Below are 141,482 nucleotides of genomic sequence, written 5' to 3'. Positions count from 1 at the left end.
GGTCTGAGTGGATCAGACGCAGCAGCGCTGCTGGAGTTTTTAAACACCTCAATGTTGCTGCTTGACTGAGAACAGTCTAACAACAAAAATGTCCAGACAACAGTGTCCTGTGGGCAGCGTCCTGTGACCACTGGTGAAGGAGGATGACCAACACAAACTGTGCAGCAGCAGATGAGCTATCGTCTCTGACTTTACATCTACAAGGTGGACTGATGAGGTAGGAATGTCTAATAGGGTGGACAGTGAGTGGACACAGTGTTTAAAAACTCCAGCAGCACTGCTGTGTCTGATCCACTCATACCAGCACAACACACACTAACACACCACTGTAACTGCAGCACTGAGAATGATCCACCACCCAAACAGTACCTGCTCTGTGAGGGTCCATGGGGGTCCTGACCACTGAAGAACAGGGTAAAAGGGGGTAACAAAGTATCAGAGAAACAGATGGACTACAGTCTGTAACTGTAGAGCTACAAAGTGCATCTATACAGTAAGTGGAGCTGATAAAATGGACAGTGAGCGTAGAAACAAGGAGGGGGTCATGATGTTATACCTGATCTTTGTATGCTGACCGTTATAATCACTCAACGTGAGATGCGCATCTGTATCATTAGTGGTGAAACAGTGATTGCAGTCTGCGTATCTGTCTGTATCCCAGCGGGTGAAGCTCACAGATGCTCCTCTACTGGTCTGCCCTTTTTTTAGAAATTCTCATGACCCTTTTGCCCTTTCTCCCTCACTCGGCCAGCACCATCCTCTGTGTCAGCAAACACCATGAGGTTCGGTGGCTGATGTTCATTGTATGAAAGTATTATTCAGGGTGATGTTTACAAGCGCAGCTCCTTTAAAGAAGACAAGGTTTTTTTAAGATGAGCACTCTAATTAATATTTGAAGTGGTTTAATGTTCTAGTCTTGTATCGCTCACAATTCCTACTTCCATACAGTTTTGTAATATTGCACATGGTCTGCCATAACAATGTTGTGGTGCAGTTTACAGTGTGTTGCTTTTGACATGTCGAACATAAGGGTTGTGTAATCATCCATCACTGCTATGCATCATGAATAAAACATAAACACTCAGACAATCAGAAACACTACATCTGAAAGCTTGAATACACCATTGAAGCTATCAAAGCATCTTTATTCAATGATGTCTAACATGACATCACATAAAGCTCCATGTTTTATAGCTAAACCACTTTTATTTTTCCATTTGGCTGACGCACTCATCCAGAGCAACTTGCAATTTGATCATTTTACACAAAAAGGTGAAAGCAGTTTTGGGAGTCTTGCCCAAGGACTCCTATTGGTATAGTGTAAGGTGCTTACCCAGGTGGGGATTGAACCCCAGCCTACAGTGTAGAAGGCAGAGGTGTTACCAACTACACTAACCAACCCTTTAGTTCCTTTTTTGCGTAGCCTGGTTAGCACTCATATTAATGGAGATTAAACGTTTGAACTGATATTCAATCAACAGTATGTGTGTTGTATGCTAGTGTCAGACATACACTATATGAGCCATACACTATATGAGTGCTTGGTTTTATACACCTGTGGCCATGGAAGTGATTGGAACACCTGAACTTAATCATTTGGATGGGTGAGTGAATACTTTTGGCAATAAAGTGTATGTGTAATTATCAAAAAAGACCCAGAAAACAAGATGAAGTTATATTGTGTTTCTTCATTTAACACGATTCTGTTAAATACCCTTGAATATTTTTTGTTTATTCCGGAAAGATCCAAGACTTAATATACAGATGTTTCAGTAAAAGTTATGTGTGTTCGGGTCAGTTCAATGCAACATCTTAAAGCTGCATTATGTACGACATTATTGTTAAAATGGAAAGAAGTAGCGTTATTGAGTCAGGAGAAAAAACACATGCTAACTTATGGTGAGCGTGGATTGCGGCAACTCGCCATGCATGGCCTGAGATAGTCTTTTAAAAGTTAGATGTGGCAGGTTAGATTTTGCCGGTGTTTTCCAGACCATGTCATACGTCTTTATGTATTAACGTTAAACGCACAGACTCAGATAGAAGGTCTGGCTTGATATTTAGGTCTCAAATGCAAAATCAACATTAAACTGATGAAGATAAGATGACAATCGTAGACAATTCACTTCCATCCTCAGAACCACGTCCTTCACCATGTTTTGAGACCATGTTTTGGTGAGGTTCTCTTTGAATTCTCTTTCATTGCACTCGTAATCATCACATTCCTCCACTCACACACAGCCAACCTCACAAAATGTTCTTCCATACGTTGTGTGCAATTACACATTTCCACCAGAGAGGTCTCCAAATCCCCAAATCATACATAGTGTACGTTTACTGACATAAGCTACGTTCACATTACAAGCCTTGTTCCTCAAATCTGATCTCTCTGACTCGACGGTTCACACTCGTTTAGGTAAGTGATTCAAATCAGTCATTAATGTGAACGAACCGGCGTCCTGAAATGACCCTCATGAGCTCCTCCTTCTTAGTAACGTCACATGACTGAATCACTGCATCATCAGCACAAACTAACGAGCAGAACGAGCTTCGCTGAGAAGATCATTAACTCTGATCAGCTCTCAGCTTCATTATTAGAGCCAGACGAAGGAGAAAAAGGTGAGATGAGCTGCTTTTCCACCGTTTACAGGCTTTAACTTCTGTTCGCTGCTGCTGCCATGGTAACACTGAATGATGGCGCAGGCGCAGTGGAGAAAAAGCACATGAATTCCAATCCAAGTGTCACATTAAGGTCACACAGCTACGAATCAGATAGGTATCCGATCAGACCACATATGAAGATCAGATGTGTCCACACAGCCCTGAAAACATCAGATTTGAGTCACATGAGGACAACAAAAATCTGATTTGAGCCACTTCAACCTGGTAATGTGAACGTAGCCATAGTGTATCCTATAAAAACTCTATGAAGTGTATCAGGCTTGATAAAAATGTTATATATGATACTGACATGATATTGGGCTCTAATATGCATTCAGTTGTGTGTTAACTGAAAGCATTATGTCTTGGGTCTAGAATGGTCATTAGGACAAGGCTCCATATGTGTGAAGGGAGCCTAGGTTTGAAGCTCTGGGTCCCAAGAGAGAGAGATGGGCCCCTCGCTTTAGAATAAGCTGAAGCTGAAGAAGAACAAGATGTGGACTATATGTCAAAAACAACTGGGGTATAAATGCATGGACTCAAAGCTATGTGACGGAGAACATTTGGCACGTTTCTCTCCAAGCTGTTTCGCGAAGGCTTGATTCTGACTTCGATCTCTAAATGCAAATAAACTTTTTTATGCAAGAGACGGGTGTCACCGAAGAGTTTCTTCCTTCACCTTCCCAGCATCGCTTTTTGAAATAAACCACAACTTCCCAAAAGTTGTCAAGTTTCATGTCAAGTTTATCAGCAGGGTATCAACATTTTGGAACAACAACATATGAACAATATACCGGTACCTCTCAAACTGAGAAATCCAGCATGAATCGCATGGTGGAATGACCCATAAAAGATGGGTTTTTTACCGTGTACCGTTGAGCTTTATGTTCTCACAGTGTCCAGAAGCTGCTCCGTCTGTTGGGTCTAATTAAACCCAATTGATTTCAGCAGCACTGCTGTGTCTGATCCACTCAGACCAGCTTAACACACACACTAACACACCACCACCACATCAGTGTCACTGCAGTGCTGAGAATGATCCACCACCCAAATAGTACCTGCTCTGTGAGGGTCCATGGGATCGGTATCCACACGGCTGTTAATGGTGAATAATGATGTATTTTGGGTACAATGTCTGCCTCCCACCTCTGCCACAGACACATGCTGAGTCAGTGAGTGACGTCTTAAAGGGTCTCCAACACTGATGAATCCACATTTCATCACTGTAAATCTGTAACTGAACCCTCCACCCGAAACAGAATGGAGTCTTTGTCCTGTTGTGAACTGTCTAATTCGCCCATTATCAAGCGTAACTGCACAGAAACTCAGCTCAGATCTTCCACCATCACTGAACTATTAGCAGCATTTCAAAAATAAGGCAATCAAACACACAGCTTTACCTGTGATCAGCCAGTAGCATTTCCAATTAGCCTACTGGAGGAAGGAAGGAACAAACAAATAAACAAATATTTGAGGAATGACATAAAGGCATAATGACAAACAATGCATAATGTTTATTTTACAGTTTTCTGCTCCAAATTATTTATTAATTTGTACTTTCTTTGCTCATTTATTTATTTATTTCATTTTTATTTATGCATTCATTCATTATTTTTCGCCTCAGAATGGCTGTTGTGACTAAAAACTACATAAATGAAAGGGGGTGTCACGATTGGCCCCTCCCAGTCCTGTCCATGTGCTCATGTTTTGGTTTTGTAACTCCGCCCCTGATTGTTTTCACCTGTCCCTCATTGTTCTGTGTATTTAAGCCCTGTGTTTGCCCTTTGTTTTCGCTGGTCGTTGTATGCTTGTCGTTTTGGTGTTGTTTGCCGTAACCAGCTGTTTTTCATGTCTTACCCTCAATCTGTTCGTGTTGGCTCTTTGACCCTGGACCGTTATGACCCTGATTTTGGATTTGCCCTCAGTAAAAGTCGCTTACCTCCGCACTTGCGTCCGCTACCTCGCTCCCCGTTACAGGGGGTCTCTGATTTACAATACTGTATTGGCATCAGCAGCCACATACAGTACGGTGCGAAAGTCTTAGGCACCCAAGACACATTTTCAAAATCTATTTATTTGTGTAGTTTGTGTTTATTTGCCCGCGATCCTATCTGGATTAAGCGGTTAACGACGATGATGATCATGATGATGACGGTGTTTATTTGCTGAGAAAAGTGTTAGTATTTGAATAAACAAAATGTATAGAATATTAATTAATAATGATCATATATATATATATATATATATATATATATATATATATATATATATATATATAATAAATAGTGATTTTCTGGATGTGAGTGTGTTTGTTTACTCATTTTCAAACCTCTCCTCGAGGAAGTCCAGTATTATATGTAGTTAGTTAAGTCCAGTATTATATGTGTATATATATATATATATATATATATATATATATATATATATATACATATATTAGTAGTTAAAAAGCAGCTCCTGGTTTGATCAATCATTGCTGCAGTAAATTGTGCTCATGATGTAACTGATGATATTAACAAGTCTCTGTGGCGGCTGTGAAGGTGTCAAGGAAAAATATGGACCCAAGAAATTCTTGTTACTTTTTATTGTTTTTATGTTTATTTGAATTATGAATATTAATTTATTCTAATGTATATTGTGATAAACTCACTGCTGAGATCAATTGTTTAAAAATGTGCTTAGATGCCTAAAACTTTCACACAATAGTGTATATGAAAATATCCGATATCAGCATCAGCCCACAATCCCCATTTTGGTGCATCCTTAGTAGCAACTGTGAAATATGTATCACTGGGCATATTTAAGTGGGAACTCATGAATCCTGGTGGTTTCTATGGCAAAGGCTCTGCCATCTCTACTCATTCTTGTATTGTAATGCATTCATTGCTGTAATGCATGGTGTTCCCTGAACTAACAGTGAACATCTTTCCAGATTTTTCAGATTATCACTGCATCCATAACAGTTTGTGAAAATTCGGTTTACTATTACTATTACAAAATCATGCTTCCTGATTATAAACGAATGACTTAAAGCGGCTTTATGGAAGCTTTTTTTGTTTCATCCTTTTTTTAATCCATTAGGAGAAGAGTCATCTAAGTGGTCTCAGTGGGAACGCCGGGAACGCCAATGGAATTGAGAGAAAAAAAATAGATGGCTACAGGATAATTGGATGGAAATTGCTACATAACAAGTTACAAAAGCACACAAAACTGAATGGTCACTGTGCTGTATTATATGAGCTGTTGTATTTGGAGACATTGTGCTGTGACAAATGGCTACTTCTTTTCGTCTCTTGTCTGTGAAAGATTTCAGTTGAGAAGGATGTTCTGAGAGTCCATTAGATTTACCCTGCCAATTTGTTCCCTCTGTTTCTCTGTTGAATTGACACTTATAGGAGACTGATTAGTGACCCTTGTGCAATTATAAGAACACTTTGCATCACCTAGAGTTTGCTTTTGTGCTATTAGTTCCGTGATGTCATATATGTTTCGCATAGTGTCGTCTCTCACATACTGACAAAAACATACACCAAGTTGTCAGTATCTACACTCATTGACCTTTTTGTCAGAAATACCTACATATACACTATATTTCCAGAAGTATTCATTCACCCATCCAAATCATTAAATTCAGGTGTGCCAGTCACTTCCATGGCCACAGGTGTATAAAATCAAGCCCCTAGGCCTGCAGACTGCTTCTACAAACATTAGTGAAAGAATGGGTCTCTCTCAGGAGCTCAGTGAATTCCAGCGTGGTACCGTGATCGGACGTCACCTGTGTGACCTGTCCAGTCGTGAAAACGTTCAGTTTTCTTTGCTCTTATGCCATTTTATCAGAGCTGGGCGCTTGGCATCTTTTTTAAAAGTTCGTTTATGTTTGGTGTGAGGTCCCGTGTTGTGGAGACGTCATCAGTGAGACGACTCCTGTGTGCTGTTTTGTTTGTCTTCATCACTGAGAACAGCTTCTCACACAGATGCATCAACGCATCAACGTAAAGAAGACGAAGGAGATGAATGTGGACTTCAGAAGGGGCCATTATGACCACCTCCCTCTGCACATTGGAGGTTCTGAGGTGGAAGTGGTCGACAGCTACAGGTACTTGGGTGTGCACCTGAGCAGCAAACTCACCTGGAGCAACAACACTTCCACTCTGGTCAGGAAGGCACATCAGCGGCTCTACTTCCTCAGGAGGCTGAGACGAGCTGGACTCGGGAGGGCAGTCCTCACCTCCTTCTACAGATGTGTGGTGGAGAGCGTCGTGTGCTCCAGCATCAACGTGTGGCATGGAAGCTGCTCTGCTGCAGATAGGAAAGCTCTGCAGAGGGTGGTGAAGGCTGTACAGAGGATTGTTGGAGTCAGCCTCCCCAGCACCACAGACATTTACACCTCCAGATGCAGGAAAAGGGCTACCTGCATCAGGAAGGATCCCACCCACCCAGCACATGCACTTTTTGTCCCGCTCCCCTCAGGCAGGAGGCTGCGGAGCATCAAGTGCAAAACAACCAGACACAGAAACAGCTTCATACCAGAAGCTGTAAGGCTCTTAAATTCCAACTGAACACACTGCACTGACACTTACAAGAACAAGTACTGTTACAAACACTGTCACTTTAAACCGCAATGAGACACTTTATCTAGACACTTTATCCACTGCTCTAATTCAATATCATGCTGCTATAGCAAACTTGCACTCTGGACTTCATATTGCTGCTAACTGCCTACTCTCCTACTCTCCCTCTCTTGTGTATTTACCTTATCTATTTTGTCTAGTCTTTATCTATTCTGCTCTATTCTATTTTGTGTTTTTTTTTTAATCTATTTTGCTTATATTTATCTATTTTAATAACAGCTCTTGGGTGTAAACTGGACCATGAGATCTTAATTTCGTTCCACCTCATGTACCATGTGATGCGAATGACAATAAAATCTCCTTGAATCCTTGAATCCTTGAATGTGTGCCACCAAACATGCAGGTTCGAGCCGCATGTAGACGGAGCTGGGGCGCTGCTGCGGGAATGGAGTGAATACACTCTGTGGGCCCTGCAGGGTCGTACTTTGCCTTTAGTGTCTCATTACACTGCAGCTCAATCAGCTCCATCTGAATCTGCACAGGTGCGGTTTCCACGTCGATGGCGAAATTCTTTTTTTGTTCTTCAAAGTCACCAAAGCGCCACGCGAGCTCCGTGCGCTCAGTTTGTCAGCAAAGTGTGTATTTATGAACAACGTTGTGCTGAACTTGGTTCAGCATTACTTGGCAACAGGGAAAGTGAGGCAAGTTGCTCTGATGCATTTGTTTCTCCCATAAAAGCAGCTTCACTTGAAAGGCCTTCACTGCATCATACATGTCAGTGATCATGCGGTCACGTCCCTGGAGCTGGAGGTTTAACGCATTGAGATGAGCTGTTACGTCAGCCAGAAACGACAACTCACATTTCCACTTTTCAACCTGCAAAACGGTGGAGTCTGTTCCTTTACTGTCCATGAACTGACAGATTTCGTTGCTGAGCTCAAAAACTCTGTTGAGAACTTTTCCCCGACTTAGCCAACGCACCTCTGTATGATAAGGGATGTCGGCAAACTCTGAATCTATCTCCCGCATAAAGGACTGAAATTGCCGGTGATTTAAACCTTTAATTCGGATAAAGTTTACATGGTCCATCTTCAGGACTTTGCCACATAGTACTTCCTGGTGGAAGATGCAGTAATATGCTGTTAATTCACCAGTGCAGTTCTCCTCCTGCATCTTCACTCGCATCCTTCACACTAGTCCACTTCTTTCACCGCACATAGCCGGTGCTCCATCAGTTGTAAATCCAATAAGTTTGTCCCAGGGCAGTTTCATGTCGGTTACACTTTGACATACGTTTTTAAAAATGTCCTCTACAGTCGTCGTCCCGTGCATCGATTTAATGTCCAATATTTCCTCTGTAACGCGCAAATTGGAGCCCACCCCACGGATGAAGATGGCTATCTGTGCAGTGTCAGTCATGTCAGTACTTTCATCCACAGCAAGAGAGGATGCAATAAAGTCTTTGGTTCTTTCACTCAACTGTGTTCTTAAATCAGTGGCCATCACAAACTCGATCAGCAGCCGTATTTCTACTTAGGCTTAAATTTGCCAGAATCTGTTTTTTGTCTGGACATACGACATCGCACACCTTGATCACACAGCTCTTCAGAAATTCTCCCTCGGTGAATGGCCGGGCTGCTTGAGCGATCTCCTTCACCATGATAAAACCTGCTTTCACAGCAGCTTCACTTTGTGATTTTGCACGGGTGAAAACCGTCCTGCTGAAATGTCAGCTTCTTTTTTAACTCTTCTACTTTCTGTATCTTTTGCTCTGCATTCAGGTCTTTCAGGTTATTTTGATGTTTTGTCTCATAGTGCCGTCTTAGATTAAATTCTTTGAATACAGCCACAATAGCGCCACAAATGAGACAGATTTACCGGCAATGTCAGTAAACAGATACTCGGCCTCCCATCGGGTTTGAAAGCCTCTGTTTTCAGAATCAACTTTTCTCTTCAGGATCGTGAGGGGCTAGCTTCGCAATAACTTGTAGCAACAGACACTAGACTTGATTGGCGCGGAAAGCGCGAAAGGCAGCTGAAGCGCTGCATTATGGGATCTGTAGTTTATTGTGTTACCAGCGCTTCATATTGCAGGGCCATTAGTAACAATAATATAAAATGATCTCACGGGCCGGATATAATTGCAAGCCGGGCCGGATGTGCCTTGAGTTTGACACATATGGTTTAGAATAATTACTGACTGTAGCTTCTCTGTTGCTGCACAATTTGTTATTCATCTTCTACTCCACAGATAGAAAGGGACCACCATAGGACCATCTCTGAGCAGGTGTTATTTGTATGGTGGTCCGTTGTCAGTTCAACAGGGACACAAACATTTCAATTAGTCAGACACATGTCACAAAGACTAATGAGGAGTTTTGCTCTGATAGCTGTTCAGCACTGGGATTCAGTGGGTCTATTTCTGCATCACAGTGTGTTGTGATGAGATGAGTCTATCAGCTGCAGCAGGGTTCATATGATTTTTAAAGACTGTGATGTCACTGCTGGGCTGAAAATAGTCAACTAACCAAAAATATCCTGCAAACAGTGTCCTGTGGTCAGGGGGTGCTCATCCTGCCTAACTGGGAAAGATGGTTGTGGATCAACCCATTGACCCAGCACTGGAACAGGTAAATGAGACATTGGGACACTGGCTGAGCAATTCACCGAGAGGCCAGCTGAGTGGGCCTCTGGAAAGCCAGCTGAGAGGGCCACTTAGTAAGCCACTGGGAAAGATGGCTGTGGAACAATCCAGTGACCCAGCACTGTAACTGGGAGGCCAGCTACGTAGGCTACTGAGAGGCTGACTAAGCAGGCTATTGTGAGGCTTGCTGAGCAGTTAACTGGGAGGCCAGCTGAGTGGGGCATTGGGAGACCATCTGAGCAGGCAACTGTAAGGCTGGCTGATCGGGCAACTGGACAGCCAATTATTAAACAGCCAACTATATTCATTGGCCCATCACTGGAACAGATAACTGGGAGGCCTTTAGAATAGCAGCTAGTGGACCCAACACTAGAGAAGCGGCTCAGACCTAGTCCTGGAGGAGCAGCTCAGGGAGGCAACACTGGAGCTTTCCATTGACACTGGATCAGCCCTGGGGAAATGGTGCTGGCTCTGTGTGGTTGACAGTTGCTTCTGTTGACACAGGCAGGGCTGCAAAGAACTCCTCTGCTGTGAACTCCACACCTTTATCCATTATGAAAAGTCACTTTAGCACCAAAGATGCAGCTCTGTTTCTCAAGTTATTTTTGTGCACTCAATTATGATTCTCAGGTTTAGTGGTGCAAAAACCAGACTAATGACGTGAGCACTAATGTGTTCTGCATCTGACATTCAGAACATCCATTTGCACCTTCTTGCTAGTATTTGAAATTTCACTCCACTGGGACACTTCTTGCTTATATCCACAGATGCTGGCCTTGTGCTGACCTTCCATGCTGGGACTTTAGGTTTTACTAAATAGCTTGACCATCATAGCTGTGTATATACTGGAGTCTTTGATCATTTTTAGTTGCCTCTTCAGTCCTTTATGTGTTCAGTTGTTCTTCCAGTAGCACCATGCATGATGACTGTGGATTATAAGGGCAGGGTTTTATATAGAGTAACATCCGGAATGCATGTTCTGACATACACTGATCAGGCATAACATTATGATCACCTCCTTGTTTCTACACTCATTGTCCATTTTATCAGCTCTGCTTACTATATAGGTGAGCTTTGTAGTTCTACAATTACAGACAGTGCTGCTTTAAACACCTGTGTCACTGCTGGACTGAAAATAGTCCACCAACCAAAACTATCCAGCCAGCAGCTTCCTGTGGGCAGCATCCGGTGACCCCTGATGAAGGACTAGAGGATGACCAACACAAACTGTGCAGCAGCAGATGAGCTATCGTCTCTGACTTTACATCTACAAGGTGGACTGACAAAGTAGGAGTGTCTAATAGAGTGGACAGTGAGTGGACAGTGTTTAACAACTCTAGCAGCACTGCTGTGTCTGATCTACTCATACCAGCCAACACACACTCACACACCAGTGTTACTGCAGTGCTGAGAATGAGCCATCACCCAAATAGTACCTGGTCTGTGAGGGTGCATGGGGGTCCTGACCACTGAAGAACAGGGTAAAAGGGGGGTAACAAAGTATCAGAGAAACAGATGGACTACAGTCTGTAACTGTAGAACTACAAAGTGCAGCTATACAGTAAGTGGAGCTGATAAAATGGACAGTGAGTGTAGAAACAAGGAGGTGGTCATGATGCATAAGTAGTTACTGTACTTAAGTAGTTTTTTTTGTGTATCTGTACTGAAGTTTTTCCATTTTGTGCGACTTTTTACTTTCACTCCACTACATTTCAAAGTCTAATATCTGACTTTTTCCTCCACTACATTTTGAGAAATCTGTCGTTTCTTTTGGTTTCTGTGTGTATAAAAATGTAACATATCAAAACGAAAGAAGCGCAGAGCAAGAGCACCAATCAGGGCACAGCGGTCACTTTGTTTGGGAGTGTCTATTCAACATAAATGATGAACTAACCTAATTTGTGTAAATAGAGCACAATATAGAAATATGTCCACATATGCAGTCGTGACTGACGTGGGTTTTTTCTGAATTTATACAAACACCATTTCATTTTATAGGGGGTGGCCCTTGGGCTGTTATTAACGTGCCACTATCAGGTCAGAGTCACTGCTGTGCTGGGAAAGATCCACCACCCAAATAAAACTGGTGAGCGGTGGTCCTGCGGTGAGCCCTCTCTTTTGTTTGTAAATGGACAGGATAGAGAGGGGCTGATGAAATGTGCAGCAACAGATGGATGACAGTTTCATCACTTCTAACCCAGTAGAGGATATACGAGTGTAACCTGCACTTTTAATATATTATATATATATATATATATATATATATATATATATATATATATACACACACACATATATACATACACACACACTATATTTCCAAAAGTATTCACTCACCCATCCAAATTACTGAATTCAGATGTTCCAGTCACTTCCATGGAGACTCTGCAACAAGTCCAGTCGTGGGCTATTTGTGGTCATTTGGGGAAATCACAGAGATGATTTAGCCTGTACAAACTGACTAGTCAGATCACGCACTTATTACATTACCAGACCTCCTCTGCTGAAACTAATCCAGTCCGAATAGGGCTCAAGTGAACACATCCTCTACAGAGAACACGTTGCACATTTTGATGCACAATTACTGTTTGTCTGCTGAATGTTTGAACATACAATTTCATCACTGCTGAAACAACCATAATACTACTGAAATACTTATCAAATCTTTTAGCTTATTTTAAGCAGAACTGAAAAACACTAGCAAGTACATGACTAGCAAGCGCAGCTTTGAACAGTCGTACACACAGAAAATCATTATATTTTTACTAAAACACAAAAAAGTTTACATAATTGCAGAAAATGTGTTTCAATAGTTATAATTCTTGTCTTTTCAAGTTTTTTTTTTCAGAAATGAAACGTTTTATAGTTTAATATTGTAACACCAGGGAGCAATGATTAGGTGGACACATGTGCTGAGATTAGCAAGATTTATAAGAAGACAAGACCACTCAGGTTGTTATCAGTGCACTGTTCAAAAGCCAGTATTCATGATGGTATAGGGAGCATTATTCCACATGGCATGGGTGACATGCACATCTGTGAAGGCGCCATTAATTAATTTTGGCAACATATGCTGCCATCCAGATGACGTCTTTTTCAGGGAAGGCCTTGTCTATTTCAGCAAGACAATGTCAAACCACACTTGACATGCATTACAACAGCGTTGCTTTGTATTAAAAGAGCCCAGGTGCTAAACTGACCTGTCTGAAGTCCAGACCTGTCACCACTGAAAACATTTAGAACTTTTTTGGAAATGGGTTTGCAGTTAATATACCTGTTACCACATGAAGTCATTTTTTAAGTACATCTGATGAGCCACTTCTACAGTGTAGAATCTGAGTTTACATATTCAAATTCTCAGCAAAATATTGATGAATATTTTCTCTAATGGCTCCCCTGCTTAGGTTTTGCTCTTTTCTCACTCTTCCTTATTTTTCTAGCTCCACCCCCTCATCATGCCCCTGCCCTGTGTTTACTTTGTAACCCTTTCTCGTTGTTGTCTTTGTATTCTGTGTTCTGCCTTTATATAAACCGTGAATCAAAGTCAGGTAAACAGCTGAGAAAGACTTGGTTTTTCAGTTGCTCTGGCACTGAGGACTGATGTATTTTGTAGGGCCATTCAAAGGCAGTGGAGAAATGCATCTTTCCTTTCTTACAAATCAATAAATTGTATCCTTCAATCCCTTCAGTCACTCAAAGTTCTTCATGCACAACATGGTGCAAAAAGTACAAAGTGCGAACGTGCAGACATTGTGTGCAAACAAAAAATTAAACTAGAAACAATAAATACGATAAATTACACAGTCATTAGACACAGTAAACAGACAGGACAGTGCAGCACCAACACATTTTTGGACATGAGGTAGTGAGATTAAGGTGCAGAGATATTTAACATGCTGTGATCTGTGAGTCGTGCAGTCAGATGACAGACATAAACACAGCAGTTACTGAGGAAGTAAAATTTGAGTAAACAGTGTAAACACATTGTAGCAGCAATCATCCAGATAGTGCAAGTAGAGCATCACAAGAGGTGTGTGTGAGTGTAGAGTGTGTGTGATGGGGACTTTCAGATCATTCTTTGTGAGTTTAAAGCTGTTCCAGAGTCTGGTGGCTTTCCAGATGTAGCGTGTGTTATAAATGTCCATGATGACCCTGATGACCTTCTCAGCTGTCCTCACTATACACTGTAGTGTCTTGTGGTCGAAGGCGGTGCAATTCCCAAACCAGACGATGATGTAGCTGCTCAGGATGCTCTCCACAGTCCCCCTGTAGAACATGGTGAGGATGGGAGTGGCGAGATGAGCCTTCTTCAGTCTCCACAGGAAGTAGAGGTGTTGCTGGGCTCTCTTGGCTATGGAGTTGGTGTTGAGGGACCAGGTGAGGTTATCTGTGATGTGGACACTAAGGAACTTAGTCACCTCTCACTCTTCGGAAGTCAACAACCATCTCCTTAGTTTTGTCCACATTCAAAGACATGTTGTTAGTTCTGCACCAGTCTGTTACCTGCTGCACCTCCTTTCTGTACTCTGACTCATCATTCTTGCTGATCAGACCCACCACAATTGTGTCATTAGCAAACCTGATGATGTGATTTATGATGATGATGTCAGTAGAGTGAACAGCAGTGGGCTAAGCACACATCCCTGAGGGGTGCCGGTGCTCAGTATGGTGGTACTGGAGATGTTATTACCTATCCTTACTAACAGGTCTCTCAGTCAGGAAATCCAGGACCCAGTTACAGAGGGAGGTGTTCAGGCCCAGCAGGCTAAGTTTTCCAATCAGCTGCTGAAGGATAGTGTTGAATGCTGAGCTGAAGTCTATGAACAGCATTCTGACAGATGTCTCTATTGTCCAGGTGGGTGAGAGTCAGGTGGAGTGTGGTGGAGATGGCATCATCTGTTGAGAGGTTGGGTTGATATGCAAATTGTGGTGGGTCCAGTGAAGGAGGAAGCTGGTATTTAATGTACCTCATGACAAGCCTCTCGAAGCACTTCATGATGATGGGAATGAGTGCAACGAGATGGTAGTCATTGAGGCAGGACACTGGAGACTTCTTTGGCACAGGGATGATGATGGTGGACTTGAAGCACATTGGATAGACGGCAGTGCTCAGAGAGATGTTGAATATGTCCATAAGAACATCAGCCAGCTGTTTGGTGCATTCTCTGACCACTCTGCCCGGCATGCTGTCAGATCCTGGGGCTTTCTGTGGGTTGACTCTGTGTGGAGTTCTCCACACATCAGCTATGGACAGGCACAGTACCTGTTCACTTGGAGGATGTGTGGTCTTCCTCGCTGTTGTGCCGTTCTGTGCTTCAAACCGAGCATAGAAGTTATTAAGGGCATCTGGAAGGGAGGCACCACAAGCAGGTGGAGGTGACTTTATAATTGGTGATGGCCTGGATGCCCTGCCACATGCCGTGTGTCAGCAGTGTTTTGAAAATGATTGTGGGTTTTCTTTGAATAGGCATGCTTTGCCTCTTTGATGGCACAGGAGAGCTGGGCTCTTGCTGTCCTGAGGCTTGCTTTGTCCCTTGAATTGAGAGCCTTGTCACTGGTTCTCAGTAATATGCACACCTCTGCACTCAACTATGGTTTCTGGTTGGTGTGTGTAGCGATGAGATGGGAGACCAGTAGCCAGTCACTGTTTCTGTGTACTCCTCCAGGTTTATGGAGTCACAGGAGGTTGCTGTTTCTCTGAACAACTCCTACAGTTGTATGCGCCAGGGATGTTTGTGTAAACAAGATCCAGCACATTAGCTTGTTATTACTGACTTCAGATTAGCATCTCCAGCAACAATAAACAGCCCATCCGGGTTTGTGTTCTGGAGGTTGCTGATTGCACTGTACAGCTCGTTCAGTGCAGCATTAGCATTAGCACTGGGAGCTATATACACCACTACTATGTACAGCGCAGTCAGCTCTCTTGGCAAATAAAAAGGCCTAGCTTTGACAATCGCAAACTCCACCAGCGGTGAGCAGTGACTACAGACTAGTGCCACGTTTTTAGACCATTCAGTATTGACGTAAAAACAGTCCCCCACCTCGAGTCTTATCGTCTTACGTCGCGCTGAATGGCTAAGTCTGGAGTGGAGCTTGTCATCCATGTCTCTATATAAACAAAAACACTGGGTAGCCTGCTGAATCTGGAGGTAGTCCAGTTTATTCTCCAAGAAACAAACGTTTGAGAGAAGAAGTGATGGAATGGCTGGTCGTCTGAGGTTAGCCAATAGCCTAGTGCGCACCCTGGCTCACTTGCCTCGCTTCTGCCTCCTCGCGCATCTCTTTCGGCCAGGAGGCTCACATAGTGGCGTGGATCGTAGCAGGCCTAGCTCACGCAGGTCTTCCCGCAGTTTGTTTGGAAGCAGAGATTGTGGCTGATGTCTCAGCTGTAGCAGGCTCTGCGATGGTAGACACTGGTGCTGGTTGAAGCAGTCATGATATTTAGAATATCAATAATTTGGAGATTAATGGACTTATTTACATTTATAATGACTCTGTGAGGGTCCATGGGGGTACTGACCACTGAAGAACAGGGTAAATGGGGGCTAACAAAGTATGAGAGAAACAGATGGACTACAGTCTGTAACTGTAGAACTACAAAGTGCATGTTTACAGTAAGTGGAGCTGATCAAATGGACAATGAGTGTAGAAACAAGGAGGTGGCCACAATGTTACACCTGATCAGTGTATGTATGAAGTAGAGCAGGCAGTATAAAGTGTGGACGTATTGCGAAGCCTCTAAGCTCCTGAGGGATATTTAACAACTGGTTTCTACCAAAGCCTTAAAGTGGATTAGCCATTTATAAATGAACAGTATTCATCGTATACTCTTCATATAGCACCGTAAACTGTGGCCAACACGAAATCGGCCACGGACAACTTCAGCAAGGGTCACACAGCCCTGAGTAAATTCACAGAAACATCACTGAGACTCACATGAGCCCATTTTCTGGGAAAATATTCTAGGACAGAGAACAAAACATGCCTGTGAGGTGCCAGAGAGGCTAGATCCATTGCGAATGATCCAGAAACACACAAGAGGTTCATTGCTTGTCAGCTGACTCCCTTTCCTGCAATACGAAGGAATACTAGGAACTCCTCCGACATGACAGCGGATCAACATACAGTAGCACTATTTATCTTGCTCATCTTCTCCAAAGCCAAGGCGTGAGGCTGAGACCTCAGCCCAGGCCTCTTTATACAGAACTGAATTTACTTGTTAAGCAATAAAAGTATAAAATTAACCTTCTTGTAAAATTAACCCTCTATTGCACGATGGTGCCTCAGGGCAACAAACATTCTCCTCACTTTACAGTAATATTATACATATTCAAGGACACTCACAGGGTTAACAATAAAAGGACAGAGCTCAAGTAAGTGAGTAAAAAAGCACGCATTGGGACATCCTCTCTCTTAGTGGGCACTTTCAAACCTCTTTTTATCATTCAATATCATTTATCAGTTTTGTGAAATTGCAGAAATGTGTTTGTTGCCTAGAAGGAACATCGTGCAACAGCGGAATGGATTCAGCCAGTCATAAGCCAGATCTTACCACTTCAGGGAATGTGGATCTATATAATTTCATCATATTGTTTCCACAAGGCAACATTCCCAAAAAAGACCCCTGCACATATTATTATTTAAACAATGATTTGAATTCAATAATCAGGTCAAATTTATGCAAGAAAAGTGAATCGGATATATATTTTTAAAATTGCTCTCATAATGTGTGCAGTAGAGGGTTAAAACCCTAGTAAACACCTGTATAAAGCGTTCGTGAATGGTTGAAAATGAGTTTATTAGTGATTATTAATTAGGTCATTTAATACACAATTTAATACACAAATAAAAAGGGCAACAGTGACCTGTTTGTTTAATTGTTTATACTGTTAAACTTCTGATTTTTATGTTTACTCACTTTATCATGTCTTCATCACATTTATTAATGTATTATAACTGTTTATTAATGGTATTCAAAGTGTTTAACCATTAACAAACTAATGCATAAATGCTTTATAAGGGTACATTGAAAAAATTACTTATGGTCATCATAAACATTAAGCAAATATTTTACATAAAACTTATTTAAGAAACATAAAAATATACTTTACTTATTTATATTCATTAGAAGTGACCCAATCTGGATAAATCCAACACTGATTTAATTTAATTGTAAAAGATCTTTTAGATTTTTCCACTAAATCTTATTAGGAGGTCGACCTCATGCGCAACAGTAACAGGAAACGCATCATCAATCTGGGAACTGCTTCAGCTGGCATGGTGGAAGTGTAACGGCTCTGTTCATTTTTACCATATCCGCCATCGTTTATTATTCAGTGCAACTGCAATGAAATCCTGATGCGCATTAACTTAATCTGTGTTTTTAATGTTTTTGACCATAAATTAATGTTTCGTTTTGCTTAGACAAACACCAGCGAATTAGCTAGCTAGCATCCATGCTAGGTCTGCTGTCATGGTAACAGGTACAAAAGGGAGATTAAAAAAACAATGGGAGGGATTTACTGTGAAGCTGTATATAAAGTTGTATTCCATTAATTTTCAAATGAACAGGTCATGGTTTCTGTAACTGTAGGTGACCTCAACATGTTAGCATGGCATGAAGTGACTGATAGCATTAGCTGCTAACTGGCGTGATGGTTAGCATGAGAGCTGCACCTCAATAGGAAAGTTGTTCACATAAACATCTGCTTTAATTAGCAGTTCAGTTGGGAGTGAATAGAAACTCTAAAGCAGGGAATTTGATCACGGCTGAAATCTATAAAGGTCTGTTTATTTCTTTCACATTAGACTTTAAAGTTTACATGTTTCCTGTAGATGAGACTCAAATACTGTTTAATGCTGTTTGGACGACAGTAAATGTTTATGAATTTAACATGTGTTATCATTTAATACATTTACACAGTGTGAGTAACTGTGCTGTGGATACAGAAGGTGCTATTAACTTTTTAGGAATCCATAAATGTTGTAAAAGAACTGCATAAATCCTACAAACACCAATAATTTAAACCTTATTTAATTCATTGAGGTTGATTGAACATGATGGAGAAACAAATTATAATACCAACTTTTACATTGGATTTATGTATTTAAACTGAATGGAAACACATAAGTTTTAACTTTTGGGCTTAAATATTTATTCTAAAGTGATACTGAAGGATGTAATTCAACATTGGGCCCACCGGTGTCCCAAAGGTGGTTTAAACAGTGCTGATAACTGCTGACATCACAAAAGAGAGAATGCTGTGTGGGGTTTGGCATTGAAGTACTCTTTTTACAATGTTATTGTCACGATTGGCCCCTCCCAGTCCAGTCCATGTGTTCGTGTTTTGGTTTAGCCCATGTGTGTTTTTGTTTTGTTTTAGCCCCCTCGTTTCATGACTCTGCCCCTGATTGTCTCCACCTGTTTTCCACCTGTCCCTCGTTTTCCCTGTGTATTTAAGCCCTGTGTTTGCCCCTTGTTGGCTGGTCTTTGTTGTTTGAATCTTTCTTTGCTTTGTTTGGTGTATGTTTGTCTGAATTGTTATCTGCTGTGTTGGTGATTCTGCTTCATGTTATGTCTGCCCCCCGATCTATCCGTGTTGGCCATCTGACTTTGGACCATTTTGACCATGACCCTGGATTTGCCTTTAATAAATCTTGCTTATCTCAGCACGTATGTCCGCCTCCTCGCTCCATGTTATAGTTATAAAAGTTTATATGTACAGTCCTGAGCAGAAGTCAGGGACTTCTTCTATTTAATCTCCAGTCAAAGTGACCAATAAGTAGAAGATATTCAGTTTTCATGAGATAATTCTGAGAACATCATCCAATTGCTTAAGAAAGAGGAAAGTCAAAATAAATGGAAAAAATAGGAATTTTCATAACTGGACAAAAAGGAAAAATCAGCCCAGGCATTTTAATACAGAATTGAATTTACTTTTTAATGCTGACCATTAGCTGAGGTTATTTTTGGGTGATTATGAACTTGATGAGAGAAAAACCCCACATTAAAGTTTTAATTCTAACACTGAAGCAGAAGAAAACATTGTGGAGGTATTCCACTAATGGTCTACGGGCAGTGGGCAAAACAAGGGCAGTTACACTATATTGCCAAAATTATTCAGACACCCATCCACATAATTGAATTCAGGTGTTCCAATCACTTCCATGGCCACAGATGTATAAAACCAAGCCCCTAGTCCTGCAGACTGCTTCTACAAACATTAGTGAAAGAATGGGTCACTCTCAGGATCTCAGTGAATTCCAACGTGGTACCGTGATCGGACGCCACCTGTACAAGTTCAGTCATGAAATTTCCTCACTACTAAATATTCCACAGTCAACTGTCAGTGGGATGATAACAAAGTGGAAGTGATTGGGAACGACAGCAACTCAGCCACAAAGTGGTCAGCCACATAAAATGACAGAGCGGGGTCAGATGATGCTGAGGCGCATTTTGCACAGAGGTCGCCAACTTTCTGCAGAGTCAGTCACTACAGACCTCCAAGGTTCATGTGGCCTTCAGATCAGCTCAAGAACAGCGTAGAGAGCTTCATGGAATGGTTTTCCATGGCCGAGCAGCTGCATCCAAGCCTTATATCGCCAAGCACAATGCAAAGCGTGGAATGCAGTGGTGTAAAGCGCCGCCACTGGACTCTAGAGCAGTGGAGTCATGTTCCACAAAACTTTGATAAGAATTCTGATCAGGTCAGGGTTCTGTGATGATGATAGAGGTGCCCCAAGACTACTTTTAGGTTTGGGCATCAAAGGTGTTAATGTAAAATGCAGAAAATAATGTTCATTGTGCCAAATAAACAATCCATTCAGTCCATGTGTTAAATAAAAGAAAAATGAAATACTTGTCTTTTACTAACCTCAGACTGTAATGATAACACCTTTGGCTACACCAAATTCATCAATTTACTACTAATAATACTACTAGTAGTACTATTACTTCTACTAATGATATTACTACTATTTCTACTACTACTACTTCTACTGATACCACTACTACTACTATTTCTATTAATACTACTATTTCTACTACTACTACTTCTACTGATACCACTACTACTACTATTTCTATTAATACTACTATTTCTACTACTACTACTTCTACTGATACCACTACTACTACTATTTCTATTAATACTACTATTTCTACTACTACTACTAATCATACTACTACTACGTCTACTAATATTACTACTTCTACTAATGATACTACTACCACTTCTACTAAAGATGCTACTACTAATAATAATACTATTTCTACTACTACTACTACTACCAATGATACTACTACTACTATTTCTACTACTAATGATACTACTTCTACTGATATGACTACTACTTCTCCTACTGATATTACTACTACTTCTACCGATACTACTACTACTAATGATAATACTATTTCTACTAATACTACTACTGATACTACTACTACTACTACTGATAATACTACTATTTCTACTACTACTAATACTACTAATACTGCTACTACTACAACTAATGATACTACAACCCCAATTCCAATTAATTTGGGATGTTGTGTAAAACATAAATAAAAACAGAATATGATGATCTGCAAATTCTTTCAACCTATATTCAATTAAATACACTACAAAGACAAGATATACTTTATTGTTTTTTGCAAATATTCACACATTTTGAATTTGATGTCTGCAACACGTTCCAAAGAAGTTGGGACAGGGGCAACAAAAGACTGGGAAAGTTGAGGAATGCTCAAACAACACCTGTTTGGAACATTCCACAGGTGAACAGGTTAATTGGAAACAAGTGTCATGATTGGGTATAAAGGGAGCCTCCCTGAAAGGCTCAGTCATTCGCAAGCAAGGACGGGGCGAGGTTCACCACTTTGTGAAGAACTGTGTGAGCAAATAGTCCAACAGTTTAAGAACAGTGTTTCTCAACATGCAATTGCAAGGAATTTAGAGATTTCTGTATCATCTACAGTCATCTAAAGATTCAAAGAATCTGGAGAAATCTCTGAAAGTAAGCGGCAAGGCAGAAAACCAACATTGAATGCCTGTGACCTTCGATCACTCAGGCGGCACTGCATTAAAAACCGACATCATTCTGTAAGGGATATTACCACATGGGCTCAGGAACACTTCAGAAAACCACTGTCAGTGAACTCAGTTCGTCACTCCATCTACAAGTGCAAGTTAAAACTCTGCCATGCAAAGCGAAAGCCATATATCAACAACACCCAGAAACGCTGCCAGCTTCTCTGGGCCTGAGCTCATCTGAGATGGACCGACGCAAAATGGAAAAGTGTCCTGTGGTCTGACGAGTCCACATTTCAGATTGTTTTTGGAAATCATGGACGTTGTGTCCTCCGGGCCAAAGAGGAAAAGGACTGTACGGATTGTTATCAGCACAAAGTTCAAAAGCCAGCATCTCTGATGGTATGGGGGTGTGTTAGTGCCCATGGCATGGGTAACTTGCACATCTGTGAAGGCACCATTAATGCTGAAAGGTACATACAGGTTTTGGAGCAACATATGCTGCCATCCAAGCAACGTCTTTTTCAGGGACATCCTGCTTATTTCAGCAAGACAATGCCAAGCCACATTCTGCATGTGTTACAACAGCGTGGCTTCGTAGTAAAAGAGTGCGGGTACTAGACTGGCCTGCCTGCAGTCCAGACCGTTCTCCCATTGAAAATATGTGGCGCATTATGAAGCGCAAAATACGACGACGGGGACTCCGGACTGTTGAGCAAATGAAGCTGTACATCAAGCAAGAATGTGAAAGAATTCCACCTACAAAGCTTCAACAATTAGAGTCCTCAGTTCCCAAATGCTTATTGAGTGTTGTTAAAAGGAAAGATGATGTAACACAGTGGTAAACATGCCCCTGTCCCAACTTCGGATTGTGTTGCAGGCAACAAATTCAAAATGAGTGAATATTTGCAAAAACCAATAAAGTTTACCCATTTGAACATTAAATATCTTGTCTTTGTAATGTATTCAATTGAATATAGGTTGAAAAGGATTTGCAAATCATCGTATTCTGTTTTTATTTATGTTTTACACAATGTCCCAACTTCACTGGAATTGGGGTTGTACTACTACTGATACTACTACCATTACTATTACTACTACTACTACTACTATTACTACTACTACTACTACTTTTTCTTCTTTCGGCTGCTCCCTTCAGGGGTCGCCACAGCGGATCATCTGCCTCCATCTTGCCCTATCCACTGCCTCCTCTACTTTTACACCAACCATCTCCATGTCCACCTTCACTCATCCATAAACCTTCTCTGAGGTCTACCTCTTCTCCTTCTACCCGGCAGCTCCATCTCCAACATTCTGTGACCAATATATCCACTATTCCTCCTCAACACATGTCCAAACCATCTCAACCTGGCCTCTCTGGCTTTATCTCCAAACTGCTCCACCTTCACTGTCCCTCTGATCTGCTCATTTCTAATCTTGTCCATCCTTATCACTCCCAACGAAAATCTCAGCATCTTCATCTCCGCCACCTCCAGCTCAGCCTCCTGTCTTTTAGACAGAGCCACAGTCTCCAAACCATACATCATAGCAGGATGCACTACTGTCTTGTAAACCTTCCCTTTCACTCTTGCTGCTATCCTTCTGTCACACATCAGCCCTGACATGCGTCTCCACCCACTCCATCCTGCCTGCACCCTCTTCCTCACCTCTTTTTTGCATTATCCATCGCTCTGGATGGTTGACCCAAGATATTTGAAGTCATCCACCTTTACGACCTCTACTCCTTGCATCTTCACCTTTCCACCTGCCTCCCTCTCATTCACACACATGTATTCCATCTTGTCTCTACTGACCTTCATTCCTCTCCTCTCCAGTGCAAACCTCCACCTCTCCAGATTCTTTTCCACCTGCTCTCTACTCTCACCACAGATGTCATCTGCAAACATCATGGTCCATGGAGCCTCCTGCCTGACCTCATCTGTCAACCTTTCCATCACCATTGCAAACAAGAAGGGGCTCAAATCTGATCCCTGATGTAACCCTACGTTCACCTTGAAACCATTTGTCACTCCAACTGCACACCTCACCACTGTCTCACTATCCTCATACATGTCCTGCACCACCCTAACATACTTTTCAGCTACACCTGACTTCCTCATACAGTACCACAGTTCCTGTCTTGGCACCCTATCATATGCCTTCTCTAGATCCACAAAGACACAATGTAGCTCCTTCTGACCTTCTCTGTACTTCTCTACCAACACTCTTAATGCAAAAATTGCATCTGGGGTACTCTTTCTGGGCATGAAACCAAACTGCTGCTCACTGATCTGGACCTCTTGCCTTAGCCTTGCACTACTACTACTACTACTACTACTACTACTACTACTACTAATAATAATAATAATAATAATAATAAAAACAGTGGTGAGCTGTGTGTGTGTGTGTTGGGGGGTTTGGGTCTTGTGCTGTAGATTTAATGAACAGGTGTTCTGTGCACATGATAATTCCCTTCCTGGCTGCAGATAATCATACAAATCTGGCCAGGCTTAAGCTGATCAGCAATCACTGTAATGACAACCTTTTGTAAGTCACCTGCATTACACAATCCCCAGCTTATAAAACGCTGAAACGTGACCAAACTCTGACGTCCTCATTTCCCCTGCTTTATTTGGCTTCCAAACTAGCTGTCCAACAATTAATAGAAGAGCTTTGCAATTACTGAAAGGTTCGGGCTGCGGTGACATAACTCAGGGTGGCTGTTTTGTGGTTATGACTTGCTTTTCAATCTCACTGCTTTATACACACATTTCTCACTCAAAGTTACTGCTGCAAAGTCATCTTTCTACAGAGGGAAACTGGAAGCATCAGCATCTGATCCACGCAAGCTCTTCAACATTTCCTCCTGTCTTCTCAACCCTCCTCCTCCCCCTCCACCCTGTTCTCTCACCCAAGGATTTTGTCACCTTGTTTGAGGAGCAGGTTGATAGAATCCACCAGTCTTTTCCCACTCCTTCCACTAGACTGCCTCCTCTTGTTCTCAATCCCTTAAACTGTTTTTCCACTCTTTCCACAGATGCTTTCCTTCAACTGATCAAATCCTGTCACCCAACCACCTGCCAACTGGATCCCATCCCACCTGTATTGTTTTAGTCAGTCAATCTCCAAGGAATTACTGCCCCTCATCAGTGAAGTTCCATCAACTTTCAAGACTGCAAGAGTACTTCCCATCTTGAAGATACCCATGCTTGACAGCTCTGATGTCAACAACTACAGAGGGGCATCACTTCTTTCTTTCCTTTCAAAAATTATTGAACGTGCAGTCTATAATCAACTTTCTCTCTTTCTCACACAGAACCAGCTCCAGGACCCCAACAGTCTGGCTTCAAACCAGAGCACTCAACAGAAACTGCCCTCATAGCAGTGACCGAGAAGCTCCAATCAGCAAGATCAGCCAAACTGTCATCTGTCCTGATCCTTCTTGATCTCTCAGCAGCTTTTGACACAGTCAACCATACGATCCTTCTGGACATCCTCACCAACCTTGGAATCACTGGTGATGCGTGGAAGTGGTTGAAGTCCTATCTGGAGGATTGCTATTATCTGGTAACATGGAGAGAGTTCACATCCTCTCTATGTAGGCTCTCCACTGGTGTCCCACAAGGCTCGATGCTCAGTCCTCTTCTCTTTCCTCTTTACACTAGCTCTCTTGGCGTTGTAATATCTTCTAATGGCTTCTCTTATCACTGTTATGCTGATGATACTCAACTAATGTTTTCTTTCTCTGTGTCTGACACACAGGTTTCCAGTCGTATCTCGGCATGTCTGTCTGACACCTCTTCATGAATATCAGTTTAGTCTAGCAAGACTAAACTGATATTCATCCCTGCAACTACAGGTCCTCATCATGATATTGCCATCTCATTCGAGAACTCTCTGATTGTTCCGTCTGTAGAGGCAAGAAGTCTTGGTGTGACTCTGGATGGCCAGTTAACGTTCTCTATTCACATCGCGAACCTGACTCGGTCATGCAGGTTTCTCCTGTACAACATCTGTAGGATCCGACCCTTCCTCACCCGAGAGGCCACCCAGGTGCTAGTGCAGTCTCTTGTCATCTCAAGGCTTGACTACTGCAACTCACTCCTGGATGGTCTTCCCATGCAGGCCATCAAGCCTCTGCAACTCATCCAGAATGAGCACAGCTCGTCTTCAATCTCCCCAAGTTCAGCCACGTCACCCCACTGATGCGCTCCCTTCACTGGCTTCCTGTAGCTGCACGCATCAGATTTAAAACCCTAATGCTTGCCTACAAAGCCAAAAATGGACCAGCCCCTACCTTCTTGATGGCAATGGTGAAATCTCGAACTGTACCACGAGCCCTTCGAGTTTCGAGTGCAGCTCAGCTTGACCCGCCATCCTTCAAGGCGTGTGGAAGACGAGCGTCGAGAATGTTCTCTGTACTGGCACCCAGGTGGTGGAATGAACTCCCACTGGCTGTCCGAACAGCAGAATCTCTTCCTGTCTTCAAACACAGACTGAAGACACATCTTTTTACACAGCACTTAAATGAGCATTGAATTAAGTATTGTTTGCAATATATTGTGCTTTTTTTTTATTGCATTGCACTGTGTATTGTAGTTTATTGTATTGTTGAATGCACTGTGTATTGTAGTTTACTGTATTGTTGAATGCGCTGTGTATTTATTGTAGTTTACTGTATTGTTGAATGCACTGTGTATTGTAGTTTATTATATTGTTGAATGCACTGTGTATTGTAGTTTACTGTATTGTTGAATGCACTGTGTATTGTAGTTTATTATATTGTTGAATGCACTGTGTATTGTAGTTTATTGTATTGTTGAATGCACTGTGTATTGTAGTTTACTGTATTGTTGAATGCACTGTGTATTGTAGTTTATTGTATTGTTGAATGCACTGTGCATTGTAGTTTACTGTATTGTTGAATGCACTGTGTATTGTAGTTTACTGTATTGTTGAATGCACTGTGTATTGTAGTTTATTGTATTGTTGAATGCACTGTGCATTGTAGTTTACTGTATTGTTGAATGCACTGTGTATTGTAGTTTACTGTATTGTTGAATGCACTGTGTATTGTAGTTTATTGTATTGTTGAATGCACTGTGTATTGCAGTTTACTGTATTGTATTTCATTGTATGGCACAGCGTCCTGTGTTCAACTCTATTCCTTTTTTCTGGGTATCTACAGTGACTTGTTTCTAGCAGTATCTGAGCTCAGGACTGTCTTTTTCTCTAACCTATTGGTAACTAGCAAAGATACTTTCTCTAGACAAAGCACTTCTTGTAAGTCACTCTGGATAAAAGCGTCTGCTAAATGCTGTAAATGTAAATGTTTAAGGGCAGCCATGTTAGACAGCTGTATGCCAAGGTTTGAACATTAGCAAAGTACATTGTTTAACTTATTTTCACCTAGAAAATCAGTGAACATGTCCTCTATAGCAGGAGTCCCCAGTCTTATCCACAAAGGGCCAATGTGGCTGCAGGTTTTCATTCCAACAACACTAGAGCACAAATGATGATCTGTTAAAAACTCCAGTTTGTTTGGAGTGAAAACCTGCAAACACACCGGCCCTTTGTGAATAAAACTGGACACCCCTGGATCCCACTTACTCTTTAATAACTGTGTAGTTACACATGAATGATATATGTAACAAAACTAACTACTGATGATTTAGGCAATGTTACAGATGGATAATAGAAGTACAGCCTATGTAATTACACGTGATCAACTCCAGTTTTGCCTCATATAATTACACAAGTGTATCTTCTATTCAGGACCTTTCCTGTAGTGCAGTGTTAAAGTTACACAAGTTGGACAGTTCCTGTGTAATTATTATGTAGTTACTGTGTAATAATGGAGGTGTAATATAGATGTTGCTTTGGGGAAAATACATTAATGCCACAGCACTTCCATGTCAATATAAGGGCGTCTGCAGTTTTGTCACATTACAGACTGGTTTAAAGCTGAAACTGGTTACAGTGTTACAGCAGTAGCAACATAAATACCAGCTAAATGTTAGGAAAGCTGGCAGATACAGTGTCAATACTGTCTTAATGTAAGTTACTACAAACTTCCTTTTACTGCTGGGGGGGGAATAAAACTAAAACTGCTGTTCCAGTCTGATTACAGATGTAATTAGACTTGTGTTATTTGTCTAATTACGTGAGAGAGAAGAGGCTGTTACAACTATTAAGTTACACTTGTGTAATTACATAAGGTGCATGTCTGTAATCCATCTGTAACAGTGACTAATGCATTAGTAGTTACATTGTCATTGCATATGTTAACATGTAACTACACAGTTATTAGAGACACTTAATATAAAGCGGGACCCACTAATCTTTAGGGAACAGTCAAATACAGCATGCTTCTGCAAATTTTAGCGCACAATTTCTACTTTTCTTTAAATTAAACATAAAATGTGCCTTAACTTTTGCACAGGCCACATTTTTATGTTTTATTAATTTTTCCCCCCAATTTGTTAAATTTAGCAAATAAACTGGAATTTGAGCAGAAACGCACACAACTGTATACACTTGGGAGCAAATCTTTCTTTCCTGTTAGTAGATAGAACCCAGCTGGATGGTAACACTTCAGCTAAATAAATGCTCAGTCTGCCTTTCAGTAACATCTAAGTAACATACTGTGGACCTCACCGAGAGATTAAGGCGCTTATCACTACCTTACATAAATCTCTCTGAGCCATCCTATCAGGGATGGACCGGAGGTGAAAAGACTTTCATAACACAAGCAGAAGCAAGAACTTCTGGCTGTGAAGCCGGGTGTAATTGAAGAGAGAGGAAGATGAAGACTGGCTCTGACAGGGCGGAGGCAGGAGAGCAGCTCCTGGGGCATAGCTATCCACATCTGCCAATTCCATCAGCCAGTCAAGCTGTGAGTCAACCTATGAGTCAAGGCAATCTATAATTGAAGAAGCTGATGAATATGCCACTAAATGTGCATGATCGGAATCAGAATCTGTCCATTTATGTTTACACTCAGCAATGTATTGTTTCTGTTATTTCTAATTTTATGAGGTAAACAACATGAGCCAAGTGTACCTGTGCTGTATTTGAATGCTGCTACGCCTGCAGTGAGCAACAAATATACTGGGACAATGAAGTGAAATGGGTTGTTTTTGTAAGATATTTGTAAATTGTGTTTATTCTTTCTTTAGTCTCATGCTCATCTTTTGATCTGGAGTAGTTTATGAATACATAACCTGAAATGACCCATTTCACCTCACTGTCCCAATATTTTTCCTTCTCACTGTATGTCAAAATTATAGCACAGTTCACTCTGTGCCAACAGCTTTTCTTTTAAGTACTTTATTTGATTTCAGATAGATATTAATCCAGTTTGAGCCATCAAAAACATTAATACTGCTGTTATTTATGTTTTAACTGTGGCTACAAAAAGTAGAGTAAGCCTCAATCCCATTGCTTCTTTTGACCCCTACCCCTTGTTTTCGAGTCAATCTAAACCCTTGGAATGGAGTTACAAGGGGTAGTGGTTGAAATCTTGCCCTACGAAATGGGACAAACCTCAAATAAAAAAATAATAAAACACTGCTTCATTAACAGCAACTAGCGCTGCTCTGTAGGCGACCCTGCCCGTCTGCAGCGACAGCAGAGGAGGGTAAAGTTCAGCTCCTCACTGCTGGGCTTTAGTTACATTTAGGGCATCATACGCCTTCAAAGAGGGGGGCAATTATTTATTATCACCCACCACTAAATCTTCAGTGATATAAAGCTGACGTCAGATATTCACCAGGTTCTTGTCTGAATTTCCTTGAAAAACTCCAGCAGCACTGCTGTAACTGATCCACTCAGACCAGCGCAACACACATTAACACTCCCACCACATCAGTGTTATTGCAGTGTTGAGGATGATCCCACCACCCAAATACTATCTGTTCTGTGAGGGTCCATGGGGGTCCTGACCACTGAAGAACAGGGTAAAAGGGGGTAACAAAGTATCAGAGAAACAGATGGACTACAGTCTGTAACTGCAGCTATATAATAAGTGGAGCTGATAAAATGGACAATGAGCGTAGAAACAAGGAGGTGGTCAAAATGTTACGCCTAACCAGTGTATATATTAGTTGCTGAGGCTTCTGTGTAACTGTTCAACTGTCTGTTAAATGTGTTTTATCCTGAGCCTGACAGGTGAACTGTACTTAATGGCCCTTTTGACTGGCCTCTGACTTTTGCACAGTACTGAATGACATTGAGGAATAACAGAAACCGTGAAAAATGAGAAGCCAATATCAGACAAAATCCACAGCTGTAATTAAAAGATGATATTTATTCAGTTTGGAAAAAAAAAACAAACAAACAAAAAAACAAAATCTCAGTTCATGCATTTCCTTTCAGAATCATGTAAACAAGATCACTTGGAGAGATGTTGAACGTGCACAGCCGTTGTCAACAGAATTAAAAATAATGATAATAAGAATAATAATAATAAAATGGAATGTTTTCAGGCCAATTACAGACGACATAGAACTGAATCTGCTTTAAGTATCTATGAGGAAAAAAATACTAATTGAATACTAGAATATTGATTTAACCTGGATTGGACTCGGATTAGATGTGTTTAATTTGTTTATTGCTGTAGGGATTAAGATGTCATCTTGCTGTGCTGACAATAAGCAGTTCACAATCACACACACACACATATTCACACACACATGCGCACAGTCCCACAGTCCCTGATGTGGAAAGCTCTTTCTTGCAGGAGCAAAAAGGCCTGAGGAGACGGTACACTTAGTGTACTCGAATGAAGAACAAGGTTCCATTTCGGGATTGTTAGTAAGACAAACGTGAGCACGGTTACATAAACATAGCCAATATGTTTTGACGCAGCCGAACGTGGGGGCGTCTGCTGAAAGGTAACTTTTAATCTGCTGAGAATCTGTTGACAAGGCCATCCACAGTGTTTGGCATTTAGAAGAGGGATTTCTAATCCGATTTCAGGAAGGAAAGCCATCATTTAGATTGAGTTGTTGTGCAAGCAAGCAAAAGCACTTAACAGTAATATTTCGGGATTGGTGGGTGGGGCAGGTGTTAGTCGCGTTACGTCCAGACATGGGCACACCTGGAGCGAAGTGGAACCTCAGAAAGCAAGTAAAAGCATGACGGCCACTTGGCGCATATCAGAATCAAGTCTGCCACTTTTGATGAGGGGAAAAAGTGCCGGTCCCTGCAACATTCTGGCTTCAACTGAGCCATGGCTGCTCAAAATGCTGCTATTTTGCAGACGTTGAAGCACAAACAGGTCTTTTATAACAAGCATTGGATAACTGTGTCAGGAACATTTGATGTTCAGCCTGCTACTAAATCCAAAATTCCAACTGGACAGGATCGTTTGCTGGGTAGTTAGCGTGCCTGCCATGTTACGCGCAATATAATTTGATATCCTGCCAGAGAAAATGTTTTTCAGAGAAAAAGGAGATGATTTATATGATTTAGGGAAAGGGTAAGAGTGCATCATTAAACCAGCAGCTCTTACTTTATATTAGATCACCTACTGTTTACAGAACTATGCCATCTGAGGCCACCAAGACACATAATCCATATACAGTTTTTTTCCCAATTTTCTGCAATCACAAGACCATAAAAATATATATATATATATATATATTTATCGCCGTAAATCTAAGGATATAAACGAAAGCTCCCAGTATTAACACTTGTAAAACAGGCACAATAGTGTCACCCTGGATAGGAATGTTAGAAAAAAAAATCAAGACAAAAACAAAAACAAGACAAAAACAAAAGTGTAGGCCTATCTCCCTTTTGACATAGCAACAGAAATCAGGAGTACGTCATATATTCAACAGTCATCTAAAGAGGCTAATATGGAAAGATTATTGCTGCAATCATAATAAATTTTTTTAAAAAAAGAAAAAAAAAAATCTATCCCATGTCATAAAAATAAGGAAACAAAACAAATCCCCTCCATTACTTTATACAGCTTCAGTAGTTAAATTTGCAAATTCTGCCACACTCACACATGAATGTGGAGACTGCATATCCAGCACAGTAGTTTATAGTAAGGCCTCAATTGTTGTTGGCAAATAAAAAAGAAGGAAAAAAAGAGAGACAGAAAGAGAAAAAGAAAGAGAGAGAGAGAGAGAGAGAGAGAGAGAGAGAGAGAGAGAGAGAGAGAGAGAGAGAGAGAGAGAGAGAGAGAGAGAGAGAGAGAGAGATCCGTCTTAATTACACCTTTCTATACCTTAAAAACCTCATTATGTGCAAATGTAAATCTTACAATTTGTGGAAAAGGTCAGTGACTACAAGGGTTATGGGAATGATATCGGTCCCCTGGGGGCATTTCCACCGGCGACAGGACGAGAGGAGGGCTTTCCGATGACAGGATCAGTATCTGCCCTCACGTTGATTGTACCTGCTTTTTTAATTTCTCTATCTCCATCTGGAAATAAGAAAAGAAACACTTTGTTTCAATACAGTTAGTTCCTTTGCACAAAAAACCTCCACAAAACCATAAACAGGAATTCGAATATAAACCAATTTCATTTTGATATACAGGGAGATTCACTTGAAAGAGGCCTCGGATATTCTGTAGTAACTCTCTAGGATGAAGCAATCAGAACGAAACAATATGCAATGTGCTCCTCAGAATATATGGCCTCCTACTGTTTGCATCTATTACTTGCACAGAGTAATATTGTTTACTGTTTACATCTGTTTTCATCTGTCACTTGATGCACTTTATGAACAGCTGCTCCACATATTTGCACATACGCACATGTAACTTTAGTTTTATTTCAACTTTGCACATACTGTATTATACTTTGCACATACTGTATTATACTTTGCACATACTTATTCTTATATATTTTTTTATTCTTATTACTTAATATATGGTGTATATATGGTGAATGGAGGAACAGCAAAGTAAGAATTTTATTGTACAGTGCAACTGCCTGTTCTGCTGTGCACATGACAATAAAACTCTTGAATCTTGAATCTCGAACAAGTTGGAATGTCCATGCGTCAGAGCGATGAGTTAGGCGCCGGCATGCTTGCCAATATGTTCAGGAACATGGAGCGCCGTCTCTGGCAGAAAACAGAGATCACTTAGAGCATCGCATGTAATGCAATCGATTACACACACGTCAAGGTATGTAACGTATTTTTTGGTTCAGATTGTTTCATCCTAACGGGAGTTACAGCAGATGACCCTGCGAGGGTGGCAGCCTGTAGCAGTAGCTCCGGCTCCCTTTGAGCTCTTTCTGTACTTTTCATTTTTATGTATTTATATCTTAGATTTTTTATCTTTATTATGAAATATATTGTCTATATAGTACCAGGTAACAAACTGTAACCATGTTAAGTAATTAACAAGGTTAAGTACTTGGTTAATTCTCTTCTTGTTACTTCTTTTCTTGAGTGTACCACGTTTATCCCTGGGGAAAACTTCTAAAGGTTAACAGTAGAGTATAAGCTTCATTAAAGAGGATGAAACTTAACACTTTTCTAGCCACCTAATCATTCTAATCACTGTCCTATTATATGGAGCCACCAGCATCTGGCACTGATCATGAACCCAATATCTCACTTTGACAGAGATCCAATGAGATGTTTCTAACTTTACATCACTTCCTCCTGGATTAATCTGAATATTTCTGAAAGATGTTTATACTCTAAGCTTTTGCTGTATCCTTTTATAAAATATCATTAGCTCTGTCTTTCTCTCTTCATCCGGGTCAATCAGAGGAGGATGTGTTCCTCCCTTGATCCTGGGTTCCTCTCGACGTTTCTTCCTCTTACTCTTAGGGAGTTTTTCCTCACCACTGTCGCCTCAGGCTTTCTCATCAGAGGCTTGGACCCGGATTCAGTTCCTTACGTCTTTACACAGACTTTTTTATTTTCTTGATAACCATTCCATAGTCTGCTTTCCTGTAAAGCTGCTATGAGACAACTCTAGTAGTCTAAAAAGCGCTATATAAAAAATGTTGTTCTACAGGGAGATTCACTCGAAAGAGGTCCTGAATATTCTGTAATAACTCTCGCTAGTATGAAGCAATCTGGACGAAACAAGGTGCAATGAGCTCCTCAGTATATGGAACTTCGAACAAGCTGGGATGCCCCTACGTCGGAGTGAGGATGGTGCCAGACAGCCGTTGCATTGTTTAGCTTCCATTTGCAAACCCCTATACCCCTTCAAGTGTCTGGCAGAAAATGGAGATCACTTCCAGCATCGCAAGTAATGCAATCGATTCCACACAGGTCAAGGTACGTAGTGGATTTTATTTGGTTCAGATGCTTACAGCAGAATATTTGGGGCCTCTTTCAAGTGAATCACCCTGTATTATATCGTCTGCAGAATATCACTCTATTATTACCTGACAATACAAATACAAATAAACTGTTCAAAACCATCAAACCAGGTTCTTTAAGGTCATTGACTGTTGGTTCATTCATTCATATTCTCAGAATTCATGTATATTATGAGGGCAACACATCCCAAACCTCTTCCATTATAAAATATTTCCCAAGCCTACCACTGCAGTTACATCAAAATTTAATATGACTCTCATATGAGTAACAGGATGCTCAGCACCTTAATCTGAACTGTAGCATTTTTTAAAATCTGTGTGATGCAATCTTTACTCACTTGAAGGCAGTCCAACTCTAAGAAGAACACAAAGGTGCTGCGTACCCTTGAGATTAACATGTGTCCTGTGTGTGAATGTGGCCTATATTTCTTTTATTTTGATCAGATTAAAATCTCAATCAGATCAGATTAAAATCTCAACACACTGAAGGCACCTTGCCTACTAAACAGGTTAACTTTAATATAACTAAATTTATCAATCTACTAGCTGATGACTGAGCAATGCCACCATGAAAAACAGTGGCCTTCCATTGTGGCCTCTAAGCAACTGAGCATAAGCGGTCATATATAATTTCTTTCAGTGTGTCCCAATTCAGGGCTGGATCCTTCGAAGGACGCAGTCTACAAAGGCTTGTCTGAAATGACAGTCTTTTCTACAGCGGACTTTCCCTTACCAGTGTGTCAAGAAACACCACTTATCAAGTTATTCTAAAGGTCTTTAAAGGTGGAGCCAGAAAGTTTGATTTTAGTTGTTTATTTTTTTCATTTATTACAGCTGGAGATGTTTCCCTGCTGGCTACTGATGAGATTGTTGGGTTTTTCATACATTTGTATCATCAGCCATTCGCCTCAGTTTAAACCCAATACTTGTATGTAAAAGTTTCTCTTCTGTTTGTTTCTCTGTTGATTCCGCTTTGTTCTCAAACCCTCTCTGGCATGCAGTGAATCTCGGGATATGTTCGCTGGCAAAGGATGCAGTCATTGGCTCCTTCGATGCCATGGAAATGGACACATTTCTCGACCGCATATGAAGGAGAAATGAGACAGCCTAGTTACGCTGCTGTGACGCAATTGGCCTTCAGATGCAGCCTCCGAAGGGTGCGGTCCCTGAATTGGGACATGGTGTTCCACAGAATGCTCTGCACCCCTCAGCCTCATGGAATAGCCTGTATAGGCCTACTCTCCACTACAAATGCTAACTTTAGGGCTCTCGGAGATCCAGGTCAACCCCTGGTGATGCCACAGCCAGTCTCACTATCTGGATGGGCAGGATCCTTCAAAATCAATTCAGCGAGACACTAGCCAATACAGGTTTCTCATAACTGACGTAGGATGGATAGTTTTCTCCACCAAGTGTACTGAGGTGTCCAACGGTGTTGCATTGGCTGTCCAAAAACAACCACCCCTAAACCCCCTGAGACACACCAATTTGACTACTAGCTGTCAGATGGCGACAGGCTTTTGGTGAGTACTGGTTGCCAAGTTCTCATAAGCACTTATTTTTGCCTGCTGAGCATGTAGAATCAACCAAGAGAGGGGCAAAACGTCCAAAAGTGATTATCTTATTCAAAACAAGAAAAAAATAAATACTGTTATGAATAAACAAGGACACATATAATTCTAAACACGCATTAACAATTTATTAACAATGCTAATTTACTAACGTTCACTTTTAATGTGCGTTTGTACCCACCCACTGTCAAGCTATCAGTGCTTTAACTTCATTTTCACATGAAGGTTTAGCTTAAACTGAAGAGTGAAGCTTATAATACATCTAAACATTATATTCTGTACTTTCTATACTGCAGATTTACTGTCCAACTCCCAGCACAGGGAATTTCACCTTTTTGAGATGGTCTTTGTGGTGCGTTTGACTGCAAATGTTAAATACTATGCAGAGAAATAAAATGACTTTCTAGATGCAGTAGTTAAATGGACTGTCTTCACTGGATGAAGGTCAGACAATAATTGGATGTTAATAGTCTGTAAACAAAGCCAAAGCTACATTGTTCTTACTGCACACAGAAACACTAAAACATTGACTAAACTTTAACCAAAGGTCCTGTAGAAGAACAAGGGCTATTAAACAAAGACTTACAATGATGGAAAGGAGAAAAAAAACAAGAAAAGAAATATTCTGCACAGAAGCTGTTTATGTACAGATCCATGTTTCCCTGCAACTGAAAGACCAGCAGGGGCACTAATTTCTAGTGCTATCTGTCTGAATTTTAGTAGAAGCTGAGCTTAGCAGGTGTCTGGCCTGGTCATGCTCTCTGGACGATGAAAGCTGTTTCTCTGCACAGAAAAAGCACCTCAGTATCCCAAGGTACAGGCTTGTGATTCCAAGCATCTGTAACAAAGCATGGGATGAAATGATGTACTGACCTGCAGGGCCACTCGTTTCAACCTCTCCTCATCCAGCTCAGTCCTCAGCTCTGTAAGCTCTCGCCTGCACAGAGTGAAACTCACGTTAGTTCAGGTGACACCTACATACGTCTTTCGTAACAACTGACATTAACCTACATGAACACTTAAACACTTATTCCAAATGAGTTGCCAGAAAAAGGTGACATTTGCCCTACTTGATGCCAAACTTTTCTGTGGCCTTTAGGTAAAGTGAGTTTAATTTTGCCATTTAAAATTTCAACAATGTCACATTAGCCTTATGTCGATGTGAAGCATCAATGTCAGTGGTTGACGGGTGTCAGTTTTTGAAATACGCCTTTTTTTAAAATGTTTACATAGGTTTACATCATCATAAAGAGCTAATTAGGTGTCATGTAGCCTTATAAACACTGCCCTACAGTAAAGTGCTGATCATTTTTACTATAAAATAAACACAAATTTCCATAATTCTGTTTACATTGTATTTTACTAATTTTTTCGTCCAGAATCGTGCCTAAAAATGACAGTTGCTTAGGAAAAATTAAGATAATTTCAAACAAAATTTACAAGAGGTGGAAAACAACAGGTGTACAAAATATGCTGGCGCAACTATGGATCTCACAGGGTTTGACAGAAAAAAAAAAAAAAAAAAAAAGTTGCGCTTACACTTGCTGTGCCTTCAGTAACTCTATGGAAATCACCAGCTCTTTCAGCTGGGTCCTGAGCTCCTCCAGCTCGCCTCCTTTCTGCTCGTCCACGTCAGCTTTCGGTTTGGGCTCGGGAGCAGGCGTGCTGGCTGCTTTATTATGCACAGTAGATGACGGCGTTGAGAGGGACGGCTGTGCAAAGAGACACATACTGTTTGAGGCTTTACAAGTTCACTAAACACCCATCTCATGCTCAGATTCATAAGAAAGCTTGTTTTTCCTAACAAGAGTAAAATACTTAAATGAGGTCTCTCTCATTTACACTGAGTTGCTAGTTCATTAGTGCCAAGTCTGCAGTGCCTAATGCACTCATGCCAGCGCAGGAGATGCTAACATGCCACTACCATGTTGACTTCACTGCAGTGTTGAGAATGGTCCGCCATCCAAATAATAACTCTACAGTTATAATTACAGTAAAACCCCATTTCCAAAAAAGTTGGAACGCTGTGCAAAATGTGAATGAAAACAAAATGCAATGATCTGCAAATCATTTAAACCCTATATGTATATGAAAACAGTACAAAGACAATGTTGAAGCTGAGAAATTTTATTGATTTTTTCAAAAATCTAATTCAAAATGGGTATGCATTTTTAAAAAAACAATAAAACGACATTTTATATGTTGTATTTGTAGCATTTTTCACTTAAATATAGGGTTTAGATGATTTGTATATAATTGCATTTTATTTTCATTTACATTCTGCACAGTGTCCCAACTTCTTTGGAAACGGGGTTGTAGAGTAACTGACAAATGTACACAATAGTGAATGTGTTATCACGAATAACTGTTATCACTGCAGTAATCTGGTTGCTCAGGTTCAACAAAAAGCTTATTCAAAGGGCAAGGACAGGTTCAGAATCTGTAATAACACTTCGTCAGAATGTGACCACACAGACTGCAGCTCAAACGTCATCCCAGAAGTTATCTAACGTTTCCATTTTGTGGCTTTGTATGTGTTAAAGTAGAACCTTACCAGCTGTCAGCCACAGCATAAAGCAAGCTATTATGTAGCAAACAGTCGTCAGCAGAATGAAACAGTTATTGTGAAGAATGATTCCCAGACCACACTGTTTTTGCCATTACTCATTAAGGACTAAAATGGTGGACCTCTAAATTCAGTGTGTTGATTTCTAAGCCTATCAATCGGCTGTCTGATTATTCTGCTTGACTTGCAAATCTGAAACAACCAAACTACTGAGGGCCTTCAAGTCTTCTTTTTAGATATTAACATGTGAACAATCACAGCAAAACAACTTAAACAAGCGCATTCTTCACTGTGGCTTTCAGTGCAATCAACAGGCTTCACTCCACTAGACGTCTAAAACGTGCTTGGTGAGAGAAAATATTCTCAGTGTGTGTTTTCCCTTGTGTTATTTTCTTACGGTCTAAACCACATTCATTGTAGAGTTTAAGCAAATGGCAGAAAGGTGAAACTGGTTGCACCTTCACCTTGTCTGATCACTTCTTTGTTTATATTGAAACAACCCTTTGTCTCATGACCTTAAGGTGATAATCACCACGCACCCCCTTAGCTCTACCCACTATAACTCTATTCATAGACTCTATTCTATTCACAGACTATTCACCTGCTGATTGACTGTTGATCGACCACACCATACTCTGTATGTGGAAATAAACTCCAGTCAACGCTGAAGCTCCAGTCTCCTGACTCTTCTTGTCGAATTTTTAACATTGGAAAATAACCCTCTACTGCACGGTGTTGCCATATGGCAACAATTCATTTATCTTAATTTTACTAAAAAGCAGTAATATAAAAATGTGTGTTTTCCTATTTATTTTGCAGGAAAAGGGTCTTTTACTTTGGAAGGGCAACTACTTAATGATATCACATGACCAGGAATTTTTATTATGATGTTACTACCATACATTTACAAAAAACAATTGAAATTGAATTCTTTTCCAATATACTGGAACATTTCACTAAAAACTGTGTAAGTTGGATTTGTTTGTTCTTGTTTTCAATAAAAGCATAAAAGGATGTTTTTAGAGAATAAAATCATTTTATGGTGCTTTTTTTTTTGCTTTTTTTACATTTAAGATTAGTCTATGATTGTGCATTGTTGCGAAATGGCAACAACTTACCAAGTAACCCACTAAACTTTTAGAAGATTTTTTAAATATTTCCATTATTTAAGCAATTTCAAATGACAAAAACACATTAAAACATTTTATCAAGTTTAAGTAATTCATGCAGTAGAGGGTCTGGCAAAGAACACATGTGCTTGCATTACAAAGCCAAACATTATTTGAACTGCTGAGATGAATATCTCAAGCATACAGTTGTATACAATGCAACATTCTCCCTTCAAAAGAACAACATGGGGTTTCTAATGCAGAAACCACAAGTTTAGCCAAGCTAGCATTGCCATGTGGAATTCTTTGGCAGTCATGATAGCCCTGATTGTGTAAATCAATTATTCTTAATCTTTGACAGTCATTCCAAACCATTTAATGACTGTGACTCAACAGTTTGGGGTTTAATTTAATAATACTATGAGACCTGGAGCTGGGAGAATGATGTATTTAATGTACTGGTGTGGGTTGATAGCTGATGTTGGATGAGGCTGGTTCTGACCTCTGGGATTCAAATAATGCTGCTGCATTAGAAGGCAGAATTAACCTACATGGCTGCATGGCATTTAATCTCAGCCATCACTGTTATGTCAATAGAAAGTTAACTGAAGAGATTTTAATATGACTGAGGAAAAAAAATCCTCCTGTCTTTGCAACAGTGACTGCGTTTACATGCACTTAATAATGTGATAACAGCAGAAAAACAGATCGTCAGTAATCCGATTACCGTGTTTATATACACTTGAGTAATCAGTTAGGCAGTAATCAGGTTTCTGCTTTGCAACCAGCCAATAAACTCACAGAAAAAGACATGACGTAAACGTAATGTATCTTCACGCTGTGGCTTTGTTTTTTAAAAAACATTGTGCCACTTCACCTGAAAATATGAACAAACATCATCTAGAAGACAAAGAATATTTAAATCGAGATAATTAGACAAGAACGTATTTGGTTTCAGCATCGCTCAGCGACGCTGCTTGTTTATTTACGGTACAACAGTCTGTTTCGCACACGCACAGACTGAGAAGTAGGAAAGAAATCAGAGTAAGAGTTTACATGCACTGACATGATCTGATTACCGAACTAAAATTCCGCCTCTTCATCAGATTTCTTAATTGGTATCCTAGATCGGAGTGTGGTGTTTACATGACCATTTGAATAATCGGATAACTGCAGAAATCCGATTATGATCCAATTATTGAGTTCATGTAAACAGACTCAATGTTCAAGGGCCCAACAGTTTCAGCCTTCCCTAGACTTTTCAGTAATCAAGGCTGGGTGTGTCTTAATTGAACCCAATTATCAAACAAATTTGGTTAACCGGGTAAATGGCCAGCTGGTGATAGACAACTTTTTCTCTTCAAATCAATGAAATGATTATTCAATAACCGGAATTTGTGTTTAGTCAGGGTGACTTTGTCTTATATAAAATTTGGTTTCAAAATCTGAAACAATGAAATGTGACAAATATACAAAAACAAAAGAAATCAGAATACAGATCATGTTTCATAGCGCTACATGTGTCTACAGCAAAACTGGTTTTACATCATTTAAAATTACTGAACAGTGATTCCAAATGTTCAATATAAGCATCAGCCTACCTTCCAGGTTTCTGATAACTTTGGTTTTGGTGCGTCGTCCTCCTCTGTTTTCGGGGCTTTCTCGCTGGCCTCCTTGTTTGGCTGTAAAAGGCCAGAAAACATGTTTCTCAAAACACTGGGTACGGAAACCCTGCCACTTCTGACAGCCTGTCCCATCTGCTTCTAAGCAGGCCCAGGCTGCTCCACTAATTCCTCTGTTTATATGCTGGGAAGCTGCCTCAGTGTCAACAGTGAAGCACGAAAAAGAAAGGAAAACAGCTTAGCATTTATGCAAATGTATGGAACTGGGTGATAAAGGCAAAAAGGATCATCACAGCAGAAGAACAAATATATATTTAAAATGTTAACATTCATGATTCATGCTAAGATTTTTTTTTTAATTTAAGTAGCCAAACTAAATCATTTTTCAGCTGAATTATAAAGTCGCACATAGTGGTATCCTATTCAACATATCTATTTAGATGAAAAGTTAATTTTTTAAAGACTTGGCACTTAATTGTGTTAGAATTCAGGAAGTCCTTTAAATAAAATATATTCATCTACGATACAATAATATTCAGTAAATTTGATGATTTATTTTTTTTTAAAACAATTGGCTGGTAATTTTACCACTGTTGTGAACCCATGTTTTTCTATGGGGACGCAAACATTTATGAAGTGAAACTACCAGGTTGTCAGCAGCAGCACACGGCTGTGGGCTCTGCACAGCTGACTCTCTGGAGCACGGCTGCCGACTCTCCAATTCTGAGGTGACAATCAGCCTTAAATCACAGCCCCAGTGCAGTCCAAATACGTTACTGCTCCACATTTCTAGTTAGAATGTTCTCTGGTACGCTCGTGTGAGAGTTACTGATAGTGTGATAACCAGGAAGCTGTTTGGAACCGGGACTGTTATAAGCAACAAAGATCACACTGACTTTAGTTCGTGCTCTGAGAGGAAGAAGCAGCTGTAAAACTTTCAAACTATGGAATCCAACATAAAGCCACCCCATATTTACTGACAAGTGATAACCAAAAATGATTTATATTTTTTAAGATGATGGTTAAAAAGAAATTCTCTGCTCATCAAGGACACAAACTGCTCCTGCAACTTGTTGCCAGACAGGGCAAAATCCACGGATTAACATGCTACTTGATATGAAAGCATTGGTTTATTAGTGATGTTTCTCATTAGCTTGTAGTATTTAAACTATTTTAAAAAAGCATAACTAAAAAAGCAAAACAAATAATTAAACAACACTTGTTTGTAGTAGTAGTAATAATAATAATTATAATGATTAATAATAATCACTTATTATTTAATAAGAAAACATTTATATTTTTATATTTCATAATAAAAATAAATACAATGAATGTACACACACACACACACACACACACACACACACACACACACACACACACACATATATATATATATATATATATATATATATATATATAAAATACATTTTAATATAAGAAGAAGAAAAAGGAATAATCCTTTAAAAAAAGTTTTTTAAAAGATATTTCATAGAATGCTCAAAAAAAATTTAAAAATCAGAATATATGAAGCCCTAAATATAACAACTATACAGCTTTTCCAAACATTTTACTGTAATTGTCATGTCTGTGCTGGTGTAAAATGTCATGTCTATGGCAACTCACTTAAGTAAATGACCCCCCACAAAAACACCTGCGAACAATCAGGATAAACTGTTGCACATCAGTTGGTTTCCTACGTTTATATTGCTAATTGCAGCTTGAATCATTATCATACCATCATTAAAATGAAACACAATCCTCAAAGATGGATTTAAACACTGGATACTGTTGAATACTGTTTGCTGCAGATTAAAGCCCCACTAAGCAGTTTTATACTTCTGATGAGTACTGTTATCACTGAATTGGGCAGATCTAAATTCTCTTACAGGCCAATGACCACAACGTGTAAAAACATTTTGATATCACTCACAGATGGGGATACACCAAAGTGGGCTGGCAGTCGCCTGCCAGGCATCTTTGGTCTGCTTGCTGTGGGATGAGACAGCTTTTCTGAGGTAGAGGAGACATCATCGAAGCTCATGAGATCTGGTGTGGAAGCAAGACAGACAGATGATTTCATTTCAAGGGACAGTGTTTTTTGCCTAAAATACAGAAGCATAATCATAACTTTAATAATATGAAAACGTGGAAAACACTGCATCCCAATGGTGAAAACCAACACGAGGAAATGATGCTGTGTGATGTCATTGTTCATAGTGGACTTTAAAAGTCTGAAATCTATCATCTTGTCCTTAGAAAACTCAGTAAAACTTTCTATGAATGTCATCTTTGTAAGCATCTATAAACACATTCATAAAAAGGTTATAATGCATTCAAAAGGCATCATAAACATGGCTAGAAATTTAGATTTATAAAAATGCATAACACGTTACAGCCATGCTTATTATGCATTATGAATTGTTAATGTGTTATAAGTACTGTTCATAAATTAAGAGCTCATTTCTAGCTCAGTTCTATTTTTACACTGTAAGTAAAGTGAAGCGTAATGTACTAAAGCCTCCTCCTCCCCTTGGTTATTTATATTGAATGTGTAATGCCAACCAAAGATTAATGAGAAGGTTTTTAATGATTCAAGATTTCAATCTTGAGATCCAGCATAAGAAAGGCAGTGAAAGTCCTGTAGCAGGTGTTCTATCAAGACGGTAGAACAGGGACATTTCATTAAAATTCAAGGCCCAGAACATCATAGTGTCTAACCTGCATCATGATTCAGTGCCATATACTGTTTACTGTATTAGCCTAGTAGGAACATCAACATCTTATACAGTCGACAACTGAATATCAGATCAAATAAAGTTCAGTTCAGTCAGATTTCAACAACATTTACTGACCGTTTCTCTTTTTAGAGCGCGACATGTAAAAGAACTTCCCTCTGAAAATGTATGCTGATTAAAACAGGACCACCCTGTCAAAATTAAATAATTCTTCGTAGTTTATCTGTTATACGTCCAGGTCCGCATAAGACAGCGTTTGGGTCCTGACTCGGACCATGGCCCGTGGACCTCTGCTGTAGAACAACAATGCTGTTTTTTTTTTGTTTGTTTTTTTTTTTTTAGGTGTGGGGGTGTTATAGCCCAATGGGTCATACGAAGATGCACTGACCCACCACAAAGGGGAGCCGCCTATAAAAGGGAGACGCCCAAGAGGAAGTGTGGTGCTTTTGCTTCTGGCGTGGAAGCTACTGCTATAGAGCTGTGTTGGTGTGACAGCTTGGCTACTGGTATATGGTTTATTGCTGCTTTGTTGTTTGTCGTTGAGATTTACACATGATAGCCCAAAAATAAAGATTGCGCCTGTTGCTGCACTTTCATTGTAGTATACCATCAACACTGAGCTAACGTGGCTGCTCAGACACAGCTCTTGTATATGATCTCACTTTTGGAGAGAGGGGCTTATTTTTGCTGTCTGTTTTCTCCTAGTTAGGAAGTTAGGATAGAAATTGTACTTGATTTTTTTGTTTGTTAGGCAATTTATATTTCCCTAAACTTAAGTTCGCTTTGTTTTGCTTGTTATGTTTCCCCTTCCTCACCTAATGTTCCATAACCTTGTCTAGAGCCTTGAACTCCTGAAGAAAAATAAAAACCAATTTGTTATTATCGCAAAACTGGTGGTATATGTAACCTGAGGAACCGGGAGGGGACAGAGTTTTTTTTTTATGTTGCAGACCAACCTAGACTAGGTCATAACACTTGTCCATTTCCTTTTCGCAATTACTGTTTCTACCTACACATCCTTTCAGTCCTATAATGAGTCTTCAGGGACGGAAACACCTGTGGATTATTTCATATTCTGAAGCAAGAGTGGAGTCTGATATTGTCCTCTCTCTCTCTGAAAGATGAATGCTTTAAATGTATTTGTGGTGACAGTTTTGATGGTCTACTGGGTCTTGCACAGCTGTTAAGAGTCCTATTTTCTCTGTGTGTATATATATATATATATATATATATATATATATATATATATATATATATATATATATATATATATATATATATATAAAAAATGCCTGCTTTGATTGAAAATATATATAAACAAATGGTGGTCTCACCATGCCTTCAAGCTAAGCTATATTTGTTTATGAACTTCAATCAAACAATGACCAAGACATTGGAAACTTATGTATTCATTAGCATACATTCAGTATGCTATACACCTTCTGTATAGATACTGCTGTCAGTCGAAAGGACGCTGCTGTGCAAGAGAACTGTGGTAGAGATGAACCTTTCAAAAGAGAGGGGGAGGGTGTTTGACCTGCTGCTTGTTATATCTATCTATATCTATACATCAGAATTTGGCCACAGAGCAACAACCAGAACAAAGAAGCAACTGCTACAGTCAACTGGTGGAATCAGGTATTTGGGTACGAGGTAATTTTTTTTTGTCCGTGAACCAAAACAAAGTCAGGGTGAAAACAGCTTCATACCTAAAGGTGCAATGTACAACCCAAAGGGTGAAATCCTGTGAAGTCCCACAGTGCAGTAATGTGATGCGACACAGCTGAGCTTTTAGCATGACATGCTTTTAGCAGCTTTCATGTGGCCTTTATCAAGCTCTAAGACAGCCTCAGCTGTGCTGTGAAGTCTTGCCCCTGCAGCCATTCTGAGAAGTCTTTTCATCGCTTCGATCTTTCAGGTTCTTTTTTCATGAACGTCTGTCTTTAAATTGATGCAGATTTTTTAGATATTTTTTTACTGATTCACTGGTTGAATTTGACAAACTAACAAGCTGCACAACAAAACACATTCTTACTAATTTAGAGCAAGATGGTTAGCATGGGTATCAATAGCCCTATCAGCGTTAGCAACAACCCAAACTTTTGAAACTGGAAAATCAGCCTTGAAAAGTTTGAAAGTGAGAAAGAAAGAAAGAAAAAAAAGAGAGACAAAAACACAACAGTCTGAAATCCGGAGTAGGCTGAAAAACAACAAACCCACAAAAAAAAAAAAAAAAAAAAAGTTATTTACATTTACAGCATTTAGCAGCTGCTCTTTTCCAGAGTGACTCACAAGAAGTGCTCTGTCTATCTAGAGAAAGTATCTTTGCTAGTTACCAACAGGTTAGAGAGAAAGCTATTTCTTCAAGCATCAAGATAGAAGCTATAAATTCTACTTTGATGCTTTAACATGTATAGAGAACAGCATGGAGTAATGTTTATTTATTTGAGCTCAAGCTGTATCTGTCATTAGTTAGATCACTAAGCCAATTTAGCCATGTTAGGCTTGTACTTTCAAAAAAAGATAAATTGTTAATCACAATTACTTCAACTAAAATTTCATCATTGTGAAACGCCTAATGAATAAAGCAGCAGGAAAAACTAAAGGCTAACGGTGCTTTCACACCTATCTTGTTTAGTGTGGACCTTTCAAACTTTTCTTTAGCTCTATCTGCTATGAGCACTCTACCTGTATTCTGGTCCATATCTAATTAATCAGTCAAGGCCTGACAAAACAGAAAGGGCAGTTGTGGGCTGGAGGTTAGGGACCCAGCCTTTTCACCAGAAGGTTGCTGGTTCGATCCCCTGAGCCGACTGATTAAGGCACCTAAATCCCAAACTGCTCCTGGGCGCCGTGGACAGGGCAAAGGTGCTCACTACCTGCCTAGTGTGCATGTATATCACTGCATGAATGTGTTAAATGCAGAGGTCTAGTTTCTGTGTGTGCAAGCTCAGTTGGTCAACGGCTCCAAGTTAATTTAAATTAAAATTTGCAGGTTTCGGTTTATTCATCATAGCATCTCTTGTAATGAAGTGTTTTGTACCAAAGTGCATCAAAACACCTTGCAAAATGTGATCAACAAACAAGCACTCACATGTGTAATTTGGCACACTTTAGCCAATGTGATGTAAAACCACCCAAGCAAAAATTAAAACCTACGGTTTGGACTTCAGCCAACAAACTAGGTGTAAAAACAGCCTAAAAGCCTGTTTAAACGCCAAAGCTTGATTATTAGAAACTTGAATGTGAAATCTGATCCCAACCTGAACCCTACATATTGAGAAATGATACCTGCACTTGACCAAACCCCACAGGAATCCAGTCATTTCTAAATAAATTAATGCTGCCTTCCAGAGACTCATTTCCTTCATAAGACAGTGTCTGGCCGTGCTCTGACTCGGGGAAAAAAACACTGCTCCTCTCACTGTCAGTGATGCTAGCCAACACTAGATAGTACACCAAGGGTGCTCCAAAACATAAAAAGCACAACAAAAGCTGTTGAGCTGTCCATAACCTGAAACGGTCATTATTCCTTTAAAGACGAATCATCAAATCCAGCTGAATCATTAAGATCAGACTCCGTTGTGCTGCCAAGTCAAGCTCTCTACACATTAATTAGGAACGGAGGTAATTTGTGCTTTTCAAACTGCTCCCAAAAAATAAATAAATAAACACACACTGAATATGAACAGCAACAAACTCTGCATGTAATTATAATGCACGCCGGCCAGCTTTACATTTGTGTAAGAATAGCATGATTGTCAAGGGTATCCGTTCAGGCATGTTAAATGTCTTCATAAGTGGACATACTTGACCAGCTGTATGTCAGTTTCAATTTGAGGGTATTTACATCTTTATTGATGAACCAATAACAGCCCTTTTTATACACAGCACTTTGAATTTAGTGCACAGATCTTAAATAAAACGGTCATATTTAATACTTGGTTGCAATTCCTATCAGTTGTGTTTCCAAACTACACTCATTTCCTCTGGGTATTTTCCCTAGTGATGCTCTGCCAGGCCTAAAAAGCTAAAATGATACTACAATGCTAATGTGACAGTGGTGAAGTTCATCCATATATATATATATATATATATATATATATATATATATATATATATTTTTTTTCCCCTGGATGTTAGTGTGTTTGTTTACTTATTTTCAAACCTCTCCTCGAGGAAGCCCAGTATTATATGTAGTTAGTTAAGTTCAGTATTATATGTAGTTAAAAAGCAGCTCCTGGTTTGACCAATCATTGCTGCAGTAAATTCTGCTCATGATGTAATTCATGATATTAACAAGTCTCTGTGGCGGCTGTGAAGGTGTCAAGGAAAAATATGGACCCAAGAAATTCTTGTTAGTTTTTATTGTTTTTATTTGAATTATGAATATGAATTTATTCTAATGTATATTGTGATAAACTCACTGCTGAGGTCAATTGTTTAAAAATTTGCTTAGATGCCTAAAACTTTCACACAGTACTGTATATACACACACACACACACATACATACACATTATACATAGCATTATTTGTCTATGCAGTTATCTACATTTCAGCTAGTATTTTTATTCAACCATGGCCCTATTTAATTATATTTGAGCGACTTTTACTTTACTCAACAGAGCTACCAGTTGATTCCAAGTATTTACAGATTGTAGTCCTGCTTTGAGTGCTGAGTAGTGTGACCGATTCAGCTCAGAAAATCAGAGGACGCATGAAAAAGAACACATTAGAATTCTTGAGAAAAGAGACTGTCTGATGCTTTTATTATTGTGTCCGAGAATTAATAAAGACGATTTCTCAAGCATAGCTATTGAACCTGACAACTAACTGCTGATTTGAACGAGACCTGTTTGAGCAGGAAAACAACTAAACTGTGCAGGAAAAGAGCCTTCAGCACCAGAGCTAGACACCTTAAGCAATAAATGATTTGTTTTCCCTCAGATACAAAGAAAGCATAATACTGAATGATAAGACTGACCACTACATTCAGATTAGTAACACACCTGAGTCAGTGGTCTTCTCTGTCCAGTCTCCTGACAGCGTTTTTGGTTTGCTGGGTAATGTCGGTTCAAAGTCTGACTTTGGTCGTGGGATAGGCACCTCTCCATTGTGCCTACAGAGAAAAAAGAAACACGATGTTGAAACAGTGGAATCAAAAGCTTCATCACATCACAATAATATCAATGCTGTTTATGGCTTAGGACTCTTAAATGATGTTTACAATCACTTACTTAGCTACTGGAGATGGAGCGAGAGGTTTATCGGGTCGTTTTGGTGTCAGAGATGCTGGACGCAACAGTCCTTTGCCTGGAGGGGGTACTGGCTTTTTGGGGGGTACAATGGGAGCAGCAGGCTTGGCAGGTTTGTCTGGCACAACCCTGTCAACTAGTGAAAAAGACAGTAGATGGTTCATCAGTGATGAATTTAAGATCTACAGTTCAAGTCAATAAAATACTATAGAGTAAAAAAATGCTCTGAATGCAGAAGTTTGTTGTACCAATTTCACTCCTGATGCAAAATATTTCTAACTAAATCATTTAAAAAACAGCCCACAGCATTAAAATTTAAGAGAATTGGTTCAGGAGGAATGCATTTATCTTGACTTGTCCTTTCCCAAAGAGCACCCCAGGGTATAAAGTTTTCTAAGGGTCTAAAAGGTTTTGGCACTTCTTTGACAGATGACATGTCTACTGTGGAAAAACATGCGCCACTTTTACACAAGGGCACATCACGAAGTGCAATCCGACTTTATGACTCTAATCTGCTATTACAGGTGAGAGGGTCAAACGGTCAATCTGCAAGCAGCTCTTCGATGAGTGGGCTGCAGGATTTCCTTGTACTATTAAAACATGCCAGCCCACCACAGAACAACTGTAGACACTGCACTGATTCAACAAGGCAGGGTAGGCTGCCACTTCACATAATTCATGTGGACTTTCACCATATTTGAATGTTCCTCTCTATTAATTCAGACTAACTGGGAAATACATGCCTATGCCTCGTGGCCTTTCTCAGAATGAGCTTCGTCTTAGAGGTTTTTTTTCCCCAATCTTACAGCCCCTCCAGGTTCAGTGAGAGTTCTTTTCAGAGAAGAAATTCCATGGTTAGGGCAATCTGACAAAGAGCTGTCTTTTCTGTTTATGTAATTATGTGCACTCAAATCAGACCTACACAATCTGGGAAAAAGCTGAGTTACAACCGATTACCATAAAAAAAGAACCTTAATATTTTAAAGCTGAGCAATTACTTAAATACCAGCCATCTAATACACGCCAAATACACAATTCTGTTTTACCATGTTAAGCACCATTTGTAACTCAAGTGCTACTGCGAGTCTTTAGCACGCATCATTTATTTATATTCATAGAAAAGAATTGCAAAATTATGAAATGTTTAGCTCATAATTAGTGCTTGGTGAAAAAATTCTAACGATAATCATCACGATATAACTTACTTTGACAGAAATTAGAAACGGTTGATAAAATGTCTGATATAATACAGCATTCTCACACTTCTGCATTCTAGCAACAGCCCTGGTGGCGTTTTCTACTGCAAGGAAAGTGACACTACTCTGGGTTTTCTCGACATGATTAGAGAGGGAGGGGATGACGAGTAAAATGAGTCACCAAATATACTTTAGCAACGTCTGAAACGTGGAGCTATACATTCCCTGTCTCCGTGGAGCAACCAGCGACCTGTTCTCCTGTGACCAAGCGTGAGTGACGTGATAAGTGGCGTAACTGTACTGACCTACAGTGAACTCGCCTCTTTCCTAACATCATAACCAGTTTTAGCAGCGTTAAATCGCATCTGCTCCTCTACAGCACTCTTACAGCGCTAGGTCATATTTTAGTGTTAGTACATTCCCAAACAACGTAAGCGGGCTCATGCTAGTTACAGCACTGATTTGAATGAAAGTAAACTGAGGAAGCTGTAAGACATTGGAGAGTGGGAGAACGATAGATTCCCAGGCTAGCTGTTTTTAGCAGCTGGCTAACTTGAGCGCTCCATCACTCGCACAGCACAGTGAACTGATGCAACTGTAGATCAAACAAGACCAAAAAAAGCACTAATTTCAGTTTAAACATACCTAAAAGGAAGACGTGGTTTGTCTGCAGTGAAACCTTTTACTCAGCAAGTGTCCCCTTGACACCCCTGAAACTTCTTTTTAAATTATGAATATTATCAACTGAATATAAAAATTGCTAACTCTCTCCCACTCTCCCATGACAGAGTTGCTAGTTTGACAAATGTTTGTCATGCTCTGACCATAAAGGATAGTTTAAAATGACAATTAACCACCCAGGAGTAAAAATCAGTCTCTAAAATTGAAATAACAATGACATTTATTGTGAAATTTATCAATATGAACTGATTTGAAAATTTTCTTTATCACGATAACATTTGAGCCCATATCGTCCAGCCCTACCCACAACATAGGTTTCCCTTAACAGCTTGTCGGGTGAGTTTAGAGCCTTGAACTGGTACTAAATACATGCGCTCGTGCCAGACTAGAGCAGCAGAGACTCTCACAGGATGTTTGCACCATGCATCTCCTCATCATCTCTCCAAGTGACTCATTATTTAAAGGAAACAGTCGATGCTTGTGTCCCTCAGAGTCATGGACGCGCTCTGAATTTACACATGTAGCCTCGGCATTTCAAACAGGGCAATGCTCCAGTGTTAAAACAGGAAAGGCCAACTATTTTCCAGGCTTGCACATAGTTTAATTTAAGGTATAGCTTACAGCAACCATGAGCATGGGGAAAATGGCATATATTGACACATACACTCAGACTTTACCTTTATCACATTGTTTTAACTTTGAAAATTGTTGCTACAATTATGACTAGGAAACACCAAATGGCCTCGCTCAGTGGTGTTTCTCAGATGAGCATCTATGCAGTGAAGGGAGGAAAAGTATTTGCTTTACAGAGACTAGTGAATTGACGGTCATCACCAGCAGCAACAAAGGCTGAAAAAATAATTTTTACCACCGAACACCATACTTTTTTAGAAGTGAAACATATAAAATGTATCTAAACCAAAACTTCAGCAAGTTATAACACACACAAAAGGTCTATGAAGAAAATAATAAAATAATTTGATTAAAAATAAATGTATAAAATGATTCTAACATACTAGTCCTGTTCCACTTTGTTTCAGATCATTAGTAAGACACTAGGAAGCTGTGCAAAAAAAGCACTAGGAAATGTTAACATGTCTGGAATAATAAGCTGAGCTGTAGAAGATTCTAAAATGACAAAGCTGGAAAGCTAAGTCTAACACCGAAAACTAAAATAAATTAAGTTAATGTTTAGTCAGTTCATTTAAAAATAAAATTAACTGAGTTAAATGAACACAAAATTAAGGCATATAGATTTAGAGTAATTGATTAGATTACTTTATTATTTAATAACTTTGTTCAGAGAATGTTTTTAATGTAGAAAATGCCACATTGTATTAGTCATTGCAGAATAAAAAAGTTGTATATAAAATAGAAATAATGGCAATAAGTTAATATGGCAAATGACTCCAAACTTTGGTATGGTAGTGTAAATAAGTTCTAATTAACAAATTTAATTAAAGGCTATCCTGAGAGGCTACACTGATTATGCTATTTATATTACTTACGTCATCTCTTCCTTTCAAAACATCAATAAAATTAGCACTTACTGTAGCCCAGTTACCAGAGAGGTTTATCTAAATACTCTCGTGGTACATTGGCAAGTTCCGTTACTGAGAATATTGTTGATGCCTGTTAGTCTATATCCCCCATAAAAAAAAATGTAATTAGAAGCTCAAACTAGCCAACTATAATTTTTCAATCATTTATTTATTTTTACTGCTGTTCTAATTATAACATGATGGGTTTTGCTGATTTTCTTATATATCCTCTAATAAATATATTGGGAAGAAAAAACCCTAAAATGTGGCCTGAGCTTAAGTGATAAGTTTTTGTTTTAGTTTTTCCTGCCAATAATCTAAACTCAGAAAATATACAGAAACGGTGCACTAGAATTTACAGAAAAATGTCCTTTTGAAGTTTGTTCTGTACATGTCTTAACTACTTTTCATTTAGGAATATACACTGATCGGTCTCTTCATCGAGTACACCTCGACACTCTCCACACGTCTACGTTATCAGCTCTGCTTACCATATGGATGCACTTTGTAGTTCTACAATTACAGACTGCAGTTACAGTTTCCCTGCATACTTTGTTAGCCCCCTTTTACCACAGGACTCCTATTGATCAGGTATTATCAGACATTATTTGGGTGGTGGATCAATCTTAGCACTGCAGAGACACTGACATGGTTAGTGTCTGTTATGCTGGTACGAGTGGATCAGACACAGCAGTGCTGCTGGAGTTTTAGACTCACTATCCACTCTATTAGACACTCCTACATTGTTGGTCTACCTTTAGAAGTGAAGTCAGAGACGATAGCCCATCTGCTGCGGCACAGATGCTATTGGCTGGATATTTTTGGTTGGTGGACTATTCTCAGTCCAGCAGTGACACTGCTGTGTCTGATCTACTCGTACCAGCACAACACACACTAACACACCACCACCACCACCACGTCAGTGATACTGCAGTGCTGAGAATGACCCACCACCCAAATAGTGCCTGCTCTGTCGAGGTCCTTACCATTAAAAATCTAACAAAACACACAGAGAAACAGATGGACTACAGTCTGTAATTGCAGAACTACAAAGTACACCTGTATGGTACCATGGACAAAGAGTATAGATACAAAAAGCTGTAGTTAATGAAGTGACCAGTTGTTACAATATAATATTGCATAATATAATGCAATATAAATCCTACTGTGGGCTGCCATGCTACAGGGCCAAGGAAAGTGTTCCTGTCATGATAACTCATCACTTCTAAGTCTTGCACCTCCACCATGAAAACACTGTCAGCCTTCTTTGGTAAACGAATGCACTTTTACTTTTTTATCTCATGAAACTTTTATGAGAGCATAATCTAGATATATGACTGTTACTGAGCGAGCCACTGGACTTCCTTCCATAATTTTCAGTACATGATGAACTCCAACATGGTCAGGAAATAAGATAGAAAGCTAAAACAATCTTAATATCTATTCCACACTACTGTAGACAGTATTTATTTACAGCTTTGCCACAGTACCGTCATATGAGCATATGGATGGCAAGCAAAGCCATTATCTTACTGAATAGATATACATCTGTAATTTCCCTCTCTGTGCAATTTCCCTCAATACCCTCGGGCGGACCACCACAGGAGATGCTAATTTGTGAAGCGTCACATTTTTAACCCTAATTAAGAAATTTTCAGTATCCCATAGTCCATGTCACAGCACTATGTGCTAATCAAATTAGGGGGGGGACCTTCACAATGAACGGGTGGTGGATAAATTAAGATGAATGGATAAGCTTTAAAGACAGCACTGCACCCAGGGTTTTTGGAAAGTTGGATTGACCAGGGTAACAGCTGTCCTCTCTTACCTTTGTCCTCAGGTCGTGGCTGTAGAGGTTTCTTGTCAGCACTGGGGACCTCGGTCTTCAGGACTGAAAAACGAAACATGGTGTGTTACCTGGCCTTCATTCACTCTCTCAATGCCACAAACAGTGCACGCGCACAAGAAACAAAAGAACAAAACATGCAAGAAACAGATCAGGAAAGGTGCAGGCGGTGACTCTGCTTCCTGTGTGGGCAGAGAAGACGGGCCAGAAATCTAGACAAGCCTCTGCAAGCTTACAGTACAACAGGGGTGATGGCACAGAAATGCTACAATACAAACTGCAGCCAACCAACAACCTCATCTCAAGGGCTCAAGCTGGGCAATGCTGAAGCCACAACACATGGTTTGAGAAGAATGTCTAAAACAAAAATCACACTGAAATGACAATGTCAAGCCTCAAGTATCGCAGGAAATGAAAGGCAGCCCATATGAGACACAGTCAATATGACTGCATGTAGGTCAGAGCATTAGTTAAGGTAGAAAGGCAGACCTTTTTAATAAAATGGAAAAAAAAACTCGGGAAAAGGAACACGTCACTGAACGTGCTAACATTACTAATATCGAAAGGTACTAGGGCCAGAAGCATTAAGTGAGGGCGTCTGGATTATTAGCTTTCACTCAGCATTAACCATATTTGGACCAGATTTACTAAAAGAGAAGCTGATGTCTCCTGTCACTTTGAATTGGTGGAGGTGGCAAATTTAGCAGCTTATCTACTAAGAACTTCCAAGCAAATTAATACAGGCACATATAATCACAATATAATCAGGCTGCTTTTTGAATGGAAACCCATTTCCACAAGATAGGAGGAATAGGCTCACAAAGCGCACACTATAGCACTAAACACTACACATGCGCTTAATAATCCGATAACTGCAGAAATTTTGATTTTGTCAGTAATCCAATCAATGCATTTACATGCAATTGAGCAATCAGATAATGGGTCTACATGAGTCAGACAGTCATCAGATTTCTGCTTTAAAACCAGCCAATAAACTCACAGAAGAAGCCGTGATGTAAACAAAACGCCGACCTTGAACTTCATTCCGTGGCTTTTTTTTTTTTTTTTTTAAATATGTTGCCAATTTACCTGAAAACATGAACATACATCATCTAGAAGACGAAGCTTACTTAAATCCTTTATTTTTGATGTGTTTGATTTCAAGGTCACGCCAAAAGGTTTTTGCTGCGTCTCACGGCGACGCTGCTCGCTTATCTCCGGTAGCATTGTCTGTTTTCGCTCATACGCAGACGAGAAATACGATAGAAACCGGAGTTCACATGCATTGAGAAACCTGATTACTGAGCCAAAATCCAGCTCTCGTTATCGGATTTCTTAGTCGGATTTCCAGATCGGAGTATGGTGTTTGTGACCATCTGAATATTCGGATAACTGCAGAAATCCAATGTGTGAGGTTTATGCATATGCATGTGCTTTCTTGTTCAAAATGGCAGTTTGTGACACGGAATTAACATCTCCAGATCTCTGTATATGTAAATAACCCAGCAACAGCTTTCAGAAAATGTGCTAACAGAAAGGAGCAGATAAAATGGGTTCGAAACAGCTACATTCTTGTGTCTGCTTAGGTCATGAATGACATCGCCAAAGTCTCAGAATGTATTGCTTTCAAGACGTTAAGTATGACATTACGCATTCTGAGTCTTAACATAATAGCTGTCTTTGCAGACTCCCTACTTTGATGAGACACAGGAGCACATTCAGTGCAAGACTCATTCTACCAAAATGCACCACAGAGCGCCACAGGAAGTCATTATTACCTATGGCATGCAAAACTCAATACCTAACAGTACTGTTCATATGTTTAATAATAATAATTATGTGCAATTACTCACATAATAGGTACAATCATTTGAACTGTCTTATACTAGATGTTTAATATTTATTATCACAATCACCACCACTTTACTGTATTCATAAGAATTTAAATCTCATGTACATATTGCAAATGTCTCTCTTTTGTTCTGAATTATTAAAGTGTTTATTCTTCACACAAATGGTTACAACTGTAACAACTGCAAATTCCCTCTGGGATCAATAAAGGATTCTGATTCTGATTCTATGGAGACTTAAAGTAAATAAACTGTAACGCACTCACAAAATAAAGGTTGCCAGGACTTTCAATAGGTCTACGCAGACAGACCAAAAGGTCTGAATTAATGGAATGCTGCTTCCATGGACGGGAAAAATTCATAAATAATCACCGCCTAGTGTGCCCATGTCTGATCTTCCAAGCTACACTGCTGAGTTAATCACGCCTCCACCTGCTGACTGCAGGCAATAATTCACCATCAGCAAGAGCTTCCTGCATGTGCTGGTCATTCAACGGTCTCTAATCAGGACTTCCAATTAACTCATTAAAGCAATTGCTCTAGACTATTTGGTCAAGTTGTTATATGGGTATTATAACGGTCCAGATTGTCTTGAGACGTCACAGCCTCTACTGTTCTGAATGCTTACAAACACGTGTAAAGGGGTGAGTTTCTGGTAACTGTTTTATCAAAATATTCAGATTCCTTTATTGATCCCAGGGGGAAATTGCAGTTGTTACAGTTGCAGCCATTTATGTAAAATTAAACACTTTACTAATAATTTAAGACAATATAGAGAAATTTACAGTACACCAGATTTAAGTACTTAAGAATATAGTAAGGTGGCGGTGATTGTGATAGTATTATGAAACATCAGGTATAAAGCAGTTACAATTATTTAAATTAAGTTAGTGTCCCTCTGAGTTATTGCACACACAATTGTTATTATTGCACATATGAACAGTTTCGTATTGAGTTTTGTGAATCACACACTGAGGGAGGAGTTATAGAGTCTGATGGCCACAGGTAAGAATGACTTCCTGTGGCGCTCTGTGGTGCATTTTGGTAGAGTGAGTCTTGAGCTGAATGAGCTCTTGTGTCTCATCACCGTGTCGTAGAGTGGGTGGGAGCCATTGTTCATAATGGCCCGCAGCTTAGACAGCATCCTCCTCTCCGACACGGCCGTCAGTCCAGCTCCACACCCACAACATCACCAGCCTTGCGGATCAATTTGTTGAGTCTGTTGGCATCTGCCACCCTCAGCCTGCTTCCCCAGCATGCAACAGCATAGAGGATAGCACTCGCCACCACAGACTCATAGAAGATCCTGAGCATAGTCCGGCAGATGTTAAAGGACCTCAGGCGCCTCAGAAAATAGAGACGACTTTGGCCCTTCCTGTAGAGGGCGTCAGTGTTCTTAGCCCAGTCCAGTTTATTGTCAATATACACAGCCAGATATGTCCACACTGGCCCCGCTGATGGACACCGATGCCTTGTCCCTCCTCAGATCCACCACCAGTTCCCTTTGTCTTTGTCACATTGAGCTGCAGGTGGTTCCGCTCGCACCATGCGACAAAGTCCTTCACCGTTGCCCTGTACTCATCCTCTTCACCCTTGCTGATACATCCAACTATTGCAGAGTCATCAGAAAACTTCTGAAGGTGGCAAGTCTCTGTGCAGTAGCTGAAGCCCGTGGTGTAGAGGGTGAAGAGGAAGGGAGAGAGGACAGTACCTTGTGGGACTCCAGTGTTGCTGACCACTCTGTCCGACACACAGTGCTGCAGGCGTACATACTGTGGTCTGCCAGTCAGGTAGTCAACAATCCAGGACACAAGGGGGGCATCTACCTGCATCACTGTGAGCTTATCACCCAGAAGTGCGGGCCAGACGGTGTTAAATTCGCTGGAGAAGTCAAAAAACATGACCCTCACAGAGCTGGCTGGCTTATGCAGGTGAGCATAAACTCGGTTGAGCAGGTAGATGATGGCGTCTTCAACTCCCAGGCGGGGCTGATAGGCAAAAAAACAGGAGATCTAGAAAAGGCTGGACTATGGGTCGGAGCTGATCCAAGACAAGCCTCTCCATGGTCTTCATGACAGGAGACATCAGTGCCACTGGCCTGTAGTCCTTGGCGTCACTGGGTTGTGGCGTCTTTGGGACAGGAACAATGAAGGATGTCTTCCACATCATGGGGACCCTCTGGAGACTCAGGCTCAAGTTGAAGACATGTTGAAGTACTCCACAAAGTTGGGTGGCACAGGCTTTAAGCACCCTGGGTGGAACCCAATCAGGGCCTGCAGCCTTGTTTGTGTGTAGTCTCTTCAGTTGTCTTCTCACCTGGTCAGCAGTGAGACACACTGTAGAGGTGGTGGGTGGGGGAGGTATAGAGGTGTGAGATGGGCTGTCACAAGAGGGGGGCAGGCTATCAGGAGGGGGGGGTTGAGTGGTATGGCAGATGATGGCTTGCGAATACTCGCGTGGTAAATAATATGGCCTGAGTACGACAGCCAACAGCTCAATGTCCGGGCAACAGGTACATTCCTTGATGGTAATGTGACCAGGGTTACACCAGCGGTTATTGACTAGCACAGCGAACCCACCTCCTTTGCGCTTACTGCTCTCGGTGCAGCCCCGGTCGGCCCGAACAGTCTGGAAGCCATCGATGGAAACATGGTCATCCAGGATGTCCTGGTGTAGCCATGTCTCCGAAAAGCACATTAGACTACACTCCCGGTACTCCCTCTGACTCCTGGCTAATGCTGTCAGCTCGTCCATCTTATTCGCCAGCGACCTCACGTTGCCCATGGTGACGGAGGGGAGACACGGCTTATATCCCTTCTTCTCCATAAGCCTCCGGCGTCTCTCCCTCGCTTTCCCCGTGCACTGGTTAATTCCCCCTCTGGAGACAGACGCACAGGGGATGCAAAGTTCTTCGGGGATGCTGTTGTCCTGGTCGGCATGCCGACCGGCTGCAGCGCGATCAGCTGGTCCCGGGTGTAAACAAAGCGGCCATGCTGCATCGCCACAGCGGACACGGGGAGTGAGTGAAAGTAGCGCTTTCACGGCGAAAAACCAGACAAAAACACTCTCTACTCGCATGTTTCGAGAGGGCACAGCTTCCCTAAATTGCCTCGTCAAAATAAATTAACTATTAAAAAGGTAAAGAAAAGTTACGAGCAAAAATGAAAGAACATGAACGGGAACTACTGTAACAGGCAGTACTACTGATATGATTTGCAAACAGTGAAAAAACTGTTTAACTTTCACCAACAGTATTTGCTAAGTGACGTAATTAAGACGTCTTGGTAGCAGGTCCAGACATGTGGGCCCTAGTGTAGCTACAACATACCTGTGGATTTGGATGGTGGCGGTGGCTTCTTTGGTTTCTGTGGAGAAACAGAAAAAGAGAAATGTACATGTTGTATTTCACTTAGTTAATGTTTTTAGATCTTCTCTAAAGCATAAATGTCAGGGGTTTTAGCCAAGGTTTACAATGAAACAGAGGTGCTTGCCCACAAAATAAAGACGTCAAAAAAAAAAAAAAAAAAAAAAAAGAAGATTTCAAGGCTCAGTAAACAAAAACTAAAAAAAAAAAAAAGACAGTAAATCGGCAGGTGAAGAGGTTACTGCTGGAAAATCTCTCTATTTGATGGTCTTTGAAATGTGTCAGTGGACGAGGTCTGTGGGTGCTCAATTGGCTGTTTTAGTGCACTGCACACCGCATGGGGGGATTTCAAAGGCCTTTCAAAAAGCTTGTGCTGTGCTCCTCATCATACGCTATCTCGGTCAATGTGGATATATTTTATTGATACTGATTGAAGAAGCACGCACCTCTTCCATGTTTATGATTTGAATATTAGATACAGCTTATCACCCAGCCTTAAGGTTCCTTGGGGGTGATTGTTTTCTGACACACCACTGTGAGTTTTGCGGTAAGAACCAGTTTAAATAAAGACACAAATATGCGAGTAAGCTTACAAGCAATTTATGATCATCTTACCTCATTAACTTATGTTTATGTAATAAAAGCTGGCTGTAGAATTCCAAAGAGTTCTTATACAAACACGGTCAAACACCTCAAAAGGAGATTCTAGGAAGCCACAAAAGACTTCTATGATGCTTATAGTTATGTAATTTCAATAATCCAGGGTTGCAGTCAAATACTAACAGCCCCCTTTCATGAGCTGATACTGAGTAAAGCAATTTATCGGAAAGGTCTACCTCAGGCCATTTGGGGAAACACAAACAAAGCAAGTATCAAATTTACAGCACCAACAGCACAACTGAAAATGTCGACAAAACACTGCTTCAAGTAAGCAGAAAGAACCAAGCAAGAAATCAGTATAAACATTCAAACAGCTGGAGGAAACAAAGATCAGCCTCACGTCTACAAAGGACAAGAAAAAACTTTCAGGGCAGTTTTCGTTCAACGGATGCTTCTAACATTGTGAGAAGGATCAATAATTTCTCAATGTGAGGTTTTCTTCACAATGGAAAGGACAAGAAACAGCAGCATAAACAAGATAAACAAGAAAGATATAAAAGAAGGAGAAATTGCTCTGATGCACCATTTCTAAAGAATAAAGCAGGTGATGCATTAGAAGCATAATGCTGTGAAGAGAAATTAGAAATTAGCTCTTAGAAACTTCTGCAAAGGGTTCGAATCATTCCAGTCCACTTTGACACTAAGTTTCTGCCAAACTTGTGAGAGTAATAACTGCTTATATTACACTCTTCTTCTTCTTCTTTCAGCTGCTCCCTTCAGGGGTCGCCACAGCGGATCATCTGCATCCATCTTGCCCTATCCACTGCCTCCTCTACTTTTACACCAACCATCTCCATGTCCACCTTCACTACATCCATAAACCTTCTCTGAGGTCTACCTCTTCTCCTTTTACCCGGCAGCTCAATCTCCAACATTCTGTGACCAATATATCCACTATTCCTCCTCAACACATGTCCAAACCATCTCAATCTGGCTTTATCTCCAAACTGCTCCACCTTCACTGTCCCTCCGATCTGCTCATTTCTAATCTTGTCCATCCTTGTCACTCCCAACAAAAATCTCAGCATCTTCACCTCCGCCACCTCCAGCTCAGCCTCCTGTCTTTTAGACAGAGCCACAGTCTCCAAACCGTACATCATAGCAGGACGCACTACTGTCTTGTAGACCTTCCCTTTCACTCTTGCTGCTATCCTTCTGTCACACATCAGCCCTGACACCCGTCTACACCCACTCCATCCTGCCTGCACCCTCTTCTTCACCTCTTTTCTACACTGTCCATTGCTCTGGATGGTTGATATTTGAAGTCATCCACCTTTACAACCTCGACTCCTTGCATCTTCACCTTTCCACCTGCCTCCCTCTCATTCACACACATGTATTCCGTCTTGTCTCTACTGACCTTCATTCCTCTCCTCTCCAGTGCAAACCTCCACCTCTCCAGATTCTCTTCCACCTGCTCTCTACTCCCACCACAGATTACAATGTCATCTGCAATCATCATGGTCCATGAAGCCTCCTGCCTGACCTTATCTGTCAACCTGTCCATCACCATTGCAAACAAGAAGGGGCTCAAAGCTGATCCCTGATGTAACCCTACCTTCACCTTGAAACCATTTGTCACTCCAACTGCACACCTCACCACTGTCTCACTATCCTCATACATGTCCTGCACCACCCTAACATACTTTTCAGCTACACCTGACTTCCTTATACAGTACCACAGTTCCTGTCTTGGCACCCTATCATATGCCTTCTCTAGATCCACAAAGACACAATGTAGCTCCTTCTGACCTTCTCTGTACTTCTCTACCAACACTCTCAACGCAAAAAATGCATCTGTGGTACTCTTTCTGGGCATGAAACCAAACTGCTGCTCACTGATCTGAACCTCTCGCCTTAGCCTTGCTTCAACAACTCTTTCCCATACCTTCAAACTGCTTATATTACACTCTTGTGTCAAAATGTTTCAAGATTATGCCTCAAATTAACTGCAGCAATGCCACCTGGAATAACCTTTAATTTACTTCTTGAAAACAACGCAATAAAGAAAAGAAAAACACTAAAAAGAAAAAAAAATTAAGATAATAAAGAAAATAAATGCACACATACACACACACACACACAAAGCAGGCATAGATGAAGTCCTAGTGGCTTGTATACCAGTTTATTCGGTTTACCAAACCAGTTTATTTGGTTTCCCAATGTTTCCCAAACCATATCGTAACTGTTATAGTGGTGTGCTATAAATAAGCGCTGATGACTATGTGAAAATCATGCTACCTTTCGCCAAATGACTGAGTCAAGGATGTTTGTCATGCTAAAAATTAAATTGAAAACACAACAGTTGCTCGATTATCTCCCACTGCATCTGAAATAGTCCACTATGGCATGCGCCTGTCCCCCAGGCCCCGATGACTGCCGCAAGAGCCGGCATGAAGACGGAGCCCAAACTCTGAGCGAGGGCAAACCCTGGCGAGGACAGCAGTGAGAGGAGAACCACAAGTGAGTGGAGGGTGGCTCTCGTTCCCTCTCTCGCTCTCCTGGGCGCCGCCTCTGGTCCCGCAACGAGACCACAGCTCCACAGCTAGGCCACCCAAGTCAAATGTAAGGGCTTGGGACTTGCACACCATCCCCCACTCACTCACTGTTCTCTCTCTCCATTGTCGTTGAGCAGAATTCAGGCCCTACCTTCCACTCTCATGGCCACCATCGCAGCCTGGGGAATAGGCACATGGCATATCTGCTTTGTCTCTGAGGCAGCAGACATAAAGGTCTTCTGGAGTTAGCCGTAGTCTAAAATGGACACAAGAGTGCTTCCGTTTCCTCTCATACTGCCTAAAATTAGTCACATATCTCAGTCAGCTGCCTCAGACTAGGCCTCAGTGGATCAGCTGGTACCGACAGTGTAAATGACTGTTTCCCAAATTCAAGCAGTGTGTGATCAAAGGTGCATGGACCGCATCTGAGGTGAGAAAATCAACAAATGACATGAGAAATTTGAATTTGGCTTCTTATTCGAATTTCCATCTTAAATGGGAAACTACACCAACACAGGTGCCAGAATGTAACTGCTTCTCCATTTAAGATGAAACAGAAAATTCAAGGCAAAAACGAGTAAATAAGAAGCCAGCGGGGCTAGTGTTACAAAAAAAAAAACCACCATTAACATGGATTTATCTATGTAATGTTTTGCTTTGTTTTTACTATTTTGCACAATAAGAATATTTTAGATTTACTTTGTTGGTTAAAGTGAAACGAAGAATAAAAAGTGAAAGAATTAAAAGTCACAGTTAACCTTCAAAAACAGGTCTCCTTAAGCACCTTACATGGTTTTATTTGAAGAAAAAAAAATTCTAAATGCACACACACTGGTTATATATCAAAGCTGTCAAAAAACTTGATATAAATTGACATTTGGCACTCTATCCTCAATTGTGTGACAGCAATGGTATATAATGAGATGTACATGAATGAAGGCAAAAGCACTGGTTTTCAACCAATTCTCTGACTTTCAAAAGCATCTCGGTTTTGTTTTTTTTAATGCTACATCAATACACTTCCAGCATTTTTGTTATTTCATCACTTGTGCATACTTCTCTTGACGCACCTATGCTTCTATGAATGCATAACAATATCTAATAATAAGAAACTCATGACACAATAGACCAAGATGCAAAAATATATGTGCATCATGGGTCGATACTGCATTCCTCTAAGTAAGCCCATTCATTGCAATTGCACTGTCTGAGAACAACAAAGCTTGTAATCATGTTAAGCCACATCAGCAATTTTAAGTCTCCAAGTTTTAGTCTTCGTATACTGTTCAATAATATAGATACAGTCATCACTTTTCTTCAGTGTTCAAAATATCATGAGAACACAGAATTGTGAACCCAGTATCGAGATTTGAATTGAATCATCAGCTTCGCTTCGCTATTAATGTTATTATTAACAGAGCACAAATGCGGCAATGGTGGTTTCTCAGTGAATATCCATTCACTTCAACCAAGCTATGATGTGTTCAGTCTGATGTGTAAAGCAACAACATCCCCATCACATTTCCTTGGCACAGCTATCTCACGATAATACTGTTTATACACCACGGTTGACTTGTTTCCCTAAAGACAATACTTCCTTTTATGAGCTCCTTCGTCACATGCCTTAATTTAGAGCTACCGGAGGTACGGCTGTCTGCTTTCCGCATCCACTTCTGGAGCGCTGAGTGCCTCTCTTGGCTTTGTGAACTGTGGGCCATGCCGTCATTTGCCATCACATGAGCTTCGGCTCGTCACATTCCTGCTGAAAACAGCCAAAGCCGCACAAAGGCACACATTCAGGCTGATTAGGGCGCAAGTCGCCACCCTTTATGCCCCCGAGCGTATCACTTCATGAACCCTCTGAATGTTGGGTGGGGTTTACACAGCCTTGCTGCTTAAAGGACATGAAGAAGCGAAACCACTGCTCACACAATCTCCCCAGTTCTTCTCTAGATAGAGTTTTGCTGCTGAACAACAATAACAAGCGCCAGTGTCAAAAGTCGGGTCCCTCCAATGTTTTGTCATGGGGTGGCTGGAAAGCCCCTCTGGGGATGAGCTCAATGACCTGAAAAAAATCGAAACTAGAGATCTAGGCTTTAAGTATTTGTGGATCACAAGATACAGGGACCTCTATGAAACAAGTAATCACTGATGGCTCATGATAATCAAGTAAAAGGCAATAGTGGAGGCCACAAAACAGAGAAAAGTAAGTGTGTAAAACTGGGTACTTATACCAATGGCTGTTATATTATTCAATGATAAATGAGAAATTCATTTTTACTAATACTGAAATTACTGCCGATAACTAATGACTAAATTATTTTGTGTTTAATGCTGGGCATTTCCTTTCTTTTCAGCTCACTTTAATACATAGACCTCGGTCCCATTGGTGGGGATTGGTGGTATGATTCCCCACAGGAAAGCCACTGCTTTACCAGTGAGAACTTCAGAAAGCTAATGTTACATTCACCAGCCACTTTAAGCGGCCCTGAAAATGTGTTCATATAAAGTGTCAGAAAAAATGTCACGTCAGATTCTAATGTTAAAATGCAAATCAATATCAGGTACTGATAACTCTATATGCCAGAAGAGGGTGTTAATGATCAGTTATTATTAGGGCTGGATCGTATGACAATATAGGATAAGATATACCACAGGATTTAAAAATTACAATTGTATTTAAAAATTTTGTTCCGTCTGTCTAGTAAGCTGCCAAATATAACCAATCTGGCAATTTACAAAGTTATTAGGGGAGCTCACTGACTGGTGATGAGGGGCCTTACTAATTGGTGGCATGTGAGCTCACTGACTGGTGGTGAGGGGCCTTACTAATTGGTGGCATGTGAGCTCACTGACTGATGGTGAGGGGCCTTACTAATTGGTGGCGTGTGAGCTCACTGACTGATGGTGAGGGGCCTTACTAATTGGTGGCGTGTGAGCTCACTGACTGATGGTGAGGGGCCTTACTAATTGGTGATGTGTGAGCTCACTGACTGGTGGTGAGGGGCCTTACTAATTGGTGGCGTGTGAGCTCACTGACTGGTGGTGAGGGGCCTTACTAATTGGTGGCATGTGAGCTCACTGACTGGTGGTGAGGGGCCTTACTAATTGGTGGCATGTGAGCTCACTGACTGGTGGTGAGGGGCCTTACTAATTGGTGGCATGTGAGCTCACTGACTGGTGGTGAGGGGCCTTACTAATTGGTGGCATGTGAGCTCACTGACTGGTGGTGAGGGGCCTTACTAATTGGTGGCATGTGAGCTCACTGACTGGTGGTGAGGGGCCTTACTAATTGGTGGCGTGTGAGCTCACTGACTGGTGGTGAGGGGCCTTACTAATTGGTGGCATGTGAGCTCACTGACTAATGGTGAGGGGCCTTACTAACTGGTGGCAGGTGAGCTCACTGACTGGTGGTGAGGGGCCTTACAAATTGGTGGCATGTGAGCTCACTGACTGGTGGTGAGGGGCCTTACTAATTGGTGGCATGTGAGCTCACTGACTGGTGGTGAGGGGCCTTACTAATTGGTGGCATGTGAGCTCACTGACTGGTGGTGAGGGGCCTTACTAATTGGTGGCATGTGAGCTCACTGACTAATGGTGAGGGGCCTTACTAACTGGTGGCAGGTGAGCTCACTGACTGGTGGTGAGGGGCCTTACAAATTGGTGGCATGTGAGCTCACTGACTGGTGGTGAGGGGCCTTACTAATTGGTGGCATGTGAGCTCACTGACTGGTGGTGAGGGGCCTTACTAATTGGTGGCATGTGAGCTCACTGACTGGTGGTGAGGGGCCTTACTAATTGGTGGCATGTGAGCTCACTGACTGGTGGTGAGGGGCCTTACTAATTGGTGGCGTGTGAGCTCACTGACTGGTGGTGAGGGGCCTTACTAATTGGTGGCATGTGAGCTCACTGACTAATGGTGAGGGGCCTTACTAACTGGTGGCAGGTGAGCTCACTGACTGGTGGTGAGGGGCCTTACTAATTGGTGGCATGTGAGCTCACTGACTAATGGTGAGGGGCCTTACTAACTAGTGGCAGGTGAGCTCACTGACTGGTGGTGAGGGGCCTTACTAATTGGTGGCAGGTGAGCTCACTGACTGGTGGTGAGGGGCCTTACTAATTGGTGATGTGTGAGCTCACTGACTGGTGGTGAGGGGCCTTACTAATTGGTGGCGTGTGAGCTCACTGACTGGTGGTGAGGGGCCTTACTAATTGGTGGCGTGTGAGCTCACTGACTAATGGTGAGGGGCCTTACTAACTGGTGGCAGGTGAGCTCACTGACTGGTGGTGAGGGGCCTTACAAATTGGTGGCGTGTGAGCTCACTGACTGGTGGTGAGGGGCCTTACTAATTGGTGGTATGTGAGCTCACTGACTGGTGGTGAGGGGCCTTACTAACTGGTGGCATGTGAGCTCACTGACTGGTGGTGACGGGCCTTACTAATTGGTGGCGTGTGAGCTCACTGACTGGTGGTGAGGGGCCTTACTAATTGGTGGCGTGTGAGCTCACTGACTGGTGGTGAGGGGCCTTACTAATTGGTGGCGTGTGAGCTCACTGACTGGTGGTGAGGGGCCTTACTAATTGGTGGCATGTGAGCTCACTGACTAATGGTGAGGGGCCTTACTAACTGGTGGCAGGTGAGCTCACTGACTGGTGGTGAGGGGCCTTACTAATTGGTGGCAGGTGAGCTCACTGACTGGTGGTGAGGGGCCTTACTAATTGGTGATGTGTGAGCTCACTGACTGGTGGTGAGGGGCCTTACTAATTGGTGGCGTGTGAGCTCACTGACTGGTGGTGAGGGGCCTTACTAATTGGTGGCGTGTGAGCTCACTGACTAATGGTGAGGGGCCTTACTAACTGGTGGCAGGTGAGCTCACTGACTGGTGGTGAGGGGCCTTACAAATTGGTGGCGTGTGAGCTCACTGACTGGTGGTGAGGGGCCTTACTAATTGGTGGTATGTGAGCTCACTGACTGGTGGTGAGGGGCCTTACTAACTGGTGGCATGTGAGCTCACTGACTGGTGGTGACGGGCCTTACTAATTGGTGGCGTGTGAGCTCACTGACTGGTGGTGAGGGGCCTTACTAATTGGTGGCGTGTGAGCTCACTGACTGGTGGTGAGGGGCCTTACTAATTGGTGGCGTGTGAGCTCACTGACTGGTGGTGAGGGGCCTTACTAATTGGTGGCATGTGAGCTCACTGACTAATGGTGAGGGGCCTTACTAACTGGTGGCAGGTGAGCTCACTGACTAATGGTGAGGGGCCTTACTAACTGGTGGCAGGTGAGCTCACTGACTGGTGGTGAGGGGCCTTACTAATTGGTGGCGTGTGAGCTCACTGACTGGTGGTGAGGGGCCTTACTAACTGGTGGCAGGTGAGCTCACTGACTGGTGGTGAGGGGCCTTACAAATTGGTGGCGTGTGAGCTCACTGACTGGTGGTGAGGGGCCTTACTAATTGGTGGCGTGTGAGCTCACTGACTGGTGGTGAGGGGCCTTACTAATTGGTGGCATGTGAGCTCACTGACTAATGGTGAGGGGCCTTACTAACTGGTGGCAGGTGAGCTCACTGACTAATGGTGAGGGGCCTTACTAACTGGTGGCAGGTGAGCTCACTGACTGGTGGTGAGGGGCCTTACTAATTGGTGGCGTGTGAGCTCACTGACTGGTGGTGAGGGGCCTTACTAATTGGTGGCGTGTGAGCTCACTGACTAATGGTGAGGGGCCTTACTAACTGGTGGCAGGTGAGCTCACTGACTGGTGGTGAGGGGCCTTACAAATTGGTGGCGTGTGAGCTCACTGACTGGTGGTGAGGGGCCTTACTAATTGGTGGTATGTGAGCTCACTGACTGGTGGTGAGGGGCCTTACTAACTGGTGGCATGTGAGCTCACTGACTGGTGGTGACGGGCCTTACTAATTGGTGGCGTGTGAGCTCACTGACTGGTGGTGAGGGGCCTTACTAATTGGTGGCGTGTGAGCTCACTGACTGGTGGTGAGGGGCCTTACTAATTGGTGGCATGTGAGCTCACTGACTAATGGTGAGGGGCCTTACTAACTGGTGGCAGGTGAGCTCACTGACTAATGGTGAGGGGCCTTACTAACTGGTGGCAGGTGAGCTCACTGACTGGTGGTGAGGGGCCTTACTAATTGGTGGCGTGTGAGCTCACTGACTGGTGGTGAGGGGCCTTACTAACTGGTGGCAGGTGAGCTCACTGACTGGTGGTGAGGGGCCTTACAAATTGGTGGCGTGTGAGCTCACTGACTGGTGGTGAGGGGCCTTACTAATTGGTGGCGTGTGAGCTCACTGACTGGTGGTGAGGGGCCTTACTAATTGGTGGCATGTGAGCTCACTGACTAATGGTGAGGGGCCTTACTAACTGGTGGCAGGTGAGCTCACTGACTAATGGTGAGGGGCCTTACTAACTGGTGGCAGGTGAGCTCACTGACTGGTGGTGAGGGGCCTTACTAATTGGTGGCGTGTGAGCTCACTGACTGGTGGTGAGGGGCCTTACTAACTGGTGGCAGGTGAGCTCACTGACTGGTGGTGAGGGGCCTTACAAATTGGCGGCGTGTGAGCTCACTGACTGGTGGTGAGGGGCCTTACTAATTGGTGGCATGTGAGCTCACTGACTGGTGGTGAGGGGCCTTACTAACTGGTGGCATGTGAGCTCACTGACTGGTGGTGAGGGGCCTTACTAATTGGTGGCGTGTGAGCTCACTGACTGGTGGTGAGGGGCCTTACTAATTGGTGGCATGTGAGCTCACTGACTAATGGTGAGGGGCCTTACTAACTGGTGGCAGGTGAGCTCACTGACTGGTGGTGAGGGGCCTTACTAATTGGTGGCGTGTGAGCTCACTGACTGGTGGTGAGGGGCCTTACTAATTGGTGGCATGTGAGCTAATTGGCACTGTTTAGATTTGTAGCCTGCTTGGTACACTAAATGTTAAGTTAGCCAGTAGGCTACACATTTAAACACAAAGGATTCATTTTAGATTTTTGCTGTCGCTCCAACACCAGTTGTTCAATTTCCTTAGATTTAAGTCCTCATCATCTAAACTTGTGTCAGTGTAGCTTCAGTCAGCAAGAATCTAACATGTTCTGTGAATGTCCAACATTTACCTCAGTATTATTTAGAGAAAGTGTACAGCACTTAATCCTAGTTATCGTATTAGCTTAGCAATTCCACAACAGTACATTCCTATGGAAAACATTTAGTTTACACACTTCTGGTAAGCCAAATTAACGTAAATCAAACAGTAAAACAAAAAGAGCTTCCTTACTTCTTCGGGTTCTTGTTTTGGAGACTGCTTAACAGAGCCTCTGAATACAAGTGCCTAAACAACATGAAAGACACTTTTTAAATACTCTTCAAAACTAGAAGCAAAATACAATGGTCAGTGTTTTCTGCCGGGAGAAAATTACACAGCAGTGAACACCTTCAAAAACAATTAATGGAACAGGACAATACTGCGAACTACTGCCCAGTGAAAGTGAATGACGCTCATTTCAAGCAGAGCATCCAACCAGGTAAGCACTATATAGGTTAAAGGATAATAAAGACAAATAAGCCCAGCATAGGCAGGCTAATTAGCTGTCAAAAGAGAACATAGAGAGCATATGGTGACGCACTCATTATTAGCACTTTACCTCTTTGTCTGTCTCTGGAATCAGCATCACGAAGTTGTCAGGAAACACTCCCTGTTTGCCATTTAGTTCTCCTTTCCACCAGCCAGGCTCCCCTGTGTCCTAAAACAGTCAAACAGAGCAAGTTAGCAAACATCTCAGGCTGGCACACTGTTTATCAACTGTAGATTAAACAACATGCCACCTGAAAAGTGATGACAACAAAACAACACATTGAATCTCTCTGATTAGCACACCTAGACATTCCAAATGTACTATTAAGCTGGAATTGGAGCTGTTGTACCAGCGCTGACCACAAGGTGGAGTTAAAGTGTAAATAATTAGACTGGAACAAGCTTGTTTTCTTTTACTGACAATTGATTTACAAATATCTAATATGTCACACCTGTAGGACTTAGAACTGCAATGCCAATAATAATCCACTCACTGCATGGCTGCCTACCAATGGACCACCAATGCTTTCCATCATCACAGAAGACATGAAGAAAAAGAAGTCTGAGAAAGTTTACACTGACAGGAAGCACAGCATTACAAAGAACTTCATCTTCCTCCCAACTCAGATCCTTCTGCTACTGTTTGATGCTACTGGAGAAGACTGCTGCCCTCCCGTCCACTCAAAACCATGCTTACACAAGCAAGTCTGAGCTTACTGTGGCTACTAGCAGTCATCAGGATTTGGCTTCACAACAGAGCAGCATGTAGTGACACTGAGTGGCAACATCATTTAGCTACTTCACACAGCAGCCCACAGATGGCCAACAAAGAAGTAATGATAAAATGTCCATTGCATAACAATGTAAATAAAAATAATCTGCTCCTTTGTTTTTGCACCTTTCGTCATAATTAAAATAGCATTTTCAAGAGGAATGCAGAAGATCTGCTGCTATGCCCTGGAGAATAGGCAAAATTGTAGCCCAAGTAATATTTACAACCCCATTTCCAAAAAAGTTGGGACCTTTTGCAAAATGTAAATAAAAACAAAATGCAATGATGTGCAAATCATTTAAACCCTCCATCTCACTGAAAATAGTACAAAGACAACAAATCAAATGCTGAAACTGAAAAATTGTATTGTTTTTTGAAAAATACTCAAAATGCTCATTTTGAATTTGTTGCCAACAATAGGCTGAGAAATTTGTGTAATGCTGCCAAAAAAAAAAAACCTGGTGGTTAATTGGCAACAGGTCAGTAACATGATTTGTAAAACAGCATCTCAGAGAGCCGGAGTCTTCCAGAAGAAAACATGAGGAGGGGTTCAACACTCTGTAAAAGACTGTATGACCAAATAGTGCAACAACGCAGGAATAACGTCTGTCAATATAAAATGGCGAAGAGCTTCTGCTTTTCATCATCTACGGTACATACGGACACTAGAAGATTCAGAGAAAAATCTCTGAATTTAAGAGACAGGGCCAAAAAACAGTACTTGCTGGCTGTGATCTTTGGGCCCCCAGGCATTAAAAATAGACATGATTCTAAAGTGGAAATCACTGCATCAAATTCAAAATGGGCATGTTTTTCAAAAACAATAAAATCTCTCAGTTTCAATATTTGATATGTTGTCTTTGTAGTATTTTCCTTTGAAAACATGGTTTACATGATTTGCACATCACTGCATTCTATCTTTGCTTACATTCTGCACAGCGTCCCAACTTTTATGGAATTGGGGTTGTAATATCTCCTGTGTTGTCAGAGCCTCTCAGAGGTTAGTCAATCTGTTCAACTCACCTTACTCAGTAAATGAATGATGTCACCTTCCTTAAAGTCCAGCTCATCCTGATTCATAGCCTCATAATTAAAGGTGGCCTTGCAGTATTCCTTTACTGTAAACAAGAAGGATTAACACATTAGCATGTCATATATAATCAAACTGGATAATATACAAAGATCAGGCGTAACATTATGACCACCGTGTTTCTAAACTCACTGTCCATTTTATCAGCTCCACTTACTGTATAGGTGCACTTTGTAGTTCTACAGTTACAGACTGTAGTTCATCTGTTCCTCTGATACTTTGTTAGCCCCCTTTTACCCTGTTCTTCAGTGGTCAGGACCCTCATGGACCCTCACAGAGCAGGTACTATTTGGGTGGTGGATCATTGTCAGCACTGCAGTAGCACTGATGTGGTGGTGTGTGTGTGTTGCGCTGGTATGAGTGGATCAGACACAGCAGTGCTGCTGGAGTTTTTAAACACTGTGTCCACTCACTGTTCACTCTGTTAGACACTCCAATCTTGTCGGTCTACCTTGATGTAGATGTAAAGTCAGAGACGATAGTTCATCTGCTGCTGCACAGTTTGTGTTGGTCATCCTCTAGTCCTTCATCAGTGGTCACAGGACGCTGCCCACAGGACGCTGTTGGCTGGATCTTTTTGGTTGGTGGACTATTTTCAGTCCAGCTGTGACACTGAGGTGTTTAAAAACTCCAGCAGCACTGCTGTATCTGATCCACTCAGACCAGCGCAACACACACTAACACATCACCACCACGTCAGTGTTACTGCAGTGCTGAGAATGACCCACCACTCAAAAAGAACTTGCTCTGTGAGGGTCCATGGGGGTCCTGACCAGGAAGAACAGGGTAAGAGGGGGCTAACAAAGTATCAGAGAAACAGATGGACGACAGTCTGTAACTGTAGAACTACAAAGGGCACCTATATACACTGCTCAAAAAAATAAAGGGAACACTTAAACAACACAGTATAACTCCAAGTAAATCAAACTTCTGTGAAATCAAACTGTCCATTTAGGAAGCAACACTGATTGACAATCAATTTCACAGCTGTTGTGCAAATGGAATAGACAACAGGTGGAAATTGTTGGCAATTAGCAAAACACATTCAATAAATGAGTGGTTCCGCAGGTGGAGACCACAGACCACTTCTCAGTACCTTTCTGCTTTCTGCCTGATGTTTTGGTTACTTTTGAACGTTGGTGGTGCTTCCACACTCGTGGTAGCATGAGACGGACTCTACAACCCACACAAGTGGCTCAGGTAGTGCAGCTCATCCAGGATGGCACATCAATGCAAGCTGTGGCAAGAAGGTTTGCTGTGTCTGTCAGCATAGTGTCCAGAGGCTGGACGCACTACCAGGAGACAGGCCAGTACACCAGAAGACGTGGAGGAGGCCGTAGGAGGGCAACAACTCAGCAGCATTACCGCTACCTCCACCTTTGTGCAAGGAGGAACAGGAGGAGCACTGCCAGAGCCCTGCAAAATGACCTCCAGCAGGCCACAAATGTGCATGTGTCTGCACAAACGGTTAGAAACCGACTCCATGAGGATGGTATGAGGGCCCGATGTCCACAGATGGGGGTTGTGCTCACAGCCCAACACTGTGCAGGACGCTTGGCATTTGCCAGAGAACACCAGGATTGGCAAATTTGCCACTGGCGCCCTTGTGCTCTCCACAGATGAAAGCAGGATCACATTGAGCACATGTGACAGACGTGACAGAGTCTGGAGGCGCCGTGGAGAGCAATCTGCTGTCTGCAGCATCCAACAGCATGACCGGTTTGGCAGTGGGTCAGTAATGGTGTGGGGTGGCATTTCTTTGGAGCGCCGCACAGCCCTCCATGTGCTCGCCAGAGGTAGCCTGACTGCCATTAGGTACCGAGATGAGATCCTCAGACCCCTTGTGAGACCATATGCTGGTGCGGTTGGCCCTGGGTTCCTCCTAATGCAGGACAAAGCTAGACCTCATGTGGCTGGAGTGTGTCAGCAGTTCCTGCAAGATGAAGGCATTGAAGCTATGGACTGGCCCGCCCGCTCCCCAGACCTGAATCCGATTGAGCACATCTGGGACATCATCTCTCGCTCCATCCACCAACGCCACGTTGCACCACAGACTGTCCAGGAGTTGGCGGATGCTTTAGTCCAGGTCTGGGAGGAGATCCCTCAGGAGACCATCCACCACCTCATCAGGAGCATGCCCAGGCGTTGTAGGGAGGTCATACAGGCACGTGGAGGCCACACACAATACTGAGCCTCATTTTGACTTGTTTTAAGGACATTACATCAAAGTTGGATCAGCCTGTCGTGTGTTTTTCCACTTTAATTTTGTGTGTGACTCCAAATCCAGGCCTCCATTGGTTAATAAATTTGATTTCCATTCATGATTTCTGTGTAATTTTGTTGTAAGCACATTCAACTTTGTACAGAACAAAGTATTCAATGAGAATATTTCATTCATTCAGATCTAGGATGTGTTATTTGAGTGTTCCCTTTATTTTTTTGAGCAGTGTATAAGTGGAGCTGACAAAATGGACAATGAGTGTAGAAACAAGGAGGTGGTCATAATGTTATGCCTTTTTTGGAGAAAAATGCCATATTTAACTTTGTTCCTTGTATTATCACCTTTTTTTTTACCAGTGAGTTTTTAAACTTTATAATGAGATAATACACCGGTAATACAATATACATAGAATAATATACACACACTCAAAAATACAAGGAAACTGTCATGTTTTACCGTAAAGCTGAGCACTTCACAAAACAGATGGCTTGCATATTTTCTTCCTGTACTGGAATGTAGCAAATTCCCAAATACTGATAACAATATTTGAATACTGGCACCTGGAGTGCTAAACTGAGTACTTGAGTATGTTAAATAACAATGTTTTCTTCCTAAATAATTCTGATTGTAATTGCCTAATTTTTGCCTATAACCAAGCAATTTGAGCTCTGAAAGTATAAATGTGTACTTTGATGGTAGTACGATAGCATGCAGGCCAGACACTTACCCTTTCCTTTGCTTTCCCCATCTTTCTCCACTTTCTGAGCATCTGGCGTGCTCAAGTGGGTAGGCTTAGCAGCAGATGGTAATGATGGGATCGGCTGAAATGAGGCAGAAGCATAGATGGGTTTAAAGCCATGGCAGCGACAAAGACACGCACATGCATGCAGTCATATACACTAAGTGAGTCATACCATGGGGTGCCATGTTCAGACCAGAGGGGTCAGGATTAGACAAAACCATACATTAAACTTTCACGTACTTTGAAGGGAACAAAGAAAGATCAGAAAAAAAGGAGTTCACAGTGGTGGTACATAAGTAGTATTTTTATTGTATCTGTACTTTACTGAGGTATTTCCATTTTTTACTTTCACTCCACTACATTTCAGAGTCTAATATCTGACTTTTTCCTCCACTACATTTTGAGAAATCTGTCGTTCCTTTTGGTTTCTGTGTGTATAAAAATGTAACATGTCAAAACAAAAGAAGTGCAAAGCAAGAGCACCAATCAGGGCACAGCGGTCACTTTGTTTAGAGCTTGTTTTGACCTGCTGGTCATACCGACCCAGTGCAGCACACGGTTCAACGTCAGCAGCGTAAAATTTTGGGAGAGTCTGTTCAACATAAATGATGAACTAACCTAACTTTGTGTAAAGATCAATATATTAAAGGAAACTCATTTGTGATCCTGAGTTTAAAGCCAGTTTTTATTAAACTTAAACTTGGAACTAAGTTGCTAATAAATAAAATGAGTTCATGAAGCGAGTCTTGTTATAAAATGATAACAGGACATCAGAGCCATAATTAATCTTTTACTACTTTTACTTTATACTTAAGTACATTTGAAGGCAAATACTTTAGTACGTTTACTCAAGTGGAGGTCTAAAGGGAGGAGCTTTTACTGGAGTAATATTTTACCTTGGTTGTCTTTACTTTAACTCGAGTACATGATTTGTGTACTTCATCCACCACTGGGAGTTCATTGTTTAAGAAGGAGAGTTCACCATTTATTCATATATTGCTTTACCCATGAGTCCTCCACTGACACCATTACTAACAAATAGGCACTGCCATTTAATCAGTAGGTGTAAAATGGAGCTCTCTGAAAGAAGTCCACTATCTATTTGCCAGTTTTTGAAGTTTAAACTGTCCACAAAAAAGAATACGCATTTCTTTTATCTATACTTATTATTTAAGTTACTAATAGTTCATTTTTAACCTACAGCATCTCGAGACACCAGCTGCTTGTTTCAATATCAGTTTTACCATACCACTGTCCACTTGGCCTTGCCATTTCCCAGAAAATTCAAGGCAAGTCAAGCGGTCTTTATGGTCACTCCTTGACATAACTTGTCCACACTGGAACAAAATGTCATTCTTCAGCCTCCATTATTAGTTAAACTGATTCAGTCACGTGATGTTACTGAGTAGGATGAGCTCATGAGGCTCATTTCAGGACGCCGGTTCGTTCACATTAAGGACAGGTTTGAATCAGCTACCTAAACGTGAGGTGGTCTGTGAATACAAATCTTGATTTCATGAGGAAAAAAAAAAAAAAAAAAAAAAAAGTACAAAACCGTTTTCCTTTTGTTTTTTTTTTTTGCTTCACCTTTCAGGCATGCTGCCAGTCCACCACTTCTGACTCATTTTGACGAGGTCTGTTAACATAACTGTTATTGGCACGTTGCTTCTAAGCGGATGTGTTTACTTGACGCTGCTATACAACTCACAAATACAACACTGGAGCTGAAGTTTGGTCTGGTGCACATAGAAAAAAAAAACACTCTTAAAAATAGGCATTCTGCTCCAGAAGTGCAGCCACATGTGCAAGCCAGAAAAAAGGGAGGAAAAAAGTGGGTCATGCTTGAGAGATGGGAAATAGCAACCTTTAACAATAATCTCCAGAAATGAGGCGGCGTTGCAAAAGGAAGGGATCACAATGGAACCGGCTACCTTACTGTACTCCCAGGATCTGAGCAAACATTGGCACGGCTTCTAGTAATGCAGCTGCACCTGTAATTACTCTTCCCTGCTCCAGCACCCAGTTATATGGAGTAAGCAGCTCTCAGGATAGAAGAGATTATATGACCATCAAGCACTAAACTGCATTGGCAGTTGTTGTGGAAAACTGACTTTTCCATGCTTTCTTAAAATAAAAAGCCTTTGATGTGGTATGTAAATGTTTTAAAAAATTTAAAACGTACCCTACACTCCACAGTCTATATATGGAAACTAAGCTGCAAAAACAGCCTATGTTGAAAACCCCATTTGTCACAAAAACAATGCAGTTATATATAGCCGCCTATTCAGCCTGCACAGGTTTAGCCCCACCCATTCATGGTGAAGTTAAAAGGAGTGTTTCAGCTTGGACTGCTTTTTGAATGCAGCTCAATACAGAGCAGCCAATCAGAACAAAGACCACTTACATATATATCAACCTTAGAGTAACTACACCCTAAGACCTTTTTTTTTTTCAATAACAGCTAAAATGCACTGTTCTGGAATATTAAAACATACCAGACTCGCTTAAAACCCAAACTGTTTTAAGCGAAACTGTTTTTACAGTTTCCAAACTGTAAAAATATTTTTTTCATGGTCAGTTCCGCCTCTGCAGCGCTCCTCTGGTTCAACTCAGCTACAGGCGTGGCTGATGTGTCTTGGTATTTCAGTCAGTATGCAAATCAGACAAACAACATTACCACACTCTGATGACGCCCTACTCGTACCACACTCATAAATATGAAAGCCAGTCATAAATGTCAGCTGTCTGTACCGATTAAGTGAGGATTCTTAAAAGTCTCCATAAAAAGCTGCTGGTGTTACATCTGATTCAAGTTTCCCTTCGCAACTCAAACCCTAGGGCGCGCATCAATGATTTTTTCTGTAACACCGGTAAGTAACATGAACAGCTTGCAGAACATAAGGTTTTAGGGCAGCTGTAGCAAACCTGGCTGACTGGTAATGCAGTCTGCGACCTTGATGTCAAACTGAATGAAACTTAGATAGAAAGCGTTCAAAGAAACCCAATGTATTCATTTGGAATTCAGTGCGTCTAAGAAATCAGGACTCAAACGTGGACCTGTTGGGAATGGAGTTCCTGAAGGGAATGTTCTGTCGTTCAGATCAATGCAGTGCCCTCTCATTTTTGAGCATTTTTAAAAAGTTGAGCCAGGGGTGGAGTTAGCTGAAAGTAGTGGTATGTAGTTACTTTTAAAGGCACAGTAACAAACACAGTAGGTTAAATTCTAAGGGATAAAAAGATACTGCAAAATATTTTTCCTGCAGGGGAAAAATCCAAAAATGAAAGAAAAATATAAAAATGAGAGACATGCCCTTTATCTGGGCCCTTTAAAGAATACTCCAGTGTTTTCTGCATCTATCTGCAGTGTATACAGGGCATGGTTGATTACCAGGGGTAGTCGTGGGCTGGAGTCTAACCCCCAGTTGCTCCCTGGGCGCCGTGGATAGGGCTGCCCTCCGCTCCGGGCAAGTGTGCTCACTGCCCCCTAGTGTGCGTGTTCACTAGTGTGCATATATACGTGGGTGTTTCACTGCACGGATGGGTTAAATGTAGAGGTCTAATTTCACAGTGTGCAAAATACAGTTGGCAAAGTGGTTCTAAATTATCTAAATTATTACCACACAGTTTAATTTCAAGTTGTGTTCCCTGTATCTAGTACAAGAAAAGAAAACACATTTGACTCAAAACACATCTATAGTAGATGGTGTGACTGCGTTAAATTCCAGAGACTGACAGGCCAGTTTTTGTACTGCAAAAAGTTCCTATTGAGGAAATGTAGTCTAGAACATTGTAGCCACTATGCGGCTGTTTACACTGTGCACCACTCAATCTGACCCCATAAAAGTCTGTTTAAATGCACCCAGGATGCATTGTTATCAGACTGTGATCGGATCCCTCAAACAATTCAACACAAACTAAGAAAACTGTAAATGGAATGCGCTTACTTTATCTGCATACAGTAACATAAACCTTCACTTTTCTTCCATGTCCTCTGGGCAGTAGTGAAGTTTTGACAGCAGTGGTGAACAAAGTACACAAACCATGTACTTGAGTTAAAGCAGAGACACCCAAGGTAAAATATTACTCCAGTAAAAGTAGAAGTTCCTCCCTTTAGACCTCCACTTGAGTAAAGGTATTAAAGTATTTGCCTTCAAATGTACTTAAGTATAAAGTAAAAGTACTAAAAGAGTAATTATGGCTCTGATGTCCTGTTATCATTTTATAACAAGACTCGCTTCATGAACTCATTTCAGGTGAAAATCCTCCAGTGTCTCTCTGTCTTTTAATAGAACGTCATTAATTAGTGACGCTGACGTCTATTAAAATGATCATAAGCACAAAAAGCTGAAGGTAAACAGTTTCCATCAGGGAGAACCGAGTGGCTCTGAAATCACTTTTTACAAACAAGCAAAGTTTCAGTTTAAGATTTATTTACAACTTAGTTCCAAGTTTAAGTTTAATAAAAACTGGCTTTAAACTCAGGATCACAAATGAGCTCCTTTACTATGTTGATCTGTAGGTCTCTGTTCATAAACATAAACCAGCCCAAACTAATTTACTATAAAATGAAATGGTGTTTGTATAAATTCAGAAAAAAGCCGCGTCAGTCACGACTGCATATGTGGACATATTTCTATATTGTGCTCTATTTACACAAAGTTAGGTTAGTTCATCATTTATGTTGAACAGACTCTCCCAAAATTTTACGCTGCTGCTCTGATGTTGAACCGTGTGCTGCACTGGGTCGGTATGACCAACAGGTCAAAACAAGCTCTAAACAAAGTGACCGCTGTGCCCTGATTGGTGCTCTTGCTTTGCGCTTCTTTCGTTTTGACATGTTACGTTTTTATACACACAGAAACCAAAAGGAACGACAGATTTCTCAAAATGTAGTGGAGGAAAAAGTCAGATATTAGACTCTGAAATGCAGTGGAGTGAAAGTAAAAAGTCGCCCAGAATGGAAAAACTTCAGTACAGATACACGAAAAAATACTTAAGTACAGAAACTAATTACATTTACTTAGTTACTGTCCACCACTGATTGACAGTATATAATACACTGGTAGTAACAGGCGAGAAACTATGTTTACCAGTTTGGTTACCAGAATGAAAAAATTATGTACATTGAGGTGGAAAACTGGACCTCATCAGGACACAAATTAATGAATAGTGTTAATGGAACACAGCCAAAGTACATCCAAATATCATCCGGATAAGAAACTCCTGTTATTGTGCTATCTGAAACATTGCTGCCAATACTGTATTCTACTCAAGTACTGTATATTTCCACCTCATTAACTGCTGTGCTCACATGTCAATCTGTCCAAGTATACCTACATAGCATAGCATGTTAAATATCTCTGCACCTTATTCTCACTACCTCATGTTCAGAAATGAGTGCTGTGTTGGCGCTGCACTGTCCTGTCTGTTTACTGTGTCTGTGTGTTTAATTTATTATATTGTTTCTAATTTAACATTTGCGCACTTACGTCTGCACGTTTGCAGTTTGTAGTGTATTATTTTGCTCCATGTTCCACCATGTTGGTCTTGGAGGAACGTAACTTCGCTCCACTGTATTTGCACATAGATGGAATGACAATAAAAGCTCCTTGACTTTTTGTGAGATGTAAACAAGCTCTAAAATTGTAACTGTATTTTAGAGTTTTACCTGCTGTTAAGTGCACAGTATTGTTTTGAGTGTTGGCGTGTAAGCAGTGCAGTGAAATTAAACTAAGCTTACCTTTTCATTCTTCTCCTCAGACTCTGACGGCAGTCGCACTCTCAGCTTCACCGAGCCTTCCCGGAAAATATCTCCAAAACCTACCCCTTTGACCTTTTTAGGTGGAGCAATGACCCCATTCCCAGGGGAAGTCGGACTCATGAGCTCGTCTTTGCTGTCTGTGGTCAGACAAACACAAACACGAAGTGGGCAATATGCCAGAAATATGACACTAGGACATTTACAATACAGGATAAATATTTCCATAATATTTAATACATTCAAATTTTCAAAAACAGAGAAGTCACTCAAATAACCAACCTGATAACTACTTTTATAAACCCATGCACTTGCGTAAGAACGCCTGTTTATAAAGCTAAACGATAGTCTGTCACACAGCTGGCAGCTCTGCACACTGGACTCACTGAAGATTGTGAAGCAGCGAGACTCTTCCAATTTGAGACAGTAATATCAGTTTAAACCCCAAGTGCAGTCAAAGGTTTCTTTCTGCTGCAGACTGCTAGTTAGGCAGCATGCCAGTTAGCTAGCATGTTCTCAGAAAAACGGCTCTGATGTCCACGTATGAAAAGATGCCCAAGGATTCTATACTTAAGCAATAGAACCCGAGACGGAGTGTGCAGAAAGTAAAAACATTCAAATGGCTTGAGCGTCTTCTACAGCTGTCAAACTCGTTGCTTAGCAACGGCGTCTCAGCGGAGTGATACAATGTGAAAAACCTGTGATATTATGGCGAAATAACAGCACGGTTACGCTTCTCAACCAATCAGCTTGCAGGGCCAAAACTAACTGTTCACAGTGGTGGTGACTACAACCAGATGTCCGAGACGTTTAATTAAGATTAAGATTAAGAGTAAGATTAAGTGACCCTTATTAGTCCCACAATGGGGGAAATTTAATACATATTAATACAATATAATGCATACAAAGGCTCCCTCACAGAAAGCTATTAAATATAATGGTTATGAACATGCTGCCTGATGTCTCGGTCATCATTTCACCATAGTTCTGAGATAAGATTACGGCCTAAAACACATGGCTTTTTAACTTAAGTTACCCTTTATTAGTCCCACAATGGAGAAATTCACCTCTGCATTTAACCCATCTGTGCAGTTTAACACTCACATACATACTAGTGAAGACACACACTAGGGGGCAGTGAGCACACTTGCCCGGAGTGGTGGGCAGCCCTATCCGCAGAGCCCGGGGAGCAGTTGGGGGTTAGGTGTCTTGCTCAAGGGCACTTCAGTCACATACAGTTGGCTCAGGGGATCAAACGAGCAACCTTCTGGTCACAAGGTGCGTCCCTAACCTCCAGCCCACGACTGCTTAATGTATGGTGGAGAGGTGCATGCAGGGCTTTGCATGGCAAACTAGTACCAATAAAAATGTATTTTTTCTGATTTATCACTAATTTATCATCACCATTGCATATAAAAACTTATAGGACACATGTGGGGTCCCTGTTCGTTTTGGACAGTAAATAAAATGACTATTTGTGTGGATGACATTGCAACCCCTGGTTCCCATCACCATCACTGTGAACAAACAGAAGTCTGCAAATTTCTCTACAATGAACCATTTCATATCAATGGATGACTGTTTACATCTCAGCAATAGAACCTTTGCTGATTTTATTTGTAGATTGTTGAAGGTGACAATTAATTTGGCTCTACAACATATAGGAATGGCTCAATCGACAATCAAACACAGTTATTACACAAGAATTTCACGACGGTGACATATAGACAATAGGGTTCTGGCTAGTTGCTAAATATAGTTTTTTGATAGGAATCCCGCCAAACACAAGATCAAGGAAAATATTCACCCTGAGTAAACATCTAAAGTGGTAGAATTCCCTTTACACACAACACTGCTAACCAGTAATAAACGTGATGTGCAATTTTTAAGTCATTTATTCAAGGTTAAACTTTTTTTCGTTTATTTGTTGGTTCAACGGGCTGTTGGTGAGGGACAAGAATAGCCTGAATGGTGTTGTAAAAATCTGTTCAAAGATAATTGGAGTCCAACAGAGAGACCTGAGCTCCCTGTGGGAGAAACAAGTGGCTCAGAAAGCAAAAGATCATATTTTATCCAGCGAATTCACTGTAATGCCGTCACGCTGCTATTCCAAGTCTTTTATTCCTTCTGCTGTCAAGCTACTAAATGTGGATAAGTCTTTTTAAACGATTTTTATATTCATTCTCTTTGTGTATTGAATCCTCATTCATTTATCGATGTATGTGGATTTGGTGTCTCAGAGATTATGTGTGTTATATGTTTGTGTGTATGTATGTAGGGCTGCGTGTACGGACAAGGAAACCTGCAAATGAATTGCCCTTTTAGGGACTAATAAAGTACTCTGAACTGAACTGAACCGTTCTATGTACTTTAAAAATTTCTTATTTACTTGAAATTTGCTCCTGTTAGAATAAACCCCCATGACCAGTCATTTAGCACTCAGCTCTGTTTAAACACTACAAGCATCACTTCACCACATGAAATAAACACTCAGACAACAGCAAAGCCTCCTGGGTGTTTACTCCTATGAAAAGCCCCAATTAAAACTTCAAGTCGTGCATCAAACCGTAAGATCAAACTGCAAGTGCGTGTCAGATACACACACACACACACACACACACACACACACACACACACACACACACACACAGACACACAAAAATCCACTAACAGAGGCCTCCTTTGAGCATGTTCCTGTTATGACATGCCCTGCAATGGAGAAGAAGCTAAAGAACATGCAGGTTTGTGAACAGTACCTTGCTCATCAGGCACATCGTTGCTGTCTGCTTCCTCGCTCATCTCGACTTCTTTGACAAAGTTAGAGGGAAAAAGTCCAGACTTCCCATTCATGGTTCCGCTCCACCAGCCTTCCTCCACCTATGAAATACACACACTCAGCACTGTCTATTATTGCTTCTGCACAAAAGGCATGACTGCAGTCAAAGAAAAACTTGCTCAAAAAACCAATAAGGCCTATCACTGGGGCTTGATCAGCATTATGGTATAATAATAACAGTCTGATTGCTATATTATTTTAAGAGATAAAATACAAATACACTTTACAATACACTTCAAAACATGTTCTAATTGCTGCACATTCACTGTATTTTGACAGAATAACAGTCTCCAAAGGTCCTGGCAGGAGCAGTGTCAGCTGTTCATTAATCAAAAATCAAATATGAGAACTGTTTTTAATACATAACTCCTAGGTCTGGCCTCACAGTGTGTAACAAATATGTAGGCAAAACACAAATCACAGCTGGAAAGAAAACTGAGGTTAATACGCATTCATCTGATCTACAGGGACTCCAGCACAAGCAAACAGACTTTTGGCAAAAACCGTCTCCACTCAAGATCACAAACATAAACTGTGTGCAAAAGCATTCAGCACAGTAGAGCACAGACAGGATCAAGTCGGGACTTGCACACTCTGCAGCAGAGCTTGACCGCTCCTTACCTCTTCAGTGATTTCGATGATTTCTCCCACCTTCAGTTCCAGCTCATCCTCGTTCTGAGGCACGTAATCAAAGAGCACTTTGCACTGACGCTTCTTCGGTTCTGCAACAGACAAATGGAGGTTCTGGCTTGAAACAGCTCAACCAATAGCAATCAAGTACTTTGCGGTTTATTTCCCATAACTACCTGTAGAGGGCTCAGAGAAAAGGTGCAGGATATGGAGGTCAGACAAAACACACATGCACACATGAACACACACACACCCTACACCACACCCTGTCAGGGCACATTTTTTCAGATGATTCACACTTGAGAGAAAACACAGTAGCATGATCCACCGACATTCCTATTTTCAGACATATCTCCCAGCCTGCATTAGACAAAACACCCTGCAAACTACAGACCCTGACCAAAAACAATATTATTAAATAGTCTGGAGCCTGGTTTACGCCGTATGCTGAGGGTCCGATTACTGAGCCATTTGTGGATCATGAGCCGAGCCTGAACATGCAGTTTATAGACTGTGTGTATAGAACAGCACAAAATGTGTTTCTCTTCCTGTGTATGCATTGGGAGGCCATGCAATACTGGGAAAATGGTTCACAAAGGAGAAGCAGACATCACAAGCACAGCTGATTACATATTCAGCCTTTAGGGTCCCAAAAGACCTGCTGTTGAGAGACTTCCTTTAAAATGGTAGCAGACACAGCGGTTAAACTAAGGAATGAGTCTTGAAAGAATGTTTGCTATCAGAATTACACTATTTAAAAAGTCTTGAGAACAGATGTGCATGTTTTATACTTGATCTTGAGTCATTTTTATTATTAAACTTACTTTTATTATTTGATGTGTTTATATGTCTTTACATATTAATCAATCCATTTTCCCTGCATCAACTCCGCAACAGTGAGTGAGTTACGTGGATTTAATAATCTGATCACTGCATACAATCAGATTTTGTCAGTAATTCGATCAACACGTTCACATTCTCTTGAGCACTGGTGGATGAAGTACACAAACCATGTACTGAGTTAAAGTAGAGACACCCAAGGTAAAATATTACTCCAGTAAAAGTAGAAATTCCTCCATTTAGACCTCCACTTGAGTAAAAGTACTAAAGTATTTACTTTCAAATGTACTTAAGTATAAAGTAAAAGTAGTAAAAGAGTAATTATGGCTCTGATGTCCTGTTATCATTTTATAACAAGACTCGCTTCATGAACTCATTTCAGGTGAAAATCCTCCAGTGTCTCTCTTGGTAAACCAGTCTTTTAATAGAACGTCATTAATTAGTGACGCTGACGTCTATTAAAATGATCATAAGCACAAAACACTGAAGGTAAACAGTTTCCATCAGGGAGAACCGAGTGGCTCTGAAATCACTTTTTACAAACAAGCAAAGTTTCAGTTTCAGATTTATTTACAACTTAGTTCCAAGTTTCAGTTTAATAAAAACTGGCTTTAAACTCAGGATCACAAATGAGTTTCCTTTACTATGTTGATCTGTAGGTCTCTGTTCATAAACATAAACCAGCCCAAACTAATTTACTATAAAATGAAATACTGCCATAAGACAAAAGAAGGGACAGACTTCTAGTGGAGGAAAAAGTCTGATATTTGACTTTGAAATGTAGTGGATTGAAAGTAAAAAGTTGCCCAAAATGGAAAAACTTCAGTACACGAAAAAATACTTTAGTACAGAAACTAATTACATTTACTGTGTTACTCTCCACCACTGCTCTTGAGTAATCAGATAAAGGGGAAACTCCAGGTCTACATGAGTCGGGCAGTAATAAGATTTCTACTTTACAACCCGTCAATAAACTCACAGAAGAAGATGTGATGGAAATGTAGCGTTAAGCTCAAACTTCGCAGTTTTTGTTTTTTTTTAACATCACACCACTTTACCTGAAAAAACGAACACCGATCTTTCTGAATGTCTCAAAAGTCGTGCTGTCGAGACTTGGCGGCAGATATTAAACTGCTAAAAAATGTTTACCGTCAAAATAACACTACTTAAAATCTTGATCAGATGTACGCGTGAGAAGGCAGCTATGCAACATGAAGCGATGCGGCTGTAATACGTGTGTTCAGAATCCTTTATCTTTTCACAAACTGTTTTCTTAGAATAAAATTTTTAGGAGGTAAAGAACTTCACTCATCATTGCTGCTCTCTCATCATCGCTGGACGTTCAATTTGTTTTAAAGCTTGTTAACGGCTCTGTAGTTTCACTGCACCTCACAATCGAGAAGTTTGTGGGTGTGGCTAATTCAAATGTTAAATTCAGGCACATTGTGGCTACACACTGCTAAATTTCCTTCAGGATCAATAAAGTATCTGTCAGTTTGTCTATCTATCATCTATTTATCTACAACCCCTATTTCAAAGTTGGGACGTTGTGTAAACCAAGTAAAAACAGAATACGATGATTTGCAAATCCTTTTCAACCTATATTCAATTGAATACACTACAAAGACAAGATATTTAATGTTCAAATGGATAAACTTTATTGTTTTTTGCAAATATTCACTCATTTTGAATTTGATGCCAGCAACATGTTCCAAAGAAGTTGGGACAGGGGCGTGTTTTCCACTGTGTTACATCACCTTTCCTTTTAACAACACTCAATAAGCGTTTGGGAACTGAGGACACCAATTGTTGAAGCTTTGTAGGTGGAATTCTTTCCCATTCTTGCTTGATGTACAACTTGAGTTGCTCAACAGTCCGGGGTCTCCGTTGTTGTATTTTGCGCTTCATAATGTGCCACACATTTTCAATGGGAGACAGGTCTGGACTGCAGGCTGGCCAGTCTAGTACCCACACTCTTACTATGAAGCCACGCTGTTGTAACACGTGCAGAATGTGGCTTGGCATTGTCTTGCTGAAATAAGCAGGACGTCCCTGAAAAAGACGTTGCTTGGATGGCAGCATATGTTGCTCCAAAACCTGTATGGACCTTTCAGCATTAATGGTGCCTTCACAGATGTTCAAGTTACCCATGCCATGGGCACTAACACACCCCCATACCATCAGAGATACTGGCTTTTGAACTTTGTGCTGATAACAATCCGGACAGTCCTTTTCCTCTTTGGTCCGGAGGACACAACGTCCATGATTTCCAAAAACAATTTGAATTGTGGACTCGTCAGACCACAGGACACTTTTCCACTTTGCGTCAGTCCATCTCAGATGAGCTCAGGCCCAGAGAAGCCGACGATGTTTGTGGGTGTTGTTGATATGTGGCTTTCGCTTTGCAGAGTTTTAACTTGCACTTGTAGATGGAGCGACGAACTGTGTTCACTGACAGTGGTTTTCTGAAGTGTTACTGAGCCCATGTGGGAATATGTCAGTTTTTAATGCAGTGCCGCCTGAGGGATTGAAGGTCACAGGCATTCAATGTTGGTTTTCTGCCTTGCTGCTTACTTGCAGAGATTTCTCCAGATTCTCTGAATCTTCTGATGATATTATGGACTGTAGATGATGAAATCCCTAAATTCCTTGCAAGTGCACTTGAGAAATGTTGTTCTTAAACTGTTGGACTATTTGCTCACGCAGTTGTTCACAAAATGGTGAACCTCGCCCCGTCCTTGCTTGTGAACGACTGAGCCTTTCAGGGATGCTCCCTTTATACTCAATCATGACTCACCTGTTTCCAATTAACCTGTTCACCTGTGGAATGTTCCAAACAGGTGTTTTTTGAGCATTCCTCAATTTTTCCCAGTCTTTTGTTGCCCCTTTCCCAACTTCTTTGGAACATGTTGCAGGCATCAAATTCAAAATGAGTGAATATTTGCAAATACAATAAAGTTTATCTGTTTGAACATTAAATATCTTGTCTTTGTAGTGTATTCAATTGAATATAGGTTGAAAAGGATTTGCAAATCATCGTATTCTGTTTTTATTTGTTTTACACAACGTCCCAACTTCACTGGAACTGGGGTTGTATCATCTATCTATCCATCCATCTATCCATCCAATCAATCTATCAATCATCTATCAATCCATCATCCATCCATTCATCCATTCATTTTCTAAGCCGTTTCTCCGTCAGGGTCGCGGGGGGTGCTGGAGCCTATACCAGCAGTAATCGGGTGGAAGGCAGGATACACCCTGGACAGGTCGCCAGTCCACCATCTATCCATCTGTCTATCCATCATCTATCCATCTGTCTATCATCTATCCATCATCCAACTATCGTCTATCTATCCATCATCCAACTATCATCCAACTTTCATCTGTCGATCATCTGTCATCTGTCTATCTATAAATCATCCAACTATCATCTATCAATCATCTATCAATCATCTGTCTATCAATCATCTATCTATTGTGCTCTTCTCAAGGGAGAAGCTTTTGCTGTGCACCTGTACTCGTTCAGTGCGTTTCAAAGGCACATCCTGTCCAATGAGATCTTTTGGAATGTCTCTAAAGTCGTTAAGAGACTTCCTTTAAAAATGGCAGGAGATTTAGATGGAAGAATAAGCCTAAAAACTGTTTACTGTAAGAATACAGTAGTACACACTACTTAAGTCTTGGGACCAGGTGTACATGCACAAGAAGACAGACACGCAATGTACTGTGATGGAGTGCTTCATTTTACCGACTGCAGTTCCTTAGGTGGAGTAAAATGGCCACCCATGTAGAATGTTTTGCATGTTATTAACACAACTGTCTTGTCATCAATGAACTTTTAGGCTACATTCACACAGCTACGTTCACACATAAGAGGCCCACATTTTTTTTTGTTTGTTTAGCTGTTTTCAGTATCTTTTACGTTTACGGCATTTGGTTGACACCCTTATCCAGAGCGATTTACAATCTGAGCATTTTACACAGGTAGATGAAGGTGGTGGTGTTAGAAGTCTTGCCCAAGGAACTCTTACTGGTATTGTGTAGGGTGTTTACCCAGGCAGGGATTGAACCCCAGTCTCCAGCGTAGAAGGCAGAGGTGTTATCCACTACACTAACCAACCACATGTTTTAAATGTGATCTGTATGCAACACCCATCTGAGCAGATCAACTTCTAAACTGACCCACATGCACAAAAGAACAGAGCTTAACATGGTTCTTCCAGAGGTAAACAAACAGTCACGACTGCCAATGAATGCCAGTCGTTAAGCTTCATCTTCGCCAGCATCACACAAGCCATCATGAAGCTTCACTGGCTGATGCTGGGCTCATCACCCAGAATGTGTGAGAGCTGTAAAAAGCATGTGGTTACTTATTTGGTTTGCGTCATCGGGTACTTTAATCTTTGCAGCAGCCTCGCTCTCCTGCGGCTACGTATGGCCATTTCTTTCAAAATATCTTTGAACACGGAGTGTCTGATCTACTTGGAGCAGTGCAACACACACTAACACACCACCACCACGTCAGTGTTACTGCAGTGCTGAGAATGATCCCACCACCCAAATAGTGCCTGCTCTGTGAGGGTCCATGGGGGTCCTGACCACTGAAGAACAGGGTAAAAGGGGGCTGACAAAGTATCAGAGAAACAGATGGACTACAGTCTGTAACTGTAGAACTACAAAGTGCACCTATAGAGTAAGCGGAGCTGATAAAATGGACAGTGAACGCAGAAACAAGGAGGTGGCCAAAATGTTTTGCCTGATCAGTGTATCTTGACTGAACACAACAGAGTAGTGTGTCACTACTTAACAACCTCAGAAATTGCTTAGTTTTCTTATGTTAAAAAAAAAAAACTATGTGACGTTTAAAACTTCAACTGCAACAAAATACAAATCACCATTCAATTCATCAGCGCCGCCAGTCGAAGGAGACTGGCTCTAAATATAGAGTCAGTCAAGTTTAAGGGAAATGAAACTAGTTACTTTTATTAGAGGCAAAGCTGAAGCTTCCCATTAACATGTCCAACCTCGTCACACGAAAGAAAATCTTAACGGCCTATGAGCACTGAGGAAGGTGTGTAGGTAAGTCATCCTGTGCAATGAGCCAGTCGCTTTTCTCATCTAGCTTCCTGGTTTTGGTTAACACAACAAACCAGTTCTGAGTGATGACGTTGTGTAAGTCATGAAATGTTTTTACATCAGGCGCAACTGAGTCAGCAAGGTAAGGTGAAGAGTGTCTAAATATAGCAATATAATCTCATCTGGAGGGCTGACAACACAGCTTATGTCTAACTCTGCAAGAATTCAAATTTTTTAGATCAGCAATGAATGATGAAATGTCTTGCAGAAAAAAACTAATTACTTCTGAAACCTGAATTATTGATGGTGACTTAATTAATTTACCTCTACAACATATTGGAATGGCTCAATCGACAATAACACACAGTTTTTGGACAGGGTGATACAGGCTGAAGATAGTGATTATATTATATACAGAATAGGGTTCCCTATAGTCACTAAATACAGATTTTTGATCCCACCAAACACAAGATCAGGGAAAATATTTAAGGAAATAATTCTGTGGGTGGCAAAAATCCCCCTGCTGCTCAGGTCATGGGAGAAAACAGAGGCAGTGTTCAGTCGCCAGGTCTCTAATTCTGTTTCTTTTAACTCTGCCTGCTTGGCATTTACTGCCAACACTACAATGTATTTGAAACCACACCTGCCCGGAGCGGTGGGCAGCCCTATCCACGGCGCCCGGGGAGCAATTGGGGGTTAGGTGTCTTACTCAAGGACACCTCAGGCATGGACTGTCGGTGCTGGGGATCGAACTGGCCACCTTCCGGTCACAGGGCCAGTTCCCTAACCTCCAGCCCACGACTGCCCCAAAAGCGATAAGATGCGAAAAACAGCGTGATTACATTGTTAAAGGCTCAAGCTGAGCACGCAACACAATTTTAAGCTGCTTTCACACTGAATGCTGAATGAATGAAGATTCATCAGACTTCACCTGGTGAAGTTCAGTGAGGAGCACAGCCGAAAAATGGAACCCACAGCGGCAGACCTGCAGGTTTCCAATTCTGCATGATACTCTTTAGCCAGTTGTTTCAGCGTGACTAACAGGTGAGCAACAGGCAAGTCTGGTAGCTCCTCTCGGTAGCTGAAAGATGAGATGATGAGAGAACGCTGTTCACTTCCTGAGCGCTGCACACACAGTGAGTGCTATGAAAGGGGTCTGAGTTCTAAGTTGTGGTCTGAACAAGAAGTGGTCTGAGGTCTCAAAGAACCAGAAAGACAACATAGTCCTTTTTATAGTTCCCTTACAGTGGTTGTGTTTAAATGCAAAGATTTTTGCCAATCCAATTTAATATATTCTGATTACAGATTTAGACCATGACAACAAATACCACGTGAGGTCCAGTCAGAGTGAGATGAGCAGCAGTGAGCAGTGCTTTTGATTTTAATTGCTTTAAAATTGTCAGACTCAAGAAAATGTACCTCACATGTCCTTATTAAAGAAGACAGAGGAAGACGTCAAGGTCCGAGACACAGAAGATGGACATCCGTCCCACCGCCATCTTTTAAAGATCAGAGCATGGACTTGGTCTCCTCTGCAGACTAGTTTCTGCTCTGCCGTGTCGAGCGGTATAAACTCTCACTTTGACGCAACGCACATGCAGAACAGACTTAAACTTTCCAATAGGGAATGTAATGCCAGATACAGGCATTTACACAGATATTATTCTTCTATTTAATGGATTATTTACAGAATTACCCACCTCGTTCAATCGGATAGAAACTGTATTCCGAATGGCCTCAATCGGACTAGACTATTGTGATTTAAGTGTAAACATGGGCGCATTCTATTCTGATTGAGCTATTAGCCGGATTATTAGGCTGCATGTAAACGTGGCTATTGAGAACAGAAAAAGAACTGAGGTCATTTGCAATGGGTTCCCTTTCAGGTTCACTTTAACAGAACTCAGTTTGGTTCATTTAAAACGAACTGTATGTGAAAACCCCCTTATTAGGGGATAGTAGAGCAAAACCTAATTCACTTCGGAGGCAAAACCGCATGTTCTCAAAGGACAGCACACCTGACAAGGAACTGTATTTAGAACCATAGACAGTTTATTTGCAATGCAATAACAGGGCTCATCTTCATAGAGGACCGGAAGACCAGCAACTACAGGCACTGGAAACTTACTCTTTTTGGATGTGCGGGGCTGGAAGCCTAGGCCTCCTGTTGGGATGCCATAAGTGCTGATCCTTTGCACCAGACTGGCTACGTTCCCCGCTGACCTGCGTGGTGGCTGAGAGTCTTCCTTCACCTCCTTCACCTCCTTGACCTCTTTCACATCCCTTACGTCCTTTACATCTTTTGCATCCTTCACCTCCTTGATCTCCTTGATCTCCTTCGCAACCTCTTTCGTTGGCTCTTTCTTCACTTCCTAAATTCAAAGAGCAGCACCAGAATAAATACATGTAGCAGTGATTTAGTGAGAACTACAGAATGCACTGTTTCATTTTAAGATCCAAATGTAAAGATTTTAAAAGCTTTATAAAAAAAATGTAAAAAGAACACCCAGTTTCATAGTTCATATAGTTCAAAAGCAGAGAGATAATGAAAGCATATTTATTACAAATACCTCGTTATGCATTTCCGTTGTGTTGAAAACAAATACTCCAACCAAAATCATATCTAGTTTCTCCAAACCCCAAAGACTGCAAATATACTCACAGCCTGCATGTAAGTTTGGCAAAATAAGACCACATCTGAACGCAAAACCAAAACACTTAAACTTACATGCCCACTGCTGACAATTCACTCAAGAGAAAAGCCAAACAAAAACCACCCTGGCACTTCCTTTCTTCTGCATGACTAATCATTATGTGTGAAATATCCCTCATCCTTCATCCAACTTCTTCTGTGTCCTCAAAACAAACACAAAGCGGTGAACACGGAAATCCTCAATTACAGCAACAGTCTTGTTCTTTATCCTGGGCCAGTTCTCAATGAAGGTGGTCCCTTGTGTTTCTCTTAACTCCTATCTTGATAAGGACATTGTAATAAGATGCATGAGCGGACAATACTGACAATACTGCTGCCCCCCCCCCAATTCTGGTATGAGTGGATCAGACACAGCAGTGCTGCTGGAGTTTTTAAACACTGTCCACTCTATTAGACACTCCTACCATGTCAGTCCACCTTGTAGATGTAAAGTCAGAGACGATAGCTCATCTGCTGCTGCACAGTTTGTGTTGGTCATCCTCTAGTCCTTCATCAGTGGTCACAGGACGCTGTTGGCTGGACATTTTTGGTTGGTGGACTATTCTCAGTCCAGCAGTGACACTGAGGTGTTTAAAAACTCCAGCAGCACTGCTGTGTCTGATCCACTCAGACCAGCACAACACACTCTAACACACCACCACCACGTCAGTGTTACTGCAGTGCTGAGAATGATCCACCACTCAAATAGCACCTGCTCTGTGAGGGTACATGGGGGTCCTGACCACTGAAGAACAGGGTAAAAGGGGCCTAACAAAGTATCAGAGAAACAGATGGACTACAGTCTGTAACTGTAGAACTACAAAGTGCATCTATACAGTAAGTGGAGCTCAAAGTGGACAATGAGCATAGAAACAAGGAGGTGATCATAATGTTATGCCTGATTGGTGTAGTTCACCACACAGTGCTGTACAGATTCCACAGCATACAAGAAATACCCTTCAATTCAAATTGCACTGTGGGTTCACTAGCCAAGTACTACAGAAACAGTGCAATATTCATTATTCAGAAGTTCAGTTAATTATTTAAATTTTTAGGAAACCTCAGCTATCAGATGGCAGTGTGAAACCACAGGTAGGCATATCTGGGTATAAAGATTATATTAAAGGACTTAGGTGTGAGGTATGGCTAACAGACTTGCACCAAATATAAGACAATATAAGACAATTTCCCACAACAGGGAAATTCATAGTGCTACAGCAGCAAAGAGAGAGCAAGGCACTAGATATTTTCTAAGCTGTACTGACTTCACACACCCCATCTAGTCTCCAGGCTTTCACTCTACTGCTCTGTTTCATAACCGAGTGTTTTAAAAATGTACAAATACCAACTTTTCACCTGGAACAGCTTATTTAAGGTTCACAATCAGACATTAAAAACACTGCTGTACCTTTGAAGGAACATTTAAACTGTTTGTACCTTGATGAATGAAAAATGTACCTGCACTGAACCTTTATTTCTAACAATAAAGTTAACAGTGAAATAATTTTGTTTGTGTGATCGGTAACATTATGTAATCATACCTGAAATAACAGAAACAGAAACAACAGAAGAAGATGTCAACATTTTCAAAAACGCCCATCCACATGAAAAAAAACAAACTGGAATTTTAAAATCGCCCTGGAGATCTCCGTGTTCAGTGACTTACAACGCCATTGTTGTGTGGGATGGAGGCTGAATGCGGAGGGAAAAAGGAGCATGTTTCCGTAAGGACAAGCAGGTCTGTGTGCAGTGTGTATGCATAGTTATTTATACAACTGTTAGTTCTGGCCCTGCAAGCTGATTGGTTGAGAAGCGTTATATCCGTGTTGTTATTTTGCCATAACATCAATGGTTTCTCACAAACACTGCATCACTCTGTTGAGACGCCGTTGCTAAGCAACGACTTTGACAGGAGACGCTCAAGCCATTTGAACATTTTTACTTCTTACTTTGTCACAAACTGAACTGAACATTAAAACATATTAAACGCCGCGTTCACGGCCCTGTTTATTCATTTCTTACTGTATTTATTTAACTGCTGTATTAAAGCAGTAGAACACTCGAGGAGTGAGTTATCACCAATAACATCACGGCTGTGATGATCTACGACGACCAAATCACTGCCGTGATGTTATTTCAAGATAAGCAACAGAAGAAGGGAGTGTGTCAAGTATAGTCAGCTGTGCAGTTTGAAACCAAACTGCTCGTCCCTGTAGCCAACTATATCCATTTTACTAAACCAAAACAGATTTTGCTAAAAAAAAAAAAAAAAAAAAAAAAAAAAAAAAAAGGCAGACACTGCCATTTTTAACTTTTGACAACAGTTTTACTGCAGTTTTAGCAGATAATCACTGCCTTTTCTCTAGATCCTCACATGTATGGTTTTACATAATATCTAACAAGACACTGTTGAGGCTCCCGGTGGCGCAACCGTCTAAGCGTTGATCGCGAGTTCGATCCCTGGTGATGCTACAACCGTCTGTAGCCAGGAGTCCAAGAGAGCACAACTGGCCTCGCTCTCTCTGAGTGGGTAGGATGGCCCCCCTTCTCCCGCATCACTCAGCGCAATACTAGTCAGCGCAGGCGTCTGTTAGCTGACATAACAGATCAGGCGGTTGGAGCTTTCCTCCGAGCGCATTCGGCTGTCCCATGATGTTGCGTGAACGGCAGTACGAAAAGAAGTGGTGGCTGGTTTCGCAGGTCTCGGAGGAAGCCTGTGCTACCTTCACCCTCCTTGCATTGATGGCACTGTGTGATTGGGGGAGTCCTAACTAGCGTGTGGAATTGGAGATGATTAAACTGGGGAGAAAATCGGGTAAAAATCCAAAATAAATAAATTAATTAAAATTAATAAACTGAATATGATATGATGGTAAACTGAAGTCCTGCCATATTTTTGAGTTTCTGAGTCATGCATAACCCTCTGCTGTAGCCTTTGCCATCTGAATTCTTCCTTTTTCAGTCAGGTAAAATAAACAGAGAGCACAAAGATCATCAAGCCAATTAACCAAAAACAATGATTTTGATCTTTTGACATTATCGAAAATATTGACAATGTAATTCAACTCTAGTAGCTTTAATGTTACAAATTGTCCAAAATCTGATACTGCATTGAAAATCAAACAGAAATAATAAAATTTTTATAATAAAAAACTAGTACAACACAAAAAGAGAAGGAAAATTAAGAAACCAAACTAAAAAAAAATTAATATTTACTACTTTACTGGTGAAAGGAACCAGACGTGCCACCTCTGAAAGTTCCCTCAAAGTCACCAAATCACAAAATCACCACCACTGTGAGGAAATCAGAGTCTGTAAGTTTCTCTACAAATTAATCACTGCACATCAAACCACTCTGAAAGACTTTAGATCCCAAGGACTAAATTATTCAGATGTTTTAAAAGATCGGTGGAATTCCCCTTTTATCAACTTGCAGCCGTTGCTCTAATCACTTAAATGTTGTAATGAAAATTTTTTTTTAATTATAACAGAATGCAAAATAGAAGCATTTTCACTAGTAGTCTCAGACTTTTGGATGTACTGGAAAACTTATTGTCTTGAGAACTAAAAATAAAATGCATTTCGCTGATGTCCGAAGAAAACCTTATATCTCCAAAATGGTAACTTTACAGGAGAAGGAAAAAAGCTACTTTACATTTAATGCAAGTCAATGGAACCAAACGTTTTACCAAGTAATTTTGGGTCATTTATTTATAGTCCATTCATAATAACGTAAAGTCATACAAACAACATAAAGAGTAACATTTTCAAATTATGTCAAAAACTGAAAAACAACAAAAATGGAGATATGAGGTGTTCTTCCCACAGCAGTGATTTGTAACTGCTAAGAAAGTCAATTAATCTTTTCAACTTCGAGACCACCAGTGGTTCCAAAACGCACTACGTCATGTTCTTTATTACGTTTATATTTCATAAGCTACATTCAGAAGCTGGGTGTCGTATGAGGCTGTAACTCTTCTTCACAGTGAAATAGATGGTGATGTCATTTTAAACCCTTATAATAAAAGAAGCTGAACTCAATTTGTTTATCTACTGAAAGTCGACCCGTTTTTCCCCAAATCTGGGCTATAAACTATAAACAGACGGCGTCTCTTCAGTGATCTGCTCTGTAAACATTACTTTTATAAAATAACACAAAAAGCCTCTGAGATTTTTGGCTTTCAGCAGTAAATTGTAAGCATAGAGCAACATGTGTAGATCATAAAACACATTTTCTGTTCATTTGAGGGGAGCTTTTACAAAAAAATAAATAAATAAAATAAAAAATGACATTTATTTCATGCAGTTACTGAATAATTTGCCTTACGATTTGCTCACGTAAATTCAGATGGACAAACTAAAATATACCCTGGAGACTAAGAGGTTAAACTCTGTTGCGGCTGAGAACGCATCTGTTTAAGGAAGAGTCTCCTGGTCACCAGACAGACATTAAGTCGGGGACGGGGGGTTGAGAAAACCTGTGGCACAAAGGCCTTGGCTTCCTGGAGCCCCACCAGAGAATGAGGGTTGCCACAAGCTACATCCGCTGAAAACTTCCTGTCCTCTCTGCTGAATGAGCACTTGTGTAGACTATCTACTTCCTGCTAAAAGGAACTGATTTAAGGCTGGCCTTCCTGATCTTGGAATGTGTCGTCGCGGGAAAAAAAAAAAAAAAAAAAAAAGTTTTAAATTCAATAACAGAAGACTACAGCAATGCTAGAAAGTGTGCAAGTTTTAAAAAAACCTAGAATACCATGAACAAGTATGTCCAATCGGTAAAGACGGATTTCTAAATTTTCCTAATTTCTAATTTCTTTGTCTTGACGTTGTACGAAGTTCGACCACTTCAAACGCCAATGTTCTTTCTCGACTGCTCCACCTTAGCACTGGGGAACGATACAGAGCAATCAAACCTGAGGTGAAGCAAAACAATAGACCAAAAGAAAAAGATCTGTCCACGCCCTCAAACAAAACATTTGAAATATGCGTTAAAACCAGACAACATGGCAACGTTTGCCTACCTGGTCTTAAAATCATGAGAGTTTCAGTCTCTTACCTCCTCACTATCCATGGCTTTCTGTGAGAACCTCTCTATCTCAGCTCAAAGCTCATAATCAAAACTTCGAACTCCATCCGGGAGCAAAGATCAGTTTGGAGAGCTAAGAACTACCCATGTCGCAACATGCCACTGGTAATGAGGAGTAAGAGGGCAATGCCTTAGTAATGGCTCATGAATTACAATTTAAGACATACAGTATCAAAAATGAGCTCTTCTCCATGACAAGGTCTTTTAAACAAGTCAAACAAGCTGCTCTGAAAAACAAAATCATCATTTAAGAAGATTACATATAATTCACCTATTATTGACCAGGGAATATTTTGGTTTGTCCATCTGAATTTATGTGACCAAATCATTTAAAAAAAAAAAAAAACCTCAGACGCTCTTTGTTATTTTATAAAAGTAATTTTTTTTTTTACTTTTTTGATCCTACAACCGGGGAAATTCCACCTCCACATTTAACCCATCCGTGAAGTGAAACACCACATACACACTAGTGAACACACGCACTAGGGGGCAGTGAGCACACACTTGCCCGGAGCGGTGGGCAGCCCTATCCACGGCGCCCGGGGAGCAGTTGGGGGTTAGGTGTCTTGCTCAAGGACACCTCAGTCATGGACTGTCGGCCCTGGGGATCGAACAGGCAACCTTCCAGTCACAGGGCCAGATCCCTAACCTCCAGCCCATGACTGCCCCAACAGAGCAGATGACTGAAGAGACGGCATCTGTTTATAGTTTATAGCCCAGATTTGGGGAAAAACGGGTCGACTTTCAGTAGAAAACCAAACTGAGTTCAGCTTCTTTTATTATAAGGGTTTAAAATGACATCATCTATTTCACTGTGAAGAAGAGTTACAGCATCATACGACGCCCAGCTTCTGAATGTAGCTTATGAAATATGAACATGATGAAAAACATGAAGTGTGTTTTGGAACCACCGGTGGTCACGAGGAACTGAAAAGGTTAAACAAAGCAGCTTTGAAAAAAAAACTACATCATTAAAGAAGATTACATAGAATTAAACTCCTCTTCCCAAACAACCAAAGAGTGATTTACAAACCACAGGCCGTGAGCTCCCATGGTAAGAAGCAAATAGGCCAAATTTTCCGCATAGCTGTGAGTTTTTCCAGGTCAGTGTACGCTACATCCTCAATTCACACTTTAGTGAAAAGCGTCTTCTGAACAGAAAGCCATTAAAACAAAATGACTTCTATGTACGCTGTGATATCCACACAGATCACGGACCCTAAGGGCAAAGAGCAATCTTCACTTGTATCAATCACTTCTAAACTCTACAGGCATTAAAATCTATGAGCCCTGTAAAATGCCAGAAGTTGAGAAGATACACTATATTGCCAAAAGTATTCACTCGTCTGGCTTCACACACACACACACACACACACACACACACACACGAACTTGAGTGACATCCCATTCTCAATCCATAGGGTTTAATATGATGTTGGCCCACCCTTTGCAGCTATAATAGCTTCAACTCTTCTGGGAAGGCTTTCCACAAGGGTTAACAGTGTGTTTATGGGAATTTTTGACCAGAAGTGCATTTGTGAGGTCAGACACTGATATTGGATGAGAAGGCTCGGCTCGCAATCTCCACTCTAATTCATCCCAAAGGTGTTCTATCAGGTTGAGGTCAGGACTCTGTGCAGACCAGTCAATTTCTTCAACACCAAACTCGCTCATCCATGTATTTATGGACCTTGCTTTGTGCACTGGTGCACAGTCATGTTGGAACAGGAAGGAGCCGTCCCCAAACTGTTCCCACAAAGTTGGGAGCATGAAATTGTCCAAAATCTCTTGGTGCTGAAGCATTAAGGAGTTCCTTTCAGTGGAACTAAGGGGCCGAGCCCAACTCCTGAAAAACAACCCCACACCATAATCCCCCCTCCACCAAACTTTACACTTGGCACAATGCAGTCAGACAAGCACTGTTCTCCTGGCAACCGCCAAACCCAGACTCATCCATCGGGTTGCCAGACAGAAAAGCGTGATTCGTCACTCCAGAGAACACGTCTCCAATGCTCTAGAGTCCAGTGGCGGCGCTTTACACCACTGCATTAGATGCTTTGCATTTGCAATGAGTGAGTGAATACTTTTGGCAATATAGTGTATGCGCAGCATAATATTGAGCCTTTGGCTGTTATGAGTAGTGTTGACATGATAGGGGAGGCAAATTCCAAAAAAGAAATTAAAATTAAAAACAGCAAAATGTAAACGCAACCTTCTTTTTGCCATTTCTTTTTCCAAACATCTGCACAAATATCCTGCCAAAATTGAAAATGAAATAAAATTGCTACATCTACCATTTCATTTTTCACATGAGCACGAGTCATTAGTGAAAAAAATTAAAATACATTTAAAACAGCAGTTTATCATCTCATTTTAATCACTATTTCATGGCTGTATCTAAAACAGAAAAGCTAACAGAGATACGAAAATCCAAACTTCGCTCTGGCTTTGCCTTTTCTTCATGAAATGCATAATGTGTGTCAAAACTAAAATAAAAATGCAACGTTTATGTTCTTATTTCTTTTTCATAACAATATTGACATATCTGACAAAATCTCTTAAATCTCTTCAGAATCTCTTGATTACTTGAATGTTAAATAATTGATACATTACTCAATTACTAACAGATTTAGAGATATTCCGGTTAACTCCTTCAATCTGATCTGAGTCTTTTACATTGAGTATCTGCTAACAAAAAGTCAAGATTTGATATATTTCTGTAGATCATAATCACTTCAAATTAATAACTTATTCAGTAATAATTCATACAGTGTACACTGAAATGCTATAAACTAGACACCAAAATGTAAACCAATGCTTTACTCACAGTATTTTAGAAACATGGTTTAGGACATGGTTAAAAAAAAAAGTGTTATTAAATGCTAAGCTGTAATTTTCTGTTTATTAGAATAAAATTATTTTGTCATACAGAAACAGGGTGATTTTAAAAAAATTCATCTGATTTCATACTGATTTATTTCCCTTGTAAATCATTACAGATCAATGCAGTGAACTGTAAACGGTTTAAATGAGCATAAAGTTTATTATGTAATTGTACACGGTCTCAGTCTGAACCTCCTCCAGCTGTACGGACATAAACACCACAGTCAAACTCATCCCATACTGGATTGAGTGTGTTGGGTGTCGCTGCACTCACGGCTCTTTCAGTGTGATTTCGGAGATCATCCAGTGCTGTGGAACCAACGATGAACACTCTGAGCTGTTGGAGCTTCACTGCCCATGAAAATCACGCTGCACAGTTATGACGGATTCACTCTTATTGAAGTGGAGAATGCAGAATGCTATCTGTTCAGGGGTCTCATCTCCTCTCAGACTGAAGGAGCCGTCTTCCACTGACAGTCAGAAACTTTATGACCCCCTCTTTCAATTGGATTGTGATTGGTTCCTAGACGCCTCACGGACGTAAAAATATGGCGCTTTAAAATCGGATGAATCTTTTTGAACCACCCTGTACTATGCATAGGTGTTGAATTAGTGAGATGTGGTTATTGCTTTCAAACATGTGACATTCTGGTTGTTAGTTTCTTTATAAGTTCGTTCTCAATGATTTACAGATTTCTTTCTTATCATGAAATCAATTACAGCTCTATTTATCCTTGAAAATATCTTCATTTTTACAGGTTCCTACAAACTGAGACATGTAAGACATATGTTTGATCACAGAATCCTTTTAGACATGTATATTATTATATTACACAGTGACATTACATTCAGTATATGCATAATGTGACGCTCTGAATGGATATGCTTTGTGTGTTTAACAAAAACTTGTGATCTTATGTGACAACTTCATTTTTATTTCTGCTTAAATGTATACACCCTTAACTGATGTATTTGGTTTTTCTCTATATTATGTGAAATACTGTCATTAATATGCTTCCAAAATGTTCCAACATCTGTAAAATGTATGCTTTTTTTTCCCCCTCTTTCTTACCCTCTATGGGGTATATCCAAATGTGACAGCCCTAATTTATTGAGATTACACATCACTAAAGGCAGGATAGGAAGCAATGGAGAGCAGCTTTCCCCAAAAGACAGACAATCAATAAAACAAGCTCTATGATAATCAGCTCATTTAATGCATGAACATAAGCAAGTGGGCCAAAACTCACAGATGGCATAGATTATGTGAGAAGAACATCCTTCTTTCAGTTGCAGGTATAAACTGAAATAACTGTGCAAGTTTTACCTTCACAAAGTTGTCTGGGAAAAGGCCTCTTCGTCCATTCAGGTCACCTTCCATCCATCCCTCCTCCTCAATGCGTCTCACGTTCTTGATTACGTCTCCTAGCCTGAGCGTCAACTCATCTTCATGGGCGGCTTCATACTCATATTCCACCACCACTTCAACTATAGAGAGAGAGAGAGAGAGAGAGAGAGAGAGAGTGAGAGAGTGAGAGAGTGAGAGAGAGAGAGAGAGAGAGAGTGAGAGAGTGAGAGAGTGAGAGAGTGAGAGAGTGAGAGAGAGTGAGAGAGAGTGTGAGAGAGTGAGAGAGAGTGAGAGAGAGTGTGAGAGAGTGAGAGAGAGTGAGAGAGAGTGAGAGAGAGTGAGAGAGAGTGAGAGAGAGTGAGAGTGAGAGTGAGAGTGAGAGAGAGAGAGAGAAAAAAATGGAGGGAGGGAGAGAGGGGAACGGAGAGAGGGAAACGGGTTTAATCCAGAATTTCCACATCCGAAATCATCCATTTCTTTTTGGGAACAGCTTCTGTGAACATCAACTTGGCATAAACAGAAGGAGCGTGAAAACTGATACTTTATTTTCTTGAAGCACAACACACATCCTCACTGCCAAATAAATTAACCCTTGTGTGGTGTTGTGTTACTCAGTGCTCTGGTAGAGCCACCACATTATTATGTTTTGTTGTTGTTGTTTCTTTAATCTATACAGGGATAATTTATCGCTGTTTTCTGAAAAAAGATAAAACCTACTTTACTTAAATGTAAGTCAATGGAACCAAACTTTTTTCCCAAAGTCCTTTTGGGTGATTTCTTTTGGTCAATTCACCATGACATTTACATATAACGTAAAGGGCAACATGCATTTTTAAATTATATCAAAAACTGAAAAACATCAAAAATGAAGATACAAGATTTTCTTCCGACAGCAGCATTATGTAAAAATAACAGTGTAACAACTGTCCAGCGTAGGGTTCTCCTTTAGCAGCTGTAGCCAGTCAGCAGCCTGTCCATGCTATCCACACACACACACACTAACTGCAGGCCATGTAGGAGGAGAAAAGAGTGAAGCACACAGCACCTCCACACTTTTACTCCCTGCGGGTTCAGCCCAACACCACATGTGTAATATAAATGTGTGGGGGGTGAACAGAGTGAAGACACTGAAAATGGGTTATTTTATATGTTCTTCACAGAAAATGAGCCAAGAATCTGTGGCTGAAATAATAAATCACATCACAGGTTTGTGCTTTTGTGTTAAGTCACGCTGGCTTTGTTGCCCAGTTGCTTTACATCTGTCTATTCTATTTGGACAGGACTGGTTGGATGGGCGCAATCATATATTAGAGCTGTGACAGAAGAACAGCTAAACAACCTGGAATCAGCCAGAAATGAAGCCAATACCATTCACCAAACATGTCGTCTGATCTTCAGAGTCTGACCAAATCAGACTGAGCCATAAAACTGACCCAATAATAAACAGAAAAGCTGCTCAGTGCTGACAACAGTTTGAGAATTTAGTGTAAGGAGCTGCAGCGAGTGGTTGGAGCTCGTTACTCTGACATAGTAACATGCTGATTGTTAAGGAACTACAATTTGGAGGAAGGAACTGAACATTAAAACATTAAATGCTGCATTCACAGCCCAGTTTATTAATTTCTTACTGTATTTATTTAACTGTTGTATTAAAGCAGTAGAACACTCGAGGAGTGTGTTATCGCCAATAATGTGATGATATTTCTCAATAAAACACTCCCTCTTGTCTACTGTTGCTTAAATAAAGGGGACATTAACCATAATAGTTTGATATTTTATGTATGCCTAAAGCCCACTCCCAACAACAAACATAAATGAAAGGAAATATTTTTAAAGTGGTCTATATGGCATTTCACAATGAAAACCTTCCATTTTTAAAGACTGGATGATTCTTCTAATTTGTTTGAGGGCAGCAAAGTCTAAGTGATCACTTGAGACTATATTTATTATCAATTTATTACAAAGCAAAACTCTACACTCCTATATAGACTCTAAAATGCTTTTTTTTTTTAGCCATGTTACATTGTAATGGTGTAAAAACAAATGATAAAAATGAAATACTTACCGCCAAAGCTGGTCTTATATACTTTATCACACTTTAAAATACTAGTATTTTGGTTTGTTCCATCGTGATGGTTTAAAAAAAAAAAAAAAAGGTAAAGTCTGAAATCTTTACTTACTGTTTAAGCTGGTGTAAAACAACAGAACTACAAGAATTCTTTTGCACAGGGCTTTTATTCTGACGCACTGCGTTACACTTTCTTTAGAGAGGCTTTTATTTATTTTGGACACCCTGCAGCATTTTGTAAAAAAACAGTTAACATCTCCTTAAACAAACAAGGTTGCCTGTCATGTGATCAGCCCTAGTTACTATTTTTATATAAGGCGTTTAGGTCCCCTCATAAAAATACAAAGTGTGGATCTGATGGATATTCGGACAACACTTAGCAGTGACCAAACACTACCATTTGAGCCACTCTCTGAGTAAGAACACAGTCATAACAGGACAGTAATCTGAAATAAGGTCAGCTCATTAAACACCACTGGATGACTATAAAAAATATTAATAAAACATTTTATAGGTGGACAAAAAAACATTTCATTTCTTTCATTTCAAAAATTGACTTACATATCCAGAATGTCCAAACTCAACATCACATTCTTCATCATTCTTACCGTGGAATAAAACACAAACACACAGACAGACTCTTTCTCCCTCCAATTGGGTTTTAGTCAGCAGAATGCCAGAAGCACAGATTTTTTTTCTGCTATCCAGTCATATTCAGTCACAACGCAGCAATGCACACACAAACAAGTCATCATTCTGGGTCGGATAGGGTCCTCGATAACAGGGACATGAACCAGTGCCTTAGGAGGGAGCTAAATCTGGCAACAACAGAGCTGGAGAATACTCTGATTGGCAGCACTCGCCAGAGCAACAGCTATTGACGGAGGTTATTTACACAGTGATACCAATGATAACACACAGTCAGTTCCAGGGCGAAGCGAACAGTTAAACGACCTGTTTGAGATAAAATGGTATGATTCAGCGGAAGCAGTTTCGGTTACGTCCAGGGGCATAACAGCACACAAAGGATACAGTCATTGGGTACCACCAAAAAAACAGTGCAATAACAAACCCTCATATACACTTGCAACTAGGGCTATTATGGTTTGAAGCTCTCAAGCGATGATCAACTAGTTAAAGAAAAAAAAATATATATATATATATATATATATATATATATATATATATATATATATATATATATAGTATGACCAAAAATGGCAACTTCATAAGAAAACGAAAAAAACCTACTTTACGTTTAATTCAATGGAATCAAACATCTTTCCTACTCATTTTGGGACATCACTGCTGGTCCATGCATCATGGAGTTTACACACAAAGTAAAGGGCAACAAGCATTTTCAAATTACCCCACACCATAATCCTCCCTCCACCAAATTTTACACTTGGCACAATGCAGTCAGACAAGTACCGTTCTCCTGGCAATTGCCAAACCCAGACTCGTCCATCGGATTTCCAGACGGAGAAGCGTGATTGGTCACACCAGAGAACACGTCTCCACTGCTCTAGAGTCCAGTGGTGACGCTTTACACCACTGCATTCCACGCTTTGCATTGCTCTTGGTGATGTAAGGCTTGGATGCAGCTGATCGGCCATGGGAACCCATTCCATGAAGCTCTTTATGCTGTTCTTGAGCTGATCTGAAGGTAGAGACTGACTGCAGAAAGTTGGTGACCTCTGTGCACTATGCGCCTCAGCATCTGCTGACCCCAGTCTGTCATTTTACGTGGCTGAGTTGCTGTCGTTACCAATCGCTTCCACTTTGTTATAATACCACTGACAGTTGACTGTGGAGTATTTAGTAGTGAGGCAATTTCATGGCTGAACTTGTTGCATAGGTGGCATCCGATCAAGGTACCACGCTGGAGTTCTGAGGAATTCACTGAGCTCAACCAACCTTGTATCTCCAAAATGAAAACTTTACATGAGAAGGAAAAAAAAAAAAACCTAAATGTAAAGGAACCAGACATTTAGGGTCACTTCTTTTAGTAAAGGGTAAGATTTTCAAATTAGGTTTAAAATAAATATATATGTATGTGTATATATATATATATATATATATATATAATGTGCATATATATAAATAATGTGCATATATATATATATATATATATATATATATAAAGCAAGGATTTGTGCTGTTACTGGGGAAAATAATACCTTTTAAAAAATGTAAACCTTCTTACAACAGTACATTTTGAACTGTTGCTTTGAAAACAATGTCAAGTGTCTGCCCAAAATATTCAGGTTATTCTTTTTTGTGCCAGCAGTTTACTTATAGCATCATTAAATTAAATAATAAATAGACCTGATGGAGAAGCGTGAGCAACAGTCAGAAATCAGAATAAACTCACACTGCCACATGTAAGAAATAGATCAATATTAATAACTGAGGAGCCTCCTTACTAATATACAAATTAATATTCTAACTAACATTCCTCTCATAAGACACTAACTAGTAACCAACATTTGACACCTTGCTAGCAATCCTTCAAAATTACTTACATATGTTAGAAGTGAAGTAACACAAAGCATTGACCCTTTTGTGGCCATCTAACTTCGCAGAACCTACATCAATATAAAAGCACAGCATATCAAAGCTGTGTAGTGGCAATAATCTGGCAATACAACACGTATTGGGTCAATATATTGCTTTATACAACAGTTCCGGCCATGCAAGCTGATTGGTTGAGAAGTGTTATAACCTCTTCCCCCCAACCCCCGCTCCATTGAGATGCCGTTGCTAAGCAACTTTAACCGCTGTAGGAGACGCTCAAGCCATCCGAACGTTTTTACTTCTTACTTTGCCACAAACAGAAAACGGATACTTTTGACCGACAGCCGAATTGGTCCGACTCTGAAGATGAGACGACACTAAATTCCCAAACTGTCGTCACCACTGAGCAGCTGTTCAGTCAGCAGCTGTGACAGAAGAACAGCTAAACAACCTGGAATGAACCAATACCATTCGCCAAACAATATGGGCTGTAAGATGATTTACAGACTGGTTGGAACAAAATAACATTAATACTGATCTGGCAAAAAAATTACAAAACTGAGCTGAACTTGATACTGCAGCAGTTTTCTTTGGTCAGACTCTCAAGATCAGACTACACATTTGGCGAATGGTATTTCAGTTCATGAGTGATATACTGTATGCGGATAACAATAGACCCCTTCCTTCAGAATTATTGAGCAGAGCAAAACAAATCATAGCCAAGGCCATGAGAAAACTCCCACTGCTCTCTGGGAGGTCACACTCGATCAGTGTGTGTCAGTGAGCAACATCGTCCCATTCATTCCCAGCTTCCAACCCACTGTGTGGTTACATGACCCTGTTCTGTTAGCTCTGCTGCCAGATAGGATTTGTGTGCACTGCTGCTGCTGCTGCTGTCTGACTTCAACACTAATCACCTCACTCTTTACACAGTAGGGCTACTGAACTCTAGTAAAAAAAAAAAAAAAAAAAAAAATGCTTGTCTGCAGTAACACTGTGTGACTTAGGCTACGTTTACACAGCAGGTACAAGTGGCCCAAATCTGATTCTCTCACCAAATCCAATTTTTTTTGTTTAGCTGCTCACATTATTTTTTAAATGTGATCTGTATGCGACATCAGTCTGAACAGATCAGCTCCCAAACCAACCCGCATACGCAAAAGAATACTTCACGTGGCTCGTCCGGAGGTAAACAATCATGACAACTAGCAAACGCCAGTCGCTCCCGGTTTCGTCTTTACCAGCATCACAGCAACGATTATGAAGTTCCAGTGGTTGACAGCTGGGCTCAACACCCTCAATGTGTTTGAGTTTGCCATAAAAAGGGCGCATTATACGGCCACTGACACTTCTTTGGTTCGTGTCCTCGGATTGTTTAAACCGTTCTCTGACGCTGCAGTCTCAGGCTCCTTCGGCCGTGCTCGGCTGTTTCGCTCGAAACCTCTTGAAACTTGGAGCAGCTGCGATGAGTCTCCTGTTTTTTTGGTACAGAAACATCAGCCTAAATGTTTGGGTCTCAGCAGCGCGAAGTGATGACAAATGTTGAGTTGTCACATGAAGTCACATGAAATGATCTGGCCTTTCAAACTGAGTCACATTGCTGCAGATCGGATACGGATCAGATTTCAGTACCACATATGAAAGCGTCTCAAATCAGAATTGAAAATGTCGGATTCAATGCATTTTTAGTTGTTCACACAGCCACATGGACACATATCTGTGTCACATATGAGGAGAAGATCAGATTTGAGCCACTTTTACCTGCTGCGTAAACGTAGCCAAATTGACTCACGCTTCGTTCACATTAGAAACCTCACTACTTAAATCCAATCTCTCTGACCCCGATGGTTCACACTCGTTTAGGTAAGTGCTTTAAACCAGTCGCTAATGTGAATGACATCCTGAACAGCATTCTGAAATGACCCTCATGCGCTCATCCTACTCAGTAACGTCACGTGACAATCACTGCATCATCAGCAAACTAACGAGCAGAACGAGCTTCGCTGAGAAGATCATTAAGTCTGATCAGCTCTCAGCTTCATTATTAGAGCCAGACTGATTAGTGCCATTTCGACCTGGTACTGTGAACATAGCTTGATTCTCGCTTTTGCTTGTGATGATTCTCCAGCAGAGTTTTATTGCAGCTCTAAATCAAATCTTACGTTCAGGTACTACTGGAGGCTTGAATAGGCAAGTTATGCTTAAGCAACGGAACACAAGAGGGAGTGTGTTATCGCAAAATAACACTGCCGCTGTGATTTGGTCGTAGGCATGAGCCGAATGCCAACGTGTCATGTGTCAAAGATTTTCATTAAAACAATTCATGTTCACAAAAGCATATACACTAAAAATAGATTGGAAAGTAGGTCAAAGCTGCTGCAGACTGTGTGCATTTGTTTGGGGTGGGGCGGATGGGATATAATCAATATCCAAGATTTGGTGAAGTAGAAAATATATTTTAGATATATTTAAATATATTTCAGCTAACATCATATACTTACATGCAGATACAAGCAAAACAGTCTCCAAATTGTTAGTCTGTACATTTCCTCCACCTTCCTGCATTGAAACGTTGTCAGTGATTTGAGTATTTAAATGCCAATAGTTAACAAAGCTATCAAGTACCCATGCATATTCCTACTTATTACAGAGAAAGATAAACTACATTGCCAAAAGTTTTCACTCACCAATCCAAATAATTGAATTCAGGTGTCCCAGTCACTTTCATGGCCACATGTGTATAAAGCCAAGCCCCTAGTCCTGCAGACTGCTTCTACAAACATTAGTGAAAGAATGGGTCGCTCTCAGGAGCTCAGTGAATTCCAGCGTGGTACCGTGATCGGACGCCACCTGTGCAACAAGTCCAGTCGTGAAATTTCCTCAATACTAAATATTCCACAGTCACCTGTCAGTGGGATTATAACAAAGTGGAAGCGATTGTGAGTGACAGCAACTCAGCCACGAAGTGGTCGGCCATGTAAAATGACAAAGTGGGGTCAGCGGATGCTGAGGCACATAGTGTGCAGAGATCGCCAACTTTCTGCAGAGTCAATCACTACAGACCTCCAAACTTCATGTGGTCTTCAGATCAGCTCAAAAACAGTGTAGAGAGCTTCATGGAATGGGTTTCCATGGCCAAGCAGCTGCATCCAAGCCTTACATCACCAAGCACAATGCCGCCACTGGACTCTAAAGCAGTGGAGACGTGTTCCCTGGAGTGACCAATCACGTTTCTCTGTCCAGCAATCTGATGGATGAGTCTGAGTTTGGTGGTTGCCAGGAGAACGGTACTTGTCTGACTGCATTGTGCCAAGTGTAAAGTTTGGTGGAGGGGGATTATGGTGTGGGGTTGTTTTTCAGGAGTTGGGCTCGGCCCCTTAGTTCCAGTGAAAGGAACTCCAAGCACCAAGAGATTTTGGACAATTTCATGCTCCCAACTTTGTGGGAAGTTTGGGGACAGCCCCTTCCTGTACCATCATGACTGCACACCAGTGCACAAAGCAAGGTCTATAAGCACATGGAAGACTGAGTTTAGTGTGGAAGAACTTGACTGGGGCTCAGTTTAGGAGAGTGATGTCACATGCAGATCACATTTAAAAGATACTGTGAACAGCTATACCAAAAACAGATTTGGGCCACTTTTACCTCCTGTGTGAACGCAGCATAAGGTGTGAAAAAGTTACTGCGTAAAACTGTTGCACAAACTCTTCAGTTTTCTTTAAGGGTAACTGCTCTTGATCATTCTCTCCTTCAACCTTGCTTTTAGCGAGTCTCTAAAGTAATATTCGAGTGTGTTACAGCTAACAAGGCAGGTGGCTATTTTACGCTGTTACACATTTACTCCAGGTTTACTGCTCTGCTGCTCGAAGATCTGAAGACAAAACATGAATGCTTAATACTCAAAAACATTTTAGTAGAAGAACCTTAACAAAAAACAAGCATAACCTGAAAGGTAAATATAACATCTCTGATTTGTTATCAACAGTGGTGAACAATAATTAAGTAAACGTAATTAGTTTCTGTACTTAAGTATTTTTTCTTGTATCTGCACTGAAGTTTTTCCATTCTGGGCGACTTTTTACTTTCACTCCACTACATTTCAAAGTCTAATATCTGACTTTTTCCTCCACTACATTTTGAAATCTGTCGTTCCTTTTGGTTTCTGTGTGTATAAAAATGTAACGTGTCAAAACAAAAGAAGCGCAAAGCAAGAGCCCCAATCAGGGCACAGCGGTCACTTTGTTCTGAGCTTGTTTTGACCTGTTGGTCATACCGACCCAGTGCAGCACACGGTTCAACGTCAGCGCAGCAGCGTAAAATTTTGGGAGAGTCTGTTCAACATAAATGATGAACTAACCTAACTTTGTGTAAATAGAGCACAATATAGAAATATGTCCACATATGCATTCGTGACTGATGTGGCTTTTTTCTGAATTTATACAAACACCATTTCATTTTATAGTAAATTAGTTTGGGCTGGTTTATGTTTATGAACAGAGACCTACAGATCAATATAGTAAAGGAGCTCATCTGTGATCCTGAGTTTAAAGCCAGTTTTTATTAAACTTAAACTTGGAACTAAATAGTAAATAAATCTGAAACTGAAACTTTGCTTGTGTGTAAAAAGTGATTTCAGAGCCACTCGGTTCTCCCTGATGGAAACGGTTTACCTTCAGTGTTTTGTGCTTATGATCATTTTAATAGACGTCAGTGTCACTAATTAATGACTTTCTATTAAAAGACTGGTTTACCAAGAGAGACACTGGAGGATTTTCACCTAAAATGAATTCATGAAGTGAGTCTTGTTATAAAATGATAACAGGACATCAGAGCCATAATTACTCTTTTAGTACTTTTACTTTATACTTAAGTACATTTGAAGGCAAATACTTTAGTACTTTTACTCAAATGGAGGTCTAAAGGGAGGAATTTCTACTTTTACTGGAGTAATATTTTACCTTGGGTGTCTCTACTTTAACTCAAGTACATAGTTGGTACACTTCATCCACGACTGGTTGTCAATACCCATTTTATTTTTGCTGTGTGAGATAACCAACTCACTTACGCTGCTTGAGACTATGATTATGGCAGTTTTTTGGGAAATCCACTGCACAGACAAAGAGACACAAAGGCACAGACTGCCTAAGCACCACCACACTGCACAGCACGACAGTCTTCCAGCACTGGCCTATCACTCTGACATAATGACAGGCTTGGCCAAGCACTGTGGCTTCCCGGCCAGAGGCAGCCTGCAGCTGGGCGCCAGTCCAGAGCCTCAGACTGCACTCAGCCTCCTAAACAAGACTCTGGGCCTCCATATTCCCACAGCAGCCATTCAGGGAGGAAAACAGATAAGGTGATTGGTCTATTTGCCCTGATGGCTTGAAATGGTAACAATCTTTTCCAACAAACATTTTTTGTAAGTGGCATATTTACCATATAACTGCAGGAAGAGGTTGTGTCAACACAGCCATGAAAAAAGCTAGGTAATATAAAGGTTTCAGCCACGGATCCTTGAGGGGCAAACCGATTATAATCAGCTGACACAACGAGCACTTTTAACAGGAACCCAAACAAAATCGACCAACTTGTCCATGCCCCTATCTGATTCCCCTGCGGGCTTCACCTTCCAAGATATGAGCATAACGGTGCTGGGAAGAGCTTAAAAAAGCCCACCCTTGTTTCTGTTTTTCAGAGGAAACAGTCTGTAACAGCAGTATGAGCTCACAGGTGGCTCGAGGAGCTCAGAGGCATGTGGCGGGTCATTTCTGTACACTGGAAATTTTATAAAAAGACGTGCAGTGAGGAAGTGGGATCTGACCTCTAGATGAAACTTCCCTCACTGAAATGGAAAGCACCGTAAGTAACCTTGAGCCTAGTGAGTGAACTAGAAACTGGAAGCTGTGGTAACTAGAAAGTTACCTGGCACAACATGGATAGGTTGCATTTTCTAAAGCCTTACTGGAAATCATCCTACAGAGGTGCTTAGAAACTCAAGCCTGTCATAAACTAAATTAATCACATTGTTTGAGTTTCAGAACTTTGTTCCCCGTTTTATTCAGAGAGTAAGGAAATTAGACTAGCACAAATAATAATAGGGGCTTCTAAATGGGGCTTTCTTCATGTCGCTGTTGTCAGAAGAAAACCTTGTATCTCTGTTTTTGACATTTTTCAGTTTTTGACATAATTTGAAAATGCCTGTTACCCTTAACATTGTGTGAAAATTTCATGACAAATGGACTAAAAGAAATGATCCAAAATGACTTGGAAAAAATTCTGGTTCCACTGACATACATTAAAAGTAAAGAAGGTTTTTTCCTCCTCCTGTAAAGTTACTATTTGAGATACGAGGTTTTCTTCCATCAACAGTGATATGCTAAAAATTAAAAGTTGCTGGCATTCAACAGGAAAACTTTGATGCACGAAACAGGGCTGGCATCATTCCCAAAAAAAAACCCCACTCCATTATTTTCATATTTAATAATGATTCTCAATTCTGAATTTCTTTTTTCTTGCATAATGCAGGACCAGCACCACTTGTAATCATTAAATTGTGTAAGTAGTGGTAACTTTTACCTATCCTTTCAAGGGACTCTAAAACTGTGCAAGCAGAACAAAATATTTAACCATAAATAAATAAATAATTAGACCATAAAAGAACCATCTAAATTAGTGATATTCTTTTAAGAATAGTGAGCAACTTCCTTAAAGCTCAAAAGCAACTCTCACTTTAAATAAGGTGCAAGCATGACCACAAAACCAAAGTTCTTTACAGGTTTCTTAAAAGGAACACAAGCCTGTCTACTGTTTCAGGCCTGAGAGATGACCGGTAACCCCCAGCCGCAGTGAAAAGTGGCTCATTTCCATCACATTGTTTCACTCATTGCTCCCATTCCACTGGGTGTTTGTGTCGTAAGTGCTGTAACCGATTCATCGTACTGCTACATTTGGTTGCAACTGTCTTTGGACACAACTAACACTTTACATGAGCTTGTTCAACATCTGGAACTCCACACCACTGAACTAGGGGTGCAATGACTACTCAACTTAGCCGACTAAATTCGACGTCCAAATTAGGTAGCAACTAATTTAGTAGTCGATGAGTTGGTGACATTACCCATCTTTCTCGTGCTCATTAGAAATGTTTTGACATTACCACTCACTGGAGAGTTACCAAAAGCATGATGGCTGCCTCAAGAACAGAACCTTCAAAAGTTCTGGAGCTAAACTGGTGGTCAATTGTAATGTTTTGTAAAGCCGAGCTTAGCTGGCACGAAGCACATCCTCCTTGTTGGAGTATCTGAAGAGGAAACTTGTCAGCTCACTACGAAGAAGATTCATCTCTGTAAGATATGCCGCATCCCAAATCGCATACTAGCTCACTAAAAAGTGTGTAAATATAGTGCGTACATAGCCAGCTCTTTTTCTTTGAAAAACAAGACAAAAACACATTTATTCTGTTTAATTTATGCAACGTTGAAAAAAGTTGCAACATTAATGAAAAACTGTGGTGTTTGGTATTTAAATGTTAAAATGCTTAATTTTGTTCAGTTTTGGTCAAAAAATTTTTGATGCATCACTAAGTAAAACTACTTGAAGTTGCATGTTTCATGAAACACATGTCTGTGCAACTTGACAGTTACACAAAGCAATTAAAAATGAACCAAAGGTGCAGAGCATGACAGTCTACTATGATCCTGGAGCTGTAAGAGCCTTGCGATTAAAAGGAAGTGATTTAAATAAATAATACAGAAGTAATAGCACAGGCATACACATGGGGGTGTGTCTGCATGTGTATTCATCAACATCCCAGCAAATGACAACACTAAGTGACAGCATCCTATATATGGTTACACTGCCTTGTTAATGTGTATAAAATGTCCACAAAGAATGACGTCATACACAGTTCTGCTGTGGGTGGAACAACTCAGAGGGCAACTTACAAAACAGACACACCCATACAGTTATAAACAATGACATCTGAGAGCTGGTGGTACTGAACATGCTGCACCTCAACACTTGTTTACAAGCAAGAAAGGAAGGGGTCAACACTGTCTACTGCCCAATACTCTTGACCATAACATTTCATATTCTGTCGACTGAAAACAGAGTGGATTTTTTTTGCATCATTACCACTCGTGATTATTTTTCTTTTTTTTTTTTCCATTAACAAATATTCACCATTATACAGTTAGATCTGGCCACGTAAGCTGATTGATTGAGAAGCGTGATTTTTTTTGTGTCACTCCTCTGAGAGTTCTAAGCAACGACTTTAACCGCTGTAGGAGATGCTCAAGCCATTTAAACGTTTTTACTTTGCCACAAGCAGAAAATGGACACTTAAGATCACATTTGACTGACAGCTGATTTGGTCAGACTCTGAAGATGAGACGACATTAAATTCCTAAACCATCATCACCACTGGGCAGCTTTTCAGTCGGCAGCTGTGACAGAAGAACAGCTAAACCACCTGGAATCAGCCAGAAATGAACCCAATACCAAATCGCCAAACTAAATCAGCTGTAAGAAGCTTTATTGGAACAAAACATCATTAACATTAATCTAGCAGAAACGGACAAAACTGAGCCGAACTTAATATTGCGGCAGTTTTATGGCTCAGTCTGAAGCTTGTTAGCTCTTAGTTACTGAGGAGGTCATCATAACTTATCTTGTTTCATTTGAATAATACAACATGTTTACAGGTGTATTATTCTTTCGGGCAATACACGCTCAGAAATAAACAGAGTAAACTGTCTCTGAGTCAGTTTCCCTCTTCTCACTGGGGTGGAACCCTCAAAGGCACATCTCAGTACCTTTAGTCAGGGAACATAACCGAACCATAATCCACTGAAATGATATTTATTAAGCTGTACCCTCCACACACCCCGTCTCGCCTCCAGGCTTTTATTTTACTGTTCTGTTTTAAACCATTCAGTTATGAAAAGGTACAAATACAAACTTTTCACCTGGAAAAACTTATTTGAGGTTCACACTCAGACCGTAGAACCTTTGAGGGAACATTTACATTGTTTGTACCTTGATGAACATAAAAAAAAAAATTAAAAAAAAGTACCTGCACAGAACCCAACAGTGTACCAGCGCTGAAACAATAAGCCTCCAGCCCCACATTTTTGCAGACCAAAGTTTTCGCGCATTTTAGGCTACATTCACACAGCAGGTAAACGTTTGTTTGGCTGTTTACAGTATCTTTTACATGTAATCTGTATGCGACATCCATCTGAACAGATCAGCTAAACCGACCTGGATGCTCAAAAGAACAGAGCTTCACACTAATTTACGTGGCTCATCCAGAGGTAAACAATCACAACCACCAGTGAACGGACACTCAGCTTCATCTTCACCAGCATCACAGGAGACCATAATGAAGCTCCGATGGCTGACAGCTGGGCTCATCACCCAGAATGTGTTACAGTTTGCCGTAAAAAGGGCGCGGTGTATTTTTTTGGTTCACACACTTGGATTCTTTAAACTTTTCTTTCAGACTTTTAACAATTATTTGATGCTGCAGCCTCGTTCTAATAACTGTTCTTATTTCTGTCATAATCTTTTCGACCATTGAGCGGTCACGATAAGTCACAAATCTTTTGTACAGAAACATCAGCCTAAACGTTTATGAGTCTCAGCAGCATGAAATTATGACAAACATTGAGTTGAGTTGATAAAGTCGCATGAATCCTGATCTGGCTGTTCTGAGTCGCACTGCCGCAGATCGGATACAAATTGGACTTCAGTTTTTTGCTGTTTACACTGGAACACATCTGTGTCACATCTGAGGAAAAAGATTGAATTTGGGCCACTTTTACCTGCTGTGGGAACACAGCCTTACAGAAGATCAATTTAGTCGGAATGCACATGTCAATAATAACAAAAACTTTCACTTTCCCCATACGAGATCGAGGGCCACAAAACTAAGTGCACCAAATCAGATTTTGTCAACATTCGACAACTGTAATGTTAAAGTTACCAATGAAATAACTAACCTGTTGACAGTTTTCTTATTTTTATGTCAAGGCTTTAAGAAATATTTGCTTTTTCAAAGAAACAATTGACAGGTTTCTAGTACTGAAAAAAATACTAATAAGTGCCTAAAAACTCTTGATTCGTTTACTGGATTCATTCATTGCTCTTGATTCATCTTAATTTTCATATCCACTGCTCATTTTTAAAATTGTTTAGCTCTGCAGGCAACCACCTCCACTTCACCATACACCACATTCATTTAAATCTGATAAGCTGTACATTCGTTGTTCACTGTTCTCGAGTTTAGTCTGGAGCTTTTCATTCAGAGCAGAAAGTGGTCTGGAGTAAAAATTAACATTGTAGCTGAATAAAAACATCTGTCAAAGCAAACGAGAGAACCTAAAGACAATACGGTCCAAAACCTGTGCATCTCTATTAATACACTATAGTTTCATTTGTTAATAATGCAGAAATCTAAACATAGACAGTGACCCTTAAGTCTTTTGTTTTGGTAGAAAAACAGGTGAGATGAAGGGAGTGGCTGCTGAGATTCTTCACATACTTTCTGGTAGGGAGACGTTCAGATGCTTTTAAAAGTCATTAGACGTCAGGAGAAAGGGAGTGTAAAAGAGGGAGGACCTTGAAGGTGAACTCCTTATTCCAAGAGTGGCTGACGTGTGTAAACTATTACCCAAGCGGGGGAAAATTTTATATAAATATATATAAAAAACAGGTCACCTAACATAAGCTACACTTTGGTGATATTTATACATACAATGACATACAAAGAGGTGGTCCCTCTGTAAGAGTATCTTAGTTTATGCCAATTTATGTCATTATATTTTACCAAGTGACAATAACTAAGCACATTATCTAAAAAAAACACTATATATCACTAAAATAATTATCTTTCATTCATTAGAACATGGCTGGGGTTAGTAACAGGCTGCCAAATCAGTTATGACAGATTCACTCTTATTGAGGTGGAGAATGCTTTCTGTTCAGGGGTCTCATCTCCCCTCAGACTGAAGGGAGTCATCTTCCACTGACAGTCAGAAACTATGACCCCCTCTTTCAATTGGATTGCGATTGGTTCCTAGGCGCCTCACGGTTGTAAAAAATATGGCGCTTTGAGATGTGATTCATTTTTCTGAAATAACCGTGCATTTCTGTAGTTCAAACCCAACAACAGTGAAATGAGCTGTTCAATTTTTGTAAAATGTGCAGAACTGTAACAAAACACCAACTTCCAGGAGCCACTCAGATGCTACTTCTCATTTCCACAGCCTTGAAAAGAAAGTGTGAGGCAGATTCAGCTAAGAACGTGATGGCTAATGCTGTTGGAGTTGCGCAGTTGCAACGCCAGGAGGAAACAAAGGGGCTTCTCAAAACCGCCTAATCTACAGAAAATGTATTTGCTATTTAAAAATTTGGTTGTCTGGTTAAATTCATGTGTCCTTTTAAAAAGCTTTCAAAAAAAGAATGGGAAAAGGTAAGACCTATAGCACAGCTCACAAGAAGTGCCTCCCCGCCAAAGTGTTTAAATCCCCTCTATGTAAAAGATTAAGGGGGGTCCTGGATTTGTTGTATCACACTCACATCACTTGAATAAACACTCCTCCCACCAGCCTTTCTACATTTACTGTTGCAGCTGTCGTACATGTTAATGGACAGGATGCTATTCGGCGACAGGCTTTAAGAACAGGCCATGGCCCAGTCCCATTTGATTGTTACCCCAACCTCGTGTTTTCAAGCATCACCCTAACCTCTTGGAACCCGGGTTACAATGAACAGTGGTTGAAATCTTCCCTACGAAATGGGTCCCTCAAATAAAGAAGAGCTTTACTTCAATAATAGCTACTAACGCTGCTCTGTAGGCGACCCTGCCCGTCTGCAGTGACCGCAGAGTAGGGTAAAGTTGAGCTCCTCACTGCTGGACTTTAGTTACATTTAGGGAATCATATCGTTGCTATCCAATGGAAAAAGCACATCTCCATTTTTTTTGCGATTTTTACTTTTCTGCATCACCTGAGCTCAGCAGCTGTCCTTCACATTGTGTGAAGACTTCATGATGATTGGACCAGTAGAAATGCTCCAAAATGGCTCAGAATAAAAACATTTTCCTTTAACTTACATTCAAAGTAAAGAACGTTTTGGCCCGTTCCTGTGAATTTACTATTTTGGAGATACTTGTTAACTTCAGACAGCGATGATACACTTTCAGAGTGGGGATGCAATATTTGTTTATCACCCACCCCTAATTCTTCAGTGATATGAAGGTGAAGGCAGCTATTCACCAGCTTCTTGCTCAAATTTTCCTGTTCCACCTTAAAATGTAGCAACAGTTACATTCTGGCACTTCAGGCGTCAGAACAACTGGACTATTTAAGAGTGGAGCGGGAAGTTAGTCAGCTATGCTGCCGAGACATTAGCATGCTATTAATGATTTTTTTTTATGCTTGTTATGAAGAAACGACCACAATGCACTGTGTAGGACCCAAAACAAAGATCATCTTTTGCATTGTGTGTAAATGTAAATAGTTAACTTTTTTCATAAGAAATGTATATAGGTATATACTGCTGCTTAACGCAGTATTAAGATGCCGAAAGTGATATTTGTACTGACTATGTAGACACAAATGTCTTCAGGCTCCATTTGTTTATGCTCAGAAATTAGGTGCACTGTCACTTTAAGAGCTAAGCAGCTACAGTGCTGGAGATGGACATGTTTTTAAGTAGTTATGAGTGAGCAGCAGTCAGGATACAGGTAGCAACACAGTTTTCTTGCCATGTTTGGCGTTACAGTTGTGTTGTATCTCATATCTGGAACAACCTAACCATGGTTTGAAAGTTTGTTTTAATTTAATTTCATAACGTGTACAGTCAGGAATAAACAATTGTTTCTGTTCCTTCTTACACGGACCAGTGGAAGTTTCCTTGTTTCTTCTCTGAATAACGCAGACACGAGTAAAGAAGTTGCTGCAGCCACCGCAGAACACTGTTCAGTTCACACACACTGAAACATCATTAAACTATGATAAACCAGTGATTATCGTAACTTTTTAACAGAGAACATTCCCACATTTGTGGGTTTCTTTAGTCACTCACACAGTCAACTTGCCGGTTTTTCTTTTTCACTCATGACTCTGCTTCGAGTGTGCCTCTGAAAAACCTCCATCTGGTGGGCCATGCAGCCCCAACACTTCTCCCTCCCCCTCTATCCCAACAAGAACCAGGACACCCTCGCCCACAGACATGAATGTGTAAAACGGAGGGCTAAAGGGCTCAGTGGTGGGTTGAGGGATGAAATGGGATTGGGCCCAAGTCTTTACAGAAGTCAACATCCACACCAACACAAATTTGCATTATGTCAGTTACAATAACTAGGTAAACAAAAAATACCTACAAAGTGAAGGTCTCCTCATTAAATCCTGCTGCTTTGTTGGAAAATGCTCATGATTTTGTGACTGTATCAGTATCTCAGCACAAGCAATCTTAACGTGGAACATGTCTGGTCTGTTTACTGTGCTCTGCTAAAGCCACAGTTGAGCACTACATTACACAAAGTGACCACATCCTCTGCTCTGTCCCCTCCACACAGACAGTCAATCAGAGCAGAGTGTATCACCATACAGAGGTGACACTCAGAAAAAGACCTTTCCTTCTTAAAAAAGCAAAACACACAGTGCAAAACCTGAATGTTTTTTTGTACATGAAACTGTTAAACGGAGAAAAAAAAAAAAAAAAGTGAAATATGACTCTTTTTATTTTAATTCTTAAAACCCCCACTACAGTATTCACTCACCCATCCAAATCATTGAATGGTTTTATGCTCCTGTGGCCAATCTCCTAGGCCTGCAGACTGCTTCTACAAACATTAGTGAAAGAATGGGTCGCTCTCAGGAGCTCAGTGAATTCCAGCATGGTAGCGTGATCAGACGCCACCTGTGCAACAAGTCAAGTCATTAAATTTCCTCACTACTAAATATTCCACAGTCAACTGTCAGTGGTATTATAACAAAGTGGAAGTGATTGGGAACGACAGCAGCTCAGCCCCGAAGTGTTCAGCCACATAAAATGACAAAGCGGGGTCAGCGGATACTGAGGCGCATGGTGCGCAGATGTCACCAACTTTCTGCAGAGACCATCGCTACAGACCTCCAAACTTCATGTGGACTTCAGATTACCTCAAGAACAGCGTAGAGAGCTTCATGGAATGGGTTTCCATGGGCGAGCAGCTGCATCCAAGCCTTACATCACCAAGCACAATGCCGCCACTGGACTCTAAAGCAGTGGAGACGTGTTCCCTGGAGTGACCAATCATGCTTCTCCGTCTGGCAATCCAATGGACGACTCTGGGTTTGGCGGTTTCCAGGAGAACAGTATTTGTCTGACTGCACTGTGCCAAGTGTAAAGTTTGGTGGAGGGGGGGATTATGGTGTGGGGTTTTTTTTCTTCTTTTTTTTCAGGAGTTGGGCTCGGCCCCTTAGTTCCAGTAAAAGGAATTTTTAATGCTTCACCACCAAGAGATTTTGGACAACTTCATGCTCCCAACTTTGTGGGAACAGTTTGGGGACGGCTCCTTCTTATTCCAACATGACTGCGCACCAGTGCACAAAGCAAGGTCTATAAAGACATGGATGAGCGAGTTTGGTGTGGAAGAACTTGACTGGCCTGCAGAGTCCTGACCTCAACCCGATAGAACACCTTTGGGATGAATTAGAGTGGAGACTGCAAGCCACGCCTTCTAGTCCAACATCAGTGTCTGACCTCACAAATGCACTTCTGGAAGAACGGTCAAAAATTCCCATAAACACACTCCTAAACCTTGTGGAAAGCCTTCCCAGAAGAGTTGAAGCTGTTATAGATGTAAAGGGTGGGCCGACATGATAGCATTGAAGCTATGGACTGGCCCGCCCGTTCCCCAGACCTGAATCCGACTGAGCACATCTGGGACATCATCTCTCGCTCCATCCACCAACGCCACGTTGCACCACAGTCTGTCCAGGAGTTGGCGGATGCTTTAGTCCAGGTCTGGGAGGAGATCCCTCAGAAGACCATCCACCACCTCATCAGGAGCATGCCCAGGCGTTGTAGGGAGGTCATACAGGCACGTGGAGGCCACACAGTACTGAGCCTCATTTTGACTTGTTTTAAGGACATTACATCAAAGTTGGATCAGCCTGTAGTGCGTTTTTCCACTTAAATTTTGTGTGTGACTCCAAATCCAGGCCTGCATTTGTGAATAAATTTGATTTCCATTGATGATTTTTGTGTGATTTTGTTAGCACACTCAACTTTGTACAGAACAAAGTATTCAATGAGAAAATTTCATTCATTCAGATCTAGGATGTGTTATTTGAGTGTTCCTTTTATTTTTTGAGCAGTGCATGTTTACAAGTCTAACTCATGACAAATAAGCATCCAGTGCAGCCTAAACTGGGAGTAATCACAGTGAACTGACTATATTGCCCATGTGTCAAACACAAGGCCTGCAGGCCAGATCAGGCCTGCAACACAATCCTATCCTGCCCACAATTTTCTGTTAAAATTAGCCTGTTTCACAATGTGCTACTCTTCAATACCCAGCATGCACTGCAATGTAATGTAATGTGTGCTCTGACTCTCCTACCCCAGCAACAGTCTATAGGACAGCGGTTAGACCCAAGTTTTACACAATTCCACACCAGTCATGCAGCAAACACACCAGCTGTATTTCAACCATTTTAAACACCCAATGTTAACTCAGCTCCTCAGAATTTAGCCAAAGTATTAACAAATCTCCAGCAAATAAAGGATGCCAGGTGTCTATTTCAAGCAAATACGTAGATCTAAATTACCGAGTTCCTGAGTGACTTATACATTTTGACCATTTCAAGTATTTATGTACTTTTGCAAGGTCTATTGTAAGTGCTTATATTTTTCTACTGAAGTTTTTTTGTTTATTTTGAATAAACAATAGCCAGTTTGTGTTATAGCACAACATTAAAAATGAAATAAAACCTTTTATTCCTCTCTGGCCCACAGATTTGATGTTTTAATACCACCATGTATGTGGCTGAGTTTGACACCCCCGCTCTATGGTACGAGTAGTTTTCACGTAATACATGTAACCATGCAATCCTGTAATCCAATGTCAATGAGATGTAGGGGGACTACTGAAAATATATACACTGATCAGGCACATCATCATGACCACCTCCTTGTTTCTACAGTTACAGACTGTAGTCCATCTGTTTCTCTGATACTTTGTTAGCCCCCTTTTACCCTGTTCTTCAGTGGTCAGGACCCCCATGGACCCTCACAGAGCAGGTACCATTTGGGTGCTGAATCAATCATTCTCAGCACTGCAGTGACACTGACATGGTGGTGGTGTGTTAGTGTGTGTTGCGCTGGTCTGCGTGGACCAGACAGAGTTTTTAAACACCTCAGTGTCATTGCTGGACTGAGAATAGTCCACCAACCAAAAATATCCAGCCAACAGCGTCCTGTGACCACTGATGAAGGACTAGAGGATGACCAACACAAACTGTGCAGCAGCAGATGAGCTATCTTCTCTGACTTTACATCTACAAGGTGGACTGGAGTGTCTAATAGAGTGGACAGTGAGTGGACACAGTGCTTAAAAACTCAAGCAACACTGCATACCACCACCACCACATCAGTGTCACTGCAGTGCTGAGACTGATCCACCACCCAAATAGTGCCTGCTCTGTGAGGGTCCATGGGGGTCCTGACCACTGAAGAACAGGGTAAAAGGGGTCTAACAAAGTGTCAGAGAAACAGATGGACTACAGTCTGTAACTGTAGAACTACATGGTGCACCTATACAGTAAGTGGCGCTGATCAAATGGACAATGACCGTAGAAACAAGGAGGTGGACATAATGTTATGCCTGATCGGTGTATTATGGTAGTGTGAGGCTGCACTACAGATTTTAGTGTTGTTCATATCAGTCCAACACAGTACAGTACAAAGGGCAGTACAAACACAAAGGTGTTATTATGATTACACAACAAGGAACAGTTCAGCTGGTGTTTCAGCAAACTTCGAACAATCACCAAAACTCCTAAAAATGCCAATCAAGATTCTGTAAATGACAAATGGCTTTACAGAAGGTGTGGTTAAACGTCCTGGAGCCTGAGAGCGAAGTGGAAGTTTTAACATCGACTGCAGCGACTCAGCCTTAAGTTGAGACCTGACGGGACCACAAACGTCTGTCCAATCCGAACACACAGTGAGAGAAGCGCAGAAATAAAACAAACCGTCTGTGCTTGGCTCTGAAAGAGGGGCGTGAACCAAGCCCACAGCGCCCATAACCAAACACCAAATGTGTCACGTCTTTATTTCTACAAATTGGACCACTGGCAGAAGGGTTCACATTACTTTTATGTTACATGTCGGAACAGCATCGCTCACTGACATTCCCAGTGCCCACATAATCACACAACAGGTTTCCTCACCCAGGTACAGCATTCTTTACTGAAGCACGGCTCAATGCGTCTTAGGAAATAATTCTGCCTTGCTCACTTCCATACTTCCGAACCGGATCCTTTTCAGCGGAATGCTTAACTTACATAACTTCGGGGACACCTTGATGTATTACTGGTGAGGGGGGAAGCACTCAAGGCCACGCAAGCGACCTGCCTGCCAGCCACCTCTTCCAGTAGAGCAGCAGGCGTTCAGCTCTAAGAACCTATTCTCTGGCTCTTCTAGACGCAGTTAGACTTGGACCCTCTTCGCTTGAGCGTTAAAGAACTGCAGCTCAGCTTTGGAGGCGCACATGCAGAGACTCCAGCAAGCGAGCAGTGTGTCAGAACACTTGACATGTTCAGACACTTCAACCTATAAGCCAAAGACGAAAAACTCTGCCCTCCAGATGTACTGAATCCACACGTGACTCACCACATGGTAGACTTATAAGAGCATTTCTGGCACAGTAGTAGTAAGCTAGCAGCAAGGCTGTATCTGAGACCGAGAGCCAACGTTAGTTGCCAACATTTTTGGGCCTGCAGAAAGTGGACTGACAGGTTGGTCAGCGCCAGCCCAACACCTAGAACTGATTCACCATATCCTGGCAAAAAAGAACTCAAGAAAAGTTCAGAATCTAAAACGTGAGCACGAAATGTGTATGCTTGCTGTATTTCAGGACAGTACGAGAAGTCGCACCACCACCTAAGAGCATTTCAGCGGGGCTGCCCGGTGCCAGGCTGGCTAGCTGCTATATTTGTTGACTTAATTCCTCTCAGTTAACTTCAGCGTATAGGAGACGTCTCTCTCGGCGCGGCAGCCGACGTTAAATTGAACCCCTTGCCTCCGCGGACACGGCCCGTGTGAGCTATTACTGTAAACAATAGGATTTTGTCAACTTTTCTCAATAGACCTTTCAGCCGTCGAGACCAGTATGGAAGTAGTTCTGAGACAAAACGGCAGGAATGTTCTCGTCGGGACGAGCCTAGCCAGTTTGCTATGGTGAGGTCCGCTGGTCACAGCCCAGCGATTCCTTGTTTTCACCAGAAACGGACTTCTAAAGTGACACGACTTGGTCGTGAAAGGCAGCGAGAAGAGCAGGGAGGGTCACATAGTTAAAGAGCGAGGGAACTCACCCATACTGACTGTCCTTCGATGCGGGACCGTCTCCCGTCCTACAGCTGACGTTAGCTAGCCACCTGGATGCTAGCAATGTATATATTTACCCCGCTCGCGCGCAGCGAACGTTATGCCGAGGAGTTTCCCGCGAAGACGAGTTTATTCACGACATAAATCCATTCGCCTTCGTCTCGACGGCGGCCTGTCGACTGTCTGGGAGAGGAACGCGACTGAGCGTCGTCGTCCGTACGCGTACCGCGCAGGAAGTTGTCCGCAAGTCTCCACCTTTCTTGGATTTTTCCTGAAACTAAACTAGTGCCACACACATCTACAGACGCTACAAGAAAACTTCGCGAGATTTCGACGCGGGAATCGCGCGAGACTTCACGATCCGCCTTGGAATTGGCGATGGGAATTTCGAATCAGTCTTGCCGAACCGATTCCGTCGAGTCGAACTCCGCGTTTTTGATGAATCGAACATCCGACCTACAGATTAACCGACGAGTTTGTCCACTTCTCCGATTAGAGGTTGGAAACCTGGTCTAGGGCTCAAAAACGGAGTTTCTTTGAACGCAGAAATGGGATCCACACCGTACAAAAACACGTAACAGAGGAAGCCTGGAAGAATGTGTAAGTGAATCGTTTGTGTATGCATGCATCCTCCTGTACTGTTCACAGGCTCTTATATGATATCTGATAATGTATTGGTCTGACGTTAGTTGTGTACTTTGTATATTCTTTAAATAATTTTATTTAAAGTGTGAATTCAAACGGTTCATGTGTGTCATTTTCATTTAACTTGTTTACAAAAAACACATAAATTGTAAACAGTGTATGATTGTTATATTTTATAAAACATTACCAAGAGCCATTTAAGCTATAGCTTAGGTACAGTATATGCTACAAATAGGTAGCATAGTCTGTTGGACTTGTGAATCGATTCGACCGATTTCTGGAAAAGAGTCGGTTCGAAAGAACGATTCGTTTGGAGACGGTCATGGAGCGTTAGCCTCTACAGCAATACAATAACCACAGACTGACACCCTGAAAAATGGACAGAACCTGCCTTTACTCAATGTAATAAGACATTTTAGTGAAGTAAAATAGTAAATAAATACAGTAACAGTATATTTTCTGTTTTCTGTAGTCGGTGCTGAGATGTTTGGCTCACCTGGCAGTCATATGTGTCGTGGTCTGTGCGCTGGGAGCTCCTGTGGGAAGTGCAGCAGCCTAAAAAGCCTTAACAACAACTGCCTCGCTTCTAATGTGGCCACGGACATGGAGTTATTATTGCACAGAGGGTTTAAAGGTCTGCCATCCATGCGGCCAAACTGATTTGCATGAAATTTGTGTTTCAAGCTGTTGACAGTTCTGAAATTGCTCCAATCAAAATTGGTTGCCAGGCTGGTGCTCTTCCTTAACCCTCTACTGCAAGCATTATGAGAGCAATAAAAAAAATACTGGATTCACTTTCTTGCAAAAAAAGGTCCTTGATTTACTTTTTGGACCTGATTTATAAATTCAAAAACATCAAACTTAATAATTGTAAAGTGTGCAGGGGTCCTTTTGGAGTATGTGAAATTATATAGATCTATATTCCCTAAAGTGGTGAGACTTGGTTCATGACTGGCTAAATCCATTCCACTGTCACACAGTGTTGCTTCTAGGCAACAAACATTTCTGCAAAATCTCATGACAAAAAATTTGATACTCAGTGTTTAAAGAGAGGTTTAAAGAGCTGATACGACCAAGTGCATGCTCTTTACTTACGCCCTCACTCTCTTCCCTTGACTGTTGACCCTATCATTGACTTGAAATATGTATAATGTTATTATAAAGTGAGGGGAAACGAGTTTGTTGCCCTGAGGCAACATTGTGCAATAGAGGGTTAATCCAGCTGCTCCTGACTGTGGAGCTAAAACCGTGTAGGCTACTTGTGATGAAAGCGCTTTAAATTATCTTATGGCCTGAAATACTTCCTTACATTAAAGCTACACACTTAAAGATGGTTCTTTTAGGGGGTTCTCTTGTGAAGGCAATGGTTCTATTAGAAGCATGAGTTCAATAAAGAACAGTGTCATGCTAAAATGGTTCTTCAGACTGAAAGTTTCAAATTGCACATGTTCCACACTGAACCTTTTTGAAAATGGTTCTATATAGCACCCAAAAAGGGTTCTGCTACTGTTACATTGTCAAGCTTGTATGGAAGAAATGTTTGGTGCAATTTAGAACCATTTTCAAAAATATATAGAATATAGAACCTGTTGTTGGAAGAAAACCTTGCATCTCCATTTTTGACATTTTTCAGTTTTTGACACGTTGTGAAAATGCCTATTACTCTTTACATTGCTAGTAACTTTCATGATGACTGGACTAAAAGAAAGGACCTAAAATGACTTGGAAAAACATCTTGTTCCATTGACTAACATTAGAAGTGAAGTAGGTTTTTTTCTTTCTCCTGTAAAGTTACCATTTTGGAGATACGAGGTTTTCTTCCAACAGTCTGAAGAACCATTTCACCATGCAGAGAACTTTTTAAGCAAGAATTGATTCTATACAGTACTCATGGTTCTAAAGAGAACCTTTGTCTTTATTAAAGAACCATTTAAAGGACCACAGACTTTGCCTTGTTTTATTATTATTCATTTTTAATATTATAGTGGGTTTTGCATGAGGGTAACATTTTTAACCCTCTATTGCACGCATTATATGAGAGAGAGTGAGAGAGAGAGAGAGAAAAAAAAGAAATATTTGATTCACTTTTCTTGCCTAAAATGGACCTGATTGTGTGTGCAGGGGTACATTTGGGGTTTGTTGCCTGTGAAGAAATGATATAGAACCATGTTCCCTGAGGTGGTGAGACCTGGCTTGTGGCTGGCTAAATCCATTCCACTGTTGCACAATGTTGCTTCTAAGCAACAAACATATTTCTGCAAATTCTCAAAACAAAAAAAGTGAAACAAGGTTTAAAAGTGCAAACTACATACTTTCACTGGCTTACTTAAACTCTTCCCTTTATTGTTAACCCTGTCATTGTCTTTAAATATGTGCAATGTTATCGTAAAGTGAGAAAAATGGGTTTGTTGCCCTGAGGCAACATTGTGCAATAGGGTTAAAACTTTTCCTTAAGTACTTTGGGTAAAAGCTAGGTTTTTCAAGAAGGCATACAAATACAGTTGACTATTTTTTCTCTTGTTTGGTTCAGTGGGCATTAAGAATTGCCCAGCATTTCAGCTGTTTCCCCTGCGTTGCCCTCCCTCCGAACACCAAAATGGGAAGCAGAAATTGCACCAGTAGCACTGAGGCTTTACAGTAAGAAAGTGCAGGTCTCCACAGGTTCAAACCTTGGCAATGTACAACGGCATTGGCCAGCACACACTCAGGCCATGTTGTTAAATCGGTTGGAAAATGATGAAAAGCTGTTATTGTTTTAATGCCAGCACCACACTGGCCAGCCCACTAATGGAATTTGCCATTAATAGCAAAGAAACTTCCTGACTTCACACAAAAATGCCATTGCTTTTATTCAGACACACTAATGCCATTCCAGGGATGTCAAACTCAACAAGGATCCAAGGATCAGCGAAAAAAAAAATAGATTAATACAATTTTTTGTTTAATGTTGTGCTGTAGCATGGGCTGGAGGTTAGGGAACTGGTCCTGTGACTGGAAGGCTGCCGGTTTGATCCCCAGAGCTGACAGTACATGACTGAGGTACCCTTGAGCAAGACACCTAACCTCCAACTGCTCCCCGGGCGCTGTGGATAGGGCTGCTCACCACTCCGGGCAAGTGTGCTGTGTGCTCACTAGTGTGTATGGGGTGTTTCACTGCAGGGATGGGTTAAATGTGGAGGTGAAATTTCCCTGTTGTGGGACTGAAAAGGGTCACTTAATCTTATCCCAAACTGACCACTGTTTATTCAAAATGCACAAAGCTTCAACAGTAAAATACAGACACTTGTAGTAAACCTTGAAATATTACAGAAATACTTGAAATATTAAAAAAAACCCAGAAGCTCAGATTTTTAAACCTACCTATCTGCTTGAACAACACACCTGCTGTCCTTTCTTTGCTGCAAGTTCATTAAAGCTTTGGCTCAGTTTCTGAGCTGCTGATCTGGTGCTATATGTTTATGTTGGTTGAACTGTGTTGAACTGTGCTTTGTGATATGACAGGTGTGAAACTGTCTAGAAGTGAGGTGTAACTGCTGTCCCATAGATTGTTGTTGTGGTAGGAGAGTCTGGGTGAATGTAACGTTGCAGTGCATGCTGGGAACTGTAGTGCAGTGCGCAGTGAAATGGGCCAATGTTAATAGAAAATTAAAATACTTCAAAGACAAGATCAGATCAGGCCCACAACACAATCCTATCCGGCCCACAGGCCTTGCCTTTGACCCATGGGCTTTGTACTGTCATGACGGTGTTTCAGGGGTTTATATGCCTAATGGTTGGTTTATTTGTTTGTTTGTTTATAAGATGTATGTGAACGCTTACCCAGTGATAATGAGGTGGACAGTTTGTAAACAATCAACTAAGATGTTTTGCTGAGGCTTTGAACTGCTTGCCTGTAATGCATAAATGCTGAAATTAGAAACATGCCTCTTTTACAAATCTCATTACATATTTGATCCACTTCACATGTTCTGGTTCAGTAACCTCGGACAGAGCGAGAACGAATTACCAAATTATTCTGCTCTGATTCCCTCACACCAAATATTGATCCATGACATTTGTCGGGAAAATATCATGCTAAGATAAATAAGTATATTATTTTTTTTTGCTGGTGTTTTGTTCTTGATGGTTGAATTATCTTTTAGAGTATCTCAAATTGGTTATCATGGACAAACCTTACATCGGCCTGTTCACTGTGTCATTTCGTTATTTTGCTGCTGACCGTGTTAAATTCCGAGAAGTAAAATAGCCTGTCATTAATTGAGGCCATGGCATGGGCTGGAGGCAAAACGAGTCTCAAACACATTGAATTCAGACAGATTAAGTGAACTATATGCATATACTGTCTATGTTGTTATATAGTAATGTAGAGTCTATACTGTTGCATATTTATACGTTAATACTATATACTCTTGGTGTGTGCACTAATCTCCTGTGGACATTCTACCAGTCTTGTAGCAAGAGCTCTATTCTATGCTGTGTGCTGGGGAGCAGCATTAATGAAAGTGCTCTGATCAAAATAAACAAACTTATTAGGAAGGCTGGCTCTGTTGTAGTCTAGATGGACTGGGTGAAATTTAGAACCATTTTCAGAAATGTATAGAATATAGAACCTGTTGTTGTAAGAATCCATTTTGGACAGAATTTCCATTTTTGACATTTTTCAGTTTTTGTCATAATTTGAAAATGCCTGTGACCCTTTACATTGTTTGAAAATTTCCTGATGAATGGACTAAAAGAAATGACCCAAAATGACTTTTGTTACCATTTTGGAGGTTTTCTTCCAACAGCAGTGATATCCATCAATGTGAAGAACCATTTCACCATGCACCAGTTCTATACAGGACTCATGGTACCAAACAGAGCCTTTGTCTTTATTAAAGAACCCTTTGAAGCAGGACAGAAGTGTGTAGTTCCATTGTTTTGTTATTATTAATTTTGAATGTTATAGTGAGTTTTGCATGAGGCTAACATTTTTAAAACTTTCCCTGAAGTACTTTGGGTCAAAACATGGATTTTCAAGAAGGCATACAAATAAATAAAGGTTAGGAAGGCTGGCTCTGTTGTAGGAGCCAGGCTGGACTCTCCAGCGGTTGTGGCAGACCAGAGGACATGCAACAAACTGTTAGTCACCTTGGATAACACCTCACACCCCCTGCATGCTACACTGGATAAACAGAGAAGCAGATTCAGTACAACTCCGAGTTAGTTACGTCTATAATTATAGTGCTTTTAGTTTACCTCATACCACTCAGTGCCTGCTATCATGTAAATAAATGAAATCTGTCTTATATGCTATATAAATATACAAATAGATATGCTGTATTTCTACTCTTATACTTATGTCCATTTTATTTTTCTATTTTTTTTCTGCATTGTATATTGAAGTTTATGTGAAATTATATGTTCTACTACTGAAACACTGCAATTTCAGTAAAGACCCAGCCAATCTACCTATCCAGCCACCCACCCACCCAGCCAATCTACCTATCCAGCCAATCTACCTATCCATCCACCCACCCAGCCAATCTACCTATCCAGCCAATCTACCTATCAATCCACCCACCCACCCACCCACCCAGCCAATCTACCTATCCAGCCACCCACCCACCCAGCCAATCTACCTATCCAGCCAATCTACCTATCCACCCACCCAGCCAATCTACCTATCCAGCCAATCTACCTATCCAGCCACCCAGCCAATCTACCTATCCAGCCAATCTACCTATCCATCCACCCACCCAGCCAATCTACCTATCCAGCCAATCTACCTATCAATCCACCCACCCTGCCAATCTACCTATCCAGCCACCCACCCACCCAGCCAATCTACCTAACCAGCCAATCTACCTATCCACCCACCCAGCCAATCTACCTATCCAGCCAATCTACCCATCCACCCACCCAGCCAATCTACCTATCCACACACCCACCCACCCAATCTACCTATCCACACACCCAATCTACCTATCCACACACCCACCCAATCTATCTATCTATATTTAAGGTCGATATTTAAAAGAGAACAGTAAAATAAAAGCCTGGAGGCGAGACGGGGTGTGTGGAGTCAGTACATCTTAGAAAATATCAGTATTTATCAATATTTCAGTGGATTATGGTTCAGTTATGTTCCCTGACTAAAAGGTACTGAGATGTACCCTTGGGGGTCCCACCCCAGAGACAAGAGGGGGACTACCACAGTGACTATTCAGTGCTTTTTTTTGAGAGTGCATCACAGTTAACAATTTTGACCTTTCTCAATCGCGCTGTTAATATCCTAACCTCTTAATTATGCATAAAAACGGTCTGAACTCCACTTTGATCAGTACAGGTGATCACAGACTGTGAACTGACACAGAGAGAAAACCACGTCTGCTCTCAGTGGTATCACACTGTGGTTGGGTGGTGGTGACCACCGCAGCACTTTTGTGTTTTATATTTAGTTGCGTGCTTGTATGGTGCGCCTACCAGCCGCTGATCGCAACAAGAAAGGAAAGAAGAGGAAGGACAGGCACACAGATAAAAAAACCAAATAAACCACAGCTGCCACCACAAACACAGTTTTGATGAGTAGAAATCTGTGAACACTGAGCCAGCATGGTGATGCCTTAACAAACCCCCGAATAGAAATGGACCACTCTTACATTTTAAGAAGATGCTTCTATTGGTTCCGTGTAGAAGTTTGTGCACCCCTTGCACTTCAAATTAAGGTAAGACTCTACAGGTAGAAAATGACAGTTTTGGTTCATTTGGTCATTTTTCAGATTTTTGTGTCTGTATCATGTCTTCTGTGACCCCTTGTGTGATATTCAGGTCTGTGAGACCCATTTTCAATGTTTGCCAGAATAAAAAATGATGTGATTTATTATTATTTCAGCCTCAGATTCTTGGTCTTTGCTCATTTTCTGTGAAAAACATATAAAATATCCCATTTTCAGTGTCTTGGCTACACTGAATGTACTGGCTACAGCTGCTAAAGGAAAACCCTACACTTGACACTTGTGATATTTTAAAAACCCCCAAATAGAAAACTGTTAAAACTGTTGTGTCTATATTGATTTAAAAACAATAATGTGGTGGGTCCACCAGACCATGGGTAACAAACAATATCATCACCTCACCCTTTAAGGGTTAAACTGTAATCATGAAAATGGTACAGAAGAGCTTGTTTCCTGTAGAATATAAATATATATCTAAATACTAATAACAATATTTAAAATGGTGTACTGGGTAATGCCATTTTGAGGCCATCCATCCATCCATTTTCTAAGCTGCTTCTCCATCAGGGTCACGGGGGGGTGCCAGAGCCTATCCCAGCAGTCTTCGGCCGGAAGGCAGGATACACCCTGGACAGGTCGCCAGTCCATCGCAGGGCAGACAGACAGTCACTCACACATTCACAACTAGGGGCAATTCAGCATGGCCAATTGGTCTGATTGCATGTCTTTAGACTGTGGGAGGAAACCAGAGAACCCAGAGGAAACCCACACAGACACGGGGAGAACATGCAAACTCCACACAGAGAGGACATTGATCACCCGGCCAGGGAATCGAACCCAGGCCCTCTTTGCTGTGAGGCGACAGCGCTACCCACCACACCACAGTGCCACCCCGGTTTTGAGGCCAATTCTTAAAATAATTTTTTTCAAACTCAGCTTTTCTTTACATTCAGATCCAAAGATCTCTAGTTTCTAAACAACCTGGCTTTATGTAATTGATTCCTAACCCTGTTCAAAGGATATTACAGAAGGACTTCTCAGTAAATTGCTCTGAGCTGGATTTATGTTAGACTTTGCACTACAAAATGATCAGAATATGTTTTAGAATAGCAGAGCTTGTTTTCTTGATTATACACTAAAACAATGAGATTTCAATAATCTGTTCAGCAAAGTCCTGTTTCTGAGGCGTGTCCACAATGAAAAGTCTGACTTCATGCAAAGACTAGATTCTTCTGTGTCATAAATAAAATTTAAGTGGATAGCGTCTTATATTGGGATGACGTCAGTTAGACCTAAAAGTGCTTTTAATACACCTGACCTCAGTGTAAATAGTCAAAAAGCTGTAAGAAAATGTATCTACCATAATTGATTATTATATTGTTTGAATGTATAGGGTAGTGAGTCCAGGTGAACCCAGTATTTCTGAGGTCTTGGACGGATCCACCATGGCCCAGAGAAGTATAAAGGTGCCTGTATATATATATATATATATATATATATATATATATATATATATATCGCTGTTGTCGGAAGAATTTTTTAAATACCTCTTGCCTTTTACATTGTCTATAAATTCCATGAAGAATGGACCAAAAGAAACGGCCCAAAATGACTTGGAAAAAATTCTGATTCTATTGACGTACATTAAAAGTAAAGAAGGATTTTTCCTTCTCCTGTAAAGTTACGTTTTTGGAGATATGTGACCTAAAATCCTTGGATAGCTTGCGTTCCTTGTGAATAGAACCGCTGTCTAGGACTGATAGCATTTAGCAGTCATGGAGGGTAGGGAACCAGTCCTGTGACAGGAAGGTCGCCGGTTCGATCCCATGAGCCGACAGTATGTGACTGAAGTGCCCTTGAGCAAGACACCTAACCCCCAACTGCTCCCCCGGTGCTGTTGATAGGGCTGCCCACCACTCCAGTGTGTACGTGTAGTTTCACTTCACACATGGGTTAAAATGCGGAGGAGAAATTTCAGGTAATCCATTTTTCATCCATAACACAGCTAGATTATTACATTTATTGGAACTCACTGTTGAAAAAAATCACACAACCCATTAAAAGTCTGTTGGTTCCCGGTGGTTTTCAATAGTTGCTAATGGTGTTCTGTGTCTTCCTGATGGGCTGATATCACAGTATAAAGGATTCTAATCATTTAATCACATAGTTTGGGACTGATTCCAGGTAGATTTGATCGTTTCCTAATGGCCTCTACCGGCAACCATCAAGCCAATTCCCGTTAGGAATAAAACCTGATGCCCACAACATTGTCCGCTTGGTGCTTTTCTACATTGTGACAATGTTGATATGTCATTCCTCAGAATTATGACAACGCTGTCTGACAACTTTCTAAGATGTTGTGACTATGTTGCCATGACAGCAAAAGTAATCGGTACTACGTTGACTGTACGCTGTCACAGCCTCCTAGAATCGTTAATAAGTTCTACTTAATCAATGTTACAGCTTTTGGTAACTGGATCTAATCGTCTTCAGCATGGCTTTCATGAGTTTCAGTAGTGTTTTAATTTTTTCTGCGAATAAACCCAACATTCATATCTTATCATTATGGTAGGTTTTATTTTGAAAGTTTCCATATTTAATGTTCTTTCAGTGTAGCTCTTTTGCCAAGCAGGTCATGGTTCTCTGCTTTTTTCGTGCATGTCAGGCTGAGTGTGCATGTCTGCAGCCATACCCTTCTCAAAATGTGTGCCAGTCATTAATACAAGAAGAGCACTTGTTGGTACTACAGCCTCTAGTCATCTTTATCTGAGATGTACTGGGTTATCCAGCTACCTTACCGGTACTGTCATTCCATAAGTGATAGCACTGTGTAACATACACTAAAGTTCTGAAAGTATTCACTCATCTGGCTTCACACGCATATGAAATTGAGTGACATCCCATTCTTAATCCATAGGGTTTAATATGATGTCGGCCCACCCTTTGCAGCTATAGCAGCTTCAACTGTTCTGGGAAGGCTTTCCACAAGGGTTAGGAGTGTATTTATGGGAATTTTTGACCGTTATTCTAGAAGCGCATTTGTGAGGTCAGACACTGATGAGAAGGCCTGACTCGCAGTCTCCGCTCTAATTCATCCCAAAGGTGTTCTATCGAGTTGAGGTCAGGACTCTACGCAGGCCAGTCAAGTTATCCACACCAAACTTGCTCTTCCATGTCTTTATGGACCTTGCTTTGTGCATTGGTGCGCAGTCATGTTGCAACAGGAAGGGGTCGTCCCCAAACTGTTCCCACAAAGTTGGGAGCATGAAATTGTCCAAAATCTCTTGGTGCTGAAGCATTAAGAGTTCCTTTCACTGGAGCTAAGGGGCCGAGCCCAACTCCTGGAAAACAACCCCACACCATAATCCCCCCTCCACCAAACTTTACACTTGGCACAATGCAGTGAGACAAGTATCGTCTCCTGGCAACCGCCAAACTCAGACTCGTCCATCGGATTTCCAGACAGAGAAGCGTGATTGGTCACTCCAGAGAACACGTCTCCACTGCTGTAGAGTCCAGTGGCGGCGCTTTACACCACTGCATTCCACACTTTGCATTGTGCTTGGTGTTATAAGGCTTGGATGCAGCTGTTCAGCCGTGGAAACCCATTCCATGAAGCTCTACACTGTTCTTGAGCTGATCTGAAGACCACGTGAAGTTTGGAGGTCTGTAGTGATTGACTCTGCAGAAAGTTGGTGACCTCTGCACACTATGTGCCTCAGCATCCACTGACTCTGTTATTTTACGTGGCTGACCACTTCGTGGCTGAGTTGCTGTCGTTCCCAATCGCTTCCACTTTGTTATAATACAACTGACAGTTGACTGTGGAATATTTAGTGATGAGGAAATTTTATGACTGGACTTCTTTCACTAATGTTTGTAGAAGCAGTCTGCAGGCCTAGGGGCTTGGTTTTATGCAACTGTGGCCATGGAAGTGACTGGAACAACTGAATTCAATGGTAACTGAATAATTTTGGCAATACAGTGTAGATCTAAATCTAATTTTTTTTTACATGGTAGTGACTCACTGTAACATCTGTTGTTGTACTATAGTGTTTCACCTGAAAAGAACATTTTAATAACATGACATTAGTAGAAAATGTAATGTTATATGGTGTCTTCATTTTGTTCTAATCCTTGTAATTAACCTGATGTAACAGTATTAAATCAACAAAACCAGCTAAAAAAGTAAAAAGACAGTGTTTACACACCCCTCTATTTTGGACCTGTTACTGCATAGTCATGTAAATTTAGCTCCCAGTGAAGGTCAAGATAGTAATCTACTTTGTCCTTAAGAATCTGCAATAATGTGTTTTTGAAGGCTTTCTTTAAAGATTTGAAAACAAGGGGATATTTTGATTCTAGCTTTTTCACTGTCGAAGCTCTCTTCAAAACAAGGAGCAGGAGGAAGTAATAAACTATAAATCAGGTCAAGATTAAAAAGTCTTCCAAATTTTGCAAATACCAATCTGCACTGTTCAGAGAACTAGAGGAGAAGCCCTGGTTCTGAGGGAGTGGAGCCAAAATCAGGTCGACTAAGGAAAATGTCAAGGACAGCCAACAGGAAACTGTATGGATGCAGAAAAAGACTCACATGAAGTAATGCATTTAGCAGTGGTGGACAGTAACTAAGTAAATGTAATTAGTTTCTGTACTTAAGTATTTTTTCTTGTATCTGTACTGAAGTTTTTCTATTCTGGGCGACTTTTTACTTTCACTCCACTACATTTCAAAGTCTAATATCTGACTTTTTCCTCCACTACATTTTGAGAAATCTGTCGTTCCTTTTGGTTTCTGTGTGTATAAAAACATAACATGTCAAAACAAAAGAAGCGCAAAGCAAGAGCACCAATCAGGGCACAGCAGTCACTTTGTTTAGAGCTTGTTTTGAACTGTTTATGAAAAGAGACCTACAGATTAATATAGTAAAGGAAACTCATTTGTGATCCTGAGTTTAAAGCCAGTTTTTATTAAACTTAAACGTAGAGCTAAGTTGTAAATAAATCTTAAACTGAAACTTTAAGGGTGATTTCAGGGCCACTTGGTTCTACCTACATCTTGAAGGAAGCATCATGCTGGTAGGTTTGCATTTGGACTTTCCATCAGAGTAATGTCCCAAAGCACAAGGTCAGGTTAACCCTTCAGTGGCTTTAGCAGGAGAATGACACCATATGTTGTTACAGTGGTATTTGTTTCCCCCTGCTGGATGTTGGTAGAAGTGATTTATTCAACTGGAGAGTACCTGAAGCCCCAATATTATTTGCACTTAAATTATTAAATTATAATGACTTTCTTTCCTACATTTAGTCGTCATCTCTCAGTCCAGGCAAGTGTTTCTACTGTCTGGTTGAAAATTCAAGTCTATAGTGAGAAGAAACTCAAAAAGACGAGTAAGGAGAGGGCGGAGTTTACCAAGAATTCCTAGTAAGTTGGTCAATTTCTGTTTACTAGCTCTTCTTTTCCAAGTACATTTTGCATGTTATATATGTAAATGTATATGTTAAACATACGTTTGCACTTTGCTTCTTTTAGTTTTCCAACCGTCAATGTGTTCAGTGTCTCTGCTGAGTCAGTTTGGTTATAAACACAAAGCTGCTGTGTCACAAGTTATTATTAATGTCTGTACAAAAGAATGTAACTTTGACAATTTATTAACCTTTTCAATTCCTTGAGACTACCGGTGGTTCCAAAACGCACTACGTCATGTTCTTTATTACGTTTATATTTCATAAGCTACATTCAGAATCTGGGCGTCGTGTTAGGCTGTAACTCTTCTTTCTAGTCAAATAGATGGTGATGTCATTTTAAACCCTTATAATAAAAGAAGCTGAACTCAATTTGTTTATCTACTGAAAGTCGACCCGTTTTTCCCCAAATCTGGGCTATAAACTATAAACAGACGGCGTCTCTTCAGTGATCTGCTCTGTAAACGTTACTATTATAAAATAATACAAACAGCGTCTGAGATTTTTGGCTTTCAGCAGTAAATTGTAAGCGTATAGTGATATGTGTAGATCATAAAACACATGTTCTGTTAATTTGAGGGGCTTTTACCAAAAATAAATAAATAAATAAATAAATAAATAAAAATGTACATTTATTAATGCAGTTACTGAATAATTTGCCTTACGATTTGGTCACATTGATTCAGATGGACAAACCAAAATATACCCTGGAGAATAAATTAGGTAGTTTTAAACATTAAACATGAAACTTTCTAAGTTTAAATGTGTGATGATTATCATTATTTCAGTTATGTGGAAGTTTATGAGTTAAACAGTGCAGGAGCTTGCCGTGTGTATTTTGTACTTATACTTTGTTAAAATGGACTTAACTGTATGTATAATTTCAAAAAACTTTTTTGTGAAGATATTCTTCTTAATCATTTTCAGTGAACAACTTCAAAAAACAAGTTTTGAAACTTAATTTGAGGCAATGAGTTGTCTCAAAAAATGGAACAATGAACATACACTATATTGCCAAAAGTTTTCATTCACCCATCCAAATCATTGACTTCAGGTGTTCCATTCACTTCTGTGGCCACATATGTATAAAACTAAGCACCTAGACCTGCAGACCACTGGGAACGACAGCAACTCAGCCACGAAGTGGTCGGCCACATAAAATGACAGAGCAGGGTCAGCGGATGCTGAGGTGCATAGTGCGCAGAGGTCACTAACTTTCTGCAGAGTCAATCTCTACAGACCTCCAAACTTCATGTGGCCTTCAGATCAGCTCAAGAAGAGCATAGAGAGCTTCATGGAATGGGTTTCGATGGCCGAGCAGCTGCATCCAAGCTTTACATCACCAAGTGCAATGCAAAGTGTGGACTGCAGTGGTGTAAAGCGCCGCCACTGGACTCTACAGCAGTGGAGACATGTTCTCTGGAGTGACCAATCACGCTTCTCTGTCTGGCAATCCCATGGACGAGTCTGGGTTTGGCGGCTGCCAGGAGATGGTACTTGTCTGACTGCATTGTGCCAAGTGTAAAGTTTGGTGGAGGGGGGATTATGGTGTGGTGCTGTTGTCCAGGAGTTGGGCTCGGCCCCTTAGTTCCAGTGAAAGGAACTCCTTAATGCTTCAGCACCAAGAGATTTTGGACAATTTCATGCTCCCAACTTTGTGGGAACAGTTTGGGGACGACCCCTTCCTGTTCCAACATGACTGCGCATCAGTGCACAAAGCAAGGTCCATAAAGACATGGATGAGCGAGTTTGAGTGAGTCCTGACCTCAACCTGATAGAATACCTTTAGGATGAATTAGAGTGGAGCGTGAGCCAGGCCTTCTCATCCAACATCAGTGTCTGACCTCACAAATGCGCTTCTGGAAGAACGGTCAAAAATTCCCATAAACACAGTCCTAACCCTTGTGGAAAGCCTTCCCAGAAGAATTGAAGCTGTTATAGCTGCAATGGGTGGGCCGACATCATATTAAACCCTATGGATTAAGAATGGGATGTTACTCAAATTCATATGCATGTGAAGCCAGAAGAGCCAATACTTTTGGCAATATAGTGTATTTGGAGAAAGTTTACAACAGTTTAAATACTGATCTCGGGTTTCTCTTTGTTATTACTTTCAGGAGGAAGCTGCTCTCAGCCCTGCCTGTAACTACAGCTTTAGTGAACTGCTGTGAATGTTCAGTGTTGTAATATCAGGTCATTTTTCTATTAAATCATCTGATTTTTGCTCTTTTTTGTTTTCAAACACGGTTGACATGAAATATCATCAGATGAACTTCCCTCAGGGTGTTGGTCTTTAGCCCGATCATTGATGACCTTTGCAGATGATCTTTCAGTGGGTTACAGATCCATGTGTCCAATACTGGAGTCATTCAAAGCTTCATACTGCAGTCAAGGCCGGTGGTGCGAGTTTCTTCCAGGTAAAGTTATGAGAATTCTTTTGCATTTAGAAGCACATTAGAAGGTCATCATTCATAAGAAGGCATCGTGTTTTAACCAGATCAATTAATAGACAGCATACAGTCACTGCCCAACGGAAAACATGCATCTCAATTTTTGTTGATTTTCATTTTCCTCGTCATTTGAACACAGAAGCTCGTCTTTACATTGCGTGAAAATTTCATGATGTACAGAAATGCACAGATCATTAACTCTGATCAGCTCTCAGCTTCATTATTAGAGCCAGACGAAGGAGAAAAGGTGAGATGAGCTGCTTTTCCACCGTTTACAGGCTTTAACATCTGTTCGGCGCTGTTGCCATGGTAACATTGAATGATGGCGTATGCGCAGTAGAAAAAAAGCACATGAATTCCAATCTGAGTGTCACATTAAGGTCACGTGGCCACGAATCGGATACGTTTCTGATCTAGGACCACATGCAAAAAGCTATGTTTACATTTCCAGATTGAAGTGACACAAATCAGATTTTTTGTCCTAATGTGACTCAGATCTGATGTTTTCAGGTCTGATCTTTTCAAATCTGACCTGAACTACTTTCATGTCATATGTGGTCCTAGATCAGATACGTATCCGATTCGTGGCCATGTGGCCTTAATGTGACGCTCAGATTGGAATTCATGTGCTGTTTTCCCACTGCGCATGTGCCATCATTCAACGTTACCATGGCAACAGCGCTGAACAGACCCGTTAAAGCTGAATGAAGCTGAGAGCTGATCAGAATTAATGATCTTCTCAGCGAAGCTCGTTC

At 41.0% G+C, this 141,482-nt stretch overlaps 1 protein-coding gene across 2 annotated transcripts; it reads right to left on the bottom strand.

Moving 5' to 3' along the window:
* Positions 1-30,196: 30,196 nt before the first annotated feature.
* Positions 30,197-125,670, bottom strand: LOC108413527 (CD2-associated protein). Of its 2 annotated transcripts, XM_017686096.2 has the most exons (19): positions 125,439-125,670; positions 102,246-102,406; positions 92,386-92,629; positions 84,330-84,430; positions 83,629-83,749; positions 80,855-81,012; positions 75,100-75,193; positions 72,085-72,179; positions 70,360-70,458; positions 69,993-70,046; positions 59,521-59,557; positions 54,325-54,387; positions 49,061-49,214; positions 48,833-48,942; positions 43,018-43,133; positions 41,064-41,144; positions 37,327-37,499; positions 36,661-36,724; positions 30,197-32,346 (listed from the first exon to the last, which is right to left on the bottom strand). In XM_017686096.2, exons 1-19 carry the CDS (start codon positions 125,440-125,442, stop codon positions 32,305-32,307), a joined length of 1,971 nt encoding a protein of 656 aa, XP_017541585.1. In that variant the 5' UTR covers positions 125,443-125,670; the 3' UTR covers positions 30,197-32,304. The 2 variants fall into 2 exon arrangements, with proteins under 2 accessions (XP_017541585.1, XP_037393676.1); XM_037537779.1 differs by lacking the exons at positions 102,246-102,406; positions 125,439-125,670 and adding an exon at positions 98,006-98,089.
* Positions 125,671-141,482: the final 15,812 nt, after the last annotated feature.

Source organism: Pygocentrus nattereri, chromosome 4 (genome assembly GCF_015220715.1).
Source record: "Pygocentrus nattereri isolate fPygNat1 chromosome 4, fPygNat1.pri, whole genome shotgun sequence".
Classification (NCBI taxonomy): Eukaryota; Metazoa; Chordata; class Actinopteri; order Characiformes; family Serrasalmidae; genus Pygocentrus; species Pygocentrus nattereri.
The sequence above is the reverse complement of the archived record's forward strand: the minus strand, read 5'-3'. Positions and strand labels throughout refer to the sequence as shown.

Coding starts and splice junctions, on each gene's coding strand:
- LOC108413527 (XM_017686096.2), bottom strand. Junction 75,194..80,854: donor CTGAGGAGAAGAATGAAAAG/GTAAGCTTAGTT, acceptor GCCTCATTTCAG/CCGATCCCATCATTACCATC. Junction 72,180..75,099: donor TGGGGAAAGCAAAGGAAAGG/GTAAGTGTCTGG, acceptor TCTTGTTTACAG/TAAAGGAATACTGCAAGGCC.